The sequence below is a fragment of the Epinephelus lanceolatus genome, chromosome 3, assembly GCF_041903045.1.
Source record: "Epinephelus lanceolatus isolate andai-2023 chromosome 3, ASM4190304v1, whole genome shotgun sequence".
NCBI classification, from domain to species: Eukaryota; Metazoa; Chordata; class Actinopteri; order Perciformes; family Serranidae; genus Epinephelus; species Epinephelus lanceolatus.
The window spans coordinates 40976013-41120191 of NC_135736.1; the positions used below are offsets into that span (position 1 = coordinate 40976013).

Genomic DNA, 144179 nt, shown 5'->3' on the forward strand with positions numbered 1-144179 from the left:
GTGACCATGGACGCATTGTGACCTCACTGAACACAACTGTCAATGCAGTTGAGTTTCAAATCCACATGCAACAACTATGTTGGTGGAAATACAAGATCACGTGCAATTGTTCCAACCCAGCAAGGCAGCAGCTGTTCTCCCTCACCCGACGCTGAGGCTGCAGGGCACACAGTGGTCTCTCTCTCATCTGATACTAACACTACTACTGCAGTGTCTCCCTCATCTGTAAAGTATTCTTCCTGTCAACACTGTATTTACAATCACGTGGGCCTGTTTCTTAGGTTCATTCATTCATGTTGTTTCCTGTTTTACTTTGAAACTCACATCTCCTCTCAGATCACTTCACTTCCTGCCTCTGTGTGTTTTCCCTCCCTTTTGATGACTTCACCTGTGTCTGATTGTCTGCCCCGCCCTGAGTAGCCTCACCTGTGTCTCGTTGGCCTTCCCCTCACCAGAGTATTAGAGTGTGTCTTGTTTTCTCTCAGTGCCAGTTTGTCGTAGCTTCTTGTGTGCCTAGTGTCCCAGCCTTTCGTTTTCCGGTGCCTGTTGATTGACTCAGCTTCTGCCTCATCCCTGTTGGATTTGTTTGCCTTCACTGATAGTCCTTCTGTGTACCAAGCCAATCTTTTTACCAGTGAAGACTGTAATTCTACCAGTCATCTCCTATCTGGTTCACCACTTGTTACAACAGCAAAGACTTTTTTTTGTAAATATTTCCTTTTTTTATGCCAATATTGGCTCGGAAAGTGCAGGCAATATCATGATGTGCATCCCATGTAAATATATATTTTTTAAATAATTAAAATGTCTTTTTTATTCTTACAATATTTTTTGAAAGGCGGGGTGGGACCCATTAGGACTTGGACAGAGCAGTTGGATCTCAATCTGTCTCAATGTGAACACTGGAGACACATTAATACAAGATATAAATGTAATTATGTTAAATCATACCTAGAAACAACACAAGATGCTGTTTAATGCAGGTTGTAAAGAGGGTCTTTGTTGTTGCAATTACCTTGGTGAGCAGAAATTATGTCCAAAACTACAAAAAGAATAAATAAATTACCATTTTACAATAACAAAGAGGGTTTTGGAGATAAGAATTAGCTCGATCAGATTAGACACCACACACCAGGGAGCAGCATGTTACACACCATAGAATCAACAGATTAATTACCTGTGATCTCAACATGTAAACATAAACCATATTAAGTTCACTTTAGTGCACTTCAACATATTTAGAGCACACGTCCCGCTCAGCTAATGTGTGAAAAGCTGTTCTGGGCTATTTTGTTGCGAGCCGGTGTACAGAGGGGCCACTACTTTGCTCCCTGCTGAAAGACCAACATACTCTCGTGTGAAACACCTCCTTATCTCCCTCTCCCAGAATGACCAGGTTTGTTTCCCTGCAGGCCCACCAACACACACACCCACACTCACACTCACACACCACCCAGGGAGCGGGCAGGACCGTTCACAGACACATGCTGATGCACACATAAAAAATGTGTACGCAGTCGGACAAATTCAGACACACAAACGTGCGTACGCTCTCCTCTCCCCCTCTCCCTCCACGTCTCTCTCTATCTGGTGACAGCAAGAGAGCGAAGGGAAACGTGAGCGTTGGCGGTCCAAGTGCCTTGGTGTCGACTGACAGATATAATTACAGGAGCGGTCTCTAAAACCTCCCCCCTCCTCCCTCACCTCTCCCTCCTTCCTCCAACCCCCCCACCCCTCCTTTTTCCTCTTGCTACCCCCCTACCCTCCAACGCCACTCTTACCCCCTCGGCCCTAACCATTATTTATTTTAGCAGCTCCAGCCCGCTTCAGAGGGCTCAGCAGCACTCACAGGGCCCCTGCCAAAAAGTGGCTTTCTGACTGAAAGCTTTCCAAACAAGCTCCGCTGGTCCATTTGGCCGAGATCCAACGCTGTGCGGTCTCCCTACTACCGCTCCCTCTCCCTCTCTCTCTAAGAAAAGAGGGAGAGAGGGAATCTGGTTTGCATTAGGATGAATATGTGTGTGCGTAGCCACATGTGTGCCCATACTTCTACAAGTCGTGTGTGTGTGTGTTTCTGGCGATCTGACCCAGACCCAGAGTGATGGTCCCTGGAACCTGAAGCCACACCGCGCTGTATAAACAATGAGCGGTGTATTTACACAGAGCTAAGAGAGCAGGAGACTGCGGCTCCTCCAGAGCATCACAGCAAAGCCACGTCTGTGATACTACGCAGACAACCTGTTTAGGGCCTTGTGTGTATGTGTGTGTCCCTCTGAGAGGGTGAGAGAGACCCTGCCAGGACCCTTCTCTGGTCTACCTCCCTCCCAGGTATCTTATCACTGTTAGGGAAGATAGGAGTATATGGAGAAGCTGCTATAATGGCCCCTCAGATAAGTCTGTGTACGGGAGAGTGAGGTGGGCAGATAACACACGATTAGATTAAAAAAGGTGGTCAGACACTGGAATATAATATGTTCCATATTGCTGCCAATCAGCACATACATGTGGAGAAGCGCCTTATAAGTAGGGCTGAGTATTGTTAAACTTTGATAGTAGTGCCAATACCATACTTACAGAAATCTGAACATTTTCTCTGCAAAATCACTTGTTTCTTTTTAATCATAGATGTCAGAGTTCTCTGGTGTTAACTTTTAAAGGTACAGTATGTGGGATTTAGTGGCCTCTAGAGGTGAGGATGCAGATTGCAACCAGCTGAAACTTTTTTGTCAAGCGTGAACTCCAAGTTCTCGAGTGTTCATCGTTCACAAGGCTTTTAATGGAAGCCGAATTATTCCCAGAGGTCTCTTCCTCCCCAAAACAAACAGATTTGGTGATTAAAATTGGTAAAAACATTGACTAAAGCAGTTTCTCCTATGCTGTTTGGCTCACTGCAGATGGGCCACCGACCCAGCACCTGCTATTGCGTGCTCACCTTTTTTCTCTCATAATTTAAGATTCAGATGTTCAGGAGGTTTTTACCGGGAGCCGATTTATCCCCAGAGGTCTCTTCCTCCCCAAAACAAATAGACTCAGTGATTTAAACCGGTAAAACCACTGAATAAAGCAGTTTCATGTTACAAATCAGTGTTTCTCTTATGCTGTTTGGCTCATCGCAGATGGGCCACTGATCCAACACCTGCTAATGTGTGCTCACCTTCTTTCTCTGATAACTTAAGATCCATATATTGAGGAGATTTCTACCAGGAGCCAAATTATCAGTAGAGGTCTCTTCCTCCCCAAAACAAATAGACTTGGTGATTTAAACCGGTAAAACCACTGAACAAAGCAGTTTCACGTTAAAAATAAGTGTTTTTCCAGTGCGGTTTGGCTCATCGCAGAGGGGCTACTAACTACAGTGACTGACATGAAAATGCCAATGGCCCTATTCAGAGCCAGTGCTTAGTTTGTCCATTCAGAGCATGGCTGTCCAACATGATGATATCTGTGGGTGAGGACCTGCTCACTATGTAGACATAAAGTGATCATTTTAAGGTAACAAAACCTCAACTTTTCTTATTTTCAGATAATTATACACTAAAGAAAACATACTTATTGTGTTATATTCTATTTCTTCTAATATGTCTTTCTAAATCCTTCACACTGGACCTTTAAAACAGCCATACAAGCTCTTTGCATGAAGTTGAGTACGATTTGCTACATGCTGATTAAAATGTGGAACTAGGCATTTGACGCCACGTGACAGTTTTTGATTCTGGGTGACACATGTTCATTGGTACCAAAAAGTGTTAAGGTTCAACACTCCATTTATGAGACGTACCTTACAAAAGAGAAACAGAGACAGTTAGAGAGAAAAAAAAGATAATGAGGATGTGTTTGAGCTCTGTTTGTGTGTCTTATGTCATGGCATTTGTGTGAGACGTTGCAGCTGTCCACTCTTCCAGGAATCAGGAACCAGACCCAATCTCACCTGACCTCCTGTGAGTGGCAGAGTGTGACCGAAAACACACACACATACACATGTATATACACACATGCGTGCACACACATGCGTGCGCAGGCCCCAGAGGAACAGAGCAACAGGACACACACTCTTCCCCAGGCCAGCAGAGAGGAAGGAAGTAAGGGCTGGTGGTCACACAGCACGCCAACGGTAAACCTGTCACACACTACAAGTTGCCGTCTCCTTTCACCAACTTAACCTCCAAAATGAATAGGCGTCATAAAAAATATGTGGAGTGATTCATTTTTTATTCCTTTCTTTAATCAAGCATGGACTTGCTCTATTCATCGTCATGAAAGATATTCACATCAACAATTTCAAACTTGATTTGGAAACTTCAAACTATTCAGTCTACATCTTTCTTTGTTGCACAGCATGTATGCTACAACACTTCCTTTACAAAAGTCATTGTGTGACGATGACTGTACAATTCATATAGATTTTCTTTGTAAGTTGAGTTCTGAAAGTGGATGGAACAGATATTTTAGTACTGAAAACATTTCAGAGTTTTGGATAAAGGTGAAGAGGTTACTGTCTAACACTTTAAACTTTACATTCTCTTTCAATATTCCAAGTCCTCGGGCCACAGTCCAGTGATAAGAAGTATGAATGCTTTGAACCTGAAAAGACTTTGTACAAACTGTTCAAACATCATCACTGCAAATGTTCCTCATAAATATATAAATAATCATTTATTGCTATTATAAGAAATACTCAAGTGCAAATACAAAAAAAAAATACAAGTGCAATAGAAATCAGCAACAAAAATATTCCACCTTGGTCTGCGTCTGAACAGTAACTGCTACATTTTCAAGTACTGCACATAATTTTGCATGCACATCCTTTGATGAGTGAACTACAGTCTCCATCTGATGTGATTAACTGAGCACAAACAGTTCCTTGTATGCAAACCTAAATTATGAGCATATAGTTAGCTGCAGTGACGGGCAGGTTCCTGGTCTCCCTGAGGAGGAAAGACTTTGTTTGTGTTGCGATTAAGGTGAGATTAAAGCCAATTTCATGTTTTATTACCTATGATATGAAGATTAAAGGTATGCAATCCAGGATATTTCTATGAAACAATGTGTAGACTCATATAAAAAAATAATCCCTCTCAATCATTACTTATGACCCACTAGAAGTGTGTGGTGACATATTTAACTGCAGGGACTCTGCCCTCTGCCTGTATTTTCTCATTTCCTCATTATTTTGGTGTGTTCAGAACACTCCCGGGCAGTGTGCACAGGTGAGGTTGGGACTTTATAAAAATGTAGCGACAAAAATCCCAGACACATCACTGAAACATCACAAATACAAAGACACGAAAGGCAAAGCGGACAAAGCTTGTTCCAAGATGCGAGTGAATCTAGAGCTGGTTTACTTTCACTTTCACTGGTTATGTTTACACACAAGCCTTTTTTTAGATAGGAATTGTGCAAATTTGCAGGAAAGCCCAATCAGGCTTTTTTCAGCATTGGCAGTATAAAAACAAAATCAGGGAGTGCAGCAAAATGCCGCCTGCCTACTTTTGTTTATACAGAATGTGCCTTTTTCGGGGCAATGGGGGGCGTGAGCAAGTAACAAAACGTGTAGCTCAGCGTGTGACATAAACAGTGACGTGGGAGGGAAGCCGCAGCTAGTCAGGCGGCGATTCTCTGGTAAGTTGGCCTGTTCTTCACCGTCCCCGTCATCTGACGGTTAATGGCCTCTTCGTTTGTGAGGACAAGGAGGGCGCGCAATTCCTTGTCTCCCCAGTTGCTCATCTTTACAGTGTCTGTCAGGTTTGCGTTTCCCTCTTGCTACTAGCTGCTCGCTAATTCCTGCTATCAGCTGTTTCCTGTTAGTCCACCGCCAGTGGCTCACACGTGCGGCATCATCAACAGCTCCTCCCACAAGTCTTCAACAGCCCCTCTCTTTGCAGATGGCCGCCTCGTTCTTTTTAAACCAAAAGGGTTCAATATGACTACCCTACGAGGCAGAAAATTGGGCGCCTCAGATCAACTCGCAACTCCGGTTCTGTGTGTCTAAACGCTCGCAGCTTGCCGGCAAAACAGCCCAACATTCGCCAAAAATCTGGCAGTGTAAAAGGGGCTACAGTAAGCAACAATTCCTGCATAGTACAGGTTTTAAGGGCTTTTGAAATGTAACAAGGGGCGTAAACATAGACAGTGCAGGCAGTGCGATTGCATTGGAGGCCCTGGAGCAGAGGGGCCCGTAGAGAGAGCAGGCCCTTGGAAATGATTCAGATTACCTTGGAAATTTACCTGTGTTTAATGATTAATGATCAAAAAAAGAATATTATTATTTTAAAACCTGCACCATTTGCTACATATGTCCTCAAACCCATCAAAACCCATCTGTGTCTTTTGATATTTTTTTAAATATTCAGTCGCAATCTAAAACAAATTACATGCCTTCTCTGTATAAGCTGTAAAATCTATGAATAAACCTTAAAGAAACTATTGCTGGGTAGTATGTATGTCGATGTTGTTGACAATACATGCATGATAGCGTGCACTAGGGCTCGTCTTAACTTCCTTATGTCACTGAATGTAATGTTATATTTAAGAAGGAAAAATTGTAAATGCACCTTGGAAAAGCCCAGACTGTCTCGCAGGATTCTCATGCTTCTTGTTGGTCCATTTGTCCCCTACAGCAGAACAATAATATGTGCTTCCAGACCAAGGTTATTATAGTTAACTAAAACTAAACTAAAAAACTCAAAGTGTGAAAAAAGATTAGAGTTAATTGAAATTAAAAAGTAAGACTAGACTTTGGAGAAAAAGAATTCCAAAAATTCTCCGATAGCTTCATTTGTGCTCACCTTATGTCTGATCCTGATGTGCAGGAGGTTTTTACAATGAGCTGAATTATCCACAGAGGTCTCTTCCTCTCCAAAACAAACAGACCAGATAATTAAAACCAGTAAAAACACTGAATGAAGTAGTTTCACATCAAAGATAAGTGTCTTTTTCCAAAGTTGTTTGGCATGTCAGAGACAGCGGCTAGCCTAGCATGTGCCAATGTGTGCTCACCTATCTTCTCAGATAACTTAAGATCCAGACGTTCAGGAGGTTTTTACTGGGAGCTGAAGTATTCGCAGAGATCAAACAGACCAGGTGATTTAAACCAGTAAAAACACTGAATAAACCAGTTTCATTGGGGGGCTTCTAACTATGGTGGCCCAAAAATGTGAAAATGTCTATGGGCCCAATCAAGAGCCAGTGTTTGGTTTGTCCATTCTGGGCTACTGTAGAAACAAGGCGGTGCACCATGGCAGTAAACATGGTGACCTCCACAGACGAGGACCCACTCCATGTAGATATAAACGGTTCATTGTAAGGTAACAAAAACACAACAGTTCATATTTTCAGGTGATTATATAGGCTATGTTCCATTTCTGCCAAATTATCCCCCTAAATCCTACACACTGGACCTTTAAATCTCAACCTATATTATAACAGCCCCATATTATAAATAAATGAATAAATAAATGTAAAGCTAAAACTAAACATTAAAAAATACAATAAAATGAAAATAATTAAATTAAATAAACTGAAACCAGCAAACACACTTAAAAAAATTAAACAAAACAAAACAAAGGCAATATCAAAGTAAACAAAAAAAAAAAAACACTAAAAAGAAAATGTGAAAAATACAAGACGATAATAACTCTGTTGCAGACATTTCTCTGACGCTGACACAGCGCTGTGGAGGTCTGGCTAGACACGACTCTACTTGAAGCCCTAGTTACAGGGCACAGCCAGATGAAATACGGTCAACAAGACTGTTTACTCTGCTGAATGACAGCAAACAATAACAGCCATTTGAATGACTTAGTAGTTTTACGACACCAACAAAAATGTACAAAACTGGAACAGCTGGTTTTATGTGTGCGAGCACAATGTCCGTGTAAGCGACCAGCGTTTACAGGAGCAGTGACTGAGCGACGTCACAGAACAGAGGAGCGATTGTTCAGCCAGTTAGTTTGTAGTTGCTGTTTATCAGAGGGGTCAAGGCTGGCTGGTTATTGTTTGAGTGCAGCCACCGGTTCCTCCGCTGCACGTATGACTGTAATGAGCAAAAGGTCGCCCTTTGCTGATAACTGTCAGCGAACCCAGAGTGTCACTGCTTACATCAATCATTCCTCCGGCTGATCAATTCACCCCTTTGTGTCTGTTTCTTTCTTCCTCTCTTCCTCCCTTTTCTTTCTTTTTTTTACTTCAATCTTTTTATTACCCTGCAATTACAGCTTATCTGCAGCGGTAAACTTGGCCCCTCCACTTCCTTATCTCTCCGGCGGGGCAGAGCAAGGGTCTCTTGAGTAAGAAGACAGGGAGGACAAAATAAGGAAGAAGAGAGAGTTGAAAATAAGAAAAAAAAAAATGAGAAGAGGAGACCTCAAGCAAATGAATGGGCAAGTTGCTGAAAGGAAGCAGGCTTTACTTATGACTTCCTACCCTCCCTTCTCTTCTATAACAGCCTGCGCCATACATTTTCTTTTTATTTCCACCCTTTCACACTGTCGGGCTGATAAAGAAAATAGCTGGATTAATTCACATTTACTGAATAATGATGGTTCAAGGTTGCTGAACTTTTTTTTACATTGGGCTACAACGATAGAAACGTTGCTCTTTAACTAATCTGCCAAGTTAATGCATATTTGCATATTCAAATATTAACCCGCGTTTTGCCAGCAATGCTTGCATTCAGACCCGTTCCTTTTCCCTTGAACCATCCCCCATCATTCCCCATCTTTCATCCCTATCACCCCGCCTCAATGTCCCCCGCTCTGTTGTCCCGGCTGGTCAGTGTGTGTGTGCGTGTCTGAAGGGCCACTGAGGTTAGGGAGTAGACCTTGGCCTTGTGGTCTGACCCCAGAGAAGAGACTGGTGTCTGGGTCTGAATGCCCTGTCTGACCTCGCTGTCACAGCCTGTGTGCGTTTGTGTGTGTGTGTGTGTGTGTGTTTGTGCGTGCTCATCCATCTGACAAGACGCTCTCCGTACATTTGTGCATATGTATTCCTGCGCATGTTTGCATGCACCCACCCTCGTATACCCATGTGTGCATGCGTGTGGGGCATCTATTTATATTTAACTATTTGCATGTGTGCATACACGCATAACCGGGCTTGTCTGTGTCTTTGTGTGTGTGTGTGTGTGTGTGTGTGCATCATCAAGCTCTCCCACTGTGTGTTGTGGGGGGGAGGGCAGGGGAGCAGGGCTCTGGCCAGACGAGACAGAAGTGACAGGTATTGATCATCGTTGTTCCAGTCAAGCAAAGACCCTCTCAAGCCTGTGTGCTTTGGGGAGAGTCCTGTCTGCATCCAGAGGGAGAGAGGGAGAGAGGGGACAACCACAATCAATGTCTGATCCTCCTCTCAGAGCGGCGGGGTCAGTCTGGATTCACCTCTCCTTTTTGTTCCTGACTGACAGCGGTAAAATAAGATATGTCAGTGAAGGAACATCCAAATAACAAAAACATCCAAACGTCAATATTCATGTTTTTTTTTCTTTATGTCCTCAGACTAGAAGAGATACAGAGAAGGGGAATACAAGGAAGAATGTTGACAAAATCCATATGAGGGCTATTCTTCAACTATTGTTATTTTTCTGACCATGACAGTAATAAGAAAAACTAACACACATTTCTTATTTTTATTTTATCTTTGTCACACTTAGTTGACGCAAAAGGAACATACAACAATCAAATAATAGATCAGTCATTATTTGTAGTGTATAAAAATGGCCTTTTATGTGTGGTTTTTGCTGTTTCTGTAGTCCCTGCGCCAGATTTCAGACTGATCTTATATTAACCTCAAACACAAATGACACATTAATACCATTTTTCTGTGTTGTATTTTATGTCTTTTGTCATAAGAAGAATACCTGTTACCCGGTTTTACTTGGTGACCACAGCAATCAGGCTGTTCTCAAACTGTTTGTACGTTTTACTGCATAAAGTAATGCACCCATATCCGTACATATCCCATGTATTTTCAAAGGCTGCGATCACGTGACCAATGCGCTGATGAAAGTAAACAACAAGCAGACTTGTAAGGAGGCAGGTTGGGTGGTGGATGGGTCATAAAAACCTAGACTTTTTCCCCTGAGGACAGGAGTTCAGGACCATGTGAACTTTGAGTGAACTCTAAGTAATTTAAAGATACATCATCACCATGTTTCTTTTCCCAAACCTAACAACGGTAACTTTACATTAATTACGTAACTGTACGTTAAGGACGTGACGTCATTCGTGGGGTGCTAATTTGTATATACAAACCGTTCTATGAGGATACGTTGCAGAGACAGTCATGTGACAGGAGAGCACATTGCTGGAGGACAGTTAGCTTCATGGAGGGAACTGAAATAAGATGAAATCAAGGTACATTTTTGTTAAATCAAGCATATGTTTATTGGCTGTCATGTCCAAACAGCCCACATTTTCGTTGAATTAAAAAATAATAAGAAAAACAACATTCTATATTAATGCTAACGCTTGACGTTAGCAAGCTAACATATCAGTAGATTTCTTTTTTTTCTTTTGTTATTTCTACAACAGCCATCTCCATCACTTACTATTGTGATGGAAAAGACATATGGTAACAGAAATTACAATGTCAGCATTATATTACTGAAAATATTTCATTAATAAATTACACATGTGTTAGATTTTCTTACAAAAAAAAGAAAGAAATCAGACCTAAAGAATGAAGAAAAAGAAGAAAATTCCAATAAAAGCCATGAGAAATAAATTGATACTCATTTTTATTTTGACTGCCGCTCTAATACAATAACGCAACACCTCGTCTCTCCAGACTAATTGCCTTCACTGAAGACCTCCTCATTCGTAAAAAGCAATGCAGAGGAGTAGAGACTATGACATTGTTTTCGGGAGGGAGAGTTGCATACCTCAGGCTTTTCACCGGCTCGTCCTCGGCGCTCCACAATCCCCACATCCCACCTCCTTGCCCTCACCCCTTCCACAGACAAATTGATTTGCAAGGGTCCGGAGCTGGCGAGCCCTCAGAGCATCACCTTTTTTGCATACAGAGCGCTGCGGGGATAGCACAATGACTTGGTCCAACAAAAGACGAGAGGAGAGAGGGATGCGGAGAGAGAGAAAAAGACAGGGGGCGAGGGTTTGGTGCGTGTTTTTGCGGGTGGGGGTTGGTTGCACCAGGCCAAACTCAGCAGGACGGGGAGAACTGGCTGGTTCAGAGGTCCACGGTATCAACTAACACGCACATACACACACACACACCGTACAGCCATGGACTTAAACACACACACACACACAAATAAGCACACATACACGCAGACACATATACACACTCCAGTGCCCTCATGCCCTCAGCCCTCCCTCCTTGTCCCTTTATCCCTGTCTGGTTGGAAAGGTCAGTGCATGTCTGGGAAAGGGGGTCCCAGGATCCCCAAACCCCTCCATTCCACACACATACACACACACACACACACACACACACAGACACATGCTTACACACACACATGGAGCAGCCCAGTCCATACATTTTTATGTGAATTCACCATAATTCACCAATACTGTACACACTCACAGATAAAACACACACAGCAAAGTGCTTTTGGTCATGGTGTGAAGGGGCCTGGGAGAAATTTATGTGGTCAGCATCAGCTGAGCCCCCCCACCCCAGACAGTGCACCCCACCACCCACCCACCCCCGACCTCGGTGAAAGAAGAGAGTGAACACATTCAAATGGAAAACATCGTCCATTGTGACCAGTGTTTTGTCTCCTCACGATGTAAATAGCTACACTGACCAACAAACAGAAAATGTGCATTTGTAGCAACAGCAGATAGCAACGCGGCCGCTGTCAGTGATGTCATGTGACGAATGCTGTTAAGCTTATATTTTTGCAGCATCGCCTTGCAGCAAAAATGTACATCTGCGCAAGTACAGTTAGTGTGTCTGCTTTCTGGGCAACTGTCCACTCAGAGTTGTAGCATATGTAGAATAAAGTCCAACATGCACACACATGTCTGCAGTGTGTAAAGAGATGATCTGCTGTCTGACTCTCTTCCTTTACCCGCCATGCCCTGGGAGACACTGCCCAGTGCACATACACACACAAATAAACACACACAGGATCATAGACACACACACACACACACACACACACACACACACACACACACACACACACACAGTCTACGATAGAGAGGGAAACCCTCCTTCATGAACCTCCCGACCTGGAGCCCTATACGGCCTACCAGGACAGGGAGGGGAGAGAGGGGGAGATGGGGGAGGGAAGGTTGTGAGGAGGGGAAGAGACCGCGGACCCAGCTGGGGTGGGGGAGGTGAATGAAAACGTTCCCTCCTCCCTTTTTCCTCCCTCACCTCACCCTGTGCTCTCTGACCTGCTGCGAGGAGGAGGACTTGCCACGTCTGGTCCACTTCATGGCTGCTGACGAGTCGTCCAGCACTTCGTGGAGCAATGTATTCTGTCGTACTCAACTCAACTACCCAAGGTCTGAGAGTGACACATCCCGTGCACGTGGTGCAGTGTAGAGCCCCTTAAAACCATTAGTGCATCTTAAAAGCACAACTGTGGAGGAATGTTGAGAACTTGGATGTTATAAACAAATACTGTCGTGTAACACTGAGCAGGTTTTTCAGTCCCATGTCAAAACTGCTACCAGACAGCAGCAGATTTCAAGATATATTATGCAACTTTTCCACAATAAAATGTCTGAAAACAACCAGATGTTATGTTTTATATATTGTTGAGTCGTGTACTTACATTATCCCAAACGTTTCCAACAAAATTCAAACCTGGAGAAATCTGTAACTTTCATCAAGGACACTGTCAGTGACATTTCATCACTGCTGCCTGTCAGTGGTGTCATGTCTCCTTCGCACCTACGTCAGGGCTGTGGTTGGCTGGAAGAAGCAGTCATAAATGAAGTCATAAGTTTTTATTCAATATACTTTTTAGTTTTTAGTGGGGTGTTTTTAACTATATCTTTTAAGCAAATTGAGGATTTTAAGTCTTGGACATCTGGGGCTGGTTGCACAAAACACCTTAAGTTAAGATTTTCCTTAAAGGTGGTGTCTGTGGCTTAGTGGATAGAGCAGGCGACCCATGTACAAGGCTGTTACTGTAGCGGCCCGGGTTCAACTCCAGCCTGTGGCCCTTTGCTACATGTCATTCCCTCTCTCTCTCTCCCCCTTTCACACTTGACTTTTCTATCAATTAAAGGCAAAACTGCCCAATAAAATATCTTTTTAAAAAAAAGAAAAGATTTTCCTTAAAGTCCTAGTTAAGGTGGCCTCATAATAAAATTGTTTACTCACTACACCCCTAAATCTTCTCCTTAAGGTTTCCTTAAAATGTTCACTTGAGTATTTATGGTTTCTCCATGTTTTGGTCTTATGCTTAAGGAATCCTTAGACCGTTACACAAAAGACCTTAGCAACCAAAGCAAGGTTAAAAAAAAAAAAAACAAAACATAAGATGCCTCCGACTCTGTCTTAACTGCAACATGATGGAGATTATGATGATGAATGAAAAAAAACTAACACACCCTGAGAAAGGTGTTCTGTGACCAGGAGAACCCAAATTGGAAATTGTATGTCTGTACTGTCTCTGTGCTGTCCTCTGTTCATCTGTATTTTAGGTTTCTTTGTTTTTTGGATTGTGGTCTGTGTATATTGTAAATTATATGTTGGGACTACAGATGGAAATTAGCAGTTATTGCTAAATCTGGTGCAACCATCTCCTCATCTCTTGTAAATGATTCATGCTATTGCACACTGTCCCTTGATAAACTAAATAAACTAAACTAAACTAATGGACACGCTTTTGATTTTACACTTAAGATTTGACTGAATTAAAATCTCTTTCAATGCAGGAAATTAGTTAACGTTTTTCCTTATCAAAGGAAACCTTTTAAGGGATTCTGTGCAACTATGGAAGTCCCCCAGCTAAGGAGGAATTAAACCTTAAGTGCCATACTTAAGGAAAAATTTGAAGGTGTTTTGTGCAGCCGGTCCCTCGAATATCGGCCCCAATATCATCAAAGTAGATGGATCAAGTATCGGAAAATGCAACCTATACCTGAGGCAATCCTTTTCCTTTAAATCTACTGCGACGCGAGCTACGTCATACGTCATGGAGCAAAGGAGAGAATCTGCTGTGTGGAGGTATTTCACACTATTTCAACTGCACAATTGTTTATTTTTGTTAAAAATAAATAGTTCATCATTGCATTAATCTGTTTCATCTTGTTTCATTTTATCTTAGTAATGAACTGTGTAGTCATCAATACCTGATGCCTCTAGTCTTTTCTGTTCTACATGTAAAGGTATATAGCTTTTTAGGTCAACCATGGTATCGGATCGGTATCACAGCATCGGGATCAGTTTCGAAACTGAAAAAGCTGGATCGGTGCATCTCTAGTCCCTGGATCTTAAGTTATCAGCAACAAGCTGAGCAAACATTAGTGGCAGCTTGGCTCCAGCATTTCTGTACCAAGCAGCCTCGGAGAAAGACACACGTTTTACGGTGAAACTGCTTTATTTAGTGCTTTCACCGGTTTAAATCAGTATGTATGTTTGTTTCAGAGAGGAGGAGACCTCTGCAGATGATTCGGCTCATGTTAGAAACCTCCATAACATCTACATCTTAAGTTATCAGAGAAAAAAGGTGAGCAGACATTAGCAGGAGCTGAGCTAGCAGCCCCTGTGCAATGAACCAAACAGCGCCAGAGAAACATTGATTTTTAACATGAAACTGCTTCATTCAGTGTTTTCACTGGTTTTAATTACCTGGTCTGTTTTGGGGAGGAAGAGGCCTCTGTGGATAATTCTGCCTCGCTAAATGATGACACTGAAGGAATCCTAACCAGACAAACTGACTGCAATGATGGCATCGCTCCATCTTTTGTTACTGTTTTGATTGAGTGGCAGAAAATTACAAATTGTACTTGTTGTAATTGTAAGTTTAGACTTTGGTGTGATTGTTTTGTCTAACTGACATTTTGCTCAAATGTACAAACGTGGTGCTTTGGCTTTTATAATTGTCAAGCTATTTAAATGTTGATTTGGCATGTCATTTTGATAGTTTCCATACATGATTTTGCATTCCCTCTCTTGTGGGTTCTGTTTTATTTAAACACATAATAACACATTTTTTAAAACTTGAAGTATAAGCAGAGAGGACACGAGGGAAATGAGAACGCCTTGCCTTCGGTAAGTCTCATTTTCTGCATCACTACCACCTGCAGCTAAACAAACTAATGTGTTGGTCAAAAGACTCACAGATTACTTACCTGCTTGCAGATTGTGTGTCCTCTATTAAAGTGCTAATAATTATGTGTGTCTGAGTGCAGACCTTTGCTTTCCCGTGCAAATAAACTCAGTTTACTGCCTATTTTTTCCCTTAGTGCAAAGTATTAGTATAGCCAGAGATCGACTTTGAAATAATGATCAATTATAGTATTGATAAATGAAGCAGAAATAAACTTTAATTCTTTTTATTTTTTCGGCACATATGATGAAAAACAAACAGTATGTGTTTTTGTTATGCTACATTATACTGTCAAACATTTATCACGGTGGGAATTATCAGACTGAGAAAATTGAGAGTCAAAAATCAATTGAAGGGATTCACTCGTCCATGACATCCATCAGACAGTCAGGCTTGTGAGGAAGATAGTGGACAGGTAACCTTGGTGGTGTCCAGGTGATGCACAGGCACTGCTATGCCACCAATACTTCATGGTTCTGCTGTGATGCTCAATACCATGCTATCACTTTATAATACAGCACAATATATTTACAGCATATCTATTGACAGGCTGTCCTTGACCTGGATACGTAACCCTCACCTGTTAAGTGAAAATAATGTCCACAGAGGTTTTTATGCTTGCAGAGAAAAAGCTGCTGGTTGTTGACTCGAGCTTGAGAAGAGTCTTCTTCTTCTTCTGTGTGATCTATGCTCCGAGAGCAGCTGCCTGCAGGGAGAGACGCTCAGACAAAACAGTAACATGGACCCATGTCGAGGACAGATAACTCATGAGGAGAGAGAGCGAGAGCAGAAGGTGAAGGCTATATTGTGTCTAAAGAAGTTGTTTGTCAGTCACACTGATGGAGAGCAATCGCTTTGTCTGTGTTTGTATGTGTGTGTGTGTGTGTCTGTGAGAGAATCCAGTGTTTGTGTGTGTGTTTAAGTGTGTTTAGATATTTACACATCAGTGCTTTCAGGGGATGGGACACAGGGGCAGCGTTCACCTGGGTCTTGGTCCACTAGGTGGTTCACACGCCACGCACACACACACACACACACGCACCATGAGGGTTTCTGCTGGTCCTTCCCCTGATCTGGGTCAGGGGAGACCCCATTCAGGTCCATTCCATCCCCCCAGAACCCCCTGCTGCTTCTGTGCTCCATCCCCATCCCAGCAGCCTCTCACTCCTCCATGCCAGGGATTGTTTCCAAAGATTAGACTTAATATGAATATCCATAAACAGAATGGGACTCCCAGACTGTGAAAGCTATCAAAGACATATTTGCATCTAATCCTCAAAGAACCCCCCTCCCACCCCTTACAGAGAGCTCGCTACCCCCTTTCGGCCCCCCAAAAAATCCTACTAAACCTCCCCCGAAAAACCCCTCAAACCTGCCATCCCCCCAGCCCCAGAAACCCTCCCCTCTTGCCCCCCGGACCATCCCATCCATTCCCCAACCGTTGGGCCAGACAAGACCAGACCAATTCTGTTGGGGATTATTTGGCTTACTGATGAATAATGGATGACCATCTCCCCTCTGGCTCTCCACCACAGCAGCACCTCTCAATTGGCCTTGGCATGGAGCCATTCACTGGCCTGTCTGGATGGCTGCTTGGCCGGCTGGCTGGCTACCCAACCCAAGAGATCTAAACGATGATTGCAATATTGGGAAAGTATGGACAGAATATTAAATCTGAATATTGAGGAAAATTTGGATATTCATTTTGTTAGTAGTGGCAAATGTGTCACTTCTTTTTTTTGTACTTTTATTTTGGCAGCTGATGAAAGAAAAAGGGGACATTTTTCAACAATAAAAATCTGTTCTTTGCATTTGTTTTGATTCTCACCTCACACATATTTGAAAGATCATCTCTGCTCTTGAAATATTTACTAGAAAGTCACTCACTGAACATGAAATTAATGAATGGCTTTCAATAAATTAAAATAAAAACTGATGGTCTTGGACACTAAGTAGACCACGGGGGCAGAGAGAGTGTTGTACAGAGCGTGGGAGAAAGGCCCGAACATTGTCCTTGCCCTGAAAAGCAAGGAAGCCACTCTTCTTTTATTCCTCCTCTCATCCTTGTTTTGCACTTTATCTCTTTTCATTCGCTCCGCTCTCCGTCTTATTTTCAATGGAGCACTTGGGGCCAAAGAGATGTCAGTGCTGTGGATACACACACATACACACACATACACACACACAAGGACACACCTGGGCATAAGAGCGCCAGCTGAAAGGAGACAAGTTCATCCAAAGGGCCTGGCTAACAGTAACACAGGAGGGGCCAAGTCCCATTGTGCCCCAGGTCCGCTCAGAAGCTTCTTACCCCTCACTCTTCCTGAAGACAGGCTCCCAAGGTGCAATTCGACAAGATGGTTTTTGTACACTCATTATTTGTGACCCTTTTTTGTCTTTCATTTTCTTGTTTTACGGCTTTGTTTGTTTGTTTCTTTCAGGCGAGCGTAGAGTAGCCTTGGGTCTTTTGACGACAGCTGTGCTGCCGAGCCTTGCATAGAAACAACACAAGTTCAGCACAATGACTGACAAGCGCTTTGTAGGACAGGAGGCCCACAATGAATGTGTCCCCACTAAAGACCACCGGTTGGCCCCATAAAGACCAGAATATTAGAGGCTGCTTGGTCCGAGAGAGTCGACCACACTCCTGCGACCCCCTGGAGTAGTTTGGGCTCCTGTGTCCTGCAGGACGGCGATATGTGGGCAAAAGCTCTTACAATGTGAATGTGAAGCATTAACTGGAAAGACTAATTGAACACCTTAAAAGGAAAAACAAAAAAGGTGTCGATGAAAAAGTGTATTTTGAGGATTGACAAGTGTGTACGTGTGTGAAGAGAGATAAAAAAAAAAAAAATGAAAGAGCGAAGCAAACGGCTATAAAACGCCAAATATGGATGTGACACAAACTTTCCAACTCTCTGTCACAAACATACTTTTAGATCCTGACACTACACAGATGTAAGTTAAGAAAAAAAATCCAAGCCCATACACAAAAACTGTAAATACTGCAGGCAGCAGGAAGTATGTGCAGGGTGTAATAAGGTCAGTCTGGCAGGTCAAGCATGTGACCGTGGCCCTGCAGCCCCTCTTCCCTTCCCCCCGTCCTGCTCTCAGTGACCCCTGGGCCTCAGGAATGAACCAGGAGTGAACCAGGAGTGGCCCGGCAATTCTCAGAAACTTCCAGAAACTTCCAAAGCCCTCTCACCCCTCAGCCTCGGCTGGTCTTAGCCTCTGTCACCCCTGTAGCAGCTGGAGCGGCTCAGAGAGCTCTGCTGGCCCCCACAGGGAGGGTCAGCACCGCCATGAACACCTTTAACACACACAGAAATAGTACGGGGCACACATACGATGATATACTGCATATATTAGGTAAATATAGATAAGAAAGGATGGGGAAAAGCAACATATGTAAACATGAAAAAACTATACATGAAAACAGGATACAACCAAAGCTGTGGTCAGGATTCTAAAAATAATCTAATTAATTCTCACTTTCTTAAATATCTGAGTATGGCAACTATGGTATGGTTAGAGATAACGTGGTGGTCGTGGCAAAGCTATGGTTGAAGTATGGTAGGGGTCAGGCAACTAAAACCCTCAGATTAGGCTTGAAGAAGAAGAAGCTATACTTTCTTAATCCCAGAGGGGAAATTCAATTTTTTTTTCACGCTGTTGTCACATACGTAAAGCCCTGAAATACACACACGTGCACAACCAGGACCTATACATGCATTAAATGGAGAGATGTCCGAACAAGGGACAGGTGCCCTAAGCAGTTGGGGCAAACTGGCACCTCTCCAGCTACCACTTCATGCTCTGTACAGGAGCTTGAACCAGCTACCCTCTGGTTCCCAAGCTAAGTCCCTACGGACTGAGCTACTGCCGTCCCCAAAAAGATAGTGGGTCATAAAAAATCCAACATTAAACGGGCACTCCAGTAATTATGTAATTTAGTTCTATAAAATTGAGGGACTTGCAAGAAGTAACATTTTTCGAAAGAGTCACATTAAATCCCAAGTTTAGATCGAATCACAATAACTTCTGGGAAGAAAACCCCCAGGTCATGTACTTAAAGATGAAATGGTACTGAGCAAACGCTGCCTCAATTGGTTAGTTTTTTGACACCTAAAAAATACCCAACTTAAAAATTCAAGCTCAGTTTAAGTGTACACTATATTTAGGATATTTTCACCTTGCTGTCAGACAGCAGTTTTCAATGGAAAATGGAAGCTGTTATCTCAAAGCCATCAGATTACATTGGCAACAACAGTAATTTTACTTTGATGAGACTCTGGAGTTCCTGGTCTACCACTGCCTCAGTCTGTTAGTTTGTCAAGAAAATATTTCGCTTAAAGTTTACATTTAAACTGACTAAAATACATTAAGCTTCCATGCCAGGGATTTAGGTTATCAAAGATGCTAGCAAAACAAGACAGTGCATGAAATAAGCATAGCATCAGACAGGTCAGACCACTGTGTTTAAATATATATATTAAACACTGCAGTAACATCTTAAGAAATATGCAAGTTTGCCAATTTCACATATCTCCACAATAATGCAACACCACACTCTTAAACACTGGATCTTATGTTTCCCATAATGCAACTCAAATATATTGTCTCACTAGATTTTATGTGTAAAAATCAAGGAGTGCCCCTTTAATTCCTCCACCCAGCCCCACCCCACACCCCCAAAGAAACTTTGATTAACCATCAAAAATGTTGAAACATTTTCTGTTATTTTCAATTATTCTAATTAATAATTAGAATTGAATTATCTAATCATTTTTAATTTAAGTGCAATTATATTTTCTAGAACTCTATCTCCCTGAGAGATGGTTTAAAGGCTTTTTCAAAGCCAGGATTAAAATTCTGGTGGAGAACTGAATCCCATTTCAGTCATTCATTTCATTTCATTGCCCAAAAAAACAGTCGAAATGTAAAGGACAAGATTGTGGAAAATAAACTGATGTGCTTTCTTGCCAAGACAAGAGGTGAGAAGGTTAATACGTTACGTGTCAGGTGAATTTGAAATGATGGCCAGCTGTGAGTTAGCTTAGCTTAGCTTAGCAAACATTGGAAGCAGGGAGAAACAGCTCGCCTGGTGAAAAGGTAACAAATCCTACTAGCACCTCTCAAGCTGAGGTTAACAAATTATATCTCATTTGTTTCAATCATACAAAAACTGAGGTGTGGAACTTGTGGGACTATTTCTCGGCCGGGAGCAGCAACTTCCTGAAGTTTTTACCGTGAGATAGGCTAATCGGCTGCTGGATGAAGCCTCAAATTTGCCAGAGAGACATGTCAGTGTTATGACAGTCTTCAAAAATCATCATGTACAGGTAACATGACCTAGCAAACAAAAAAAATAACACAGGAGAAAGATAGCTCACAGAAAAGTACAATTCCTTTATACTTCAGTTAACTATTAGCCAAAATCAATCGCTCAGGAATCAGCCGTCATTGGTGACATAGTTAACAAGCTATAAATGATGTATTTGCTGAGTTACTGTCCAGCCTCAACTGACACTGAAACATAGGGGCATAAAGAGGCCAGTGGATGAACTTTGCCTCTTTATTCACAGGACAGTAAACAGGCGCCCTACTGTCTCCCACTACACACACAGCATACAGCACACCCACACATAGACACACATGCAGGTGCATTGCAAAGCACACACAAGTCAGAGGGTACTGATAATATGACCCTGTTTAACTGGTCATATAATTTCTGCCAGCGGCGTTGCACCTGGAGAACACACACGCACACACGAGCACACATGACGCAAAGATATGACCATAAGCACACACTGACCCAGCCATATGGAGACCCATGCATGTGGGTGTGTGCAGCTACACGTCCACATGTAATAAAGTGCGACACACATGCGTAAACATACAGTCTTTTGGCAGCGGTGGTACAGCGCAGTCAGAACATGGTGCCACTCATGGAGCTCCACGCCCCACAGTTTAAGGTCAGATCAGTCGGTCTCTGGAATCTGCTGCCCCTGCCCCGCCCCACCTCCCTCAACCCCTGACCCTCCCCTCTCCTCCAACCACCCATGCTCTGGAATGAGCCACCCCTGCAGTGTGCCAAAGGAAACCCCTTCAGTGATAAACCGACCACATACTGATATCGTACAGTGCGGCTTTCACTGAAATAGTGCTGACCTGCACAAGGCCGGCCCTTATGTGTGAGTGTGCACACACAAAGCAGCACAAACACTTGAACACTGGAAAATGAGTAATATGCACTGGAGTTTTTTGGAATGCCAGCCGTCCCAAAGGTCAGCAATAAAGGTAATACCTCAAGGCTCATATCTGATTGTGCACCATGAAACCAAAAGAGCTCACTCAATTATGGTCAGCGCTGTATTCAAGACATTCCTTCCCCCTCGCCCCTCAGCCCCTGTCCTTCTTTTTCACTCCAGGGTCAAAGTTTTCACCTTATCTGGAAGCCATCAGCAGTACCAGTCCCACCTCTGTGACTCATTTAGTCGAAACTGTTGCACGTCGTTAAAATCCCTCTCTCTAGGTTTGAGAAGTAGGGGGAAAAAAATCACACACACCGACATTTAAAGCAATACTTCACAAGCGAGGTAATCCGGGTCTCTGCCAAGATTTTCACTGCCAGTTACAGCACATATTGTCTAGCGGGCAGACTTCGACTCAGATGTTGTGAAGGCGAAGGAGGAGGAGGAAGGGGGATTCTGCTGTGATCCAGTTTACTATTTTGGCTGGGGCTTTCTTCTCGCTGTGTGGTCATGGGGGAGATCGGCGCAGCCAGCAGGCACCGAGGACACTGGCTGGCCACAGCCCGACACAGAAGCCACATGGCCAGAGAAAGAAAGAGAAGGAGACAGAGTTAAGAGAGGGAGAGGTATAAGGAGCCAAGCGGAGCTACAGGGTGAGGAATGTGGGTGAGGTTATGCTGGTTTTCTCTTTTATGTTCTGACATTTTCTCACTCTGCATCCCCGTCTCTTCTTCCTCTCCCTCTTGCTTCTCAAACACTTCCTACTTGCTCTTGCACTTCAACTTCAGCCGGACCAAACTTCAACTTAAACCTCGTCCCTCCATCCATCCCTCTGTCCCTCTGTCCTCCCCTCCCCCCTCTCTCTCTCCCTCTCTTTCCTCAGACAGACACAGCTACCCTCCTGGACGTTTCCTTTCTGCCGGCCTGCCCCAACAAAGGTGCTCAGTCATGTGAAACCTAATCTCCAGCCCCCCAAAACCTGACCCTTGACCCCTTCAGTCTTCACACAGCCAGAGGGGGAGGGGAGCCGGGGCAGGAAAGGGAGGCTTTTGGGAAAAGGTCACATTCCCGAAGACACTTTTGTGTACGCACGTGTGCGTGTCTATGTGTGTGTGTGAGCGTGCATGCACCCAATCCATTATGTGGTTTGTGTTCCAGCATCAGCATGTGTGTTTGATTCTGTGTCTGCGTACAAAAGTGCATGAGGGGAAGTTTGCCTGTATACTCCTGTGCACGTAGCTGCCTTTTAAGTTTTCATTTGTGTGCATGCATGCATGTCTGTTGGACAGTTTAGCAGAGTGTGTGCATGCATAGGCACAATGTATGCATGCGTGTGCATGTTTGTGAGAAAGCACTTTCAGCCCCCAAGCACTGCTGCCCATAGACAAAACACAGACTTTGTTTTCTAGCCGAGCCAGACCTGTAAGTCTTGTCTGGGCAGAGCTCCTCTCCTTCCACCCTATACTGGCAATCCTTAGATCTTTGTGTGCGTGTGTGTGTGTGTGTGTGTGTGTGTGAGGCATAGTGTGTATATGTGTGAGGCACTGGGTGTCAGCTGTCCTGGGTGATTAGTGCTTTTATATTGTTCCAAGGAGCCCGGACGAGGCCCCCTCTTCACTGCAGCACAGCACAGCTGCAGTCTGCCTCTCCATCTCTGCTCTTCAGCCTTCCTCTACTCACTGACACTCATGAGACAGGCTCAGGCCCAAGAAAAAATGAGCCTGAAACAGAGGCAAGAACTAGAGGAAGAGGAATGGACAAAGAAACAGGGCACGACAGCATACGTATAATACAGGGAGCGAAAGAAAAGGAGGGACAGGAAAGATAGAGAGGTATGATCAACTGACAGTTGACGCCAGGAGGAGACAGAAGAGACAGAAGAGACAGAGAGACGGAGGAAGGCAGAGGGATAGAGGGAGAGCAGCGGACAGGGAGAAGTGGCATATTAGGAGGATTAGAGAGTCGATTCAATGCGGCGACTCTCTCCTGGACAGGATTTCCCCAGCTATGCCTGGGAGGCCTCCCCTGCTTTAAACACACAGGCAAGTCAGGACAGAGAGAGAGAGGTGAAGTGGGGGAGGAAGAGAGAAAGAGGGAAAGAGGGAGGGGGGAATCTTTATCTTTTCAAGAGTGTTTGTGAACTAGTTTTGATTAGCATAATGAACTAATAAATCCTTGCCCTTCAACAGAGAGCCGGTGTATTCCCCTCAGACTTGCCAGAAATGAGCAACAAAAATAACACATTTCAATCTTCTCCAACATCTTGTTTTACAAATTAAAAACAGTGAAGAAAAGTATTCAAACAGAACTGTGGGCATTATATCCTGCTCCAAGAACTATTGAAAACACCCAAAGAGCTGTGACTGTTGCCTTTACGAGTTAAGGACATATGTCTACACAAGGAGGAAGAGGAGGGGGCAGGGGATGGTAGGCAAGGGCCAAGAGTGTGCTATGGGAAAAGTATGTCTGCTATGCATGGGTTGTTTGGTGGCGGGATTTGTGGGCCAGAGCATTGTTGCTCTCTTGACATTGAACTTGGGAGATTGGAGACAAAGGAGAGGGGGGTTAACCACCCTCCTGAAAAGTATAAATGTGTATATGTGTAAAAACACACACGCACAGGCTAAGAATTCCGCGCTCCCAACACCCACCCAACCAACCGCCCCCCCCCACTTCCTTGCAACTCTGCTTTATCTTAACTGTCAACACCTGGCCCAAGCAGGAACCTCTCTCTATCTGTGAACTTTAATCTGGCCCTGCTAGGCAAACAGCGCCAGGCTCGGACAAGGAGAGCGATTAGTCTGTCACGTTGCCCTCCAGTGCTTCAGCGGGGAGAGGAGGAAACGAGGAAGGGAGAGGTCGGAAGAAAAGAGAGAGATTGGGACATAGGAGGATATATAAAGTTAGATACAGCATTATGAAAAAAACATGAAGGGAAGAAAAGAGTGGTGTGGTAGGGAAAAAGAGATGGGGGGCGGGGGGCAAGACAGGGGGAGAGACAGGAGGAGATGGGAGGGTTGCTACAGATATAACGCAGACGCTTCACTGACCTGACAAGGCCACAGACCAGAGATATGGTGGTGAACTTCCACCCCCTGTGACGGGTGATTCAAGCTGAGCCATGCAAACACACCTGGGTGCAACACATCCAAACATGTATACACACAATGCACTTTAAATGTGTGTTTATATGTGTGTGTTCTGGTGGTTAAAGGTCCAGTGTGTAGGATTTAGGGGGATATATTAGCAGAAGTGGAATATGATATAATAAGCATGTTTTCTTTAGTTTATGATTACCTGAAAATTAGAATGAGCTGTTGATATCTACATAGGGAGCATGTACTTGTCTATGGAGATCGCCTGTTGCACCCCCCTGTTTCTACAGTAGCCCAGAACGGACAAACCAAACACTGGCTCTAGTTTGGACCATTTGCATTTCTGTGTCTTCTGGTTATGCATCAGCCATCGTAGTTCACAGCCCCTCTGTGACGAGAGCATTGCAAAAACACTGATTTTTCAATGTGAATCTGCTTTTTTAAGTTTAAATGACGGGTCCGTTTATTTTGGAGAGGAAGACACCAAATAATTTTGTTCCCAGTAAACACCTTCTGAACTCTGGCTCATAAGATATTGGAGGTAAAAGTTAAACACACGTTAGCAGGTGGGCTAGCAGCCTGTCTCCAACATACAGCATCAGAGAAAGACTGATTTGTAATGTGAAACTGCTTTATTCAGTGCTTTTACTGCTTAAATCACTGGGTCAGTTTGTTTTGAAGAGCAAAAGACCTTTACTGATAATTCGACTTCTGATAAAAATATCTGGATCTTAAGTTATAAAGGGTGAGCACACATGAGCAGGTGCTAGGCTAGCAGGCTGTCTCTGACACACCAAGCAGCATCGGAGGAACACTGATTTATAACCTGAAACTGCTTTATTTAGACTTTTTAGCCATTTAACTCACTTGGTCTATATGTTTTGGAGAGGAAGAGACCTCTGCGGACAATTTGGCTCACCATAAAAACCTCCTGAACGTCTGGATCTTAAGTTATCAGAGAAAAAATGTGAGCAGACATTAGCAGGCGCTAGGCTAGCAGGTTGTCTCCGACATGCCAAACAGCATCAGAGAAACACTGATTTATAACCTGAAACTGCTTTATTTAGTGTTTTTAGCTGTTTAAATCACATGGTCCATATGTTTTGGAGAGGAGGAGACCTCTGCGGATAATTCGGCTCACTATAAAAACCTCCTGAACAATAAACACTGAAGGAATTCTAACCAGGAGAAGTTTCAGCTTGATATAATCTGCAGCAGTCATCGCTAAACCCCCTAAAATTTTACACTGTGCTCCTTTAAGTCTTATGAGTGTTTTGTAGCTAGACACCAAGGATGCAAACCACAACAAAAAACCAAAGCACCAAATTCAGATATGTATGTAATACTTTTTATTTTTTTCAAGACAAAATGGCTGAGTGAAGAGAATAATGCAGACAACAGCTGAAAATAGAGTGGCATCTCCGTAACTGAAAAAACAACAACAACAAAAATCTGTAAGTCGAGCAAGAACTCATGAATGTCGGTCAATGACCTTTGGTCATCAAACAGAGAAATTAAGCCATCACAATTCATCAGGAGGGAGAAAAAACAGGCTGATTTGTTTTGCAGTGACTCCGTTCTGAACAGAGCGTGTGTGTGTGTATAGTCATAATAAATAACGTCGACCAATGCCGTAGGTCAACTTCAAGTTCAGTTCAGAACAAATAGCTTGAGAGTAAATACAGAACACAGGATGAAATCAGGCTGAAAACTCAAATGTACCTCAATACCATCAGCAATGATAACATGTACCAAACTTTTATTCTTTCTATGATTTCCGTTATATTTAGAATATGCCTTGCATATGAGATGTACCATATTTAAATTATAAAGCACCATGGTTCTTTTGGCAATGAAAAAAACAAAAGATAACAAAGAAAACTGTAGCAAAAAAAAAGAAAAAATGCTTTTCAGATTGATGTTGGATTGATTGCATATGACAAAAGGTCTTTTTCAAAAAACGGCTGGAATGTTATCAGGTGGTACATGTTCAAGGACAGTAAAAAGTTGGCTACCGAGAAAACCCAACAATAGCTTGTATTACTGCATATAAAATGGCAGGAGAGAAAAATATATAAAACAAACTAAAAAGATATGTACAACCACCTGTTTTTACCTCATTGTGGTCACTCCAGCGGGACTGCCTGAAAAGGCCATTACATGACCTCTCACCCTTGGGGAACTCCACAACATTTTATTTTTCAAAAACATACTTATTTTCAAGCATACAAATTATTCACACTATATTATCCTGCCAAATTAAGAAAATATACGGTGGCAGCTTGTTGGGATTTTTTTCACTACAGAAAAAAAAGGGTACATTGAAACCTTTAAAGAGTACAGGCAAAACAGTTAAAAATACAGGCTCCAACATAAATACTATAAGTGCCTACACTAAGTGAACATTAATTTTAAATACCATTCTAAATACAGGAAAAAAGTAGACCATAAATGTGTTTTGAACATAGGAACTTACATGAGTGTGCATTTTCCTATGTGTTTTAAGTTCTCTCTATATATTTATATATCATAAATCTCTCCCCAATGCAAATTTTTGTTCAACCTGAAGACTTGTGTATAGTAAAGGCAGAAAAGATGAGAGACATGTTCATTACAGTTCATTACATAGTGATCAAGTCCCGGATGTCACCGAGACAGGAAAGAGAAACGACAATAAACGATAAAAAAAAAAAAAAAAAAATTGAAAACAAAATTTAAATAAGGTTCTCCCCTAAAGATATTGAAGTGAAAACTCAACAACACAATTTACTTATCTTTTAAAATCAAATTTGTAGACTTTTTATCTTTCTGTACTGAGCTGTATATTTCTATAGTTGGTATGAAGCAGGATATTTCTATGGCGGTTCCTGCATTGATACCCCCGAGAGCCAAACTGATGTTCAGTTCTCGGGAGGAGACATGGCTGGCAACAGTTTCTAGTTCAACTCTTTCTCTTTTTTTTGTCTTTTTTTCTGGTTTTAATGCAAAGCAATGACACCACACTAATCTGTCAGCATAAGAGCAAGTTTTCCCTTGAGCGTCCGACTGTAAACTGGGAAAATTGAACAGTGCACGTAGGTAGTCCCAGATCTGGAATCTGGTCCTCATTTTATACTCAACCGACTGTACCTCCGATTAGAGAGACAGATACAGAATCCAAGGCAGAGTGACAAGTGCTATATCTTCAACAATGACGGGTGATGGAGATTTAAAACAAAAAATACAACTACCACAATGAGGTCTAGAGCATGTTAACTGAAAAGAACACAAAATGCGAAAATTTGACTCTTAAAAATTGTGTGGAAGGGGTAATTTGTTGATTTTTTTTCTTAATATTCTATTTTCTAAATTCTGATTCTTGACTTTAGATTTGGACTTTAAGATCGTTTCCAATGTGAGTTAATAAAAAAAGTTTCAGATTCCTTAATTGTTCCTAAGATCTAATGCAGTAAAGAGAATAAGCGCTATAAGGACATAAACATTTGAATTGTAGAGACACCTGGTCAACCCCACACCCCACCCCGCTACCCTTACCCTCCGACACCCACCCAAAACCCCCCACCCTCACCCGAAATCTGTCTGGCTTAACTAAAACCCACTCTGGTCTCCAAGTGGCTGCTGGCTACACTGCTGCCTGACTGACACAGAAGAAACATAATTCTGTGCTACTTACAAAACAAAAACTGCAAACTTTTAATTTTCAAAGAAAATAAACACTCTGGAAAATTAAGAGCTTTACGTTGGTTAAAACAACTCGTCGGACTACCCTCTCAGTGTGGTACACACGTACCGGAAAACATAAACACCTAGACCAAAAACTCTACACACCTACTCCTTTTTTAGCATGTAACATGCCGGTAAACAGAATCATAATCTGGAGAATAATATACATGAGTCAGGCAGATAAATGATTTACCAGAGGTACACATAATCTTTTTTTTTTTCTTTTTTGTTTCAGCTGGTTCCTTATGCTCTGCTAAGTCACAAAATGACAGGGTTGTGCAGGTGCTTGATGCAAGGACCTGCTTATTCCATATGTGCACAAAAATGTCCTGTAATCTTCTACAGCTGAAACTCCGAGCTTATAGCAAAAAGGAGGATTAACTAATGCAGGTAAAATATCCAAGGCACTCTTTGTTGTCATTTCACACCATACTGTTAATTTCATTGCTGTTTGTCAAAGAAATATTTCATGGCGCTAGTGCCTAGCATTGTATAGGCAGCCCAATTTCTATATATTTATATATATATCTTATCTCAATCTTGCATGGAAAATCTTTCACAAAGATCAGTTTTAAGTGTGACCCTGCTTGTCTTGATGTTTTGATAATATGACACCGTCCACTATGTTTGAACACAAAACTGTACATGATATGTAAAACAGTATGTACTGTATGCAGCATGGGTTCTCATAACTAACTTTTTTTTTCATGTTGAAGAAATCAAACGTATCAACAGCAACACATGTACAACCAAACCCACCAGCCGAGGACAATTTTCTCTCTAAGTAGCCAAAACACACCGAGCATGCTGTCCAGTTACAAAAAATACAAAACGTGTAAATTATTGCACAATAGAAAGGCTCAAAAAGTTTTGCGTTTGATGCAATAGTATTGCCCCAATGATGGATCATGCATTCAGCTTTTTCCAGTCGGGGATGATAACAGGGCTGTACCGTGTACTGGTGTCTAACCCTGTTGTCCTTTCCCCTCACTTATTGGCTAGTTAGCCAGGGTTGCTTTTTAGCCAGGGGAGCTGAAAGAGAGAGAGCTGCCAGCATGCTGCTCTTTGCCTACTCAGTCTTAATGTCATTAGCCAGAGGGCGGTCGCTGTGCCACTTCTTCATGTGTTTCTCCAGAGTGCTGTATACACTGAAAGGCATGTGGCAGATTTCACATTTGTACACGTCCTTGCCCATCTGTCCATGGGTCTTCATGTGGCGGGTGAGCTTTGAGCTCTGGGCGCACGCATAGCTGCAGAGCTCACACTTGTAGGGCCGCTCTCCAGTGTGACTGCGTCGGTGCACTGTCAAGTTGCTGCAGTTCTTGAACACCTTGCCGCAAAACTCACAGGTGTCACTGCGGCGGCCGTCCTTAGAGCTCGGCCTGCCGTTTCCGCTGCCGCCATGGGGAGTGCTGGCCCCGCTGCCGGTGCCGCTGCGTCCTGAGGCGACCCGTTCCCCGTCCAGCTCGCCGGGCGGAGTGGAGAAGCGCAAGCTGCCATTTTCCGACGAGTGCTCAGATGAGGAGGCGAAGGGCGATTGTCTGGAGTCCCCACCTGTGAAGTTGATGAATGGGTCCTTGAGTTGTCGTGAGGCAGCATAGCCAGCTAGCCACTGGGAGTAGACGTTCTCTGTGTTTGGGATAGTGGGTGTGGGGGGGTCAAGGTCCTTCTCCACCTTGATGCGCTTGGAGATGGGACTGAGGGAGCCGGGGCTGACCCCTCCACTCAGCAGCTTCCTGGACAAGCTGTCAGTGGATATAGGTCCCAGGCCATTGATGGTAGTGGTGGTTCCATCATCTGCTCGGTCTGACTCCATGGCCGAGTCCTCGTCGCCAGGCCCCCGGGACGAGCTCCGGCGGTGAGGGTGCAGGGCCTCACTGTTCTGGTGGTGGCGGGCCCCCTCTAGCCGCAGGCTAAAACGATAGTCATTCCTTCCCTCTTCTTCTTCCACTCCAGGCTTAGTCTCAATTTCCTCCTCCTCCCCCTCCTCCTCTTCTTCTTCCTCTTCTTCCTCCTCATCTTCTTCCTCCTCTTCCTCCTCCTCCTCTTCCTCCTCCTCTTCTCCATTTTCTGGCATCAGGCCATTGTTCTCACTCTTGAACTTGGCCACCACTGACTTGAGAGCATCTGTTGCGCTGCCCATCAGATCACTGGTACCGGGTTCAGGAGAGCTTGCAGTTGATAGGCCGTCATCTGACTTGGCATTAAGCACCGAGGACTTGTTCTGACAGTGCGTCTTCATGTGTCGTTTCAGTTTGCTGGCCTGGGTGCAGGCATGGTTACAGAGGTGACACTTGAATGGCTTCTCCCCCGTGTGGCTACGCCGGTGGACGATTAGGTTGCTCTGGAACTTGAAGGTCTTCCCGCAGAACTCACAAGACTTTGCCTTGAGAGGGGTGCCTGGCTGGGCGGCGTTGGATACGGGATTGGGGGTGGAGCGTGAGCCAGAGGGTGACTGGGAGGTGGAGAGGGGAGGTGTTGCTGAAAATGGAGGCTTTGAACCTGGCTGGAATGGCTGCAGCAGCCGTTGCATAGGGCTGGGCCTGTTAGGGGAGAGAGGCGGGGAAGCCCCGGTGGCATTCCCCGCCAACTCACGTAGACGTCTAGAGAAGTCCATTGGAGGGGCTTCTAGTGGCACTGAGTTAAGCCTCATCACTCTGTCAAACGCGCTGGGATGGTGGGTTGCCAAGGCCAGGTCATCTGGGCTGAGGTGGTGGCGTGGTGGCGGGCTGAACAGTGGTGGGGTTCGGGGGTAACGGCCCTCGCGAGGCGTGGACGCTGAATCTCTGCCAGAGCCAGAGCCCGGCATCCTCAGGAGGCTGTAAGGACTGCCATCAGCCAAGTGGACGGCATGGAGGGGAGGCTGGGAGGAGGCACAATCACCCCCCATTCCTGGAGCTGCAGCCACGCGGGGGGTCAGGGGGCTGCCAGGTTCGCTCTCCAGGTAGATGCGGAAGCCGTGGGTGTTCTGGGCATGCTGGAGCAGGAACCAGGCACTGGTGAAGGGCTGCTTACAGGTGGTGCAGGTGTAACTGCTGGGCTCATCTTTATCTGACAAAAAAAGGGACACAGAGAGAAACAACAATTTTAACTGACCTGTTAAAATGATAAAACAGACTCACTGAGTGTGCTACACAGTTCAATGATGAAAGTGAGGTTTTAAAATATGTAACAAAATGTCCAATATGATCATCAAAAACTGAGAGAGCGTGGCCGAATGTAGCATCACTATTTTTTTCATTTTCTAGCGCTTTCAAAATAAAACCCCGTACATCACCAATTATTTCTGGCCGGACATGACTGTGATTATTTACAAAATCTTTAAATGGCTCCATGAAATTAGATGAAAATAAATTTGTGAACAGAAAAATAAATCACCTCACTTGTGATCATTAAGCATGACTGAATCTTAACACGCTGCATTTAAAACAACAATAACATATATGTGATAGAATGTGCATTTTATATATTTATTTTTAAACACGTATGCACTTGCAGTCGACGCTTAATAGGTGTATGAATAAAACAATAATGAGAGATATCTCAGGCAGCAAATACACAATTTACACAGTTGAGAAGGCACAGGAATATTTCAAACAATAATTGACTTTCAATAGCACTTGCACACTGACCGGAGATTTGCCTGACAATGCACGCCTAATCTCGTTAAACACACTCATCTCCCCTCCAATGCCATGTTTACAGAATTAGCATGGCTAAAGTGGGACATGTATCTGATGCTGCATATTAATGCTGAATACAAATAAGAGGTCACATGTTAATAAATTGTACCAGCGTTTATCACAAAAAAACACACATTTCACAGCGCAAAGAAGCGAAGGGGAAAATTGTGTATGAGTGTTTGTGTGTGGGTGGGGAGGCTCCTATGAAAATGCATTTCATGCATTACTTTTCTATTTCTGATATTTCATGCTTTATGGATTTATTTAAATCCTCTCAGGTGAATAGAAAAGGAGAAGAAGGGGAAAGCAGAAGTGAGAGATATGCAAAATAAGAAGCATCCGCCACTTGCAAATGTGCTCCCTCTTTCATCTTTTGGCTTTCTTATCCTTTCTTCTCTTTTTTTTTCTTTTTTCACTGGAGGGCATTTTTTCTGAAGTCATTTGCAGACACTGAACCCAAAACCATGGCCATACTGTGCTCGAGAGGGAAGAACAAGGGAGAGGGAGAGACGACGATAGGCCATGTGTGTCTGCGTGTGTGTGTGTAAGTGTGATTGCGACTATGAACGATCCCTAAGATGGTGGATGGACAGTCTTGCATGTTTTAAGCCTGCTGTGGCTGAGAGACAAAGGGGTGAAGAAGGGGCAGAAAGAGAAGACGGCTGCTGAGAGAAAAGAGGGATGTTGTGGGTGAGCAATAGACAGAGCAGATTGGTATTTTGTGGTTCTCCTTTCTATCTCATGTGTCCGCGGCCACCATGGCCCCCTCCGAACAATCTCACTTAAAGACCAGAACACGGCATAAAATGTGCACCCAATCAAACCTCCACGCAAACCTTTTTCTCTTGACTGAAAAGAGTTAGAGGGGGGGCTATACTGGTAAATTATGGATCATTACAATCTGCAAAAATTACAGTTAATTGCTGCCACCTGCAAGGGGCTTTGACCCACTATGGAATTTTTCCATCATAAAAAAGCCATTTGCCCATACACGTTTTTGCTCCCTCTCTCATAAGCACAAATAAAATGTGCCCATTACACTGACTTTGGCTATATGTATGTTTCCTGATTATGTGTGTGTTTTTATGGCTTTAAATAGAAAGCCCCATATCACTCGTAAAACGGTTGCAATAACCTGGCCTCTCCTGCTCACTTTGCTTTGATTTGCAGCCCATACACACTTCCTCAACCCTGCCTTAATGTGTGAGCAGAGAGTGCATATGCATGAAGAGGAAAATAGATGTTGTTTTTTTCTGTTATTGTGAAGAACGAGAGAGGGAGATGGGAGGTTGGCCAGAATGTCGTCTTCTCCTCTGAGACACAGCCGCGTCCGTCAGAGGAAAGAAAGCACTGAGGGATCGCGGAAGTGAAGGAAGGAGGCAGGGGAAAAAGGAAGGGAGGGAAGTGTGGCGTGAAGGGGACATTCCTAATGACAACCCGCCACATTTCTGAAGGACACGGCAGCCACAACACAGCACTTCAAAGCCGGTAGTCAATTCATTTTCTTATGTATCAAAAACAGCATGTCTTGTGCTATGCAATCACAAGCCCATCTATGGACATTTGACAAACTGTGCTCGTGCAAGAAGCAGCGACAATAATTGTTATTCCCATCCAGGCAGTGGACACATTGATGGGCATCAACAAGCCTGACCAAAGCATGCCCAGATTCACAACAACGGCAGAGAGGATATCTAAATAAGCTCGCAATTGTCCTTGATAGCTGTCCTCAAAGGGATGGAAGGACAGTTATTCAAAAGGAGAAAAGACATTCTGACAAGGCGTTTGACGGCCTTGAAGGGTTTTTTTTTCCTGCTACTAAGAAGAGCGGAGAACTGCGCGAAGGAGGAAGGATGATCTTATAAACGAGCCTGTCCTCTAATGGAATAAAGGAGAGCTCCCTCTCGCTCTCTCCGTCTGTTTCTCTCCTTCCATTAACTCTAAGTCTGTGGAGAGTTAGGGCTGGAGAGCAGGAGAGCTGGGGCTAATGCTGGATCTCCAGGTCCCTTTGAAATAGGATCAGCAGAGAGGAGAAACCACACTGACAACCCCTTAGCTGCCATTTCATGGCAGAGGGCTGAAAGAGGGGACTTTGGGTGGGAAGAGAAGACGGAAAGCCTATAGGAGGAGTGAGAGGGGCCAGGAGGATAAGGAGCAGAAAAAGTGGAAGAACGATAATCACAAAAAAGAGAAATATAAAGAAGTAAAAGAGGCAGAGGAGCGGTGTAGAACAGTCAGAGGAAAAGAAAGGGCGGGTTAACAACTCCTTCAAAGCCATTTCAGCACATTGCAACACAAAGCAGGGGGAGGCTATTATGGTGTCTAGTGGACACAGTGCACCGCTATCAGGCCGAGAATATGATCCAGGGCTCAAGCAGAAAAGCACAAGGCCGACTGACGCAAGGGCAGGGGGGAAATTATGGCGCCTTAAACAGCAGATATGGCCGCCTGTAGCTGCTGACACCACATTCACTCCACCGTACCAGACAGCAGTGTTGACCAGACAAAGCAACACACACACACACACACACACACACACACACACACACACAAGCAGTCTAGGAGGCTGAGGCATCATGTACACTTTGCTCATGCAGATTGCTCTATTGTTACCAAACCCAACCCCCAAACCCTGCCTGACACGCACTCTCTCAATCACCACGCACACAGAGGAACCATACCACCCCCTTCTCCCTTCATCCCCTCAGCCAAAACACAGCCACAAACACAAACAAACAAAACAACAGACGCCAAGACAACCGTGACCTTGACCCTGTGCTGGCAGGTTAATGATGCGTTAAAAAAAACTGTCATCAACTGTCTCTCCCCGCCTTATTTCTCAATCAAACCCACCATCCATCGACTGTCCTCAAACTTTCCAGCCATACACCCAAAAGCTTGCAGACTTTGGCTTGACCTCCACATTCTTTTTTTTGTTTTGTCCTTGACCAAGCCTGATAGTGGGCTCAGGCCGTCCTGGTGTGACCACGCAGCTCTCACTGATATTGGTCATTTAGCTAATGGAGGAACGAGCTAACAGGATTAGCTCGCAGGGCCCTTCCAAAAGGAGAAGGAGGAAGAGGAAGGCGCAGAAACGCAGCGTGTCCCCGCCATTTCCCAAAGCCATCAGTTGCCCCGGGGCTCGGGAGCACTCACACACACCTGAAAAGTGATTATGCTAATAGCAGGTCTTTGCCAATATTCATAAGTGTTTATAGGTGTTGGAGTGAGTGCCTTGGGAAGACGGAGGGTTGTCAATACAGTGCCTCTTAAGTGTGCCTCAGCCGTAACTGCCGTTAATGTGATTACTACTCTGTTTATGTCATTAGGGTATTCACAGTCAGGGATTGGACAGGGGTGAAGGGGGAAGCAGGAGAGGACAGGTTGAGGAAGAAGGTGGGGAATTAGTGGAGAATCCGAGGCACCCATTAGAGCTCTTCTTCAGTGTCGTGCATTTTCTTAATTTGTCTGTTGTATATGGCTTTCACCTGACTTGAAGGTCTGAGTGGAAAATAATTGTTAAACTAGTAAACTAAAATCACTTGTCGGGGGTTTAAGTGTGTGAGAGCAGCACTTTAGAATGGTTATTTTTGCATTTAAATTATCAAAAGTTGTGGATAGCACTGTTTTCGTCACCCCTCTGTTGAGGCACCTTGCACACTGATCCAATACTAAAAGCTGGAGCAAGAAACACTGGAGTCCAATGATTGCCAAAGAAAGAATCATCACTCTTGCTCCACAAGAATTCAATGCAGGTGGCTATTACGAACTCCATGCGACCCCGCCTATATTTAAGAACACTGTCTGTGGTGGAAAGGCTAAACACATCTAGGGTTTAGGTGCACATATGGGTTATGTACCGGTTCTAAGGGCACCATATGAAAAGTGTCTGGTGGAACTGCAGCCTTTATTTCATTGCATTCATTGGTGTCTCGTGTTATCACCCTGAGATGTTTCATCAGTCCCTGCAACCATCTTGTGTTTGCAAAAATACCTGATAGAGCAGCTGGCTGGCCCTGACCTTCCTCCTTACTTCTCTACCTCTCTCTGTTTGCCTGTGTTTCCCTGCCACAGCCTCTCACACACACACACACACAGGGCTCTCACACACTCACTTCTTTGTCCCGGGCCAGACTCGTTGTGGTGCGCTCAGCCACTGGCCACAGACAAAAGGCTTGTTTGACCAACACTTGTTCCTGAGACAAAGCCGGATGCAGGAAATACGGTTTACTAAACAGAAAGCCAGCCGGGGAACAGAACAGGCCTAAATCCTCAGCCTTTTACAAGTCCGATGTGGACCGGGGGCCTGTGACGCTGGCTGGTGTTGGTGCCACACATCACACAATTGGAAGAAGCTGACCACTAACCACTAAACACACGGAGAAAAGTGAAAAAAGAAGCAGAAAGAGGCAGTAAGAAAAAGAACGGAGAGCTAAGGGAGAGGGGACAGAGAGAGGTAGACTGGGTAAAGAAAAGCCGAGCTGGCATGAACAAGCAAGACGGGGGAGGAGGCAGATCTCCAGATAAAGATGCATGGTGGTCTTTGAGGGCCTGTGCCCAGTATAAAGTAATCTGCTGGCTGTGGCTTTGTCTCCAATCAGACTTTCACACTTCTTACCTTTCCTCTCCCCTTCTCCTTCTCCTGAAAGTTGATAAGAGCAACAGTGGAACTGAGGCGTCTCTCTCAGCCACTAAGAAACCATTATGGACAGATGGCACCCACACAGGGGCCAATGAATGCATGCACCATACACAATAGATGAATGTGTGTGTGTGAAGACAGTGTGTTTTTAATATGCATGTGCTTTTGCATGCGTGTGAGTTTTAATGGGCATGCATGCTCATTGTTAGCGAGTGACCACATGACTGTATGCATGTATCAATGTGTGTGTGTGTGTGTGTGTGTGTGTGTGGACATTAGTATGTAATACACTTGCTACAATCATTTCAAAATTAGCATCGCTCTGCGCTGTCTGTTTCCCCGTGTAACCCTACTCCCTTTCATCTTTTCTCAGTTGAACTGCGTTTGAACTGACCATCCACCCACCCATTCGTCTGTCCGTCCGTCCATCTCTCTATCCTTCCATCTATCCATCCGCTCCGACTAAGCCCAGCTGGACAGCTTCGTGCTCGGGAGCGGCTCGGTCCGGCAGACCTTATAATAGCCCGGGCCGGCCGTGTCTCTGATGCAGATCATTATTTGCTCTCTGCTTACCAGTGATGGTGGGAGGCCGCACGCTGTTGTTTCTCATCCCAGCTCTAATGGTACAGTGAAAAGACCTCTGGGCTTCTAAGCTTAACCAGTCTAATTAAATGGACCATCGCTTATGTAAGCATCCGCAGAGATTATTTATTGAGTTGGGATCCGCTTCGCAGGATCAAACTGCCGTCAACAAAAGCCAACGCTCGACGGAGAAGGTATTAAATAAAGGAGTGGAATCAAAGAAAACTGCAAACTGCCAAGTGTCAGTTTAAGCACACATATCCAGGTACATAAGAAGACTTAATCAAGCAGGAGTATTTTTGGACTCGGGCAATATCCCAGATGGGCGAGGAGTCTCTGAGCACTTCAGAGGGGAAATGTGAAAAGTGTTCTGTCAAAGAAAAGATATGTCTCAATAAACTGCAGCTTAACGGGGGGAGGAGAGAGTAAAATAGGCTAATGGAAAATATAACAAAAAAAAAATAGAATTCAATAGAATACAATAGCACAGAAATCTCTGCCTTCTTTACTTTCAAAATACAGGCTGCAACATTCAGATGAGAGCGTCCGCTGTCTTTCCTTACAAGCATCATCCCTGTTTGAAGTGTACAGACATGAGGCCAGCAGCCTGAGCTTCACTATCTCTGCATAGCTCAGCTTATGACAGGCTGGCGTCCCCGCAGAAAGGATGGAGGGGGACCAGGGAGGTCGACTAGCTGCACATTTCTGCATAAATCTCCAGATAGATAGCATCAGGAGAAGAGAAACAGGGGAGGGAGGCAGGCAAGCAGCGGAGGATGATAAGGCCCCCGGGGCAGGGCATTCGACACTGTCAAAACTGTTTCGTCTCCGGCTATTGGACGAGTGGAGCGCGTTATGAGCCTGCATACCATTTGCCAGGACGCGATTCGGCTTCACCGGAGCATACAGGGCCCTGTATCTGACCTCTGTGCTTTTCCCCCTCTTCAGTCTTCACAGACACGCAGGGAGCTGGACAGAGCAGCACAAACGCCGCATGGAAAAAGACTATAAAGATTTGATGTGAACACATAACAGTCACATTACAGTACAGCTCTGATAACAGCTTCAGTGGTGAATATTCTGAGCAACATGAGGCACTGACTAAATCATGAGAAGCCGACATGTCAGTTGCCGTTATATTGTCACAAAAAACAAACAGCTACAACATAGTGAACTGAACGGGCGATGTGCAGTCAAATCAACTGACAGTTAACAGGAAAAGCATTAAAAACCACCAAAGTTGTGCCTTCAAATACGTAGATACAAGTAAAGGAAATTATAAACATAAACTGCAGACTGTCAGGTTTAAGTTGAGGAGAAAAATAGTCTTGTTTTATCCTTGTTTTCCTTGGTGGACCCACATTTAGAGAATACAAAAAAATGATTGTTCTTTCATGTACTTCATTTATTCCCCACAACTTCAGCCAGGACACAGCACCCTTGGACTGAGCATGAATTAACTACCTTGCTCAAAGACACTTCAGCAGGCATGCCTCCCCTTTTTGGCGAGTGAAGTGCGATACAGATTTTCACATCCTCTACTGCATAAAAGAGTCTTTCCTTCCTGTAACACTGTCTGTCACCATCTGCATGAAGCACTCCTGCAAAAACAGAGTGTCTACAGGTATCAAGAGTGTCGATTTAAGACCTTTTCAAGATAATGTTTCACAATATTTGACCGTGACTTTTGGACAAATCATCTTTTTCTTATTCAAGTATAAAGCTACGTGGTATATATGTGGTCCCCCACAGCAGTAGGTTTTATGTAGGAATATAAGGTTATCAGAGTGAGTCAGCATAGTCTATATTTTACCAACAGATGAGTGCAAGTATACAGTGAAAAGACAATATTAGGTTCAGTGGTGGGTTTTGAAGACTTGTAACATCAGAAATGTGGACTTCCACGCAGGAGAGCCTGACTCATTTAGATACAAAGAAATTAAAATATGGGTAAATGAAATTGGATCATGTTTGCTGGCAATTTAGACCTCACAAATTCAAATTAAAGCCCCAACCTCACCTGAGCGCGGTGGGAGTACACGCACTAGTAGGTCATAAATGATGATTGAGAGGGATTACTTCTTTATGAGTCGGTGCATCGTCTTTTAAAAATTGAATTTAAGACATTTTTCAGACTTTTTAAGGACCTGCAGACACCCTAAAAAACGAAGAGCTTCTGAAGTGAGAGACTGCTCCTCGTAAAATGATGGTGTTTCTGTTATTTTGTCCGCCTGCTGTGTGTTTAACCACTAGCAAGCAGGTAAAGACTACAGCTTGATACAAATATGTTGCCGTATATAAGATATTAGGAGGTAGGGGCAAAACATAAAAGTAGAGAAAAAATAGAAATTAAGTTAGGAGGCACCCGTGAGCCCACTGTGCTGTATGACTGAGGCAGTGTTGAAAGAGAGAGGAGGGGAGTGTGAGAGCAAGCGGGTAAGACAGATAGAGAGAGGAAGAGAGCGCAAGTGAGTGAAGAAAAGTTGAAGAGGAAGAGTGGGCAGCGAGGGTTAGAGACTTCGCCTGATCTACAGGCACAGACCTGCAGTCAGGGTATCTCTGAGCTCATGGAAGTCCGGACACACACACACACACACACACACACACAGTCTGTCTGGACTGAGTAAACACTTCAGCCTGTCTGGAGGATAGAGTCATTCCCTCTCCCTCTCGCTCCGTCCCTCATGCAGCCTGCATGCTCCCTTGTTACTCCTCCTTCCATCACGCTATTTCCTTAGCACGCTCTGATGACAGCACTGAGAGAGGTTAAAGTGGGTCTGTCTTTCACAATCACACACACACACACACACACACACACACACACACACACACACACACTGACCCCCACACACACGAACATTCCCTCACCTTTTTCCTTTTGCCTCTGAAACACTCACACACACACACACACACACACACACACTTTTTCTAAATCTGTCTTTTCCGAAGCTGACAGGCATACTACCTTAACACCTGTGCCACGATACACCTCTCATCCTCTCCACCCACTCATTTAGTGCCAGGCAGATCTCAAAATTTATCAGGCCAGTGTGTACAAGCCTTTTTTCTCTCCTCCTACCTCTACCTTTGCCTGAGGTGCTCCGTCACTGTAAATAATATTTCCAGAGAAAGAGACACACACAGAATGGCCAAAGGAAAACGTAAGAGACGTGTAAGATATTCATCATTATCATAATCTCTGTGGGATGGAGTCGAAAGTGGAGTTTGAGGGTTTTGCGTGTTATGGTTTGGGGTTCCAGATGCACCTGGATTGCAGGTGAAATACCACATTTCCCTGACCTGGTGCTCAAGCGCAGGAAGCACAAAGTTACCACCAGTGTTGACCTCAGTTGTTTGTTCCTAAATACGCTCGCAGAAGCCCCAGAAGTGCTAAAGCATGGGCCATCATTTAGCCAGTGAACAAGGGCTGTTTTAAACATGCAGTTATTTTTCACCCTGCCCTACCACCTCAGGGTGAGAGGACCAGGGCATGTGAGCTTGGGCCAACCATAGCAGTTCGTTATGCATACGGGCCTCAAGGCATTGTGGAGGGACATGGCACTTTAAAAACAAGAGGGCCAGTGTGTTGGAGTGTCCCGTGGCCCGGAGCTGTGGAGGCTGAGGGTTTAACACGCGTCCCATCTGCTGTGTGTGACTGTGCACACGGTGGTCGAGTGGTTAAGGGAGCATCAATAGCCGGACTCTTTAGATTGAGGGGTATCTCGGGGTCAGATGTAGCTCGCAAATCCAATTTCCTTAGAAACGGAGGAGTGGGAAGTGGGGAAAGATATGCTTGTAAATGTGGTGACCGCAGAACTGAAGTCCGGACTTTGGATGAAAACTGATTATATCACAAGTTCAGTGTGTATTTTTTATGTCGGTACAGCATCACAAGTTAAATTCACTGCAAAGTCATAACAAGTAAGGTCTAGGACATGAAGTTCCCTGATCCTGTAATAAGGACACGGCCACGAACAGCAAGACCTCAATGCCCCTACCCACCATCATCCATTCATCCAACCCTCCATTCCCTGTTCCATTATTAATTCATCTGGAAGAAAACAGTGCTGGGCCACTTCTCAACTCAGGCGCTTTCCAAATCCTGATTAAAATTGCAAAATGGCCTCCTGTTCAGCCCTAATTCAGCCCCTTCAAGACATTCTGACAGAAGCAGGAAGCGACGTGGCAGAGTGAGGAAGTGGTCAGATATCCAAAGTGACCTACAAATGTTTCCTTCAGCACTCTCCTGCTCGATGCTAGAACTGGACACTGATATTCTTTTTCAGTGACAAGTAGGTCTTTCTGTCACATTCAGTGTCATGGACAGGATGGCAAACAGCTTAGCTAACAGTAGAAAGCAGCATGAAGCCCAGTGAAAATGTTGTTACTTCTATTTTATATCTCTTACTTCTTCAGTCTTTCTCTCAAATTCTGTGCCGAATGATGTTCGAACACTGCTAAGACAGAGATGGACAGGATTTTGTGGCAGCCTGTCATCACATTGTGATGGCAAATGGGCTAAAATTAGCGCATCCATCCAGGTGTCATATTTCCATCACTGCTGATCGAAGCTGATCAGAGCCGGAGCCAATTAACACCTGTGACTACTGCAGAGTCATTTGTCCTGGGAGTGCCAAGTGTAACCTTTCCTACTGAATACAAAAGGCAGATGTTAACGAGTGTTAGTGGGTGTTTTGTGCAGTTTAAAGAGGCTTAAAACTGCTACCCTGAAGGCTTGATGCCAACCAGGGCCACACCTTTATGACATGCTGTTTTGGACAAATTCCCCAAACAAATCAAATGAGTCAAGGTTAGACTGTACATTACAGGGCACAATATATTTTTCCCCAATGACACAAGTCCATGCCAGAGGAAAGACTGTAGGGTTTGAACAGGAATGAATGCAGCCAGTTAATACCTACATGTAACGTTTACCATCAATAACAGTTCATAAGATGGATGGGCCATATGCTTGGCAATGGCAGGCCACGCTTCACGCAATTCTTCATCTCCGAGGCTCCCCGTACCAGATTCCTGCCTACTAATTGAAGACATGTGGTCTGATCAGCCGCCACAGCAATGCAACAGAGGCTGGTAAAATGGTGGACAATAGGACCTAGCGTGGCCCAGAGAGTTAACACCCAGAGCTGTATTTCTCTGTGCTCCAACAGAAGGCAAAATCTGCATTTACATCAGTGATACGTTATGGCACTGTGAGAATCATTTAAAATAATGTTTAACACAGCTACCTGTGTCTTTTCAGTTACATCCTGTGCACACCCACACTGTCACCGGCCTGTTAAAAATACAGCATGTGGACCCTTCCGCTTGTTCTCCCTAGAGGTGTGTCGGGAACATGCATAGGTCCAAGCAGTAGCGAGCGTGATATTAATTAAGGTAGCCAACCTGTAGGTTCCTTTGTGCCCAGCTGTAGAGCATAAATCAGGCTTTTAACGAGGCTAGGGCCCTAAGATCTCAAACCGTGCTGGAATGCTACCTGCACAGCCATGCCAAAAATCTGTCTGGGTCTAGGGCTCCTATAGATCACTATGTTTATAAGGGGGGCTATAGCGACCTACCCTGGGGAGGGAAGGAGGGAGGGCGGAGCAGAGGAGCAGAAAAAGGAGGGTGGCAAAAAGGGGGGCAAGAGCTATTTCTATTGGGTCATCAGGTTTAAGTAAACCTGTGTGGTGTTGCTTTGTAAGTGTGCAAGTATGTGTTGCATGTGCGCATATGTGCTGCACCACAACAAACTCTCTTGTTTTTTATGAGGACTGTTTATAAGAGGCAAAGGAGAAATAACAAGACAGATGGAGCTAATAAGAGACAGAGAGATAAAGACTCGAGACTGAGACGGAGGACAGCAATAACAGGTACAAAAGCAACAGTTGAGGAATCAGCAAAAACAATAAATTCCTCTTCTCTCCCTCTAGACATGCATGTCTTTGAGAAATGTTAAATTGAGCTTTTTGACCTCAGAGAGAGTTGATGAACAGGATATGTGCAGAAAGCCGTGTGCCTTTGGTGACAGAAGGATTTATTCGCAGACAGCTGCAGGACAGGACACACATATGTAAAGACTGACTGACTGACTGACTGGTTGAATGGCAGACTGAGTCCACCTTCAAGCCATTGTTTCTGCGCAGAAAGGGTCCATGAACCCAGACATTCCACGACAGGCAGTGGCAAGAAACACAGCCAATACACAGGCATGATGCAACTACGCACACTCACCAGAGCATATCATGTATCCGCACAAAGGGGTCAGAGCTCTTGCTAAAGCAATGTGTTCAACTGTACTGTAGTTTATTGTCATACGCATTTAATAGTGCAGCAGCACTTTCAATTGCAGTGCCTGCAGTTCTGGAAAGCTTACCAGCTAACCAACCGTATATAAATAAGGCGGCGTGGAAGTGCGGAAATTTGGATTAATGGCTGATGAGGGGATGGGTAGAGCTGGTTTCTCCGGCTGCAGCACCACCTGAGATTTATGGGCCAGATGTTTGTGCCATTGCTTCTCTAACAGACTATAAAACATCATTTACAGAAGTGGAGTCTGGATGTAAGGCGTTACCAACGTGCAACAATTTTGCTGCGCTGATGCAAATATCAACATCAAATGATTATAAAATGTAATTAACAAACGGCTTTAATTATCAGGGATTCTCGTGCGCTCTCGCAGTCTCTGTCTCTCTCTCTTCTTCCCATATTTTTCTTTCTCTCTCTCCTATCACTTATACAATGACAGCCCTGACAGGAATGTTACTCCCCTCCCTGCCAACATGAACTCAGGTTCTCAAGATTCACCCTGTCATTTTGAGAGGGGCTGACAACCTCTGACTGACGCGGAGTTCGCGGGGGCATCGACCCCGGCGGACTGCTTGTGTTGCATTCTGAGAAATGAACTTTGTGAACTTGCGCAAGGTCAAACTGTAAAGATCCTGTACTCATTCCATACGTGTCCAGCTGATAGGGCCCGCAGACATTCCCATCTCATGTCCCTTTGACACGGCCGTACAGAAGAATAAAGGCATAAAAAAAAAAGATGTTTGCTCTTAAAACACATGGCCTTTATTGCTCTCGTCCGGTTTCATCACCTTTGCGGTGCACAGAGGGGTAGCTGATGAAAAGAGAAATTAAGGGCAGTGAAAGAACAAGGATATTATCTGAAGAGGAAGGGGTGTAGTTGAAGGGTGTCAAGAACGGTGTAAAAAGCCGTGGAGAGGAGAAGAAGAGAAAAAACAAAAGATTGGTGGACAGCTTTACACTGCAGCACCCCATTCTAGATTACATTAGTGGCAGCTGCATCCTTTGTGTGGTTTTTATGGCCTGGCCCCAAGAAAAAGCTGCTAAAATTTCATTTAATCTGCTGCAGAAACTCAAGTGTCTGTCAGCCACTCAAACAAGGGAGCCTACAAGCACCGTGCTTTCGGATAACTGAGGCAAAATAACGCTAATAATATCTCTCTCCGTGGCCATACAGGCAGACATTTTGTGTAACCAAAGAGGACTTGCCTGTGCCGCCGGTGCATGGGAAACTGGCCCGCACTCCCAGTCCAGGGGCAGGCCCTTAATGGCGGGTGAGGGAGCCAGACAACATCCCCCTTCTTCCCTCCTTCTCTCTCCCCTCTTTATCTCCACCTCCTGTTCATCCTTCCAAGTCATTAGCTTATGTTAATCGCTAAAACTACCAAGGGTGACCCCCAATTTCATTTAGTATGCCACTATACTTAACAGCAGATGACGACGCAGCTGCTACAACTGATTTATTAAGGTAAACTAATTGTATGACTGTGCCTATATTTTGCGCTGATTTGTATCAGTTGCTGAGACGTTGGCGCATACAGTATGATGTGAAACAAAATCCAATAATTTCTTAAAATATATCATCATATCAACACTCTGTCCTTCTGATTTGCTCCTTTTCTTTTAGAATACGACTTACTGCATGAGGTTCATATGTGCTTTGTAAGAGCAAAGTTTTTACCCTAGAAACTCTGGACAAAGGCTTGCCAGGTGACTTTTGCCAGAAGTCTGTAAAATGGCCAAAAATCTAATAGGATCGAGACCATAATTAAACAAGCTACAAAGCCAAAAAGTAGAAATGCCAGCATTAAAAGCAAATGCTATATCTCAACTGCCTGCTCAATATCCTGCTGTAAAGATCCAGATACCCAAAAGTAAACACAAAAAAAGGCCCTGCAACATTTTGCTGGCAGTGTGAGCCTGACACGGGGATGGAGCTTTGACAGCAGTGGTAACTGACAGAAAGCAGCGGTACAGGCAGCGGTTAGGGGCAGCTTCCTTCCTGAGCTTTGGGTTCACAAAGCGACATGTCCACGTAACGTCCACATACATTTGATTCAGATAACTGAGGGGGAGAAGGAGGGGAGGTGGGCTGGAAGAGACAGGGCTATTTTGCCATGTGATGGCACTGCTATAGCTTAAGGCAAGAAGAGGAAGAAGAGGAGGAGATGCAAGGGGCCTCTTTCCTTCGACCTCTCTGATAATAAGATGGCAGGAGTAAGGAGAACTGGGGGAAGGGGGAGGGAAGAGGGAACTGAGAGGAGCCAGGAACAGGCCAAGGCACCAAGCAGAGATGGCGAGGTCTGTCCGAACCAGATCCCTGCTCCCTTGTTCTGAATAGGGCAGATCACAGATGAGGAAAGTAAGCTTGCAACTCTTTAGCACTTGCATACCACTCATCCTTTTAAATTTGGCTTAGGCTTCAAAAACTGACACCACTGTGTGAGGATAATGACAATGACAAATGGCTACCACATAAAAAGAGTTGTCAACCGGCCATCTCCAAGTCCAGCAAGACAGGCAGGTTTTTCTCTTCACTGTCAAATTGTCTCAATTCTTAAAATCAGTGTAATGCCAAATACATTTTTTCCTACTTGTTGAGCATGATGAATTCTTTGCAATGCAAAAAAAGGGTTTGACAGCTTTGTAGCTTTGACTTTGACTACATACTTTTAGCAGTTATTGCACCTCTGGTCATACTCATTTACCTTGGAAGTCAAAAGTCAGAGCTGGGAAACCGTTCACACCTGAGTTGACCTCGTTCCAGTACAACAAGGTGGAAAAACAAAATGTTAGCCACACCAGTTCTGGTTAGTAGAAACACCATAGAAAAATGTCCAAAGATAGATAGACAGTAGGATTTACTACTGCAGCTTTCACTACTGATGATGTGCGAAGAAGCTATATTGGATTTTAACGATGGGATTGGTGAGTTTTTTGTGAGTTTTTTGACTTTCCGAGTCAGAAATCCGACTTTCGGAAGTGTTACAGTTGAATTTTCCCAGAAATTCCAACTTCCCAGTTCAAAATGAATGTACCAAAGCCCTAAATAAATAATGTTGGTAAATTTGGAGAAAATAGGCTGTTTCACTTTCTTGTCAAAAGTTAGATGAAAAGATTCATACCACTCTCATATCTGTGTAGTCAATACACCTTTAAAAACATGGGGTTGAGTCATTAACCCAGTTTCAAGGTATGAGCTTTGGGACTTTCTTTGGGTTGGTTTCTGAACCAGAAGGAAATTACCCACATAGCAGTTCATATAGCTGACCTTGGTGACCCCATACACAGCTGGCTGGTTTGTTTCAAAACTGGGTCAAAATAACGTCCTTTAGTTGTAACTGTTGACTCAGTGGTTTCTATATTCATGGGTAACTTTACCCAGGACTGGGTCGGTGCCCAGTTGACCCATACTGAGAACTTTCTCAAGAAAAGAAAGGTCTGGCTGGGCCGACTCTCACTTTAAGATTGGAGAAAAAAACGCCCCGGCTGCTTGTATTTCTTTCAACCAATCACAATCGTTCTGGGCAGTGCCACAGCAATGGTGCGCTTGCAAAAATATTGCCGGGGGGAAACAGGTTTTGGTGTAACACGCCCACAAAAATATCGCCTACAGGACGCGAACCATGGCAGAAAAATGGCTACATCCCCGCAAGATCAAACACCACAAAAGTTAGTAAAGGATGTGTTGAAAACGGTTGAAAACTGCTACACAACCGGAGGTGGTAGGGCGGGACTTCAGCGGGTGGCTTGTTCCGCCCAATGAGAGGCTGATCTATGCAGCGAATTTCCGCCCACTCAGACTAGCTTAAAAGTGACCCAGCTGATAAGCTTAGATTAGCATAAAGACTGGAAAAAGGAGATACAGTTATAGCAGAATCTCTCCCAGTTCCCTTGCAACCTCACAGTGATGACAGGACTACGAGCTAGCTGTTTCTCACTCCTTTAAGGTGTTATGCTAAGCTAAGCTAGTTGTCTGCAGCTTCATATTTAAAGTAAAGGCATTAGAGGCATTAGAGTGCTATAGCACAGATGAGAAGATCAATATATTGATCTTCTCATCTGTCAGAAAAAAAAAGAAATTAAGCACATTTTCCAAAATGTCAAAGTCTATCTTTAATCTCCTGCTTCCTCTACTGCAGCCGGTCAGTTTAAAGTGCTCCAAGTACAAAGTGAAATTAAATAGGCCGTATCGTGCAGAGAAATTGAGCTGATTTTAACTTGAATTGCTCGGACGAGGCTATAAAAAAGAGCACTTTTCAACCACTGAGAACAATTTAATAAACATGCCGGCTACAGAAAAAAATATGTTAATGGACATTCACTCTTACCTATTCTTTGCAAAGTAGTGTTTACAAAAGGCAACTTTCAACAGAAGAAAGAAAGAAAAGCAACAGAGAAGCACAAATGAGTGCTAATGAAGACATAGCAAGCTGTAGAGGGAGGGGGGAGAGGCGGAAGAGATGGGCGAGGGCAAATTAACCTTTTTAATTGGAGAGTGGTAGTCCTCTTTGGACCCTGCAGTTGGATCCAGAGTGCTGACAGATGATGAGAGGGAAATGGCAGGCCTATTACAGGCAATCTGGCCCTGCGACTTGGCAGACCACAGCAGTACCAGAGCCTGGGGAGAACAGGGCATGTCCAGCATGGAAAGCACTCCCTGCCAGACCGCTCGCTGGCAGAGAAGGGCTTGCCTCAATAAAGGTATAAATAGAGAACGATTATCTTGGCACTTTGAACTATGGGGTAAAGGGTTGTCATAAGGGAGTCTGGTTTCTCATCTGATAACAAAATACTACCTGGTCAAGAAAAAGGAGAAGGGCTTTGCTTTAATGAAAGAGAGAGAGAGAGAGAACCAGTCCGACAGGTATGAGGGAGGAGAACGGCCGGGGTGGGAGGTGTGTGGGTGAAGAAATGCACAGTGAAAAATTCACACACCATTTGGGTTCACATGGCTCTGCACTCATGCACACACACACATACACATTTTCAAACCCAATACATCTGCCTGGTGTTCACCGAGGAGCCAGATGCAAGAGAAAGACATCAGAGAGGATAACTTCCTGTCTGTCTGTGTGTCTGGATGCGAGAGCCATGTTTATGTCTGGGGATACAAGGAAAACAAACATCAAGGTCAGAGAGGCTGGAGTCTGTCCAAGCGATAGATACCCTCGTTTTTAACAGGGCTGCCGGCCTGTTTTAACATACGGCCCCGGGGGGACACCAAGATTTAGACAAGACCCTGAGGTGGGATTTCATATTGAACATCAGGACCTGCGTGCTGTTAGAGCTAAAGACTTTTCACCGGACATCTAAAAGACACTTGTAAGTGTGCAGCACAAATAACGTCATTACTTTCTTTTAGATGCCATGGTGCACTCATTTTTTTAAGCTAGTGCAAAGGTAGTGGTATCAACCTTAGGCAACCATAGGTACCAATCATGTCGGCGTAGCTTGTCGGGGCGGGCGCTAATTAATGATCCAAATTTAGGCCAGGTAACAACTGGCATGGCCACTTTCCCTTGAACTCTCACTTCAAGATTTTGGAAAGAAAATAAGTTCAATGGGTACCCACGAGTCTCAATGAATGTTTTGCGCCTTAAAATTAATGCATCACTTTAAATTAAAGTTGTGTATTTGTCTTTTTAAGGAAAAGGACAACCAGCCTAACATGTGTAGATACATACTACCTTGAAACATTATTGCTGTGGAACTCTAAACGTTCATTTCTGGGGGCGCCACTGCAGGTAATAAGTGCTAAATTTTCCTTGTTCTCCAAATTTGATTTGAAATACTTCCCCCTGGAAATCAATCAAACCCACTTCCTGTCATGTCCTCTACAATAAACGACAGACAACTCATTCATTGACTCGCTGTCCAGCAGACAGTTGATGTAAACATAATCCTGACGCCTGCTATTTAATGCTGACCCCATTAACCTGACGTCCATGGACATCTCTGGGTCATCACCGTTAAGACAAAGAATTATCAATCCATACCTCTGTTATTCTCTTTCCTGCCTTCCTCCCTGTCTGTCTTGTCGGTCCATCTCTCAATCCACACCTTCCCTTTTTTATGCCTATCCCTTCCTTTTGTCCATCCGTCATGCATTATGTATTCTAATGCATTTTGAACAAGACACAGACAATATAGCAGACCACACAGAGTTGCTTTTAGTCACATCATGCAAAGTACGCTGCATGAGCTGCGTAAGTCCATTAAGTCTCACACTCTTCACATGTATGCACGCACACACACACACACACACTCTCACACAGTGTGTCGCACCATCAGCATCCTCTGTCTGCATCGCATGCACACAAAGTCTCGCCTGCAAATTTTCACAATCACTCTCTCCGTCTTTGTATCTGTCTCTGTTCATAAACACACACACACACACACACACACATACACACCAGACACATGGCCGAAGAGAGCAGACTACCATCTGGGAGTAGTGGCCGGCTTTGTCTGGGGGGGTTGAAAGCGCCAACACGACCCCCCTTCCACACACACACACACACACACACACACACAACCCTTGCAACGGCCCCCATCACCCTCCCCGTCCAACTGGTCTAAGTGTGAGAGCTCTTCTCATACAATCTGCACATATACATATGCAAATTTGCAGGGGGGCATTATAAAAACAGCCATCATCGCACGCACACACACATACACACACACACACACAGAAACGAGATATTTAGTTGGCTTCAGCACCAAAGTAGCCACGCAAGAGTTTTGGAAAAGAAAAACGTGTTTCTGAGAAATAGAGCAAGAGCTGGAGGGCTGGAAGAAAAGAGCACAGAAAAAAAGGGAAGATGAAAAGAAGAACCTTCTTTATAAATAACAAATTAATGTGAACATGTGTGAAATACATGCAAATGGGATTGCATGCGTTTACACGGAGACACGCACAAACACATGCACACACAGACACGCCAACATACATTATCCATGTTTTGCCCCGCAGCATGCATGTGATGAATTTATACATAAAAACTCACTCAATCTAGATGACACAAGATGCATCACGACCATCCTTTGATTCAACATCACATGCAGAGACATCAACCAGGATCCACCAGACATCAGCTGATTGTTTATTTTGGCAGGTTTGGACATCCAGTTAAACATCGTGGGTCGGGCTTAGAATTGTTTGAAGGAGTTTCAGTAGGATAGCAAACAATGAGTTTTGTAATCCCTTCGTTTTTTTAACGCAAACGCCAGAAGAAAAGTTTGCAATACATGCTGCTTCAAACAGGAATACATCACATTTGCATGTTTCATACGTATCATATCAATGTCCCTAAAGTGACGCAATATATCAACTGACCTTTGTAATCAGACGGTGGAGTTGGTGGTGGATGGTGGTGTCACCTAGGTAAGAGACCTGCCAAGCTGCAGACCGCTGTTCAAAACCGACAATCGCAGTTGTGTTTTGGTGACCCTTCACAGCATTTTCAGTGATGTTTTTGGCAACGGACTTGGGTGTTAGCAGCACTCCACAGTATTTCCTAGCAGCATGTCCAAGCACGTTTGTAGCACCAAACCTGGGTGCTTTTATAACAGAATGTATGTGATTTTAGCAGCACATCATGGCGCTTACAAGCAGCATTTGTGGCACTGAATCTTGGTGTTGTTTTACCAAAGCTGGGTGTTTTTAGCGGTACATTGTGGTGTTTTGCAGCTGTATTTGTGGCACTGAATCTGGGTATGTTTTTTTACAGAGCCTGGGTTTGTCTGCGGCACATCGCTGCATTTCCCAGCAGCAGTTGTGGCACCAAACTTGGGTGTTTTTCAATGATACATCGCAGCGTTTCCCAGCAGCATGTGAGCCACCCAACCTGAATGTTTTCCACTGATCTGACCTTGCTTTTCCAGTGTCAAACGTGGGTGTTTTAAGCAAAAACATCTTTTTCTAACCATAACCAAGTGATTTTTATGCCTAAACCTAACAAAACCTTTAAATAAAAGCAAAATAATGTACAAATATAAAGTGTCCGTGGTTTGCAAAAACGTACAATATGAACATTTTTTCTGGTGACTGGGTTAAAGTTCAAGGAATATAAACCTTTAAAACAATTTGCCAAATTGCTAAATGCATTAATATTGAAGAAAAAACTGGTCTTGAAGTTCCTGATTTAGATCAGTAACTATGTGGTCAAAGAATATAAGCAAAGAAGCCTAGAAATCTGATCCAGCATTCGATGTCAACTTTTGATATCTGACACCTTTTTCAACACCCAGCCCAGTTCATACATTCATCATATGTTTGCTTCATAAATGTATACCAAACCTCAAAGAACCAAAGGAAATTAATAATATGAGGATATTCAATACAAGATGAATCAACTTCTCCAAGGCTTTTGTCTAGTGTCCATTTGTCATAATCAAGACCACAAGGCCCAGAGCGAGGCCAGAAAAAGAAAGAGTGAGGGAGAGAAAGCGAAAAAGAGAGACACCTGCAAGGCTGGCTCGAAAGTTGACACCTAAACCACTCCTTTTCTTACACAAACCTCATCATAGCCTCGCACACCACCTTTCACACAAGTTTCACACTTTTCAACAAATCGCTTCTCCCACCGCGGCAGTTCATGTTCACTTCTGCTTTAGTCGCGACCACATTTTCTCTCTTTTACTCGATATTGTAACCAGGTGTGTGTCCACCACCGTAAACATTCAGATCAATCATGGAGACAATTTAATCAAGGTGATAGACGAATGATAGCCTGAACGGGGTTGCAAATTAAAAATTTCTACAATCCTGCGGAGATAAGCTCTCGCTTCCTCGAGTTCCTCAGATGTTCATGATGTGACGGAGCTTTCTGATGTGCCATCTCGAGGCAGGGTGTGTGTGTGAGCTGAAAGCATTTGAAGTGGAACGGTGAACAGCCTGCTCTCAAAACTCAAGGGACACATCCGAGTCGTAATTAGGAGAGGATCCGCGTCCATATTTTATGGCGTACACAGACACAAACACATTCAGGGACATGATTTCCATTACTGCCACATGTGTACATATATGATATACGGGTCTACTGGTATATTCACGCATGTAAAGCTGACACAAATAGAAGGTTTCTCGCCCACACAGCACAACAGTCCTTTATGTACATCTTCCATATCAAATTCTCTCCCCCAGTTTTTCACCACTCTCATGTTTGCTGTAATGTTTTCAGTACACAATAGCAGCAGCGGTGTTAAGCTCATGTTGCCCCATCAAGAGGGGAGCACCAACAACAACCAAACACTTTTCCCTCCTCTTCCCACCCTGTTTACGAGCAGATCCATTCGTCTCTCACTTTGTTCCCACGCTCCCTCGCTTCTTTTTTCTCTCCTCTGCATTGTCCTGTGCCCTCAGGTTAGAGGTTCTCTCTGTTTCCTCCTCTAAAGCCTGGAAAACAGAGGCGGAGGACGAGAGGAGGCGAGCTGGAGAGAGAAGAGAGAGAGAGAGGAGGGCCGGGCAACGAGGCCTGTCCGTCTTGCCTCCTTCGGCCTGGCTAGCTAACCGGTCTGAACTGGTTCTGACATAGGTGAACCAGAGACGTGTCCTCTTTCGCCTCTGGACAAAAAAGAACCATGGTGGCATTCCATCCACAGTCAGCAGGTACCAGGGAAGTGTGCATCCATGTGTGTGTCTGTATGTGCATGTGTGTCTCCCAAGACCTTTGAGGCCTGGACCATTGCCAAGTTCATCTGTTAATGGACAGCTACTAGGAAAGCTGCCCCATCCCCCCTCTTTCCCTCCTCTCTGTTTCTCCGGCAGCCATGCCTGCTCACGACCCCCCCTTAACCTCCCCAACCCCCAGCCAGGCCTGCCCAGATACAGGCCCTCACTCTCCCTCACCCTCCTCCTCCACTCCCTTTCTCTCCCTTCCCCTGAAAGCTATATCATTCCCTTTCTCCCTCACCTCCTCCTCCTCCTCCTCCTCCTCACTGCCCCCCAACACTCTGGGCTTCTCCTATTCAAGATAAACAGAGTGCTTCAAGTTCAGGGGACACCCTGGGACCCTTTAACAAAGCCATCTATCATGCTGTCTGCCTGAGACTCCTTTGGCCATAGCAGGCTCTGCCGCTGCTTCTGCTGCTGCTGCTGCTACGTCTCCCTCTCTCAATCTGTATGTGTGAACATACACAGGCTGGACACAGACCAGCCAGCAAGCCCGCTAACCCGGGCTAGCTACTTGCTCTAGCTGATCCCGAGCCGGACAATTTCGCCATTGTGTTTGTGGCCCCTCCTGGCCCCTCCAAGGCCAGAGCAAAGACAGACCCCCCCCCTCCTCCTCCTCCTCCTCCTCCTCCTGCTTTGCCAATGCACCCCCTTCTCTCTCCTGTTAAAACGAGACAAACTCATGACATGAAGGCACAGAGCTACGGAGCGGGGAACAGCACGCACGCGTGGGCCACTTTCCCTCCACACCTCGGAGACGGACTCCGCTGACCCCTCTCCGATTCCCCTGAAGTCAAACTGCGGGACGATTAACCAAACTGTCAACAGCTTAATAGTCTGGGAATAAGAGACTGACAGTAGGCCTAGGAGCTGTGTGTAAACACTACGGAGATTATGAATGGTGCACGAGAGTGAGACGGAGAGAGCGAAAGACAATAGGAAGAGAGAAGCCCTTTTCATACATGGATCCTGTAACATTTATGGGTTCAATTATCTAGGTAGCCTTTTTTGGCATTCAAGCACAGGTCTGCTGTATGGAAATACTCAGTGGCAGGTCTTTTCCCAAGCGATGCGGTATTCCATACATTATTTTCTGCTCATTATGGGTGGCAGCAAGTAGGAAAATAAGCACACTCCTGGAAGAGGAGCATGGTGAATTGTCACACAGGCTGACTAAATGTGACCTTTTTCCAACAAAATAAGTGTGTGGATGCGGGAAAACCAGCTAAAAATAGCCAGTGGACTGCTTTCCCATCTGCAGTCCATGAGTATGTCTTGCTGTTGCTTTTTTCAGCTGTGTCACGTTTGACATCATAAACAGAAAACAGGGTTAGTAAACATTAGAAAGCAGCATGGACGCCAGAGAAAATGTTACAGTGGTTTCTCCTTTTTTAAATGTGTTATTTATTCAGTCTCTCTTTCAAACGCAGTGCTGACTAATTTGGAATGATGCTTGAGCACTTCTTGGAGACAGACAGTTGGAATTTGTGGTGGTGTGCCACTGCATAGCACTGGAAAAGGGGCAAAAATTAGCCGTTCACCCGGTTGTCTTGTTTATTTCACTGCCAATCAGAACCAATCCGACCTGAGGCCAATAAATATCCGTGACTACTGCATCATTTGTCCCAGGAATGAATGCCATTTGCAAACTTGCCCATTAAAGACAAAAGCCAGATGTTAGTAGTGGCAGTATGTGGTGATAACATGTTCCTGTAGTGGTTACGAATGTTGCAACCTTTGCCTTTTATTATTTATTTTAGATTTCCTTAAATTAAACTTAATTTAATTGTTGCTTTGTTTCCACTCGACCTATGCTGGAAGTTTTCCAGAAACCAGGCCCAGTCCTCTTACATTAAAAAACATCTCCAGCTCCTTTTCCCACACAGCGCTGACTATGACTATTTCAGGAATATTTACAAGTGAAGGTGCATGTAGTTAAGGGGCCAGAGAGCTTCCTGGCTAACAATTGTGACACCACAAGCTCACTCCCTGCATGGGAGAGAGACTCACGTCACGGTCACACAAACACTCACACGCATTTTCTATCCCTCTTTTCCTTTTCTTCCTGCTTGTCCTCACGTCTCTCTCTCTCTCTGACACACAGCAGCCCCAAAAGCCCCAGCAGCTGCTCTCCTCTCCAGCCTGCCGGAGAGGGGGACTGGCCTGCCGGTTTTAGAGCGCTAAATTATCCATTAGATGTTATCAAGTTGTAGCAGGGCGATGCCATTCTGCTAGGAGCCATCAATCTTTCATAAGTCCCAGGCACGGCGTGCATTGGGATGCACTACCAAGAACCTCCCCACCGCTCCTTGCACACCACCCACCCTCCATCACCAAACTGCACGCAAACTTGGACATGTACACACAGTGAAGGCGGACGTCCGCGTTCACAGTCAACAAATACACATGCTGACATAAATGCAGCCAGGTACACGCTCTTGCACTCAAGCTCTGAAGAAACAAGCAGGACGAGGCTTGTTAAGGGAACATCCAGTTCTACATTGTCCCCCCCCCCTCCTCAGGCTCACCCCGCTTTCCTCCCTAAACAAAACTAACATTTTTGAGCCGAGCATCCAAATTTACGCTGCCTAAACTGTGTTTCACTACCCCTCGCACTACCTTCCCTTGCATGCTCCCTCTGCCCTTTTTTTCTCCTCTCCTCCTCATCTCTCCCTCTCTCCCTCCCTCCCTCTGCTTCTTGCCGTGGCCTGGCAGGCAGGCAGGGCAGACATGTTCAGAATGTGCTCCGGTAATGGGCTAATCAAAAATGCAAAACAATTGGCAATTACCGCGCGGGGCCCTAATGGTCATTAGAATTTACAACAAGGTAATGAACTGAGAGTCAGCTCAGTCCATGCATATTCATAAAGCAATCAGGCCTTTGAAGATTAAAGAAGCGCTTCAAATTTAAATGAGGGCGCCAGCATGTTATCAGTGAGATTCAGCCTGCAAAAGTAAAGGGTGCCTGGGACAGGAGTGTGCATTTATGAATGTGTGTATATGTGTGTGTCTGTGTGCGATGAGGGTTGGGGGTCAGTTTGGGTGTGGGGGATGGATGGAGTGAAGGTGTAAGTATGTGTGTGCATGCATCTGTGCATAAGTGATGACGGTGTGTGCCGATCTCATTTGTGTGCCGACTCGTGCCTGTATGCTTTTGTGCGAGGCAAACGACGGTGCACCAACACCGCCATATAGCCTAAAGTGATTCTAATAACTAAATTAACACTCTCTTAAAAAATGAATGAGGCCCCTATCTTCTGATCATCGTTTTAAAAGACGTGGGATTTGAATCTAAGATCAAATGTACAGTTAACTTGAGCTATTAGGAGGCAATGAGCTTTTGAACACAAAACCCCCCCGAGGAATAGAGCGCGCTATTAGTATACGTTTATGAAAAAGTGTAGAGGCGGACATGGTTTGCATGCACATGGACACGTTACAGCACTGAGACTTTCACACACACACACAAACAGAGGACTGTGAGTTTTCACAAGTGTAACGTCAGTCACAGGGGCCCTCTCTGTCCTGTATCTCTCTGGTTGAGATAAGGTTGGCGAGACGCAGCTGTAGACGACCACCCAGCCACACACAAAAGGTACAAATAGACTCACACACACCCATAGACACATGCATTCTGACAGGCCGAGCCCAGCGCTGGGACCTGCAGTGGGACAGATAGCGGAGGAAGAACATTATAAAGACAGATAGTGACCAGGATCAGTGGGTTCAAACTAACGTGACGCCCCTCGTCTCCGTGGCCTCAGCATTATCACCATGGGTGTGAGAAAGACAAAGCAATGGTCCTTCAGCTTTAAACACTACAGTCACAATAGGAACTGCAGAGGTTGAGCTGACATGCTGAATGCAGGAGGTGATAATAACACACAGAAAATAAGAATCAGTTTCAATCACTGATCTAAATTTGAGAAAAACAGGGATTTTTTTTTTTTGAAAAATAAAATTAACCTTGTTAAAATCTGCTCCCATTCTGACCCAAACTAACCTGCCTGCTTCCTAAAATACCACTTCTCTCCTTTTTGCTCTCATCTGCCACTTCCTGAGCTACAGCTGTATCAAAGACACTTTTTTCTTCTCTGTTTCTGTTCTGTCTAAAAATAAAGTCATTAACCTGCAGGTGGTGAAGCCGGCGGCTGGCGTGACAGGCCCTGACGCTGTCAGGTGACCCCTGACCCTGTGATGTGACTGCCTGCCACGCTATTGACAGGACAGCGGCAGGACACGCTTATTTCTGAGGATGCTTTTTCATCCCGCGTGACGCAGCCGTGGACAAACAAGGTTGTTTCTGTCGTATAGCTTCGTTTGACAGTAGGTAAAGGGGATAGAAAGAGGCAGCAAAGTGTGTGCGTGTGTGTGTGTGTGTGTGTGTGTGTGTGTCGTCTGGCATGCTCTGCGGCCAAATCTGTGAGAGTGAGAATGAGCTCTAGAGTGGATGTTGGAAGCCTTTAAGAGGTGCAGACACGCTAATGTAGCCAAAACTTAGAGTTTCCAGTCCCTCGAGACAAACTACTGGAGCGATGCATGGAGAGAATGTGTGTGTGCGAGAGAGGGAGGAAAAGAGATAGAGAGACGGAGAGGAGAGGAAAGGAAAGGAGAGAGGCAGAGAGAGAGGAGGGGAGGGGGGCTGAAATAAGTATCATATGTTTCTGACAGATCTCATCAACTCACAACACATCATGGGGCCTCTGCCACAACACATTTATTACAGACAAAACACAAGTTCACGGGGGGGGGGGGGGGGTTTACACTGTACATGTGTGCCAGTGTGTGTGTGTGTGTGTGTGTGTGTGTGTGTGTGCACATCTGCGAGGGGCATTGTTGTATTCATAAAACAGGTCTGTGTACATTTGTGGGTGGGTACATGCATTTGTGTAAGCCTCTTTTTGTGTGTGTGTGTGTGTGTGTGTGTGTGTGTGTGTGCATACTTGAACTAGCCTCCACCTGAATGGCCTGAGGCTGTGGTACCGGGGTTGTTAGAAGACAAACAGAGACACAGGAAGCCCAAGCCAGGAGCCCTGAGGACAGCACACACAAACACACACATACCTACCCTTAAGTACACACACACACACACACACACACACACACACACCCCTGCTGTCAGTCACACACAGCAGCCACCTCACCATAAGTCCTGCTTCCTAAACCCACAAAACATTGCTTTAACACACCTCCTCTACCTCTCTCTCTCTCTCTCTCTCCCTCACACACACACATATTTAGGCCCAGCCCGTCCCTCAGGCCCAGCGCTCTGTGCCAAGTCTGGCCTGGCATGGTCCACAGAGGGGTGTCCTCAGGCGAGGCTTGCCAAGTCAAAGACCCTTTCATGTTGAGCCTGCACGCCCAGAGTAGTAAAGCTTTAACAAACAGCCTGACACACACTCTTCCTCTCTCTCGCGCACACACACACACATACGGTAAGCTTTAAACAGTTTAAGTGGTCAAAAACCACACACACACACACACACACATATGCACATACATTAGTTTAACACCACATCCACACTCGACATGTAAACATCCACTAGACTTCAGCACTTGAATGCAGCCAGAGCCACGAACACTCAATCCAACAACAAAGGCTGCCGAATCTCCGCTGACAACATTTGTGGGTGTTTAGAGCTCGGTTTTGGAATACAAAAATGTCCTCTATGAAAAATTCATCCTAAAAACCGTTCCTGTTCACCTTCATTAAAACTTAGTGGAGCCCACAGCCAAAAATAGGAGCGATTTTATCAGAGCCCGAACCAACTGTTGGATCAAATTAGAGTCAGTTTTTTTTTTACAGACAATGGAGTGCTTGTGTTGATAATATTAGCTGGTGTCCAATAATTACAATAGCATGCATCTGTGCCTTTTCACTATCAATTAAAGTGATCACCGAAACAAAGGCACACACCGCATGTGGACTTGCAAAGCGACCTGAATGCACGCACATACACACTGGAAAAAGATATCACTACCAAGGAGCCCCCCCCCCCCCCCCCCCACCCCCCCACCCCCCCCGGCCGCACACGCACACACACACACGCAAACACTCTCTCCATGCAATGCCCAGCCCCCCAGTTCTGCCTAACAGATACCCAGTGTGTATATGTGCGCTTATGAGGGAGTGGGGGGGGTTAGTGGTTTGGAGAAAGGTGGCACGGTGCCAATACGGAGCCTGCTAAATACCTTTGTCTCCACAACACACAGGGACAAACAGGACAGGCAAGCTGCTGCATGAAGACACGCTACAGCCACAAAAAGGTGTTACAAGAAATACCGCTCTGTTGTTAGAATGCTTTCCTCCTCATGGAGAAAAAAGGGGGGAAAGGTGGCTGCCATAATTAACTCAGTATTGATTCAGAGTCCAGGTTACAATGGAGGCAGTGCGCTGGAAAGAGGCAGCAGAAGTGTGAGATAGTGGTCGATTTGAGCGGCTACAATGGCCTCATTAACACACATGGCTACACTGGTGAGAATGCAAGAGGTGCTAATGCTGGGATGGCTAAATACAGGACACAGTAATGTGGCGATACGAGCACAAGAATGTGGAACCACACTCGTAAAATGTAGTGAGGAGAGACGATTTTGTAAAAATACTAATTATGGTACAGGACGTGATGAAGCCTGTGTACAGTAGTGCAGGAGTGCATCTTCAATCATTACAATGAAAAGCATCTTTCATCTTCCAATTACTTAATGTAGGGATGCCAAACAATCATTTATGGCACTGATAATGATTCGATCCGTGGAATAACAAGCGTGCTTGCTTAATAGTGATTCTATCCTGTGACATAAATCCAGTTTTACACGACACCGCGGTCACATAGTTTGTGTGAGAAACCGTCATCTGCTCTTTTTCTGGGCCATCCATAATCTGGAGACAAGCGACGGTGTCCCTATGCATATCTTAAATTGTTTATCATGCAAATGATGGCACGCAGGCTGCTCTGCCCTCTCCTAACGGCCCAGAGCTCCAGACTGCAGACCCCAGCCCCAGCTGCAGCCATGAGACTCCCAGACGGCCTCAGCTGTCCCAAAGACGGAGACCGAGAGGCACTGCCTCATCTCCAGCTCTGGGTGTATTACTGACAACTGCCCCCCAACCGCCGCCCCCCCTCTGCTCCACCTCCAAGTTCAACCATCCTGGGTGTCAGCTCCTTTAGTCCAGCAGCTTCTTTCCTAAACCTAGCCCTCGCCTATATACCCTGCTGTCCATACAGAAATCCATCTGCATCAAATGACATTTCAGGAGGAGGGTGGGGAGTGGAGGGGTCACATTCATTTGAGTGTATGCAGTGCAGCGGGATACAGTAAATCTTTAAGGGTGTAACATATAACACACAGCCCGGGAATAAACTGGACATGAAGTCAGCCTGGCAGAGGTACAGTGTGTAGGGACAGTATGTATTGAGATGCCTCATCTCAGTGTCAGCGTCTAACTGAGCAGGGTGAGGGAACATGGCAGCTAGCATATGGGGCACGGGGTGGTGCGTTGGCACTGCCAGTCTGTATCCATCAATCTTGGATGCAGAAAACAGAGGTGGTGGAGGCGTGGGCGGGGGCTTGCTTTAATGCATATGTGACTGATGTGTGCGCCGTCCTGCACAGTGGCTGCGTCTTCTTTTTCACCCTAAATCTACCTTTTTTCCCCTTATCTGCAGTCCTGACCTCACACGCTCATGTTTCCCTTCTTCCAGGTTTTACACACAGAAATGTTATAACAGGGTTATAACACAGTCAGGTGAGGTTTCACAGCAGGGCACGGCCTCACTCCACATACAACCAAATTAATCTATTCGTTACAGCATCAAGAAAAGCCTGAATTACACAACGCCAAGAGACATTAGGCCTATAAATAAAGCTCAGCTCACAATGCCAGTGACCTTATGATATCATGTGAACTCCACTGCATGATGAACTAAATGAGCAAAGAAAAGCATGTTCGAACAGCTGACAGAGCCAAGAGGCATGTTGGAAGTGGACAGGCGTGTGTGTGTGTGTGTGTGTGTGTGCTCATACGCGGGGCAGATGTTTAACAAACTGCACACTAATGAACAGTGGTCATTCTGTATGACAGTGGGCTGACTAGCTAACAACAGATAACAGTAGTCCCTTTACAATGCCGTCTGCCGAGCTGCAGCACTGACTAATACGGTACAGTAGTGCACATTATTGAGTACTGCTCTCCACGCATTTAGCCTGAATTGGTTTCAAATTAAATCTGCCCAGACAATCATCCCAGTCTGGCACACGATATCGGATCTGTTAAAGGAAATGAATAAACATTCAAATAGGCCGGTCAAAATCAAACCCCACTCTGTAAAACCAGTCATAAGGGACCCACGCTTGTTTGCACAGCCACTCATGTTCTCACTACAGCCTCATTCAGCCCCGGTGGACAAACAACAAACCGACAAGCCGCCTTAAGAAGTCCTTAATTACTCAAATCAAGAAAAACACTGACAATTAGTGGCTGTAGGGTTCCTCAAATAAACGCTCGACAGTTTGGCATAATTACATTCTTTTCTATCTCTTTTTAATTTTAGCATCAGAGTGAGCCTTCGCAGGCGCATATTTGAGGGAACGAGAGATATGGCGGTGTAATAAGCCAGGGAGGGATACAGATACATCTCTCACCACCACATGAGAGAGAATGTGGAGGCCACAGGATCTGAGCACATCTGTGATGCAGCAACAAACCAAAAGAAATCCATCTTTTCTTGTCTCTCTCGCTCTCTCCCTTTCATAATCTGCTTCTTTGTCTGTGTGTGTCTTCCTCACTATCAGCAAACGTTTCCGTTCCTCACAATCATTTTCAGCTTCGGATGGTTTTCATGTGGGTTCGTGGCTCACTGAGGGAGATTCACAGCTCCTAAATGCAGCAGCAGATATTTCACACTCTGGTTATGCAGATTGGATGCATCTCTACTAACAGAGGCGAAAACCAAAGGAAATCTAAGAAAGCATTTGTTCCCTTTTGAAATAAACTCTCTATGAACCTCAGGAAGTGTAGACCCACTCCACACCATTACACCTTACAGACTCACTTCCTACTTTTGTTTTTCCTGCTCATTCATTTATTTCTTGTGTGGCAGCCATTTTAATCTCCCACATGTGTTTACCTGTGATATTCTCCTGCTTGGGGATTATTCCTTGCAAGGGTGCAGATAAACAATCCTCATCCCGCGGCGACACCTGAATGGCCACCTCCACTGGGTGACACGCCCTCCGTGGATGCTGATGGTGGGTCCGCGAGTGCGACGAGGAGGTGGAGAGAGGCGAGGCGAGCGGGGAGGACGGCGGCCTGTCCAGGGGTTTGTCCATACAGAGGCTCCCATGGCACTGCCTCCGTTTGTGCTCGATGAAGAGCAGGATGTCAGCCAGGGGGAAGCGGGAGTGGCACTGGCCGCAGGTCAGCAGGTCCTGGTCCCCTTTTAGGGGCTCACCCTGAGCCACTCCCAGCCTGGGGGAGTCCTGAGAGTCTTCTTCTGGTAAAACACCTGACAGCGGCTCAGCTGGATGGGAAAGAGAAGATAGTGAGATATAGTTCAGAGGGATTCTGTAGAGCTTGTAAACAGATGTGTGTCAGGAGAGGCATTGGAAAGCAGACTGAGTGTTTCATTGCTACAACAAGATATCAACAGGAATAAGGTCAGGCTGGAAAATGTGTTTAAAAATATTTTAACAGACAGAGATAAAGAAAGAAAGAAAGAAAGAAAGAAAGAAAGAGTACACCGACTGCTTCGATAAGGACTGACATGTTCAGCTTGCAGGCAGCAGCCAAACGATTAAGTTGCTTGACCCTCTTTATTGTGCTGCCAATCTCGCTTTTTTAATGAACCTAACACCTCTGAGAATCAAAAAATAGATTCTAATTTGAGTTCAAGATGATTGGACCCCATTTCGTTAAAAGTGCTGGGATCTCGTGAACCAAGGTTAGACATTGAGGGGTTGGATGTGGAGTAGGTCCCTGAAGTACCGGCAGAGAGAGAGAAGAGAGAAGAGAGAGAGCATTTTAAAAGAAGTAATCTAGCCACACGGTAAACGACATTGGGCGCCCCGACTGGGATGTTGAGATAAGATGTGATGAATTATTGCCGCCGGTTCAACCTTTAATTCCGTGTCGGGTCAGACGAGGAGGTGGTGAGGGACTATGCAAGATAGGCCCTGTTACCTGTATGTTCGACTGCATTAAAGATGAGGGAATTTGCCCCTATTTTACTGGAGCTTATCTTAACCAGCTTATGCCATGGACATAGGCGGGGTGTGTGAGGCTGGGTTAGGTGGAAAGATTTTCTTCAAACCAAATAATCTCATTTTGATGCCACGCGAAGAGTGATGTGAATAACTTTGAAAACTAAAATATAATCCTTTTTTGCAGGCATCTGCATGCGGCAGAATTTAAAGTAGTGTGGGCCAGTGTTTCCTGCTGGGCTACAGGAGAAGGTCTGTTTCACTATCTGGAGCATCATTAGGTCTCGTCGCTTTCCTTCTTAGATTTGTATGGCTCCCTGATTATTAAAGCAGATCAGTGACTTCATATGAGGCAGGGGATTTTTTAAAGTTAAAACAGAGTAAAAAACAATAGATATATAAAAGCATGTAGGTAAATTTCTCCTGCCTGTATTAATATGTAATAAAGTGCTTTTTTGCTACGTGACAGCTCAACATTGGCCCCAAGACAAGATTTTACAAGGCGTGGTTCTCAAGTTTTAATTTTTTGTTGTTCAAATAAATAATGTGACGATATAAAACATATTTTTCCAACTAAATGTGACTGAACTCAAAAGATCTGGGTCAGAGCTGAAGATGGAAATTAATCAGGCTACATGAAACCTCTGCAAGGGTAAATCAAGTCTGTTTTTTAATGTGTAAATTATTGTTAATTGCTCCATGCAAACATGCCCATAAGTGCTTGTCTTTAACATTTTACATCTGCATTCTCTCTGAATATTTCTGCATATTTCACTTTCCCTTTCCGTCCTTTCAGAAACTACACATGAGCAGCACAAGGAGCATTAAATACACAATCACTTATTTCTGCTGAAACGATCCTCTGCGTGCGCTTGGTCAAGCAGCACGGGGATAAAGTGGATCAAGTTCAAGTTCAGAAGTGGCCCACATGGACTACAATCACATTGCGCCCCCCACTGGCAAACCCTCTGACAATTAGCTCTCAAATGAAGGCGTTCATGTTGCCAGAGCGTAATTGGTTTTAACCGAAATGGGAACAGCATGCAGAGACAAATTTATGATAAAAATAAATAAAGTACAAAAGAACTCCACCGCCTCCTGATCTCCACTTGGAGCTGAAATTATATCTGTATATTTGGAGACGTCTCCACATTCACTGACATATAAGAGTGAAATGATAAAGCAGTTCCTGCTGTTATCAAATGGATATTGGGAAATACATGTCCTGCAAATCAAAACGCGTCTCGACAGCGTGAAAAATATCATCATGCAATCTCAATCAATGCCCTGCAGTTTTATAACACATGCGCGCAAAAGCCCCTACTAGTAAAACAGTAAGCACGGACATGAGCGTGGATTTATACAACACACATCTGTTATTGACACTAGATAAAGAAACTGCGCGTTGAAAAGGTGATGTTAGAACAGCAGCTGTGAGGAATATGTGACACACAAACTATATTCCGCCTGTAACGCACACGAGGTCTCTGCGCTGTGGACAAGTGGGTATGTAAACACCACTTCCCTGTATCCAAACCAGCTCAAACCTCTGTAAATACATCCTAACAACAAAAACAAGAGCGAGGGTTGTTATTGTGGAGCAGCTTTAAAGGCTGTACCTGGAAACTTAAGAGCGGAATGGCAGCAGTGGGAGGCTCGGGCTGCTTTCATATAGGCAAAGGTCTCTGGCCATAAAGCCCATGCATGCCCTTTAATGGCGAAAGAAACCTTGAAGGCTGCGTTATACAACACAGTTAACCAACACAAGTTGAAGCTGTGTGTCACGCTGTTTCAAAACTTCCACCAGAGGATCCCATACTCAATATAACACAGCCTGTTGTCTTGGATGTGTTTGTAATTTCACTCGGGACAGCGCGCTGTGTCCGTACGTGGCCGCGTCCATACCTAGTGAAATTCCCCGAGGAAGTTGCCCTGTGAGGAAACAAGAGGTGGCTCTCTGAGAGGGACACACAGCTAAATCAAGTCAAATTAATATCTCCACTTACGCGAAAACTCCCGTTTGCTCAAGTGCTGGGGTTTGCCTTGCTTGCGGCGAGACATGTTGGTTCAGTGGCGGCTTTTCAGCTGAGTTCACATTGGGAAATCCGTTCCTATAAGGTAGACTCCAAATGAAATATCTTCATTGATGCGTCTGACATCCAAATAGGAAAAAAAAGAAAAAATGAAGTGCAGATCACACAGAGGGTGAGGCGTCGCGCGCTACGGGCTGTGCGGACCTCTTCATGACTTTTCTCGCAAAGACAGAGTGATGGGGGTACGGCGATACCCCCCTGAGCTGCAAGTTCAAGTGCGGACGTGACGTTCCTGCGAACTTGAACGTCAGGAGATGGACGGACTGAGACACAGAAAACATGGGCAGGGCAAAGCCGGCCAGTGGGAGGGGGACAAGCCGTAATAAAAACCAATGGACACTCATTATGGACTACCTATGGAAGGAGGGAGGGTGGAGGGGGAGACAGAGACCCTGAAGACACCAATGGACAGAGGGGATCAAGGGGGCTGGGCTAAGAGAGAGAGAGAGAGAGAGAGAGAGAGAGAGAGAGAGAGAGAGAGACAGACAGAGAGAGAGAGAGAGAGAGAGAGAGAGAGAGAGAGAGGAGTGGAGTTATCCAAGGAAGTGAAGGAGCAGGAGAGAGCGCATGGAGCACAGAGCCTGGTGAAGGAGGGATGTGATGGAGGATAAACTCTGCTTTACTGCTCCATTCATATTAATTAGAGTTCATTCCCAGGTTGATATGAATATTAAGTGTTATGTAAATGTCGACAGTAAACCACTGTAATTTTACATTAAGGTGAGATGTTTTTATTGCATTAAATACATTTTTGAGATTAAAGCTTTCTGTTAGGGATCTGTGAGAAAGCTGTTTATACTGTTTCCCTGTACATATATATGTATATATATATATATATATATACATAAAAAAATAAAATTTATATATATATGTAATGTATTGGTTTTTACTAATTTTTACTGTTTGTTTTCAGGGTGTTTTTAGTGCGTGGGTTTTTTGGCATGTTTTTTTTTTTTTAATTGTGAAATTTATTTAGGTTTTCAGATTAAAGCCTTCTATAAGGGATCTATGAGAAAGATACATATATATATATATAAACCTAATCCTTTTATATTTATTTATTTTACATTTTGTTTTTTATCATGTTTGTTTTTATGTTTTAGAGTTAGATTATTTAGATTCATTTTGTGTTTTAGTGGGTATTTTGCATTTTTTTATTAAATGTGTTTAATTTTTGAGATTAAATATATATATATATATATATATATAAGCTTTAATATATATATATATATATATATATATATACACATAGTATTATATATCTAGATTTGCTTTTGTTTTTTTTGTTTTATTATTAGTGTTTTACAGTGTTTTTTGCATTATATATTATATATAGATAGATAGATAGATAGATATTTAATTTTTTATATTAAAGGTTTCTATAAGGGATCTATGAGAAGAGCTGTTAACAGGATTTCCCTATCTGTAGGCTACTAAGTGAACTTATTTTAATCAACTATATTTTTTGTGCACAATGCAAATGTTAAGACAAGTGCATGGGTGTAGATTTCAGGGGGGGGGGGGGTGGAGCAGGGGACAGATCCCCCTCAACATGTGCACTGATGCAGAAAAGGCACAAATTGGTGCATTAAAATGAACCAGAATGCAGGAAATCAAGTGTCTGATGCTGAGAATGTCCTTATAGAGAAACCCCAGACCCTCTGTGTTACATGTGTCCGTGCCCTCTCAATGACAAAACACAACCCATGCCTTTGCATGGCCTAAATAAAAGATACCGAGATAAGAAGATCAACTTAACACCAGTGTAATATAAAATGATTCAATCGTGGGTTCATTAGACTAATAAAAAATAAAGCCTACATTTAGAAGCCAATGTCTTTTGATTTAAAAGCAAAGGACTGTTTTATTAGGTGATTGAAATAACGTTTGCTCCTGGGTGTTGATCAGTAAGCAATCATCAGACAGGTGAGTCTTCCTTACAATGATTTTTTTGTACTGGAATAACTTCACAGCAGACAGAGCTGCAGACAGAGCTGCAGACAGCACTGACGGCTGGAGATATGCCGCATGTAGGCCTAACTGTGTGTGAGCTGCTGAAACTAAGAGATAAGAACAGAGGAAATTCAGTCACAGGCCCAATGAACTCACTGTGTTACAGCTCTGAATATAAACACAGACATTAAACCAGAGTGAGTAACTTACAGCAGCTGGTAACATTAACAGAGTAACATCAGTTACCTACCGCTCAGTACAAGTGTCACTGGTCTCATTCAGGTCTGGAACAACGCTGCCTGCATCACTGTGTGGTGTTTGCTGCCCTCTACTGGGCTCAGTGTGTGGCACAGGTACAATACAGACACCTGCCGTGGGACTGTCACAAACCATGTCTGCAGAGGCTTCTTCAGAAATGATAATAATGCACCTGAGTTTATATTCAATGAATATAAGGAGATGTTGTTTCTTGGCCTATCTCAGTGTTTCCATCACTCTGGGATATTAATGAGACATTGCTGAAAAGTCACTGGACTGTAATAATCAGTTATAGTGTTGTTATATTTTATATCCTTATAGAATATAACTTGTTTGTTTTTTAACTGTGATTTATATCGTGGAATCATAGGAAGTGTCATAAAAACGAATGATCTGAATAAATAAAAGAATAAAGACAAATAATAAGATATATAAGAATAAGTTTAACTGTTTTTATTTTCAAATTTATGTCTTTATATTTTTATTTATTTATATATTTATAAAGCAGCTACAGTCTGAGAAAAATGATTTACTGCGCCAACTATTGGCAACTTTAAGGTGGAATGTTTACTTGTTATGTTGCTCAATGCATGAGGTGACAACATGAATCCATCAACACATCTTAAATTTCAATGTGACAACTCTGACCATTACTTTAGTTTTTATTGTCTAGTAACTGGAAATAATTTGCAAATGTTTCCCAAGAAATATGACTCCAATCTGCCACACGGTGGCGCTGTAATTAACGCCCCAAAACGTGATTTTGGAAAGGCCACGCCCCTCACATTGTCAGTGTGCTCTACAAAATTTATTTTATTATTATTTAGTTTATTTGATAGGGATAATACACATTAACATAGTACCACTTCCACTCATTACAAACAAGTTGATGTTGACTGATGTTCCGCATACAGAGATTATAGCTATTGCTAGTTTCCAACTCCCTTCCCTAGTTCCTAAAAAAAGCCTCTTTGACCATAAAAGTCTGCCATTATGGAAAGTCTCACTAATGAACACTATAATGAATAGACCTTTTTAATTTGATTCAACACCAAATTTGGGACACTGCCTTGCGGGACTAACTTAGACACACATTTGTAGCCTACTATAAATGAGTAAGGCTGGTCAACAGCATGTTTGCTAAAAGGGCAGCTTTGCATTAAATTGGTCATAACTCATTAGTGATTTGTCGAATCATCATAAATCTCTGTAGATAGCTTCGTTGCATGTTGGAGAGAAGGCCTATCAAAGCATTTTGAGCCCAACCCAAAGGGGGCACCAAAAACACCACAAATGTGTTCCTCTAAACCCGTGGTACAGGATTTCACCAAGTTTAGAGCAAATATTCTGGGGCCAACCAAGATGTGAAGTGTCATATTAATTGCTGCATGTTGTATTTGTATGAATTCCTTTTTATATTTGAAACTTGGCCTAGTAACTGGAAATGCAAATGTTACCCGAGAAATAGGACCCCAATCTGCCACATGGTGGCGCTGCAATTAACGCCCAAAAACGTGATTTTGGAAAGGCCACGCCCCTCACATTGTCAGCGCCAATGACTTGAAATGTGGCACACATATCCAGCTCAATGTGCTCTACAAAAAAGCCTCTTGCACGATGACAGTCAGCCATGATGGATATTTTTACTTATTTGTATAATGTGAAAAACAATACAATGAATAGACCGTTCTAGTTTGATTCAACATCAAATTTGGGACAGTGCCTCGCGGGACTCACTTAGACACACATTTGTACTGTAAATGAGTAAGACTGGTCAAAAAACATGGCCACCATCATTAATAAGAAATGTTTGCAAAGGGCGTGGCTTCGCATCAAATTGGCCTCATTTTGGTTTTGTCGAATCATCATAAATTTCTTAGATATCTTCATTACATGTTAGCCTCGTGTCACCAGGCTCTTCACGTACGGGGAAGAGCCTGGTTTCCATTCACTCTGAATTTTGTCTGGATTCTGGTTCTGGTCTAGAGAGCGGATCCGGAATTCACCAAATTCACCAAAGTAAAAGTGTTCACCAAAGTAAAACTTTAAATTCTGGCGCACCATCGATTTACAATAAAAGAAAAAGGTTAACTTAATGGCTTGGGGCTTTTCTTGTAAATTATATTCTTTAAATTAAAAAGTTTCACCACATTTTTATTAGCTTGGTGCTTTTATTTTGACTATTAAATGTTGAGGAGTAGGCCTATCAAAGCATTTTGAGCCCAACCCAAAGGGGGCACCAAAGTGAAGTGTCATGTTAATTACTGCATGTTGCTTTTGCTTTAATTCCTTTTTATATTTCCACATTTATTTTCTTATACTTTTACAGATGTGTTCTTTTTCATGGCACTCCCATGATTCCATATCAAGCAGTGTTCAAGATGAGTGACAGAGAAAGGTTTGCAATATTATCTGTTATGTTGCATTTTGACTCAATAATCCTGCCTGACAAAGTATTTTCAGCTATTTTCAGCCACTATTGGAAATTTTGGACACAGCTTGTTGGTGTGTAGACATCTTATGGGGATATGTGGTCAATGTAGATATGAGATGTGCACTGGCATGAACTGTGGAAAAGAATCTGAGTATGGTCAGTGTGGGGGGAGTCACGAAGATGGAAATCATGGGGACCAGGTCCAAGAAAATAATAGGTTATTATTATTATTATTATTATTTATTTATTTATTTAGATATTCAGAAATATTTATATATTATTACTTATATATTTATTTATGGATAGATTTCAGAGTTGGGTGTTAACCATTTTAACTCCAGTAGGGGCGGTAATGCGACACTTGTCTCGACCCGGAGACATCCGACGTGGAGGATCGTCACGTGACACTTCCAGCCGTTCACCGGACATGACCAAATCTAGGACAACTAGCTGAAGGTGTAGTCAGACCCGTGACAGCGAAGTGGAACAAAGCGATTTTTGACAGCTAAATAACACGAGATAATGTGTAGTTCGTGTAGAGAACTTTTATGAATTATATTTATCCTTCTTTCGTATATTTGTCTACACGGTATCACCCTTTGAATCGTACTAACGGCTGTGTTCCGCGTGACAGCCTTCAACAGCTGACGAACTTGTCCTTACCTTGCGTAATGTTTTGTCCTTGATTCGACACCAGGAAGCGAGACCAACAGGCTAGCTGTTACTGTTACCGCGATGAAAGCACAAAAGAACCAGAAAACATAACATTAATGGTTCGGATTTGACCATTAACGACCCAGTTAAGGAGCCGTTCCACTGTATTTAAGGATTAACATCGCTGTAATTCGCCGCGTATACTGTTGGGACTGATAGCTAGCTACCGTTTAGCCATCTGGCAAGATTGTCGCTTGCTAACGTTAGCAGCTGGTTACCGTTAGGAAGTTGACGATGGCTGTGGCGCATAGAGGTTGTGTTGTGGCTGGATATTTACTCGCACTGCTGCTGGCTGGGTGCAAAGCGAGGATACACAAGCTCACTTTAAAGGTAAGGTGCCTATCTCGCAAAATGGAGCCATGCTAGCTAGCTAGTAGCTACGCTAGTTGTTGTCCTCCCGACGGCGTTTTAGTAGCTAGCTAGTACGCTTTAATTAGCCCTGACAGACGGTGAGTCAAATGTGGTGCCGTGTTGTTGTGACAGTGTAAACACTTGGTAATTATGTAAAGTATTAAAAATGTGACTTATGAAGATGATGACAGGCATATGAGCTCATCTCCCAGCAGTGGTGGAATGTGAAGTTAGTGCCGTTAACGATACATTTAACGTTACTCAAGTACTGCTCTTAAGTACAACTTTAGGGTACTTGTACTTCACTCGAGTACTTCGTTTTTCTGTTACTTTATACTACAATGCCACTATATTTTGCAGGTAAATATTGTAGTTTTTACACCATTACATTTATCTGACAAGTTAATTTACAGGCTTAGATTATTAATAGATAATAATCCCACTTATACATATCTATAATATATAATATAATGTAATAGGTTACATGTTAAGCTACCAGCAGCATATAAAGTCATCAAATTTACCTTACCATTTATATCTTCTCTCTTAATTCTTTTATTGCAAATCTATCCTTTATCATGTTTTATATGTTATTGCTCTGTAAAGCACTTTGAATTGCTCTGTGTACAGACTGTGCTATACAAATACAGCTGCCTTGCCTCGCCTTTCCCAAAATTATCCCCTCTACAACAGCTCATCTCTGACACTTTTTATTTGTTCTCCCTCCCAGAATGAAACTCGGTTTGCCGTCGATCTCAACAATTTTGGTTTCTATGCCAATGGGACTCTGGATGTCAACCTGCTTTCTCTGCGCCTCCCAGAGCAGCCGGTGAATTACAGCCTCTACCCTGTAAGAGCTGTTTGTTTTTTATGTGTGTGTGTGTGTGTGTGTGTGAGTGTTTGTTTTACGTGGCCTACTTGAACTTTTCAACAGGTGCAACCATTTTTTCATAACGTTTTTTACTGAATAAATGAAAAGGAAGAAATGCAAGCTGAGATGCATTTATATTTGTTATAAAAGACACGGCTGGTGTTATTCTCTAATTATCTTATGATGAATCCTGTGCAAACACACAAACCAGTGATGAATTGATCATATGCTGAGTGCCGTAGAGCTCCCTTTTGTTCAAATACACATCAAAAAGCCACACTGTCACTCAACGTGACATTTTTCTCTCTTCAGAATCAGAACCAGCTCTATTGGCCGAGTATGTGCACATGCAATAATTTGAATCAGTTTTTTTGTTGCTCTCGATGCACATACACAGAATAGACGTATAGCTAAAAACACTGACAGCATAGCTGAACTAGGTAACATAACCACTTGACTACCATAAACACTGACTGCTACGCACATATATACATATATAGAAATGTATAGAATGATATATGTTACAGGTTGAATTATATACATGAGGTAGGTGGATATGATAGTGTATACAGTGTGCTGGGATAATGTTTGACATATATCCAAATGTTTGCAGTTTGTATTTAAGTTATAATACATATTATATATTACCAAGACCATGCATGCTTTTGAGTCCATCCCACATTCATCATCCTGGTGCAGTAAATCCCGTTACTGTTTTACTGTCCACTGTCAAAGGTATAACATGCTCCAAATATTTACTCAGGGTTCAATGTGGATGCCTTTTTTTTTTTTTTTTTTTTTCCTTTTTTAATGACTAGGCAGGAAAGTGGATCAGAAATCTGCTCACCCAATCAATTTGTACGTGCCCCTGTACAAATTGTTTTATTTATTAACTGCCATGCAAGTGAGATGGTTCTTGTTGTGGCACTCTAATCACATTTTTTGGAAACCTTACGTGCCTTTTAAAAACAGCCCTGTTTTATCCGCCTTGCTCTCAGTCTTGCTGAAACTGCACAATAAAAGTGAGATGAAGCGAGATGGCTTATTAATTAGCTATTTCCATCAGTAGCTCCAAATAAAATAATGTGTTTAATTCCTTTTTTATCACTTGCCCAATCAGGCAAGTGTTTTGCTAGATTTACCAGCCTGACATGGCATGTTACTCACCCCGGGGCATTCAGGCAATCTTCAATTGTTGAGCCCTGTTTCCTAAATACTTAATAGATTGAGTTGATGGCTGGCAGGAGGATAAAGACAACTGCCCAATCAATTTAAAACGCTGCTAATGTTGTCAGGCAATGTTGCTAACTGCGCAAGGAAAATAAATCTCTTAACAAGTTGTCACCAAGAAGTAATAAAACATGACAGTAAAATAGTCTGCAGTTTGATATGCAGGGCATTTCTTGAGACTCATCAATGTTCAGACTCATCATCACATCAAAATTATGGATTGTTTCTCCAAACATGGGGGAGTGAGGTGTGAATGGAGGGAACTGAATGGTTGACAAAGTCGTAGAACACTGTCATGTAGCAACATTGCTTTTTTTGAAGAATATTAAGGAGTATTTGATGAGAATAATTTGGTTAATTTTCAGCAGTTAAGTTGATTTAAAATGAATATTTCAGACAAATCTTTTTTTAGTACAGTGATAATAGGTTGTATAGTTAAGATAAAGAGCTCCTTGGATTGACATTCTTGTTTGTTATACTTTATACCCTTTATTAGGGCAGGCTGGTATGGAGAAAATCAAATATCTGGATATTTAATCTCTGTCAATATTACAACAGTATTGTAGGGCTGAGTATTGGTGCTTTCACAAAATATTTAGACAATGAAATTTTTTGATAAACAGTTATCAGTAATGTGAATATAATGCCCAAGACAAATAATAGATCAGATGAAAATATAGTGTATATATGTATTATATATGTATCGCCCAGCCAGCCCTTCCCTTTATGAACATTGCTGTTATTCATCAAATGTTAATGTCAAAAGGCACATATCAATTATCACTTAGCTGTGCTATTTTTAAGTTGAAAAAGTGATATAACCTCCATTTCAGATTAAGACAGTTTCTGCCTTGAGTATTCAAAGTGCACTGTGGGCGGTCAGTTTAGTAGAGTGATTGTTTTCAGCAGCAGTGAAACATCAGGCCAACTCAACACAAGAATCACAGAGCAGTGAACTAATTTGCATTCTTGCTTATGGGCTGACTGCTTTCACCCGTAGTGTTTTGACTGCTGATTTTACTTTGGCCATTGGATGTTGCCGGAAAACATTGGGAGCTCTTAAAGGGATGGTTCAGATCTTCTTCAGTGGAGTTGTATGGGGTACTTATCCATAGACAGTATATTACATAGTAGATGTCAGCTGGCACTCCCCTAGTTCGGGGAAGCAGGCAAGAGTCTGACATGAAAGCTAAGCTATGTCCTGCTGTGGACGGGGGTCAGCTACAAAACATTTTTTAGCCACCAAAAATAAATTCCCATCCTAAAAAGTCAGTATCAGTTTAAGTGTATGCTGTATTGAGAGTATTGTCACTGCTTTACCTCACCATCAGACAGTGATACGTGATACAAAATTGAAGCTGGTATATTGCTCTTTTCAAAGCCAGACTCCATTCAGAAAAACTGTGATTTAACATTGCTGAACACAGGAGCTGCTGGTCTACTGCTGCCTTGAACTGTTGTTTTGTTTGTGTTATTGTGTGACTTTGGTTAAAGGGTTAGTTTGGATTCACCAAAGTCACACAATAACACCAACAGACTAAATGATCAAGGCAGGGGTAGACCAGCAGCTCTAATGTTCAGTGAGCTAAAATTACTGTTTTTCTCCATGGAGTCTGGTTGGGCATAGATGGAGAACTAAAGATGTTGACATCGGCCCCGTCAAAAGCGGCAGTGAAAATCTTCTCAGTATAGCAAAAACCTAAACTGTTGATGATATAATTTTTTTTTTAAGGTGGCTGAAACATGCTTTATTGCCGGCCCCTAATCCAAAGCACTACGTGGCTTTGCTTCTGTGTCAGACTCCAGCCTGTTTCTCCAAACTGGAGGCATGCCGGCTGACATCAACTTAATGTAATACACTAACTATGGATAAGTATTGCATAAAACCCCACTTCAGAAAATCCAAACTGTTCCTTTAAATGGAGCCAGAGTTATAAGATATGAAGTGCTGAATGATGACACGGTGAAATACTGTATACTGGACATCATGTGCTTTTGACCCACTGAATGACCACATTTATAACACTCTCTTTAGATTGGTTTCAGCCTCTCAAGGTCACGTGTGAATGGAGTCTTGTCCTACACTGTGAGTACATCCAGCCATAAACATTTCTGTAGAATATTGCACATGGTTATTTCCAGACTTGCTTTAAGTAGTCATGCTATAGTGCTGTCCTATGTTATGAATTCAACTAATGTAAGATACTGATGCTTAAAATTATTGGTATTTCAAGGGCAGGCTTAGTCGTGAAATGTGCAGTTGGTGGTTCAGATTTGATTATTTGACTTTTCTTTTTGTTCCTGGAGGCGGAAGAGACCGAGACATGCCCACTGACTCTCACAAAGCTGACCAACAACGAGCCTCTCATCCTTTTTCTCATCGATATCAGCACCCTCAGGTGTGTATGTCTCAGCACCAGTGTTCACAAAGTCTGTATTACTGTGTCCTGACAGCCTAACGTGAAGGGTGACTATGTAATGTGTGTTTGTGTAGTGTCAATGTGAGAGCTATGGGTGATCAAGACAACATCTTGCGAGCAAAGCCAAAGGGTGAATCGCCTAAAGGTCAGTGCCGCTCACACTTTACATCTCTCACAAAATCATTCAGCGTTTTGCTTCTCTTTCATATTTAAGCACCAGAATGAATCATTTTAAACTGACTTAACTTTGAAATATCCTGTGAGAATTTGAAAATAGCTCAATTGTACCACCAAAGAATGTGACGGGTAGCATTGTGTGTGTTGTACCTCTATGTGTTTCCTATAGGCCAGAGGAAAGCCAGGCAAGCTCTTGCTAATACTGCTGTTAAACCCGGGGATAAACAGACAACAAATGGAGAAAACAATGCAGGTCAGACAGACAAGAAGGCTGACAAGAAGGCTGTTGAAATGGAAAATAAACCTGCGGTTGCAAAGGAAGAAGTTGAGACAGAAGCAAAGCCAAAGCCTTCAGTAGAAGCTACTGAAAAGGATGAGAAGGAATTCCAGGTAAAAGGTGTTTGTGTGCCTTTTTCTGTTTCTGTGATATATTCTTAAACATCAGTTTCTAATCTGTGTTTGCTTCTAGCTGGGGAAGAACACCCAGTTTACTCTAGCTCTGGACAAAGATAAGGACACAGGTTCATACAAATTCAAAGTAAGCACATCTTTCTTTACTATTATTCGTGATGTGAATAGTGTTTGATGTTGTTGACTGTCGTGTGGCATTTTTTCCGTCCCTCTTCCACAGTTCCACATGGTGGTGGGGATGCTGGCGGAGGGTCTGTACAGCCTCAAGTTCCACTACTGTCAGAACAGGGTGCAAGGAATCAAGCTACCCTACTCATTTGCCGTAAGTCAAGTGTGTTTGTGTTCATACGTGCATGCTCAGGTGTGTACATGTGTTTAACCTGAATGTATCCCCTGCAGGTGGAAGTGATAGAGGAGAATCCAGGTGGCTACCTGTCTGCAGCAGAAATTCCTTTGTCTCGCCTTTACATCGGTATGGCCGGAGTCTTCTTCACCGCTGCCATGATCTGGGTGTACACACTCATGAAGCACAGGTACACATGCATGCAGGCACACTGACATGAAAGCTTACAGTATTGTGTAACAGAATCTTGCAGTTTCCGTTATTTAAAGATGCCACATCACTTTGTAGAGTCTTGAGGGCTGTTTGCTGGGTAATGTTAATATCCTGTTAAGCTGTTACAACACCAGCATTGTAACTACACTAAGAGTCTGCAGCCACAGTGGCTCAGTGAAGCTGTGCTGAGGCTCAGTGTTGCTTTGAGCTGAATGCTAACAGCAGTATACTAACATGCTCACAATGACGACGCGGACTCCCAGATATAGCGGGTATACTGATTATCATTTTACTATCTTGTTAACATGCCAGTATTTGCTTATTGGCACCGAACGTGATGAGAATGTCATTAGTTTTATAGGTTTTTGGTCATAAACCAAAATATCAGACAAATAAAAAAAATTGACCTGATAAAGACGCTAGATGGACACTTAAAGTAATACTTCACCCCCAAATCACCACTTGTGTATCAATTACCTATTAATTACTTACCCCATGTTACATTAAATTCTGTAAGAATGTTTTTCTCACATGCCTCTGGTTAACAAAGAATCCAGAAATTGAAAAAACTACTGATGAATTAAAGTAACGGGAACATTTAACAACAGCAAAACTATATCAAAACATCAATTTACAAATTCTCACATAATTCTTGCAGTATAATCTCATTCTCATAATAATTATACCAAATAATTCTAAAATACAGAGGACCATCTCTTTGGAACAACCTGCTTCCATGTCTACAATCATCATGTACATTATTATCATTGAGAAAACATCTTAACACTTCATTGGTTTATGTAATTTGTTTGTGTTTTTTGTTGTTGCTGTAAATTGTACATCTTTAACAATTTTGTAATACTTCTTAGTAGGGTTGGGTGATATGGCCCTAAAATAACATCACAATATTTCAGGGTATTTTTGTGATAACAATATTCTTGATGATTTGACAAGTTAGAAAAAAATATATATATAAATCTTATTATTTTATTATTCATTTAAGAAAATAGAATTGCAACAAAATCAGTGATTTAGTTTTACAGTTTACTTTAAATATTCATTAAAAAGTAAAGAAAAATAATCTCTCATTTCTTTAGTTTGTGAACAACAACTGTAACTCAGAGTGACATTCAGATTCTGTAACAATATTAATAGTTCAACAAAATAATATCTACCACAAATTACACATTTAAACAGCTCCCAAATACAAAAAAATGACCCCTGGGATCTATATATATAAATCAGCAGGTGATTTCTTTTTTTTTTTTTTTTAGTAAAATCCTAAATGGCTGAGTTGGGTTTTTTTTTCACCTGAACCTTTATGCTCTGCCATTTCTCCTCTAATCATCACGCTGTAACCTGTGACAGGCTGTTATGATACCACAACTATGGCACATTCACATATATGTAGGTCTTTGTCAAGCCGCAAGCGCCATGTAGGTTTACATTACAAAAGTTTGTGACAAATGAATTGATGACACCGACTCCTGTGTGCACACGGCGAGAGAGGAGAGGAATAGATGCTGTGCTGCTGCCAGAGGAGCCGCTGAATGAGTTCCTCTGCAGAGAGGGTAACTCGCGGTAACTCGCTTAAAGAGTCTGAGAAGTCCGGGGCTGTTCATAAAACATTAGAGACGCCTAGCCTAACGATGCCACAGTTTATTCAACACTACTGGAGCTTCTCCTCTTTTTGGAACCACTATGGATCGCTAATAATATCGCTTTCAGCCATGCTTGTTGTTGCCAGGTAATGCTGCCATATGTCAACAGCCCGAAATATCAGGAGTATCATGATATGAATTTTTCATATGATAATAAAAAATATACTGGTATTATTGTGAACGAGATGATGTGGCACACCCCTGCTTCTTAGTCTGGAACTTTTATTCGATTATGCAATCTTAGTTTTTACCCCTTTCTTTTTATGTATGATTGTTGTTATTTAATAAAGGAGGTATCTTCATGGACCATTTTTGGTGTCTAACCTGTCCTGCACAATGGTTTAACTTTTAATTTTTATCCCCTGTATTTTCTGTACATAAACTAAACTAAAGTACTTGTACCCCAAAACAAAGGAACATGCCAAAACTTGAGCTGTGTGAATGATCACTGTGTAGTGGTACCGATGTACTACTATATAAAATATTTTAACCTCTGCCCCTATGTGCTATTTTACAGGTACAGCGTGTTTAAGATCCACTGGCTGATGGCAGCACTGGCCTTTACCAAGTCCACATCATTGGTTTTCCATAGTGTAAGTACGCCAGCATCACAGAGCAGACTGTTCTCACCACTGTAGTATCTCATCTTTGTGTTTGGCTTTTATTGCTATGTCTGTCTGTTCTGCCTGCACTGCTCACTGTGCTCACAACACACCTGGATTCTTTGTCTCTCTCTCTCAGATCAATTACCACTTCATCAACACTGAGGGGCATCCCATTGAAGGCTGGGCTGTCATGTATTACATCACACACCTGTAAGTACCATTTCTCCAGATTATTAAAGTTATTCAAGATTCTGTTTTGTGTTTAATTCTTACAGTTTATATTGATGTACATTCCAGGCTCAAGGGGGCGCTGCTGTTCATCACACTGGCACTGATCGGCACCGGCTGGGCTTTTGTGAAATACATCCTGTCTGACAAGGAAAAGAAGATCTTCATGATTGTCATCCCTCTGCAGGTGTGTGTGCACGAGAAACAGCATGTGATTGTCAACATTCAGTGAATATGTTTTGGTGACCCACTCCCTCGTCGTTCTTCAGGTCCTGGCTAATGTCGCCTACATCATCATCGAGTCTACAGAGGAAGGCTCCAGTGAATATTATCTGTGGAAGGAGATTCTCTTCCTGGTCGACCTCATCTGCTGCGGAGCCATCCTTTTCCCTGTTGTCTGGTAAGTGTGTGTGCAGTCTGACTAATTTGTATCAGTTACATTTTCCATTTTAAAAAATCCATTGAGAAATTGAATTAAGACTAGTTTTGGGAATGATGCATACGCAGTTGGCTGTTTCCACAGAAGCTAGTTATGATGAGAGGATCTAGTGGTTAAACTGGGCCCTGCATGTTGTAGAAATATGAGTCAATTTAAGTAACTGACAGCAGCAGGAAAGAGGCAAGGTTACCAGGAGATAATGTTGGAAAGCAGGCGTGATGGTGGTGGGCTGGATGAGCGGCCCCCACCAGCCAGTCAGAGCTAAGTCAAGCCATGATGTAAGTTCCCTTCTTCTCAGCCGACCTACATCATGAATAGCAATTAAAACAACGTACATTTTCAGTTTGTAGTCCAGAATCTCAAGTTTACAATTACAGAAACACTGATTGATTTTTTTATCATGAAAAATTCATCTAATAAGTGTTACATGAGCCGTGCATGTGAGTTAACCCATAATGTTAAATAACATGTTCAGGCTGTGTGCAGATGTATTTGTTGTTTTCAAACATACCTGTCTTTGTAGGTCCATCCGTCACCTACAGGAGGCTTCTAGCACCGACGGCAAAGGTGAGAATTCTGATCAGTTTCAGCCCAAACGTGTTGGGCTGTATTACTCATTACTCGTAAACCTTTAAAAAATAATATTATTACTTTTTCTTACTACACCCCGACAACAGTAGTTTGTTACAGTGCATGTTATATTACTTTTCCATTATCTTTTCTACTCAAAATTCAGACATTGCATGTGCATCTTTGTGTGAATGTCAAGGCAGTCTCCTCTAAGTGCAGCTAAGGCTAGATAGCTTGCAAATAATTTTTTACCTGGAAGTCTTTGTTTGCCTGTGACCGGTATTTTCCAGGGGTGTGATGGTTCACAAAATTCCCAGTTTGGTTGGATACGATACAGTGGTGTCACGGTTTGGTATGTTTTCAGTACAACATGTAGAAATGCCAGAGGAATGTCCTTAATTTAAAAAAATTTGAATGTATAAAAACTAACATAATTTAGGCTTTTGGGAGTTGTATTTTTTTCAACACAGCAGGAATTAGGGTCTGACTGAAATGGGCTCGTGCAAGTCTGGTAAAGCATAATCAATGATTTCTCTCTGAACACATTATACTTGAGAATTGTGTAGCACTGAATGGTGGAGTTTGACTAGTAAACTTTTTCTCACCATTTCTGTGTCCATTTCTGTGTTTTTTGGCCAAGCTTAAAAGCATGTTCGTTTACGCAGTAGAGCCATCCTGAACATAACCCCCTCCCTACTATATAAAAAGTATGTCACTGCCGATGTTAGAGGGCGTAGTATCTGTCGTTTCTATTGCCTACTGTGTGTTGGCTGCAAGGTTGTTGCATCCAACAGTTACATCCGCCAGCAGTTACTGCTCAATTCTGAAGGTGTGTGCGTTGTGATAGTGTTAGCCTGCTAAACGAGAGGCAATAGCCACACAGCGGCTCTGGAGCACAATGTTTTGGTTTGGAGGTGAGAGGGGCAGACAGCATGTCGCCCGCTCCATGTGGGCTGCCTTGTTGAGCATAGTGGCAATGAAAACGTTTTGTTAAACATAGTTTAAGCTGTATATTTCCAAATGTAGTAGAATAGTTCAGCTTATTGTTCGGTTTGAAATGCGTTCTGAACCAAACGCTCTGTATGGAAGGGTTCAGTATGCATACGTGTTACACCCCTTGTGTTTTCTCAAGGAACTGTCTGAGAGACGGCGCGTCAGTCGTGGAGAGAGGAAACATTTAATCCACCACATATCCAGCCACAAGCTCCATTAGTTCTTTGTTGCTAGTAGCCTTGTTTTCATGATTAAAATCCAGGTTTGTTTTTTAGTTAGCGTAGGACTACAGCCATCTTCCTTGGCTGCAGAGGGCTCACCTTTGGTGGGTGTATTTCCATGCGCTTCACGTTGTTTTGCTGGCAAGTACAGTCGGTGTTTCAGGAGGTTTAAGGTTGTGTTTTTCACAGTGGAAAGAGTCTTAGTACCGCTACCTGGAACAACAGTGTTCTTCATCTTTCCTCCAGAAAATGTCAAAGTCATGGGAGTATTACCAGCTGCTGAATGTAAGAGTTTCTGTCTTCCAAGCTAGCTTGCTGCTTTGTGACTTGCATATGCGACGATTACGAAAATGAACCCAGGGATGTGCTCAATTGTTATTATCTCAAATCAGTAGGGCAACAAGAGTAAAGGTTTTGAGTAAGTGTAATATTATAGAGAAAAAGTTGAGTCCGCACACTAGATACAGCTCCAAAGATTTAATGTGAATATCACCACATGTGACGTTTCGGGCACAGGCCCTTCATCAGATATGAAACTGGTAAATAGACACACCTGCTTAAAACAATGTCAGGGATCACCTGATTTGTACCAGTTTCATGTCTGATGAAGGGCCTGTGCCCGAAACGTCACATGTGGTGATATTCACATTAAATCTTTGGAGCTGTATCTAGTGTGCGGACTCAACTTTTTCTACATTGATGCCTCTTTGTGGTCCAGCACCTAGGCTAAGTCTTTTCTAGGATGTGCATGTCCTTTTGTTCTCTTTAAGTGTGATATTATAACTAAAATTCTACTAGTAATTTGTTACCCTAATAATTACAGGCAAAAGTAATATAACTAACGCATTCCTGCCTAACACTGAGACGTTTGTGTTTTTGTTCTGTTTTTAATTAAATTGTGTCCTTGTCTGTTTCAGCTGCAATGAATTTGGAGAAGCTCAAGCTCTTCCGGCATTATTACGTTATGGTAAGAAGGCATTCAGCTCGGCAGTATTTCTCCTCTTTCATCCTCATCCATCCATCTTTCCATGCGTCCACAAGAGCTGACCGTTATTAGATTGTCAGTGAAATTGAAATTTCCAAGCACAGTACTGATAGCTTGATAAGCTTGCAAGTTGTTGATGTTGCTGATGATGTTTGAATATTTCTTAATCAGACATGTTTATTATCTGATTAGCATCATCCTTCAGCTGTACAATGAATTATACTGAGTCACAGTGTTTGGCAGGGCCACACCAGGATTCTCATTCAGCAGAGTCACTGCTGCAGAGCCACAACTGCTTTACAAACAACCCCACGTACTGTTTGACCATTTAGACAATGTGCACCATTGTTCTTTGTCACAAGACAAGTTTTACTAATCTTGAGTAAAAGATTCAGTTTAGATAAAAACTGTGTTAGTTTAACCACCCAGCTGTCATCTTAATGTCATTTTTTGTAATTCTGTGTTCATCTTTTTAGATTGTGTGTTATATCTACTTCACAAGGATCATAGCCATCCTGCTCAAGGTCACTATGCCTTTCCAGTGGCAGTGGTGCTACGAGGTAAGGCGACAACAATGTTGAATAGCAATTTGACTTTATTACTTTAATGAGCACTTGTTTGTAAAAGGTCAGAGGAATCTTTTATCTTACACTGACTCAGCGATGACTAGGCATAATTGGCTGGAGGTTTTACTTGGATGTATGCCAGTAGGATGTTTGCAAACACATACTCAGTGCCATTTATTATTCAGCAAATAGACAAGAACACCAGAGGGAGGGTATTAGGATTACTGGAAGGAGAGAATGTTGTATTGATTGAATCATTCAACCTTTTGTACATCGACTTTAAGAATGAATAACAGCACATGGACTTAGATATTGTTGTTTGACTGGTCCGATGCCAGTAATATGAAGCTTGTTTGCATGGTTGGGAAGAAATTTGTTTATCTTGGCAGAGCTAGAGGCTGTTAGCTAGAAGCAACTGTTGAGCTGCAGGTCAACTTTGAGCACACACTCTCATGTTTCTTCAGTTTCTGGTGGAGGTGTCTACTCTGATCTTCTTCGTGTTGACGGGCTACAAGTTCAGACCAGCATCCAACAACCCCTACCTCCAGCTTCCCCAGGATGAGGAGGATGTAGAGGCGGATGAAGTGTAAGCAAGCACCCTACACTGATTTTGCTCAGTATTTTCTCACATTATTAGCAGGCTCATGGCACTACATGTCTTACACATTGTCAGCATAGGCTGTGTCATGATTAGGGTCACAAGAGCAAATACTTAGGTACCAAGGTGATGGCAAAAGTTTGAGAATTGGACCATACTGATTTTTCTCTAGTAGCATAGGCACCGTAGGTACTGGGTCCTGACCACTGACAATGCAGAAGCATTCCTAAAAAAAAAATCAGGCAAAGGATTACAAACATAACAGCGAGAAACTGAAATTGGGATTTAATATTCCAGTCTGTCAAAGAAGTTGGTGCCTTCAAAAGCGCAACTATAGACTAAAAGAAGATGGTGATGACGCTTTAGTTACCACCAGCTTTCTGAAGGCGCTAATAAATTCACCATAGCTGCATGTGACTGTGTGTGCTGATCTTTGTGTTTCGGACCGTTTTTGCAATGAAGCTCATTTCAGTAGAGGTGCATTTTCACCCCGTAAAGGTGCTTTGAGAATGACTTTGTGTACAGATTTAGCGGCCACTAAAGCCACGCAGCCCTTCTTTGAATTCGCCCATGAGAATAAAGCCAGCTTTTTTTAGTTTACATCAATCAGGAACAAAGTTTGATGAAAGTTAAAAGGCTCTCTAACTGAAGTGCTGTTGCTCCTCTGTGTTTCTCTCTGTTTGCAGTGTGACTGAGTCAGGTGCACTGGAGGGAATTTCCAAAGTCAAGAAGACGTGTAACGGACGCGAGCGCCAGAAAGAGTCCACCTTGTGAGCAGGAAGCTGCATCTTTGGGGGTCGGAGGATCCACTAAACTTCCCCATGCCAGCCGGTACAAAGGGGTGCACATGGACCAAGGCTCCCCACCCCCAGTGACAGCATTCCTTTCGAGACTCGTAGAGTGGTTGCAGTGGTCGTGTCCACTGTCTGGCTATGCAAAAAAAAAAAAAAAATTAAAGACTAACTTTGTTGGACGCTCTCCAATTCCTCTGAACACTCCACCCAGAAACTCTGAAGGGTTTCAGATGGAGACGAGTCTTTGCCACATGGATGATGGGTGGAGACACGGAAAGGAGCTCTGATGTTCTTTAGTTTTCACTTCTCTCTCTCTCTCTCTCTCTCTCTCTCTCTCTCTCTCTCTCCAAAGATAATTATCATTTTAGAGAAAGACTTGCTTTTGGGTGCATTTATATTGGCTATTTAATACGGTACTTCTGCGAGCCTCTTAGTTGTACCTTTTTGTGGGTGATGTGAGTACACGTATGTGTGAATGTGAGACAACACAAGATTTGGACACAACCGTTTTCTTCCCTTTGGAGACAGTGGCCCTTGCTCAGGTAAAAAGGCTAATCAGTATATATTTAAAACTTAGGCAACAATCTGAACACGTTATTTCTTATTCCCACGATTCAGGGGTCAGTAATGTTCCCATCGCTCCTTATACAACTTCATCACCATGCAGTACAAGTTATGTTACTTTTTCCCATAGGATTGATTTATATATTGAAATATATGGAAGAGGTTGTATATTTCAATATATTTACTTATTGCATATTGAAATGTTATATTTCAGTATTATTGTTTATGTTGGAGAGGTAAGAGTTCCTCCCAGTCCGTCACATGGACTGCTGCTGTAATTTAGTGCTTTAGTGGTTGAGGTCAACTCACATCTCTGTGAAATCAGCCCTAGATGGTGACACGTGAAGCTCTTAATGAACAAAGAGGTTGATGAATCAGTCTCTCAGATAACTAGAGCAGTGGCCCTGATTACGTTCAACGACGGCCTTGGGTTTTGTTTTTTGTTTTTTGTTTTTCCCTCATTTGGCCACACTGTGCCAATCTAGGCAGAGAGGTGACCTAACGGATCATATTTGAATTTGTCTGCTTTTGGTTTTACCTTCTTGCTCTTGATGTGAAGCTTATTTTATTAATTATTGATGACTTATTGGTGAAAGATGAGAAAAAACGTGTGCAGCCGGGCAGGTTAGATGGCCATTTGTAAATAATTTACAGAGACTGTTGATATAAAAGGAGACACATAACACGTCGTAAGAACTGTGTAGAGGCTTTATAGACAGTGATTCAGGTGGTTCATTTTAAATGGGATGGGTTGATTCCTGTAATAGAAGGAGGGCAGGAGTACATGCGAGGAATTAAGGACAGACTACTGAGATTTAACCACAGACACTCCTGTACAGGTATGAAGGAGCTACACTGTGATTACAGACTGTTAATTTGTCTCCTGGTACGAACACAGGAGGTAACAGTCAGTACACAAGTTGAGCAGAGAAGGTTTTGTGCTTGTTACAGAGGACAGTTTGATGTCTGTGTGAATTTTCACAATAAAGCTTGTGTTCTGGAAAGGTCTCAAATGAAGCTGTTATGTCTATGTTTTGAAGCACTTTTTTAAAGTTGTCATTAAAGAATTAATAATCCATTTCTATAAAGACAGGGCATATATAAAAGAAGGGCAGTCAAAAGCCCCGTTTCCACCAAATGCTGTCAGTATGGTACCTTTGGAACCAACAGTAACCCTTCAGACATGGTACCTAGACCCTAGAGTTTCCACCACAAACAGTACTCTTAAATGTCGGCGGGGTTGTTGTCACTCGGTGCTCCATCCAGCACTAACAGAACAGGCTGCAGTGAGTCTCTCTCCATGAGATATTTAAAAATGGCGGGTTTGTGCATTTAGTCCTTCTCAGGCAAGCACAGCTGTCCGGAGCCCACAGGAACAATGCTCCGCAATGCTTTTTTTTTTTTTCCTCAAAGTGAGGATTAGAAGCCTCAACTAGAAGTAAAAACTAAAAGATGCTTTGTGGTGTCTAGCAGTGAATACTGCAGATTGCAACCAGCTGAAACTTCTCCCAGTGAGAATTCCTTCAGTGTTAATTGTTCAGGAGGTTTTTATCAGGAGCCAGATCATCCTCAGATGTCTCTTCCTCTCCAACACAAACCGATTTACACCAGTTAAGCCACTGAATAGGGCAGTTTCATGTTACAAGTTTGGCACATCGTAGATTGGCTAGCCCAACACCTGCCAATGTGTGCTCACCTTTTTTCTCTTACAAAATATGACCTTGAAGTTCAGGTGGTTTTTACTGAGAGCCTAATAATCCACAGAGGTCTCCTCAACAAAATGAATGGACACAGTAATTTAAAGTGGTTAAAACACTGAATGAAGCAGTTTCGTGTTAAAAAGAAAATCAGTGTTTATCCAGTGATCTTGTTACGGACTGGCTGCTAACTACAGTGGCTGACAAATACACAAAAATACAATGGCTCAATGTAGAACCAGTGTTTTGTTTGTCTATTCTAGGCTACTGTAGAAACACAGTGGTGCAACATGGCGATGTCTGCACACAAGGACCCGCCCCTACATACTTAAACAGCTCATTCTAAGATAACAAAAACACAATGATTCATATTTTCAGGAGATTACACAGAAAACATGCTTATTATATTCCATGTATACCAATATATCTCCTGAATCCTACACACTGGACCTTTTATGTAGAATAAACTAAACACAGTGGTATGGTCCTTTAAAGTCTGCTTTTTTGGCACAGCATGCACCTTCCATAATAACTCATCATGCAGCTGATTATTGTTATATTGTCTTAACTATGCAAACATACTGCAGACCATTAACAGCCCACACCAGAGCAGTTTAAATGTGGAACTTCTCATGGTTAAACACTGAAGGATTAATGATGGCGGATTCTCTTCATCTCACACTGCTGCAGCACTGGAGGTGAACTCTTGGTTGTAACAGGCACATATCATCTGTCCAGTGTTGGGCCAATAGTTGGCAGGCTGGTCGGTGCCAGCTCAGCTCAGCCCAGCTCAGCCCCTCCCTCCCTGCGAGTGTCGGGTGGACGCTGCTGCTCACTGCAGTCCGCAGTAAATCCACCGGAGCCCGTCAGAGTGCAGCAGACTGCAGTCTCCATCACACCGCTCCGCCTCCCTGCACTCCCCTGGCAGGTGTTAAGGACACGCACAGCGGGGCCGGGACAATGTGAGTATCACCTCTTATATATCGGAGTAAATGAATATCTCGCAGGTATATTAGGAGGAATTTCTCCAGGAATGTTTGACCATAGCTGAGGTCTATTTTTGCGACTTTTCTGCAGCGATCATGCACAGGTAAAGTTGATTTTGGCGTTATTGTTGGTCGGTTGTGCTCGCATGAAAATTAAAATATTTAATAAGTTGCTGTTTCTATACATAGAACAGCAGATAGACATGATCTGATTGTATTTCTAGAAGATTAACCCTATATTTAAATTATTGTAATTTAAAAAAAACAGTCTCGGCTTTGAATTCAGATGTCTGGTTATTCTAAAGAGTAATAAATGTTATGATGAAGGGGATATTATGAGCTACAAGACCTTGTTTCTCAATGACCTCAAAACGCCTTTGATTTAGAGAAGGCATGCAGAGCATGATGATGCAGCAGATCTCTCCCCTCGTTGCGTCGCTGTGAGAGCAGGAAAACGTGTCCCATTTCATCTCTGCAGTGCAAACACAGGAATGCAGCACACTGACGCGCAGACTGACACACACATTCACTCACTAAGCCTCTTAAAATCCGTCAGTCAAACATTTTCCTCCGACGTATAATTTTTTTTATCATTTTTGTCATCGAACAGTATCAGTCACTGGTCCCTGCCACAGTGTTGCAATAAGTATGCAGACCTTTTACTTAAGTTAAAGTAGCACAGTATAAGAATTTTAAAAGCCCTGCATATAAAATATTACTTAAGGTACATAAGTATCAGTAAAAAAAAAAAAATGTATTTAAAGTATCAAAACAAATGCTCATTATGCAGCATGGTCCATTTCAGAATTAAATCATATTACTGGATCATAATTACTGATGCATACATTAGTATAATAAACATGACTAATGTTGCAGCTGCTATAGGTGGGGCTAGTTTAGCTGCTTAGCTACTCAAACATAATAGGGGAGAGCGGGGCACAACTTAACACATTTTTGTTCGGGCTGAATGTTATTAAAACTGTTTGTTTTATTCTAACAACATGCACATCTCTGCTACAAATAAACAGTAATTGTTTTTTTCTAGAACTTACCTTTCTTCTACAATTGTGCTGAGAAGTGGTGGAAGTGAAATGTTGCAACGTACCCCATGGGTGGGGTTAAGTGGAAGAGGCAGAGGGTTAGTTGTAACACTTGCTGGAAAGGTCTGTTTAACTCGATTAATTCAACACAGTTCTATATAGGTCTCCATCTACATCAGGGGAAGGATAGGTATCCATACAGGTATCCATCCTTCTGTCAGTCTATCATCCATATTCAATGGTTGGACCGATAGATGTCTAGGAATGGGTAACCTAGATCCACATGTCAAAATAAGAGTATCGACTGTAGGAATATTGACTAGACTGTGAAACTGTGTCAATAAGATACCTGACAATTAAATGCAAAGTATATCTCCTTAATTAAGAACATTCATTCAAACTGAACAGAAGTTTGAGGTGCAAAAATAGAGACAATGACCTATGACCTGGCTTAATTGTAACACCACATTACAACCCTGCTGTGTGTTCATTTTATCAAGCTGAGCCAACACTTGTTGGGAGTTGGTTACATAGTTCAAAATGGTGCTGTGTTTTAGGCAACAAGACAGTTGTTACGATGATATATGGTTGGATTCAATGACTTGCACAGACAGCTGAGCAATTGAAAAACAAGTATGACAAAGAAATCTCCACTGAAACACGTCCAATCTGTGGAATTTTGTCACTGTTTGGAGGTGTTGTGGTCAACTGGCCGGAAGCAGGAAAGGATTGACCCTGTGGAACGACATAAAAAGTCCATGTTACAATTTACCCCGCGTTAGGCTGTGCCCCACGCTTTTTACAAGTTTAGTACAAGTACCTCAAAACTGTATTTAAGTACAGTACTTGAGTAAATGTACATAGTTACATAAACCACTAGTCGATTCACTGTTATTCTTTAAAAGCATTTTAAATGAAGACGCTTGATTTGTACTTGTGTCTTTCCTCAGGGCTTTCATCTCAGTCTTGGCGTTGTTGGCCCTAGTGGTCTCTGCTGAAGGAAGTGTTGGGTAAGTTGATCGCTTAAGATAGAAACAGGTACCACATGACCCCTAAAAACCCCTCACAGGTAAGGGAAATGACATTGATGATATTGTTACAATGCAATGTTCTGCTAGGAATCCTTGGGCCCCTGGTATTCATGTGGATGCCCCTTGACACGCACCACCCACTCAAACATTGCTGCAGCTCCTCGTGGCAATGCCACTCCCTGATGGCAGTGCCCCACAAACACTGCTCAGGAATGGCCTAAGGAATGTGACAAAGAGCTCAAGGCATTGACTTGGCTTCTAAATTTCCAAGGTCCCAATCCGATCAAGCATTCATGGGACATGCCGGTACCCTGGAGCCAAGTCTGATCCACAGTGGGGCCTCCTTGGATTGGACTTGGCACCAGTGGGTCTTTTCAGTCCTGTGGGTTGCGAGGTGGGGTATTGGCATGTCAGAGGGATGCTCAATTCAATTTGGACCTGGGGAATTTGGGGGGGGGGGGTGCACTTGTGCTTGGTCTGTAGTCTCGCCACCAGACAATCAGACATCTCCGCCTTCTGATAGTCTGGGGACACTCCTTTCTAAAGTGTGTTTAACACACCGGAGGAAACAGCCGGCAACAAAGCAACGCCTCTTGCATTTTTGAAAAGGACACGCCCTCACAGAAATGTGCGCTCCCCCTTTTCTCGTCTGCAAGGACACAAACACACAGATAGCTTGAAAATGGATGCCGAGAGATTTAACTCCGTTTTATCAAACGTGTGCTCAGTCCACAAGATTGTGGAAATGAAGGACTTACAGCGACTTGAGCCATTTTGTACCGCTACACGTGTTTCTAGTCGGACTATGTTTACAAGCAGAAGAGTTCAGCGAGCCACCGAAGGACCGCCCTGCGGATTGACTATTGGTGCTGCAACGCAGGGAGTTTTTTTTAAACTCTGAAATTGTATCCGCCCATCTAAACACAAAATCAGGGAGAAAGTCATCAGTCTTTAGTTAAGCAAAGCGTCTAAAGACTAACTTGTGAGTCTACTTGGTCTGCAACATTTTGATGGGTGGTGCGTGTCAAGTGGCATCCACATCAATGCTAGGACTAAAGGATTCCCAGCAGAACATTGCATTGTCCCAAGATGATCATAATTATTATTCACTTCATCTGTCAGTGGTTTTAATGTTCTGGCTGATCAGTGTATAAATGATCATGCTTTTGCTGATATTGCCAAGCAACTCTGGAACACCATCTACTAAAGTCTCTGAAAAGCCAAATCAGTGCCTTTCCTTAAGAAGCACAAAGCATTTTCTTTGGCTTTTAGTTCAGTTAGATTCTCCTCGTTTTAATATATTGACTTTTCTATCTCATTTCTTTCCCATTATTTCTTCATGTAACTTCTGTTGTCAAAGGTTTGCTTGCTTGCTTGCTTGCTTGCTTGCCAGCACAGGGTCTGACTCCAGTTCATCCCAAAGGTGTCGGATGGGGGTTGAGGTCAGGGCTCTGTCCAGGCCAGTCACGTTCCTCTACACCAAAACTGGAAAACATTTCTTTATGGACGTTGCTTTGTGCAGAAGGCTGCTGACATGTTGAAACAGCAGAGCATCTTCCCTTAAACTGTTGCCACAAAATTGGAAATGTACAAATGTATACAAAGTTAACAACCCTGTCCATCACTCTGTTACAGACCGAGCACCAACACCAGCTTTTGCACCGAGTCAAAGGAATGTCTGGAATATCAGCTGGTCTGCAAAACAGATGAATATGAGGTGGGTGAAACTCCACTCAGACAGCACATATATCTTCCCATCACATCACTTCAAAGACAATTTGTGATATGTGTGTGTTCAGGTGCGACACTACAGCCCCACTCGCTGGGTGTCAACAGACGCCGAAGCCTACTTCATGGGCGTGGGTGCAGCCATGGCTTTCAGGAGACTTTTCCAGTACATCACTGGAGCCAATGAAGGAGGTAAGGACAGGACGAGAGCAGACAAGCAGCTTTAAGAGTGCGTTCATTCTGCGTGTTATTCTGTATGTGTGTCTGTCGTCTCGCAGGCATCCAGATGGAGATGACTGCCCCTGTCCTGGTCAAGATCCCAGAGGAGACCAAGATGTGGGAGCCGGCTATCTACTCACTTAACTTCCCCCTGCCGGCAGCCTATCAGGAGAAGCCGCCCGTGCCCACCAATGACAAGGTAAGCGAACAGATGGTGAGGGAAAGAGCCTTGAGGTGCATGCTGAGGCAGATTTTTTTCCTCCCCGGAATTGGTGAGTCATTCCCTCAAATGCTTTTAGTATCTGTGTGTAATTTGATCATTGATTTAAGGTCGATAGCCTTAATTGAGGTACAGCATTCTGTGATGCTTTCACTCAATCAGCAGAACAGAAATAGACGATGCTGGCTCATGATGTGTCAATGCTGCTGTCCTTCATCAGTCTGTGCAAGACTGCAAATGCACATGGTTGATTTGTTTGATCCATCAAAACTGGGCTGTCGATATCCACAAACATCAAACTAATTAATGACCGAAATTTAATCAGTCCAGCTATTTTTCCAGGATCTCAATAGTCAGTTTCACTTTTTCTGCCTTGTGTTTTTGCTTTGGACTCAGTGTGTGTGCTCTTGTCTCTTTGGAACAACATTTTGTATCTGAGTCTGTATCTGTCTCCTGTGATGCATCATGTGTCAATGTTCGGCTGCTGATGTTGCCTCTGTGTCTCCTGCTCAGCTGTATTTTACTGAGATGCCAGAGATGGATGTCTATGTGAGGAGTTATGGAGGCTGGATGCTGTCAGTCACCTCCAGGCTTCACGCTCATCTGCTGACTAAAGAACTGGCGAGGGTTCGAGCTTCCTACAACCACAGCTACCACTATGGAGTCGGCTATGACAGGTATCACACACAGTACTTTATCAATTCAGACTTTCGTATTGGTAGATGGGAATCACTTATGACTATTTCACGTTCTAACGTTTTTTAATATTCTGTGTAATTTTCCAAGTAAAGTATGTCATAAAATAACGTTATTAAAAAAGTTTAAAAACCATATACTTTGTAAAAGTAATGGACAAAGCCACCGTGGAATCACCCATTGGTTTATGGACTCCAGCACTGAAGCCATGAGTTTGCCATTTTGGCCGTCGCCATCTTGGCTTTTTGGAGCCCGACATGACCTTCTTTAACAACAGGGTGGAGCTAACACATGCACTAGCTGCTAGGTAGCTTAATTAGGACGGTAGATTACAGTCTGTGGTTAATCGCTAAAATGCTAATGCTAATTTTTGCTAGCAAGAATAACAGACTTTAAACCAGAAATTTAACATTAGACTCCTAAGAGGGTCTTTTAGTACAACCAAACACTGAACAAGACTTTTTTAAGCAACCAAAATGTTACAGTTAACTTTTACTTGCTGAAAACACGCTGAAATACACAACCTATACTATATGATTTGGGTGCTACACCATGGTTACATTACCAAACTAACATTGTCTAATCAGCTAATTTCCCTGTACAGTTATCTTGAACGGGGAAATTAGTTTGCCATTTTAACATGGGGGTCTGTGGGGTTGACTCGTTTCTGGAGCCAGCCTCAAGTGGCCATTTGAGGAACTGCAGTTTTTGGCACTTTTGCATTGGCTTCATTTTTCAGCCCCGGAGGTTGCTGCTTGTCTTAAATGCTTTGCACAGTTGCAACAAAATTTAGATTTCAGATGCACAAACCTACTCTGGGTGTTTCTGTAAAATGTAGCAGCCTTTCACTTTCAGGTGTCACAGTACCATCATGATTAACCTAATAAGCAATGACTGAGGTGACCTGTAATTTTGTCATTCAGAGGGCTCATGTTGCAGAGCAGGAATGATTTATATTCCCACAATAACAGTTGCCATCTGCCAATCAGCAAAGCTGCCGCTATGTGTATTTTGAAATCACAAATTTCTAAAATTAACTAATTTAGAAGATTGTGTAGCCTGAGAGAATCAGTCATGATGGATTACATTATACACACACGTCACTCTCTTCTAACTGTTGTGTTTGTCTCTCTTCCTCTTTCTTGTGTGTGTGTTTGTGTGTGTAGTCCCTTGAAGCTGTTGAACAGGCACAATGAGGTTTGGTACGTGGCTGAGGGGGAGCTAGTTTGCACGGATCCGCAGGAGCCGACCCCTGCGCACACACCCAGGCCAACTCAGACCAACTCACCCACAGACTCTTCATCTGACCCGCTCCCTCACACACTCTCTGATTCACTCTCACTCACTCCCTCCAACCCATCCTCAAATACAACATCCAACGCATCCTCACCAACGCTGTCTGACACCCCCGCTTTCCCCCCATCCAACGCTCCTCCCAGTCTATCAACCAACCTGCCTGCTGACGCCCCGTTCAGCCAAACCCCCACCTCCACTCAGATCCTGCTGGACTCCACAACCAACTCCTCCGACCCCGCCTCTGTGAGCCCGTCCCTGGAGCCCCAGTCTGACGCCGCCCTATCGAACAGCACAGCCCACAGCTCTCTGGATACACAAGCTGACAGCAGCCCCGTGGTCGAGCCAGTCGACGCTCATTAGCAACAGTCAATTTGATTTAAGCAGCTATTCCAGGTATATTAACATGAATTCTAAATAGAAAAGAAGCAGTGGAGGTGTTGCAGAAAAATGAGTGAAAGTGTGTGATAGAAGGACAAGCCGTTCTCTTCCTCCTTATCTCTCTATTCCTGTGTGTTACACTAACTCCTCCTTATGGCACTTAGTGTTTAACTATATGTTCTGTCACAGCTTTGCACCTGCAGCTTCCTGTATCAGCAGACACATGCTTGTCCACTTTGTTGTTCTAAGCTTGTCATACAGCTGCATCATAGAATTAAGTCAGATGTATGTATTAGTTAGAAAGTTAGAATTCGAGGTTGTTGTGTTGAGTGACCCAGCTAAAGCTAAAGGCAGGGATAGATGCCGTTTAAGATCAGTGTATCCCTAAAACTAACTTAGCAACTAATAGGACTTCAGTGGAAATCTGTCTGTAATTGGTAACTAAAGCTTATGCTGGGACTAACCACAGAAGCTGACATATCAGAGGAAGCTTAACAACCATAATGTGTTCTCCTGTAAATGAAGTTTGAAGCTGTAGTTAGTGATTCTTTCAAGTTTCTGTCAATAGTTTCTAGTCATAACATCCTACATACTTCTTCTCTCTGTTTAGCTTCATGTCAGTTAATTTGATATTTGTGGCAACATATTGGTGAATCATTTTAAATTCGGTGTGCACATTCATTGGGATCTTTGGCGCAACTTAAACCTAAGCACTAATGCAGAATGCCTTTATATAAAAGTAGAGTTTATGAAATTATTACTTTTGATCGAACCTTTTTCCCCAGACATAGAGATCGAAAGTGCCTATAAATGCATATGTTTTGCAAAACGTATTGACTCAGTATTTTAAGTCATTGTAATGACACTAAGCAATTTGATTAGATTTTTTTGTCTCCTAAAAATCAATGAACATATTCAATATTCATTAAAAATTTAAACTTGAATTATAACAAACTTATATGAGATAAACAGTATTCTGTGTAGCAGAAAGTGGATTGTCGTTGGATGTAACCTTAGTTTCACTGTCAAAAGTTCAGCAAAAAGAGTGATAAATGTTTTTGCATCTTTGATTATCAGTAAATCTAATCCACACAGGTGTAAACATTTACATTAACAACAGATTTTTTTGTCCTGCTAACTAACCAAATATTACCTAACAGTCAGTTTTGTTTCAAGCTAGTACAGAACAGCAATATTCATACACGTAAGCATCAGTACTGTACCCCATCAGTACTGGCGTTAGTTATCTTGTTCACTGTTTCCACGATAAAAACCTTGAACCTTGAACCTTCCCCTAAAATTTTTAAGTCTGTGTTATTTCATGCTTTCACACATTGGGGCATGGTGTAAAGTCAGGGTTGACCTAACCTTAGCAATTATAAATGTGCCTTTAAGTAAGGAGAAAAAGATGGTAGGAATATCTAAATAATCCTGGATTCAGAAACTTTCCAAATGTTATATGTGGTAGGAAATATATTTAACATGTTTGTCAGGCTCCAGAGATATCACTGAGTTTTGATAAAAGACATTGAATGTTTTCAAAACCGTGTTCGTTTCTAAAGGAAATCCCACAGGTTACTTATGACCTTGTTTTTGCACACTGTACAACATAAGGCTCTAACTCAGTTCTAGTCTGACTCACCAGATGCAGGTTAGGTTCATGCAATAAGCCATGCCTGCTTTCTGTCAATTGTTGTAAAGATCTACAATGAATAAAACAACTGGCCAGTCTGGTTTGATTGGCCACATATTTTGAAACATCCCCAGTCAATCAATACTTGAATATGTTCTATTTTGCATTGGGGGTCTGATCTCAGACCATCCCAACTCCCCACTGCATCAGCAAACTTTCTGGTGCCGCTGTCAACAGAGCTGTTCTCCTCCCAGAGAGTCTACCCACAGCTGTCGCTGTCTTTAATTTAGATATGGCAGTGTTAGCCGTGTGATGCTAACAGTTAGCCCTGTCACTGTGTGTGTTCCCCACTGACTCTCTTTTGCAAGTGCAGCATCACTGCGATTGTGATTGGTTTAGAGAATCAAAAACAAGCCACAGTATTTTTCTAATATAGCAGAATGGTAATATGGTGATGGGTCTAGCTACATGAAATTAACTAAATTCTGACCAAATGTTAAATCCTGAACACACTTTTCTACATATCTCTACCTAGAAAATTAGCCCACAACAACCCCTCATTGAAAGCAAGTAAGAAGGAAGGACTGCTTCAAAGATCCCAAAGAATCATGCCTGATCAACCAATGCAATACAAGTTACATCAGTTAATAAATTATCTATGCGTCTCTGAGCTACATACTGTGTTCTGAGGAAGGTGCAATAAAAAACCATAACAAACTCTTGCTTGACCCATTGTGTTATTGTTGTTTTTGGACGTGATTTACGTGAATATTTTTATTATGTGTGTTTTTCACTTCTGTCTAGGATTTAAAACATTCCTTACTTTGTCATCATCAGGTGGTAGTATGACAAATAGCACATAACAATGACACCAGAGGACACTTCCCTTCTTTTTGATAACATTGTTACAACAAAGTTTGACCAGTATTGTTAAATGATCTTGCTGTAAGTTTCCTCTTCAGTCCTTGGTTGATGGCTCCAGAATCTGCACCTGATCCAGGTAGGCACATTGTGTAAAATCTTTTATAAGGAAATATGTCAGTATTGATTTTTTTGCTTGTTCTGCTCAGAAACAGGCAAAAAAAATCTAAATACAGATTTAAAGACTATTCGCATTAGAACTTACTATATTAAAAAATAAAGTAATATTATCTTATGTCATATTTATAGTCATAACAAATTTAATAGTAAAGCATGTTATAAAAGTATTATTAAAAGAGTGGTAGTGTTGTGTCATTAAAAATGTCACTGCAGGAGTCAGATGATAGTACGCCATGAATAAACAAATCATAGTATAGGCAATAGTATAGAATATTATTTTAAAAAGCCACTACATATAATGTACCATTAAAACGTCATTAAAAATGTCATAGTATAGTGTGCCATTAAAAAAACTTTTAAAAAGGCCATAGTATGGCATGGCATGAAATATTCATAAAAGCATGTCATAAAGGTATCATTAAAACGTAATAGTACAGTATGTCACAAAAAAGGTAATACAAAAGTACTAGCATGGTTTGCCAAATCAAACAATTTGTGTCGTCAATAATCATAAAAAAATGTCATACCATAGTATGTCGTCAAAAATAATGTGAAATCATCATAGTATAGTAAGTTGTGAAAAATCATAAAAAAATGTCATAGTATAGCATTTCATCAAAAATCATGTAAAAATGTCATAGTATAGTATGTCGTCAAAAATCAGGAAAAAAACTCATAGTATAGCACGTCGTCAAAAATCATGAAAAAACGTCATGGTATAGTATGTCGTCAAAAATCAGGAAAAAAACTCATAGTATAGCATGTCGTCAAAAATCATGAAAAAACGTCACAGCAAAGCATGTCGTCAAAAGCCATGAAAAAACGTCATAGTATAGCATGTCATCAAAAATCATGAAAAAAACCTCATAGTATAGCATGTTGTCAAAAATCATGAAAAAATGTCATAGTATAGCATGTTGTCAAAAAAACGTCATAGTATAGCATGTCATCTGAAATCATGAAAAAAAGTCGTAGTATAGCATGTTGTCCGAAATCATGAAAAAAAGTCATAGTATATCATGTTGTCAAAAATCATGAAAAAAAGTCATAGTATAGCATGTCGTCAAAAATCATGAAAAAACGCATAGTATAGCATGTCATCAAAAATCATGAAAAAAGTCATAGTATAGCATGTTGTAAAAATCATGAAAAAACGTCATAGTATAGCATGTCGTCAAAAACCATGAAAAAATGTCATAGTATTCAATGTCGTCAAAAATCATGAAAAAAAGTCATAGTATAGCATGTTGTCAAAAATCATGAAAAAATGTCATAGTATAGCATGTTGTCAAAAAAACGTCATAGTATAGCATGTCATCTGAAATCATGAAAAAAAGTCATAGTATAGCATGTTGTCCGAAATCATGAAAAAAAGTCATAGTATATCATGTTGTCCGAAATCATGAAAAAAAGTCATAGTATAGCATGTCGTCAAAAATCATGAAAAAATGCATAGTATAGCATGTCATCAAAAATCATGAAAAAACGTCATAGTATAGCATGTCGTCAAAAATCATGAAAAAACATCATAGTATAGCATGTCGTCTGAAATCATGAAAAAACGTCACAGTATAGCATGTTGTCAAAAATCATGAAAAAACGTCATAGTATAGCATGTCGTCAAAAATCATGAAAAAACGTCATAGTATAGCATGTCGTCAGAAATCATGAAAAAACGTCATAGTATAGCATATCGTCAAAAATCATGAAAAAACGTCATAGTATAGCATGTCGTCAAAAATCATGAAAAAACATCATAGTATAGCATGTCGTCTGAAATCATGAAAAAACGTCACAGTATAGCATGTTGTCAAAAATCATGAAAAAACGTCATAGTATAGCATGTCGTCAAAAATCATGAAAAAACGTCATAGTATAGCATGTCGTCAGAAATCATGAAAAAACGTCATAGTATAGCATATCGTCAAAAATCATGAAAAAACGTCATAGTATAGCATGTCGTCAAAAATCATGAAAAAACATCATAGTATAGCATGTCGTCAGAAATCATGAAAAAACGTCATAGTGTAGCATGTCGTCAAAAACCATGAAAAAATGTCATAGTATTCAATGTCGTCAAAAATCATGAAAAACCTCATAGTATAGCATGTCGTCAAAAATCGTGAAAAAACCTCATAGTATAGCATGTTGTCAAAAATCATGAAAAAATGTCATAGTATAGCATGTTGTCAAAAAAACGTCATAGTATAGCATGTCATCTGAAATCATGAAAAAAAGTCATAGTATAGCATGTTGTCCGAAATCATGAAAAGAAGTCATAGTATATCATGTTGTCAAAAATCATGAAAAAACGTCATAGTATAGCATGTCGTCCAAAATCATGAAAAAAAGTCATAGTATAGCATGTCGTCCAAAATCATGAAAAAAAAGTCATAGTATAGCATGTTGTCCGAAATCATGAAAAGAAGTCATAGTATATCATGTTGTCAAAAATCATGAAAAAACGTCATAGTATAGCATGTCATCAAAAATCATGAAAAAACCTCATAGTATAGCATGTCATCTGAAATCATGAAAAAAAGTCATAGTATAGCATGTTGTCCGAAATCATGAAAAGAAGTCATAGTATATCATGTTGTCAAAAATCATGAAAAAACGTCATAGTATAGCATGTCATCAAAAATCATGAAAAAATGTCACAGTATAGCATGTCATCAAAAATCATGAAAAAACCTCATAGTATAGCATGTTGTCCGAAATCATGAAAAAAAGTCATAGTATATCATGTCGTTGAAAATCATGAAAAAACTTCATAGTATAGCATGTCATCTGAAATCATGAAAAAAAGTCATAGTATATCATGTTGTCAAAAATCATGGAAAAAACCTCATAGTATAGCATGTCGTCAAAAATCATGAAAAAACGTCATAGTATAGCATGTCGTCAGAAATCATGAAAAAACGTCATAGTATAGCATATCGTCAAAAATCATGAAAAAACGTCATAGTATAGCATGTCGTCAAAAATCATGAAAAAACATCATAGTATAGCATGTCGTCTGAAATCATGAAAAAACGTCACAGTATAGCATGTTGTCAAAAATCATGAAAAAACGTCATAGTATAGCATGTCGTCAAAAATCATGAAAAAACCTCATAGTATAGCATGTCGTCAAAAATCATGAAAAAACGTCATAGTATAGCATGTCGTCAGAAATCATGAAAAAACGTCATAGTATAGCATATCGTCAAAAATCATGAAAAAACGTCATAGTATAGCATGTCGTCAAAAATCATGAAAAAACGTCATAGTGTAGCATGTCGTCAAAAACCATGAAAAAATGTCATAGTATTCAATGTCGTCAAAAATCATGAAAAACCTCATAGTATAGCATGTCGTCAAAAATCGTGAAAAAACCTCATAGTATAGCATGTTGTCAAAAATCATGAAAAAATGTCATAGTATAGCATGTTGTCAAAAAAAACATCATAGTATAGCATGTCATCTGAAATCATGAAAAAAGTCATAGTATAGCATGTTGTCCGAAATCATGAAAAGAAGTCATAGTATATCATGTTGTCAAAAATCATGAAAAAACGTCATAGTATAGCATGTCGTCCAAAATCATGAAAAAAAGTCATAGTATAGCATGTCGTCCAAAATCATGAAAAAAAAAGTCATAGTATAGCATGTTGTCCGAAATCATGAAAAGAAGTCATAGTATAGCATGTTGTCCGAAATCATGAAAAGAAGTCATAGTATATCACGTTGTCAAAAATCATGAAAAAACGTCATAGTATAGCATGTCATCAAAAATCATGAAAAAATGTCACAGTATAGCATGTCATCAAAAATCATGAAAAAACCTCATAGTATAGCATGTTGTCCGAAATCATGAAAAAAAGTCATAGTATATCATGTCGTTGAAAATCATGAAAAAACTTCATAGTATAGCATGTCATCTGAAATCATGAAAAAAAGTCATAGTATATCATGTTGTCAAAAATCATGGAAAAAACCTCATAGTATAGCATGTCGTCAAAAATCATGTAAAAACCTCATAGTATAGCATGTCGTCAAAAATCATGTAAAAATGTCATAGTATAGCATGTTGTCCGAAATGATGACAAAATGTTATAGTATGGAATGTCAAAACAAAATAGTCATGGTATAGCATGCCATAAAATTTAAATTAAAAAAATGATTGTACAGTATGCAGAGATATTAAAGATGTTAAAAAAAAGGATATACTATGTAACAAAAAATAATATAAAACATTCTAGAACCATAAACTACATTAAAAGAATGGACATAGGCACAATAACATCATCTATTGGTCTGCGAAGCTATAAAGACCAAAACTGTCTTTTTGTACCAGGCTATTGTAAAGTTCGACATTTTAACATAAGAATAAGAATACGAATAATAATAAGAATAACTTTATTCATCCCCAAGGGGAAATTCAATTATCTGTCAGCTAATCTATTATACTGTATGTCAAAGAATTATAAAGCCTAATGGCTGTTGGTATATAGGATCTTCTGTATCTGTCTGTCCTGCATTGAAGAGAGAGGAGCCGTCCACCACAGTTTTTTTGGTCCATCAAGGTGTTGTGGAGTGGATGATCTGGGTTGTTCATGATGGCCTCGAACATCTTCAGTGTGCATCTCTCCACCACCTCCTCCAGTGTGTCCAACCTGACTCCAATCACAGAGCCAGCTCTTTTGAGCTCTTTTGTCCAGCCGCCTTGCATCTTTGTGTCTGATGCTTCCTCCCCAGCAGACTGCAGCATAAAACAACACGCTTGCCACCACAGACTGATAAACATCTACATATATATACATGGGTGTTGATGGGGATTGACTCGCTGTTGGAGCCAGCATCTAGTGGCCATTGGAGGAACTGCAAATATTGGCACTTGCACATTTGCTTCATTTCTCAACCCCAAAGGAAAAAGTGAAGAACAAAAGGAGCAAGGAGAACAAAGAGAAAAGGAATACACAATGAAAGAGAGAAACTGTTTCATCAGTGGAGTTTAATCCAGTTTGTTATTTCATACATGAATGCTGGTTTGAAATACACCAATTTAATTGTCTGCACTCTTCAAAGTGTAGGGATGGGGTTCGATAGCATTTTAATTAAACTGAAACCAGTTCCAAATCCAGTGATTGAATCTTGATATGTAGGGAGGGAGGTGGGGGCTGTGCTGCAGCTAGAGAAGTCACAGAAGCTAAAGTATAAACAACACAGTGGAAATAAGGTTGGTTCTACTTTATCGTTCAGCAAATATCATCTATAACTCCAATTTCTCTACATGCACAATGCACTTAATGTTACCCAATACATATTTGTTGTTGCTTTGCCACAAGTCACACAATCTGACAAGCCACAGAAGTGTAACACCAGTAGGCTGATGGGCAGTGCAGGCATCCTTCCCAAGATACCAAAAACACCACAAGTTCTTACTTAAACACAATAGACGGCAGATAAATATTGAAGCAACTTGTCATTACCGCATTAATCACACAACGTTTTAGTTAAGGCAGATCACCATGTACAGTCAGTCGGTCTTCTTTTATATTTGTCTTTCTTTCTTTGCAGATGCCTGCGTTGCCAAAAAGAGGCAAAAGAGGCTATCTGAGAGAAATCATGGATGAAATATTTGATAAAGGATTCGGTGGGCACAAAGCTTAACAAATGCAGGCATTTCACCAACTTGGAACCGGATCCAAAAATAGGACCGGCTATCGAAACCCATCCCTGACCAAGAGTGCAACAATGCAGGTACTTCTACATGTAAGCTTGGCATGACACATATCATCCTCAGTATGCTATTAACTCAGTGTTGTTTAATTGGCATCCGATGCTCATACATATACCCATTATTAACATAGTTCCATCACCACAGTTGTGATATTATTTTGAAATAAGCTTATACCACACACAGTAAACAACCATCGATGCTGTCGTAATCATCCGTGAAAACCACTGACACGTTTACATATCTTTGAGTTCAGCTCTGCTCTCTGCATCATACAGTTATGGCTATCTTTCATTTTGCAAACCCAATGTGCTTTTCTCCTCCTACCGACAATTGTTGGTAGAATTTAACTTTAAAGTCGTACAAAATAAAAGTCCCGCCAGTCACTCTGACACTAGAAGGCATTTTCTCTGTTGTTTGGCTTCATGTATAAAACTGGTGTTCTACTTGAGGACTTCAGGGAGGGAAGAGACCGTAATTGTGTGTCTTATTAAAGTCAGTGTTTTTCAATAAACAATTTAATAATTCTTCTAAAAGAAAAAAGTCATCTTTGAGTTTGTACTTCAAACAATGAAAGTATAAGTAACGAGACTTTTTAAAAGTACCTCTTCCTTGTGCAATTAACTGAACATTTTACAAAACCTTTCTCTGTACACTCTGGATACGAGTGTCTCTTCTCTGTCGAGGAAAAGAAAATGGCGCTAACATTTCCATGCACATTAAGGGGAAGTACAAAAGTTTTTTTAACATTTTGTATTTCTAGTAAATCCATGGGCAAGAGAGGTAAGGTGTATGTATGCACACACATGGCTAAAAACTCATCTGTATGCATATAAATAACTGTTTCATATCTGACTACAGCTTTCACTATAATAACAGTGTGATTACAGTGTTTACTTTAATGATCTGTCACTGTGATGGGTTGTGTTCCTCACTTGGAACTGACAGCCTTCTTAGTAATGCTTGCTCTCCTGCTTCCTCCTCCTCCTGCCGCGCCTCCTCCGTGCCAAAGATGGCCGGGGATGGTGAAGGCGTCCACACTCATGCCCATGGTTTTAGAAGGGATGGCACTAAATTGCTTCCTGTCTGAACTGTATTTATAGATGGACTCCACCTGGGTGGAGCCAATTGTCCGCGGGCCCACGCCAGCCAATCGAACGAGCTCCTGGGAGTCGGGGTTCATGGTGTAGACGCCCCTGAACTGGCAGCTGGAATCACGGAAGAGGATGAGGAAGTGGTTGGCGGGACTCTTCTCCATCTCCTGAGGTTGGAAGACGTTGGAAGTAAGACAAAAAAAAAATTGTGAGTGTATGATCTTCAAATGTGCAAGCAGTGGTGAAAAGTGACCAATTACATGCAGTATACACAAGTTCTGTATTTCCATTTAAAGCTACTTTATACTTATACTCCAATACAATTCAAAAGGGAAGTATAACACATTTTACTCCACTACACTTATCTGACAGTTGTAGTTAGCCTACTTTTTGGACGGAGATTTCACATTTATAATAAAGTACAAAGTTCATACAACACATTGCACTGTTGAGAGACTGAAGTAGCTGTTCCCAGTGTTTATGGCTTGTGACCCAATGCAAAACAGCAGTGTCACGTTAGAACCATTTGTCACGTTTCAGTTCCAAAAAAAGACACTTTCCCCTTTAAAATTTTTGATTAATGTTGGAGGTCCAAAGAGGTAAAATTCTCTAATATTTCCCCCCAAAGCAAATATTTAGTAAAAAAAAATCTCAAGACAGAAAACAAATGTGTGTATCAGAGCTTTGTTTTTCTTCTTTCCTCTCCTATTAATCATGTCACAGCCCCTCAGGTTTATCTTGTGTACTTTTCGAGGGGCTGGACCCCTAGGTTCAACACCACACAACTAAACTAGCTAACAGTATATTAAGTGGTTAAGACTAGCCCCACCTTGACCGGCTACAACCATGAAATGCTGCTGATGCTTCTGTATTAACGAATACTTTTACTTCTACATTTTGCTTGATTATAATTCTGTACTTTTACTTAAAGGGACAGTTCACCACCAAATCAAAAATACATATTTTCCTCTTGCCTGTAGCACAATTTATCAGTCTTGATTGTTTTGGTGTGAGTTGCAGAGTGCTGGAGATATCACCAGCAGAGATGTCTGCCTTCTCATGATTAAAATGGGACTAGATGGCACTCAGCTTGTGCTGCTCAAAGCGCCAAAAAAGTACATTTGAAAAGTTCAACAGCAATGTCTCTTTCCAGAAATCATGACCTGGCTACTCAAAATAATCCACAGACCTTGTTGTGGTCAATTTCATGAGGATCTATTTTCTTCCTACTGAACTACACCTGCCAACCACATCACCACACAGTAGGAAGCGTGCGTCTACTGCTAGCTCACCTAGCTTCACTGAGCTGCTAACATCACAGCTCAGCTGAGGAGGAAGGCATTAATGTTTGCATCTTGCACTGTCGCAAGCACAAGCCTGTCCGCCATGAGCAGCTGCATAGTCCCTCTGTGCAATGATACAGTTGGTGGGTGCAGTGTAGTAGAGAGGAAACTGTCTATGACACTGCTCACAACAAAGTCTGTGGATTATCTTGAATAACCGGGTCATGAAATCTGGAAAACGACATTGCTGTTGCATTTACTGTTTTTGTGGCGCTTTGAGCACCACTGCTGAGTGCCAGCTAGCTGCATTATATCGTAGAGAAGGCAGACATCTCTACAGCAGATATCTCCAAAACTCAGCAGCTCACACCAAAACAATCTAGATTGATAAATAGCACTACAGGCAAGAGGGGAAATATTCAGCTTTGATTTGGGGGTGAACTGTAGCTGTACTTTAAGTAGGATTTTAAATACAAAACTCTTATATTTATATCGTGGTATTGTTTAATGAAGTACAAGATCTGAGTATTTCTTCCTCTGTTGCATTCAAGTAACCTAGTTTAGTGCCTAAAAATGCAAGTACCAATTAAAGCAGCATTCACAACAAGATTTAAATGATTAATGTCATAAACTTTAGCAATGTGGCAGGAAAGTGGCTCATAGTAAAGTCAAATGAATCATTTACCTCAACTATCTTGTTTTTCTGAGACTCATTGACCTTTCCAGCGAGGCAGCAGCGAGAGAGAGCGTTGTGAATGATGAACTTGTTGGACTTGAAGCTTGGTTCTTTGAAGAGCTTTGGCCCTGCAAATACAAACACAGACACACTTGTCAACACTACAACAATTACAAGCATTTTGGTAAGCTCTACTCAATCAATACTGAAGAACTGAAAGACAGTGTGCAGTACTGTACCTGTGTATTCTGGGGCAGGAGAGGTTCCATTGGAACCAGTCTCCCAGTCTTTATCTCCGTTCTGATTTGCCAGTTTGCTTGGTGTCACACATCCTGCAGGTGAGTCAGGGCGGCTGTTGGAGAAATGTCAAACAATGAACCAACAGGCCATCAGGTCATATCTGTATCTGAACAAGCAGTAAGTTTAACTTGTAATGATCCATGATGCTATTTTACTAATGCTAGCACATTAGCACTATCTTCATTTACCTCAAGCTTCAGCTAATATTAGCATGTTAGCATGTATACACTTGCAATGTGCTTATGTTTTGCATGTAGCACTGGTAAAATCTATAAGCATCAAGCATGGTATTGTAATATGATTACATTTAACATGCTAGCATTATTTCAGAGTAATTTGGCCATTACGTTTAGAGGTACCCCGCCATGAACTTAAGGTTAAATTTTGACATGTTGTTTATGCTAACGAAAATTCTGGGGATCAGATTTTGGCGTATCCTTGGGGGACCTTGAATTTCTGCACCAAATTTCATGGCAATCCATCCAATCGTTCGCAAGATATTTCACTCTGGATGAAATGATAGGGCTTAAAGGACTGACCAACCAGCACTGCCATCTCTCAATACATCCATATATTGTGGCTAAAACCTGTAGAAATAAGACTAAAGATGCATACTAAATGCAGCAGAGTACCTGTGGGGTTTCTTAGTGGAGTCACCACATCCTTTTCCTGGCTGATCCGTGGCTGTCAGGTTAAGGGAGGAGTTGGAGTAGACTTTGGTCAACTTAGAGCCTGGAGAAACAAAAATATTAAAACTGTTTTGAAATCATCTGCAAACACTAATTAGTTTGTGGATGACTTCTCACTTTCATTTTACCTATTGTTCCTTTGGCTGGACTCAGAGACAGTTGCGTTTCTTCTCTGGTCATGCTGCGTGGACGAGAGCGGGTTTTCTTAGCGGAAGATTTTCCTTGAGTAGCTGTTTTCTGCCGAAGCACTTTGTCCAAGTCCTCCATGATCCTGAGTTGATTGCGCCGTGTGTACTCCCCTCGCGTGAAATCTCCCCGGCGTGCTGGTGTAGCGGGAGGTGTGAGGGAAGGTGAGGTCATGCCTGCGGGAGGTGTTTTGGAGGGAGATGCCACTCTTTTGTCTGACGGCCCTGATCTGAAACCAAGATGATTTAGGTTACTTTTACATTTTTGACTTAGTTGAGAAACATATAGCTATGCAGAGAACTTTGTCAGCATTTATAAATGTGTTTGTGTGTTACCTGTTTTCTCTTTCTTGCTCATTCCACTGTCTCCTTTTCTTCAGTTCCTCAGTTCTCTTCTGCTGTTTTTCCAACAGCAAAGCTCTACGCTGGGCCATCTCCTCCTCACTACGTACCTCCTCCTAAAACATGGCAGACAGAATTATGATAGATAGGATTAGTATTTTTATGGGCATGCACACCAAATTTTCCCTTCCATTTTGTTTTGCAAGCACTTACCTGAAAGAAAAATCCAACTCCTCCTCTTGTCCCAGGCTCTTTCTGCTCTCCACATGGTTCCAAAGTTTCAGTCTGTTTTGTCTGTTCTGACAAACTGCCGTCTCCTGTGGCCAGATCCAGCTGCTCTATGGGGTCTAGGGGCTCTGCACCAAGTTGTCTAGCAGGTTCCGCTGCAGATTCTGTGTGGTCACTCATAGAATCAGAGGAAAACTCCTGCCCTTCATCAGTTGGTTCATCACTGCCCCCCTCTGGCCCTCCAATAGATGACAGCGAGACCTCAATCAGGCTGTTGCGCTTGTCTGCACCTCCACCTCGCTCGCCTTCACCTATTGCGCTGAATGCAGCAGAAAGGGACAAAGTCTCGCTCTCAAATGAGCACTCAGAGGGAGCGCCAGAGCTGCTTCCACCACCAGCCCTCAGACGGTCTTGGCCGGGCTGTGGTAAGAGCGGCAGCCCTCCCACAGCCTCCACATCCTCCTGCTCAAGCTCCAGACTGAACTGAGTTGGTGTCTCGCTGGAGCCTGTGTCCGAGGTGTTCTCCTCAGGCTGTGGTTGCTGGGTAGGCTGAGGAGGCTCTTGAGGAGTCCGAGGCCCACCAATACGGAAGGAAGAAGAGGTCTGAACCTGACACTTGCTGGGGGACACACGCCGCAGGTGGGGGAGGGTGTCCACGTTTTGGGTTGGGGCCAAGACACGGTTGAGTGGGGGGAATTTGAGTTCGGAAGGCCTTGGGTGAGGCTGATGATGGGCCCGTGGGTGGTGCTTGGGGCTGCGGGGAGTGGAGGAGGAGTGGATCTTAGTGCGAGGAGCTGGGCAGGAGGAGGAGATGATAGTCTTTGGGGAGGTAGAAGAGGAAACAGGGTGGGAACGCCGTGATGGGGAGGAGGCAGCGGGGGTACTGGGACCAGGAATCACCCAAGCTTTACTGGCACTCCTCGTAGAAGTCTTCGTTGGGGTTCTTGGTGGTGTCTTTGTTGGGGTGTGAGGAGGAGTTTTGGGTGGTGTTTTGGTGGTACCTCTAATTGTTGATTTTGGAGCAGCTTTGGGTGTATTTCTAGGTCTTTGGTTGCCCATGAGCTGCTGTTGTTGTTCTGTAAGTTTCTGCATGTCCCTTTGTAGTGACTGTAGAGCTTCACTCAGTTTCTGCACCACTTCATTGCATTCCACTAAAACAGCTTCACCTCCTTTTTCTTTCTCCTCCCCTTTTTTACTGTCAATAGAGAATGTGACCTGCTTCTCCAGCCGAGGAGGATTGGAGACAGATGGCTTCTCTTTCTCCTTCTCTCCATCCTTTTCTTTCTCTTCCCTCTCCTCCTCCTGTTTCAGTTGTTCCTCCATGCAAGTGAGGCGCTCCTCCAGGGTGAGACTGTCCTCTTCCACGCCCTCCCCTCCTCCCTCTCCTTGCTCTCTTTTCAGTTGAAGGAAAGCAGTTTTTCCAAGCCTCTGCCTGTGCTTGGCAAAGATGGCTTCAATACGTCTTTTTTGGGCTTCGATGCTTTTGCGTTTTTCCTCCAGACGAGCTCCCAACTCCCAGGCGTCAGAGCTCAGTTCAGGGCCTCTGGGACTTGGGCTGTCCTGGCGGCCAGGTGCCCCTGCTGGGGTGGAGGGTGTATGTGGAGTTCCTGGGGTTGTTGGGGTTGGAGCAGAAGCTGACTCCTCCCCAGGAGCAGCGGGGTGTCTTTTTCTGTTGTCTCGTCGCTCAGCAAAGCTTGTCATGCGTGGACTGTTGCTGGTGCTGTTGTTTCCCTGGCGACCATTACCCGGTCGAATATTACCAGGGGCGTTTCTAGGGGTATCATCAGATGCTTCAGAGGAGTCAACGCTGCCATCTCGTAGAACAGAATCATCATCACGTGACATATCAGAGGTGCGTCCTGATCTCTCCCTCCTCTCTCCCCTTCCTTGCCTTTCATTGTCACCCCCTTCTCCACCAACAGGCCGGTGGAGGACTCCAGAACGACAGGGAGCAGAGCTACTGAGCTGTGAATTATCCTCTTCAGGGGAGTGTAGGAAGAAACCAGCAGGGGCTCCTTCTGGACGTAACCTGGGCTCTTGCCTTCCTCCCAGCATTCCTCTTCCACTTTTCTCTGCTGTCCTTCCCTTCCTCCGATCTTTGCTGCCTGGGGTATGAACCACCTGTAGCGCCTCCTCGATGGTCGGCAGCTCTCCCAGTGGAGTTGTGTGTGCGTAAGGCCCCCACGAAGAGCGCTGCGATGGAGCAGAAGCGCTGACCAGGTGGCTGAGTTCCTCTGGAGGGCTGTACGGGACACAATTCATCCCTGCTGATGTCACCGGTGAAGTCATTGCGGGGATGCCGGTGGTGAGGCTGTCATTGCTGACGGAGCGAAAGACAGAATCTATTGGGTTTCCCATGACAATGTCAACATCACTGTCCAGCCCAAATGGGATGCTGAAAGTCACTGCGGACAGGGGACGACTGCAGAGAGGTGGATGGTGATGGAGGAATGGACAAATGGATGGGTTGAGCCAACATGAATGGTAAAGCAGAGACCACGGAAGCCAAAGTAAGAAGATTTAAAACGTAAGATAAAATATGAATGCAGCACAACATCTACTATAGAAATTACATGAAGCCTCGAAGTGTAACTACCTGATTTGCTTCTTTGTCCAACTTTTGTGCTCTGGAAAGACAGATAAAAACAGATTAACTCAAAAAGTCCATCTTGGTTAGATAAAACATTTTGTGCATTTCTTTCTGTTTCTTACCTGGTGATACAGGGGAGCTGATGGGCACAAAGGGCTGTTTGAAGATGAAGGAAGGAGAACCACTGAAACAGAAAAATACAACAAAGCGCAGTTCATTCACAACTCTTATATTAAAGCCAATGAAAAATGTAACATTACACAACAGTGAGCATGCGTTACAGCTTTGATTCTAAGCCTGAACCAGGTCCTATTTAGATATATTTCTTAGGTTTATTTCAGTTTTAATCTGTTTTTTTTGTCCAATAAATAAAGACGTTAAGGTCTACATTGGTTTAGGACACATTCAACAATCCGACTGAGTAAGGTCATGCCTGATGTTACTCCCTTGACCATCTTTGTGTGAGTGGATGCTTGTACCTGTTGCTGTTCCCACTGACAGGACTTGTACAGTCTAGCAATCCTGATACATCTGGAAGACATAGCAAGTTTCAGAGGTTGACCGCCATTGGTCATTATAACAAAGTTACAGAAATGTTCTCATTAAAGAACTGGTCAAGGCACAGACCTGTGAGGTCGATGGGTTCTATGGGTTTGACAAAATCAGGCTTCTTAACCTCAAACCACTCCAGCAGCTCAGCTATGAAGCTCATAATGTTCAGCTGAGGAAGACAGCATATTAGGTTACCATGGTGACTCACATGTGGAAAGATTATAAAGGGAGAAATAAGCAAAAATCTTGGTGACTTAATTTCACAGACAGTATCAGATCAAAAATAGCAGAAAGATATCATCCCAAAGAACAAGGGGATGCTGCATGGAAATGGATACAACACCACAAAGCTGGAATAGGCAGTTTTACTATGGCATTATTGGGCAAAAAAGCCACAATAAGGTAAGGTAAGGTAAGGTAAGGTAAGGTAAGGTAAGGACCGACATTGGCAACAACTGCCTACACTACAAAGCAATCCCCCCCCCCCCAAAAAAAAGGAAGTTGACTTATCACAAAGAGAGTATTTAAATATGTGTCAGTATTTGCAAAGCTTTTCAAAGATGGAAAAAAAATGCTGCTAATAGTTCAGCCATCTGCTATCTGTAGCCACCAAAGTCTGACAGCTGCGGCAAATTCAAGTTAGTGTTTATTTAACGGACATGAGCTAGAGCCTGAAATGACAGTCATGTCATCTCAAAGGGCCTTTTAAAGCACAAACCTTCGGTGAGTGGCTATTTCAGCCAGCAGAGTGTTGCGACTTCCCATAGGATCTGCAAACTTTCTGTTGCTGCCATCACACAGGTCAGACTCAGCCCACTGTGACCCCCGGTTTTGGGGTTTGGGCTGGTTGCATTCGTGCTGCAACAGCCACTGATGGAAAATGGGGTGGGGGAACCAGGGGGTGTGCTAGCCAGCTAATTCTTGTCTTTGTTTTTGATAAACAGTGAGGGAGGGGCTGAGTGATTGTGTTGCATGCAGCTCTCTAATAAAATAAGATTAAATAAATAGATTTATGGGAAACCTTGGATTACTTTATGAAGCATGTGCATATGCTTGGCTCATCTGGCAGAGAGGGGGAGGGTGCAGGAGGAGGGTGTATTTTCAAATTCTTTTCCAGAAAACTGCCTACTGCAACATTAAAGAGTAACTTAGACACCCAGGCTGAAATACTGCTTGCACTGCATTAAACACATGTGTGCATGCCTTATTTTCCATCCATACCCTCTCGTCCATCACTTTAACTGCACTGATGCATCTACAGTATAAATGTGAGAGGTCGTAATGCTTACATGCAGGGCGGGTGGAGCGTAGAGCAGGTCCTCCACAGCGAGGGGACAGCAGCTCTGTAAACTGCTCTCACAAAACTCTTTGATCAGCTGCAGGTTGTACAGACTGTCGGCCACTGACATGGTGTCCTTCAGACACACATCTGGAAGGAGCAGAGAAACAGTTCATGAACATAGTATTTAATGTGTGTGTATGCACATGTCTGTTGAAGGTAGCAAACGCTAACACATGCTACTTAAATGTAAGAAAGCTTTGACAAGTGACTGTACTGATGTAATAATAAGAAAAGTTCTGAGAAATGATCTACATCATTTAAGCTTTTAAGTCTCTCACAGCATACATTATCTAAAAATAAATATCTAATCATCAAATGTGTACAGTGTAGGCATGCATGTGTGTGTGTGCATATGTGTACCCTCTAGGGGCAGCAAGCTGGGGCAGTAGTAGTGCAACACAGCAGCTATAGCGCAGCCATTAGACAGATCTTTGACCGCAGAGACCAGAGGGAAAGTAGGCGTCAGCTTGGACTGCACTTTGTCCTTCCTATAGCGAATCTAGGGAAGAAAAGAGAGGGAGGGAGGAGGAGGAGAAGGATGAGGAGGGAGAAGAGGGTAAAAAGAGGAAGAGTTGCGCAAAGACACGTAGGAAACAGAAACAGCAAATGGGCAAGTGAGGGGAAAGAGAGGAAGGATTGTAAAGCAGATACAGAGAAAATTACAGATATGAAAATAACAGTCAACATTATGTTTAAGAGATTTAGAACGGTGACAAAAGAAATGTACAATCAGCCAGGAATGTCCTTCTTTTTAGACGATAAACAAAACATCAAGTCAAACTATGAAGGCAGCCAAACTCCAGGAAAATTGCAGGGAAGAAAACCCACAGAAACAAAGCGCAAGACCAGTGATGCCTCTATTAAGTAACATTTGCACACACACACACACCAACCAGAAGTTCTAGTGCATAGGTTAAAAATTACATTGCAAAAAGAAAAGAAAAAATTAATGTAAAGTAAACCATGGGTAGAAAAATGTCAGTGATTATAAGTGAAAATGAGGACGTTTGTTTGTCCTCCGGTGTCCATGCAGCAGAACAGGCACTGACGACACTGTGAGCCATCAATTCTGATCACATAAGAAATACATAATCAGATTAGAATAAAGTGAATTTTAGCAAAGTGAAAAGCTCTTATACTGAACAAGAGATAAAAAATACACCCAAAAGAATCCAACACAAAACAAACGCTGCATGTGCATCAGCTGTAACTTGCTGAATGTTACGCAGCCTTGTTGGAGGAGGACACAGGTGCAAAGGGTAACACCCAGTCTCATTATGCCTCCTATAACATGGCTTTGTAACACTCGCTTTAAAGAAAAGCAGTAAAACATGAACAGATGTGGATAAATACTGCTAATAGCTAATGAGTTTTTATTGATCCATCCAACCTCGGGGTTGGAATAGTGATTAGTTTGCAATCTGTCAGTCAGTCAGTCAGTCAGTCATTGATTGGTTGACAGCGTGGAAGAGGTGTGGCGATTCGTCAAGTCTGTCAGTCCAGTCGAGTGCGTTGCTACGGGAGACGTGGAGGATGAGGGTGAGAAAAAGAGCGAGGTGTTATACGTTACCACTGGCGGCTTATTCCCCGACTCCTTCAAACAAAAAGCGATAGCATGCTGGATGAGGGATGGCAGAGAGAGGGAAACAAGCATAAATGACAAGGGGGCCGATCATCATGGGAACCGCCACACCACAAAGTCACATGGCACTGCTCAGGGAGAGAGGAGCGACAGGAGGAGGAGGAGAGGAAGGGGACAAATAAAGGTGGCGCAGAGGTTGTTTACTAATCAGTGAAGGACTAATGTCACTTCCCTCTCCTCTCCACCATCTCCTCCCCCTCGGCCTTGATATTCTGGGGCAGTTTGAGATGAAACTGATGACTGAATGTAACAAAGTCATAAACACCCCAGTCTCCAAAACATCATCTGTTAATCATAATAAGCATTTACAGGACATTTCTGCTCAGTCAGTTGAAAAAAGGTCAGCAGATATTTAAAGGACATCATACACTAAGGCAGTTTTCATAACGAGACAGATAAGAGTTATGTGAGGCATCTCCGGCGGGCACAATAATGTCAGCCATAGCAGATGGACGGACTCAGAGAGGAAGATAGACAGGAGAAGAGTACACTTACGGGGACTAGTTTCCAGTACCAACGGTTGGATTGACACTGCCAGAGAGAGCAAGGCGCGACAGAGACAAAATCAGGAGGGAGAGAACAAAGAAGCAGAGCAAGGTCGATGTTAGAAGCTTCAGCAACACAGCTAAAGTATGAGAGACAGCTGCTTCATAGCAAAACATCATGCATGTGTGTGTGTGAGGTTGTTTTTATTACATTTTCCTGAGCAGACTGCAGGTCTGTGCATGTCTGTGACTTGGTGGGGTCTTCGTCTTCTGTGACTTCTCTCAACTTCTGGTTCAGCTATAGGAAGTTAAAGGATAAGTTCACTATGTTGTCCACAAGAGACAAAAACCAAAATATTAAATACACTGAACAAAAATATAAACGCAACACTTTTGTTTTTGCTCCCATTTTTCATGAGCTGAACTCAAAGATCTAAAACATTTTCTATACACACAAAAGACCATTTCCCTCAGATATTGTTCACAAATCTGTCTAAATCTGTGTTAGTGAGCACTTCTCCTTTGCCGAGATAATCCATCCCACCTCACAGGTGTGGCATATCAAGATGCTGATTAGACAGCATGATCATTGCACAGGTGTGCCTTAGGCTGGCCACAATAAAAGGCCACTCTGAAATGTGCAGTTTTATCACACAGCACAATGCCACAGATGTCGCAAGTTTTGAGGGAGCGTGCAATTGGCATGCTGACTGCAGGAATGTCCACCAGAGCTGTTGCCCGTGAATTGAATGTTCATTTCTCTACCATTAGCCGTCTCCAAAAGCATTTCAGACAATTTGGCAGTACATCCAACCGGCCTCACAACCGCAGACCACGTGTAACCACACCAGCCCAGGACCTCCACATCCAGCATGTTCACCTCCAAGACCGTCTGAGACCAGCCACCCGGACAGCTGCTGCAACAATCGGTTTGCATAACCAAAGAATTTCTGAACAAACTGTCAGAAACCGTGTCAGGGAAGCTCATCTGCATGCTCGTCGTCCTCATCGGGGTCTCAACCTGACTGCAGTTCGTCATCGTAACCGACTTGAGTGGGCAAATGCTCACATTCGATGGCGTCTGGCACGTTGGAGAGATGTTCTCTTCACGGATGAATCCCAATTTTCACTGTTCAGGGCAGATGGCAGACAGCGTGTGTGGCGTCGTGTGGGTGAGCGGTTTGCTGACGTCAACGTTGTGGATCGAGTGGCCCATGGTGGCGGTGGGGTTATGGTAGGGGCAGGCGTATGTTATGGACAAGGAACACAGGTGCATTTTATTGATGGCATTTTGAATGCACAGAGATACCGTGACGAGATCCTGAGGCCCATTGTTGTGCCATTCATCCACGACCATCACCTCATGTTGCAGCATGATAATGCACGGCCCCATGTTGCAAGGATCTGTACACAATTCCTGGAAGCTGAAAACATCCCAGTTCTTGCATGGCCAGCATACTCACCGGACATGTCACCCATTGAGTATGTTTGGGATGCTCTGGATCGGCGTACACGACAGCGTGTTCCAGTTCCTGCCAATATCCAGCAACTTCGCACAGCCATTGAAGAGGAGTGGACCAACATTCCACAGGCCACAATCAACAACCTGATCAACTCTATGTGAATGTGTTGCACTGCGTGAGGCAAATGGTGGTCACACCAGATACTGACTGGTTTTCTGACCCCCCCCAGACCCCCCCAATAAAGCAAAACTGCACATTTCAGAGTGGCCTTTTATTGTGGCCAGCCTAAGGCACACCTGTGCAATATTCATGCTGTCCAATCAGCATCTTGATATGCCACACCTGTGAGGTGGGATGGATTATCTTGGCAAAGGAGAAGTGCTCACTAACACAGATTTAGACAGATTCGTGAACAATATTTGTGAGAAATGGTCTTTTGTGTGTACAGAAAATGTTTTAGATCTTTGAGTTCAGCTCATGAAAAATGGGAGCAAAAACAAAAGTGTTGCATTTATATTTTTGTTCAGTGTATATAATTAAAGGGTAACTTTGATATTTTTCAACCAAAACCCTATTTTCACATATTCTGTGTCTAAGTGACTCATGGAGACAACCATTTTTAAAGTTGGTTCAGTATTGGTAGAGAAACGGGTCAGATGCACACCATCAATTTACGTCCACTAAAAGTGCTTGGTTTTCCCACTGGCAGACTGAGATTACTATTCTTAGTGTCTAACAACTTAGAGAAAAGATCCCTACAGAGTTTAGAGAGTAAGGTCCTTTTTATTTAACCAGAAACAGCCCCAAAGTTGCTATAGCCAAACCCACCAGACTCCATTTAAATAAACAGCAATTTCATCATTGTAAAGCACACTTTATTCAAAGTGGACAGAAACAAAATAAAACTTACAAATCATCTTGGTTTGTCTTTCCACTGTTTTAACAATTACCAACTCTGGTTTGGTTGAAATAAACCCTTAATTCACCCAGTTAGATGGTAAAATATGCTGGCTCTATATTTGCTAAATTACTGTTTATTTAAATGGAGTCTGGCGAGTTTGGCACTAGCAATTTCAGGGCTGTTTCTGTTTAAGAAGAGTACCCAAGATAAATGTGACACTTTCTAATGTCACAATGGAGGGACAACTACGTGGGTTGATTTTAGTGCTGCTCATCATAGACTATATTGACTTAGTCTCTATATACAGACTCTACATTCAGTGAATGTAGAGTTTGTAGGCAAACCCCGGAGATCTTGTCTCCGGAAGAAGAGCGGAAGAGCCCTGGTTTCTGGTTGTAGTCTGTTTGTAGTCCGCATGATATTGACCAATCATGTTTGAGCCGGCTGCAGTTGTTGCCAGGTTAAATGGTCCGTGCGGTGAACTAACAAGGCGGAACATAATGGGCGTCACTGCAAACTCTGAATCCATCGCAATGGTTCAGCATATTTACTTAAATATATAAATGGAAGTCGGAAACAGAAATTCGCCTCCTCTGCCCAAATCAAACCGGAATGCCAAAAAATCAGGGGCCTGCCCCCAGAGGCTGTATCGCCATCTGCTGGAAGTCAGATGCCGATGCAGCCAATGGGTTCCGAGAATGATATTGACTTAGACTTTATTGTCCCCAGAGGGGACACTTGCATTGCATTGTTCACATACAGTTTGAAAACAAGGCGCAGCTCCAACTAGAAAACAATGTTTTGATGCATTGGATGTGCTGAATGTGCATATTAAGGCAGTACAGGAGGAGGTGCACATTAATAATCCTCCAGGACTGTAACATGCTCATGTGTCATGTGACTGCAGTTGGTTCGGATCAAGGTCAGAACACACTCTCACCACACACCTCTTCAAGAGGGTCTCGGTCCGGTTGTTTTGGTGTGCACCCGAGTGCAATTGCTGTGTTCACACCTGCCCAAATGAACCGCGCTAAGGGGGCAAACAAACTCGAATTCGACTGAACTGAACCAAACAGGGCAGGTGTGAAAGCACCCTTAGTCACAAAAACATTGGTTCATAGGGTTCAGATTGAAAAATACAGAAATTACCCTTTAAGGCGCTCTACTTTGATAAAAATATATTTTGTGAATCATCACAAAAGATATTTTTTCTGCTAGTTGTATCTAGGTGAGAAGGGTAGGCGTCATAAGCTTATAGCTTCAGCCTACACCTTTTTCGGTTAAAATTATAAGAGATACTACGTTGTGCTACGTTGTACTTTTTGTTGAATGACCGAAATAAACATGAACATAAAGTCCAAAAACCTTAAGCAGCCTTTACTGAAATGACATGATATATAAAAACCAAAGCACTTCAACTTAAAACCCCATCATTGTCAGAGTCAAATAATGACACAGAGGCAAGTACATCCTGTGTAAATGAAATAAAAACTACTATTACCTCCTCATGGCTGTACGCCTCCGCAAACAGTCAAGTTGCAGTTGCAATTTATATCCATGTCTGTCTAGACTCATACGTAGGCGTGACAGCTGACAATGCTTCAAATATGGATGCTGCTGCCAAGAAGCTACATATTCTAAAACATGGATGCTTCACACACATCTCTTCATCCCGGCAGCACAGATGATCTATACAATTGGCACAGTTTTAAGATGGACACCCAAGATTAGTGTCACCAATTCAGTACGTGAACAAATGTCTCCCCTTCTGTTCCTGAGTTATGACGTTAAATAAAGGCCAGAAAAGAGTTTCTGCAGAACATCATGATGTCACAGTGAAGTTGACCTTTGACCCTCTGGATATAAAATCTCATCATGTCATCCTATTAGACATTTGTGTGAAATTGTGTCCTGCTTAGCATACAATTCTTGAGTTATGCCAAAAGCATGTTTTGTGAGGTCATAGTGACCTTGACCATCGACCTTTGACTACCAAATTCTAATTTGTTTATGGGAAGAAAAAATTAACTTCAGGCACTCAAGCGTGTAGCAGGGACAGATGCATTTAAATTAAGCTAAAAAGCCTTTATTCAAAAAACATGGCTGCTTACATTAAAACACTGACCAGTTTTGACCCTGGATGGACAGGAGTCAAGCAAAAAAAATGTATATGCTTGGTGGGGGTTGTCACCCAATCTTATTAAAAACTGAGCACAGGTGGGTGACAGCAATGGATAACAATGAGAGGACATTTTGAAAGTGACACGCCCCCACAAGTATTCTTGTGGTGACCCTTTACTTCAAGAGCAACTGCGTTTTTTCTTGAGTGTCATATAAAGACGGTCAATCAGCACACACTACCTCCTTCTCCAAAGTTTAATTTGTTTATCCCTGCGTCCAAGAAGATGTTTGTGCCATATTTGAGGAAATTCCCCTCAAGGCCTTATTGAGATATCAGGAGAATAAGACAGATAAGGTCACAGTGACCTTGACATTTGACCACCAAAATCAAAACAGTTCATTGCTGAGTCCAGGTGGATGTTTGTGCCAAAGTTGAAGAAACTCCCTCAAGTCTGGTCTTAAGATACTGCACTCATGAGAACGGGACAGACAGACAACCTGAGAACATACTGCCAATATGCATATACCAACAGTTTTTTGGAAACTCACGATACTGCTGCAGTTTTTCATTTGGCTTTTTTTTAATGGTCCAATAAGGAAATTGCTTAGGTCTTAAAAAAAAAGAAAGAAAAATATCTACTTCTCAAAAAGCTAAAAAGACAGACAGACACCTGTACCAATGGTGGTCTGGTGATGAAAAGGGGGTAACAAACAAACATCGGTTGCTATCAGATTTTATTGACTATTTCTCTGGGTACATCCACACCAGAAACTGAAAGCTTTTCATAATAAAGTCAGACAGAAATCATGTTTTTGTAGAATTTAAATACATCTCTAAATTGTTTTGAGAACTTCAGCTTCCTAAAAAGAGATTCCTTACAGTTTTTTAAAGGCTCAAACAATCCAAAAGAGAAGCTGCAGCAGAGTGGTTCTCACTGCTGACGCTGCCAGTGATGGTAAACCACATCTTAAATAGGTCTTGAGTGAAAAACAGTGACCTGTCCTCTAATCAAATATTTAACCGAATTTGTGATCTCACCCTGTTGACCCAGAAGAGCAGAGCGTTCTCCCACGGAGCCCCGACACCCATCTGCTCCGCCTCCACCGCCATCTTCACCCTGCCCACCGTGTCTTTAGCAACCAGCGTCATCAGGGCATCAATCAGGGCGAGGTGGGCTTTCTGCACCAATCACAAGAGGGACAATTTAACCACCTGACCGGACTGTCTCTGGACATACAATGACACATTTAACCAATAAAATCAGTACTTTAATATTCATAGTATGTTATACTTTAGAGATAAACATTTACAACAAAGGACCACACACACCTTGATACACTCAAACAGCTACACGCAAACACATCACGCCAATACACCCACCGTCTTGATAGGGGTGGAGCTGAGGTCCTCCTCTGTGACGTCTGCATCCTGGACCTTTGGAGCGAAACCTTTCTTAATGAGGAACTGAAGCAGGGCCGAGTTGTCCGCCGGGGACCCCTGTGACGCTGGCTGAGAGACCCCCTGCGCCTGTGCCAGCAGGGCCTGGGCTCTGCAGTAGATCTCCGGGGAGAGTAGCAGCTTGGAGACGGCTGGCTTGAGGTGCTCTTGGTCATACTGGTCCTTGTACAGCGGCTCCCGCAACTCCACAGGGACATTTTCTAAAAAAAGGAGAGAGGAGAGTCTCATTGAGCTTTGTAGCCACGTGACTCTACGGATGGAAATGTCGGTTTGTCGGTAAGTCCACCACTTTAGTCCAGACTATCTAAACAACTATCACATAGATTGCCATGAAAATTGCACTGACATTCATATTCCCCTGAGGATTAATCTTACTGACCTTGCTGATCCCTTGACCTTTACTCTAGCACCACCAGCAGGTTGACTTTTCAATTTCTAATTTCTGTGAAACCACAACAACATTTGGATGGATTGTCATAAAACATAAGAGAAATATACCTGGTGCACAGAGGATTAACACCTTTGTGATCCTCTGACTTTTGCTCTTGCACCATCTACAGGTCAAAGTTTCTGCTTATTTTCTGAAATATTTTAAGACTGTCTTGTGGGGCGGGGCGATATGGACAAAAATTTATATTTTGGTATTTACAGGCGATACAAGATATATATCTTGGTATTTTCTACAAAATGGGCGACATGTTTTCAGTTGCAAGTCGAAGCCACATTTGAGATGTCACAAGCACTTTTATAGAAGCAGTAAAATACAAAGACAGGGATTTTATTCCCCTGTTTGAAAATATACAGCTGCACAACATGTACATGAAAAATCATGTAAAATAAAAAGCAGGGCTCTACATTAACATGTTTGCACATAGCAGTGGAGCTACAGAGGTTTAAAGGTTTGCAGCACAGGACACAAAACTATAATATGACTATAAAAGTAGGCCCAAATCCATTGTAGTTTAAAATAAATAAAAATCTTTGTGAAGGGAGTTACGAAGTCATTTTCCATCTGTTGGCCTTTTAAATGAATAAACAGGTGTTTCAATGTCACACATTAGACTACAACTGCCAAGAAGAATGGCAATGCACTGTGATCCACCTCACACACAGACTAGCAGCGCAGCGCTGGATTGCACCTGTGCTGCAGTAATTTCATTCTTCGCACAGACTGATTTATGTGCAGCATAAAGACAGATGTCCCACTGTAGACTAATTAACAAACAGATTAAACAGAGGAGCAGCTCTGTGTCTCTCTGAGTGTTGCTGGAGAACTTGTGAGTGAGTGAGTGGGGCGGAGCTGTGTGGAGTGTAAGAGAGGAGAGATGCACACTGGTACGCGTTATGTAACACAACTTGACCCTATATCGATGTAAACCGTGTTGTCTAAATTTATACCTTGCTTGAAAATATTCCTTATATGTTACATGGTCGTTCTATCGCCCAGCACTACCCTGCTGATGGGTGCCCACACAAAAAAGGTGCAGACATTTATGGTTCCCAGAGGATGAATCCTAAGTACTTTGGTGATCCCCTGACCTTTCCTCTAGTGCCATCAGAAAGTTGCCATTTTTGGATGTAAGTGAAACCATGACAACTTTTGGATGCGTTAACTCCTGTGATCCTCTGGCTTTTACTGTTTCGCTATCTGCAGCTCAAAGTTTTGAAGCTGAAATATTTCGACATCTTCCCAATGGATTTGCGTTTGCATAAAATTAGTACAAACATTTATGGTTCCCAGAGGATGAATCCTAATGACTATGGTGATCCTCTGACTTTTCACCTAGTGCCATCATCTGGTCAAAATGTCAGTCTGTCCAACAGTTTATCAAACATCTGCAAAAGTTAGACATTCCCATCACCTGTACGTTGTGTTTGGTGCTAAGAAGCAAGTGTTTGCACAGTAAGACGCTGAGCTAAGATGGCGAACATGACAAACGTTACATCATCAACAGCAGTTAACATTTCAGCTCAAAGTACTTCTGTGCAGCCTCTCAGAGCTGACAGAAGGAAAGCATCAACCGTGCTTATGAACTCAAAGGAGCTCAGAATTAATATTTTAGTGGGTGGCGGAAGTTGAAAGAGTCCACTCTACAAGCGGAGATAATTATCAAGAGAGTAGAGGGACCCATTCATCTACAAAAAGATGTTCTCTGCGCTGCATGTGAGGAGAAACAAAACCATAAAGTTTATGGTGCAGAAGTAAGATATTTCTTGCCTTCCTGCAGATATAAGAGATGGGGAAAAATGAGTCAGCTTCCCTGCTTTGTTCTACTCTAATTGCTTTGTCCACTCATTGTCCCCTGTGGAAAGCCTTACAATGGTCACACAGGCGGCTGCCAGGAGACTGCGGCTCCACTATATTATCAGTTCTGGAAGAGCAAACCAAATAACTACTGGATAAAATAAAAGCAAAGAAGTTTTCCCACTATGGAGATGCGATGACGGTAAATGACAGCGTCTGACTGCAGGGAGCCTGCAGGACAAGATAATGTCATCATCTGCATGAACAGCTCAGCTAGGTCCCCCAGACAAGTGTGTGTGTGTGTGTGTGCATGCCAAGTGATCTATGGTTTGCACAGCCAGAAGCTCAGACCAGTATGAGTGGGTTATTTCATAGACACATACACACTGTGGATACAAAAACACACACTTCCCTGGCTGACCCATATTCCATCTCTGGAAGGCTGTACAGGGAGTCGGGATAATCCTGAAGATTGGAGCGGACTCCTTAAATGAATATCAGAGTCTACATCGCTTCGATTTACTACAACAGTCAATCCTCCTTCCCTCAAAGCCTTTACCAATTCCTCTCTTCTCCTTCATCTGTCCTTACATCTAACTATGACTCGTAATGAGGCTACAACTGCTCCTCTTTCCCTCTGTAATCTTTATGTAACTGCAACTCCTTCTTCCCATCAGGAGGAGGAGAGAAATTACTGCATAGCCACAGTGAATTTGAATAGGAGCCTCTATGTGTGTCACTACATAAACAACAGTTAAAGTGCACACTCCACTGCAGTGTGACACACACTGTTTGGGGTTAAACCCTCCGCCTTTCACACTCTGCAGCACTGGGAGGAAATAGGACTGCCATCACCATGGGAATGGTGGAAATGGAAAGTAGCCATTCTGTCCTGATCACAGCAGAGGCGATGAGACTGGACTGCAGAGTAGGAACCAGCTAACCCATTTAACTTGATTCAGTCAGAGGAAAAACAGAAACAGGCAGCGAACACTGCACAACACTAACATTGTATGGACTGTTTGGGTATGATCAGACAGACATCACCAAAAATATATAAGTTATTGACAAGATAATTCAAATCTCCCCTCCAGTGTCATCACACGTATACAAACTCATGAGGGGCTGCTGATTTTCAACCAGCTTTGTATCATAATAACAACATGGACAGTATGTGTGAATGAACTGTGGTAAACTTCCCTCCGTGTTATCAGCGCTCAGATCAACCTGCTCATCTCTGGGCTCTAATCCTATGGATTTCGCTTCATCCAGTGGATTCTCACCGGCTCTAGGCTGTAGCTCAAACCACAGAGCACATTTTCGTACGTCCGCCACCATGGACAGAAAGAGTATAGACGCAAATTGAGAGGGAAAGCACCCAAAACACATTTTAGTGCACTGTTTGGCTGTAAAATGAAAGTGGGTGCCATACTGTGTCCTGTATTATAAAAATGGAGGCTGAAAAACACTTAGGTCAAACAGTAAAACTAAGTAGCAGGCTACTGATCAAACATGAGCCAAGATTCTGTTACTGCGTTGCCTATTTCTCTCCTAAAATGTTTTCAGAAACACATTTTAAGTTACTGTTAAAGGAGCTATATGTAAGAAATCTAAAGCAAATAGTCGTAAAATCCTCCTAATATGTCACAGAGACTAAGGAATAATGTTCTTATAACATACTGATCTCACCGACAACAATAGTACAGCCAGAATATTCACATTTAAACATTTTTTTTTTTACAGTCTGAAAGTCATGTTTATGTTTTGAATTTGTGTTTTGGCCTGTTGCGCCACCCACCGCCGTCTACCAGTCACGCAGTCAGTAGAGTTTCAGCATCCGGGTTGCCAGTAGTTACGACTGAGCTACAATGGCTGACGGTGCGACTAAACCCAAACAACCTCGTTATGATTCACAAAAACGCCAAGACAAAACTCGAGGTCTATAGGAGATGCTTTTGAACGGTGGAGACAGTTGAAAGCGGAGAAGAATCTGAAATCGGATGTCGAAGTGGCTACTCTTCTCCTCGACAGGTAAGCTTTAGCCAAAGTTGGCTAACTAGCATCATAGCTAGACGGGGATGGACATTTCAAATACTTTCAACTGTTATTCATTTTCGATCATACATTGTAGCCCATGTGCAGGTGGGTCATCGACCCGACTGATTTTTTTGAGAAACAAACGTTAGCAGCACGGCAAGCAGCATTAGCAGTGTCTCGGTACATAGCATTAGCAGCCGGGTCCTCCTCCGCTGTATCCCGGCAGCAGCATTAACAGCAGAGAAGCCAGAGTCGGGCGGACACGACTCGCGGCAGTATTTTGAATTTGAGTGCAGTAACTGTTTTGGTCACATTCTTATATACAGCGCCTTTAACTGTAATTCAAGATAGTTTGTTGTCAGTCATCTGCCATATTGTTTCCTCAAGAAAAACAGCCCAACTTGCATTGAGTCACTCACTAGCAGGGGCGTTTACTGGTCTGGTGTGGCGCAGTGCATTCTGGTAGTTGTAGGTGTTCTACCTTTTGAACAAGAGTGAATGCCACAGCTGTTATCCTCTGGTTTCTCTGCTCATGCAGCACCAATTTCTAAAGTATCTGTGTCTTTCTACTGCATACACTACCTAGTTTTTCAGCAGTGAAAGACTCCTTTAAACATGCTCGTTAGAATTTTCCAGAGGCCAAGTTGAAGTCCTCTGATTCCTTGTTTTATCAGACCATCTGTAAAAGCTCAGATATTGAGTTTACTCTCATATATAGTAAAGAAGATCAGCATCTTGTATGTTTTATCTCATGTTGTCTAAATGCCTATTTGTCAAGACCAAAAAAAGACACAGAGATCATTAATTCTCTTTATGTTAATTAATAAATGACTTCGAAAAATCTAACATGTTCTCAAAAATTGCAATTCTCTGCATGGCTACTTGAGGCCAGTCAGTCCCTACAGACACTCATATCAAATGCCCAAATCTACAGCAGAGATAAACATTCACAGCCTGGTACAAAAAATACCAACAAAACATGGAGGAAATGTCTCTGACAATTGTTTTAGAGCAGTCATTCTCCGACAGCATCAGGTAGAATGAATCTCAGCTGAATCCGGATTGTGTATGAATCCCACGTGTGCCTTTATTAGCGCTATTTTCTTAAGGGCTTCCATTAAAATTCTATGAGGCACCCGTTGGGCATTTTCCAGTTGACAGACAACAATAGCCTCCCCTGCTGAGAGGTTTCAGCTCATCTCTCCTCCTGTCTCACTGACTGACCGGACACAAATGTAACATGAAATTCTGTCCAAAGCCATTACTGCAGCACTGAAACAAAAACATGGATCATCACATAAAGAGAAACTGTGCAACTTTACTGTTGCAGTATGAGCCTACAGTGTGACATCACGGTGTTAGTCAGCAGAGGCTGAACCCACGTACAGGGTGCATTGACTGGAGTGTGTCATTCGCACTGAAGCTTGTGTGAAATAACAGAATCAGCACTGGAACAATAAGATGACTGAATTTTGATTATTAATGTTAGTTACTAAACACAACTGCCAGATATTCTCTGTTAAACATCAGTGTAAATTAATATATCTTTGGATTTTTGAGCGTTGATCCAACAAAAAACATCAATTCGAAGACTTAACTTTGGCTCTTGGAAATAATTATGTGCTTTTTCTAATTTATCAATTTCTATTTACATATTTTTGACATGTTACGGATAGTCATAGCTGAAAGTAATCAATTGCACCAATTAAAAGGAGCCCCCTACAGTATGATGTCATCCAATGCAACAAAACTTGAACACTACAAGCCTTATAAAGGATTTATTTGTCTCAGTGGTAGTACATTGGATTACACTGGACTTTGCAGGTGTTACACTGGTGCACCTACTGTATTTTTGGGCCACTCAAAATAAACATGAGGTGCAAATATGCTTTTCCATTTCTAGCATATTTCTCAAGGGATATATGAATAGCACTTATTTTTAAATGCATGCATTTGTGGACACATGTGCAGCAGCTTCAATCAAAACCACTCCATTGTCTTGAAACCCACTATGTCACCTTCACTATACTGCCACGCGCTATAACACAGCGTGCGTGCGTAACACTGACACAAATATTATGCAGGCCTGACCCATTTGCAGCCAGCCAACACATATCTATGCATCTTTTCCCAGTCGATTTATTCAATTATAGTGCTATAGGCTTTATGGTTCTATCTATGTTTATCTCTGCAGGTTACACTGAGGATGGTGAGCCCCTCCACGGGCCTGATGGAGCCTGACAAAAGGCTTTGTTGCACTGCAGCGATGACAGCCTCCAGTACCTTCATGCATCACGCACCACTGAGGAGATTCCTCCTGACAAGCCTCATATTCACGTCAATAATTGGTTAAAAAAAATGCTTCAGTATTCTGGTAACCTACATGCGGAGCTAAATCTGCACAGCCCGGGAGCGAGGGAGGGACGCGCAGGTTAACTAGGCTGATCACCAGTGCAGCGGTGGATGATGAGGATGGATGTTGGGCAGATGGATGCTGGAGGTTCCCTTCGAAATAAAACGACAAGTCTGACTCCGGCTCCATATATAGCTGGATAAATTATTAAGCGCCCCACCCAAGCAGCGCCTCAGTGATGAGAGCAGTGAAAGACGGGAGCCTGTACCTGCAGAGCCGTACGATTTCGACAGCAGCCACCGGACGCTGGCGCAGATCTTCGCCCGGCTGAAGTCGTACTTGTCCAGCGGTTTGATCTCCGGCACCGAGAAGGTCTTCTTCATCGCGCTGGGAGAGTCCACCATGGCCGCGCTGCGCCGCACGGAGCACACGGAGGCAGCAGGAGGAGGACCGCACCGGGAAAATGTGAGGAGGAGGGATGGAGGAGGAGGAGGAGGAGGAGGAGAGAGGGGGGAGGACCCTGTGATGCAGACACACACTGAAACATGAGAATGACAACAAGGCGACTTAAAGTTAAGCAGTGCGGCTGAAAATAGAAACATGAGGCCCAATGTTATCACATACATGAATCAGAAATCAGATATATGGAGAATAACATACCTCACAATAAGATATCGACGCGGCTCCACGCCCCCGTGAACGTCACAACTTGGCCAGTGGAGATGTCACAGAAAAATAACTCAAAGGTTTCATATTGTCAGCACATGCGAGCAGCAGTAATATTCCTAACAGATGCTCTGGAGAAAAACAGCATCGCAGTTTTTGCCCGAGAGCGCAGATTGCAGATGTCTACTTCCACAGGAATCACAGCGTACGTGTCAGTGACAGTGTCCCCTTCTTCCACATGGAGGTGCCATTAAGCAAGGCACAGACTTTAACCCCAGCCTTCCAGTTAACCAGTAGAAATGTTGTATTTGTATTGCAAAGCGCAGAAAATGACAGAAATGAAACAGAAACTAAATTCTGGTTCATTTCTGTGCATTTGATCCACTACAAGGTGTTCCTAGGACTGGATGAGTAAAATCCCCATGTGATATCATAGGAAGTTATTGAAGTATGTAAACTTGTAGTGAGCTCATGAAGGCTCATAGTATAGTTTACCATAAACTATACATCCAAAATGGTGGCTCCTCTTTTAATGCATATGGTTTTCTGTCAAGCAGCAACCTCTGGGCCTGAAAAATGAAGCCAACACCAAAGTGACAAAAATGACAGTGATGCCAGTCACTCCCATTGACACACTTATCAAAATGCCCAACCTTAACTTTCTATTACACCACAGAGATTGCATAAATATAAACCTGAGTCATCAGACAGATGTTTTAGATGCGGTATAGAGGAGGGCTCGTTTCTGCATTGCACCTGGTCATATACAAACCACCGCCACCATTTTGACACGATTTTAGTGAGGTCATGACAAAACTTGTATCATTTGCTTTTCCATTGGACCCACAAATTTGCCTACGAGGGAACTTTACAACCATTTGTGCTTACCGTTTTTACAGAACTTCCAAGAGGTTTATGGAAATAGCTTAGAGCATTACCAGGAAATGCATAGCGGTGACATGGAAGTCTGATTCCCACCTTCTTATAGCCAGGTGGTTTTTGGAAATGAACAGCTGCATTCCACTTGAAAAGATCACGTATAGTATGAAACAAATACAACACCTTTAAGATTTGGCAGCCCTACTTGATGTATAGCCTACTGAGACTTTACCAACACCTCTATCAGATTTGTTGTAAAAAGGACATCGCATTGATACACCATTAGTCCTCTGATTAAGCCAGGATTATTTATATTGCCTCTTACTTTGTGTTGTTTTTATTTTACTTTTAGAGAGGGGATTTGGAGCCATGTTTGTGTGTGTATTCATCCATGTACATTTTGTTACATGGAAAATTTGAAAATAAAATATAAAAACAACCTTACAGCAGAAATTAACATGTTTACAGCCTGGTGCAAAAACTGTTTTGGTCTCTAGCTTATTTTCAAGTTACTCATAATAAGGGCTGATCTGAGTGACAGGTTGTCTGCTCATAGTGTCCTTGGCTTCTCAGTTAGATGATCCACCCCTCCCCCCTCAACAGCGCCAGCCTCTTGCCCAAATATGGTCACTTCTGGCTCCAAAAAAACCAAGATGGCAACGACTGAAATGCTGAACTCAAGGTTTCAAAATGGTAGTCTACAAACCAATTGGTGATGTCACCGTAGCTATGTCCATTATGTTTTCAGTCTAGGGTTTAAAGGTTCATTCATTCATTCATTCATTCATTTTCAATTTTTGCTTATCCTGTTGAGGGTCGCAGGAGGCTGGAGCCTATCCCAGCTGTCATTAGGCAAGAGGCAGGATACGCCCTGGAGAGGCTGCCAGACTATCACAGGGCTGACACATAGAGACAGACAACCATTCACGCTCACATTCACAATCTAGTCACCAGTTAACCTGCATGTCTTTGGACTGTGGGAGGAAGCCGGAGTACCTGGAGAAAACCCATGCTGACATGTGGAGAACATGCAAACTCTGCACAGAAGGGCTCCTGCACCCCAGGTTCAAACCAGGAACCCTCATGCTGTGAGGTGGCAATGCCAGCCACTGCTCCACCATGCCACCCTAGTTAAAAGGTGAATTATGCAATTAATTCTTGAGAAAGACAGCTGATTATTGAGACTCATTCCCAGGTAGTCAAATACCAACGCATTGGGCTGGTAGTTTGGTCCAACTGCCAACCAAAGGTCGTCAGTATTTGACTACCTGGGAGTGAGACTCAACAATCAGCTATCTTTCTCCAAAACTGCACATTGAACCTTTAACCTAAGTCTGCTCTGACAAATGTTTTAAACAGGGCTGACGTAGCCCCTCTTACGTTCCGTTTTGCACTATTGCACTTCATATCGGTAGTGTAGCAACATGTAGACAATACAGTAGGTAAGTACAAGTAAACAAAACCCCTCATCAGCATTTTGAAGTGACACACAAACACTTACAGTGTCTTGTTTGTGCTCTGCATGTGCACACCACAGAATCCTCTGAAACAGGAAAACCATGACAGTGACACTGAAGCTGATGAGTGAAAAAGTCTACGTGCAGCAAACAAACCCAGAGTGTGACTTTTATCTGTTGTCCAGATGCAAAACTCAGCAACTCAGCAACAATATTATTTTACAGTTATTTTTAATATTATTTGCAACCCTGACAGAGAAAAGGATAAACATATTTAACCTAAAAGAAACAACAATTCATACTGTGTTCTTATCTCAAGGTTTTGGTGCATGTGCAACACAGGAAACCGCAGCAGGTAACACACCACAGCTCTGAAATCAAAGGCTACAAAAGAGGACATTTTGAATTGGGCAGGTGCACACTGTAAAAGCAGAGAGCAGGGTTGCCTCTGTGTTCATAAAGTTGTATTGGTTGCTGCACAGTGTCTAAATAAAGTGCTTGTATTGAAGAGAAGAGGTGCAGATCATCTTACCATGCAGGAGAGAGTGAATTAATAAATGTATGTGTGAGTGAGTTGCCTTATGGATCAGTGAGGTCCATACTCATATTTATTACCTATGATTAAAGTATTTACAGAGCAGCCCCAGAATTGAGCTTAAGATCATTTTTTATCACAAGAGTAAAAGATTAAACATAGCCACCAAAATGAGGATTTATTTATCACAAGCACAGTTAATGACACATTTTCATATGATACTCACTTGTAAAAAGTACATTATCTGTACTGGATACTTGTTTTGTCCATGTATTGGCTCATCCCCAATAAATATGTGTAAACATGACAGTTTGTGTAGATAGAGGAGATGAGGTATGACTGTAAGACTCATGCAATACATGTGATGTATGACCACCTCCCTCCTGACCTTGCATGTGAAATTTCAAAGCTGTGTGAAGAAGTGTGTATATTTTACATCCAAAACGTTAATTTTCTGGTATAAAAGTTTTGCTTTTTTCCCCCGACCAAGTCTATATTTGTATATGATATTGCTGAAATTAGAATTATGACTAGTCTCTTTGGTAAACTGTGAAGCATATCTAAAACTTTACATACACTATTATTCCAGGGAAAATCTACAAAGCTTCTTTTACTGATGTTTCACCTGTCTGTAACCGCTGTAAATCTACAATCAGCAATTTAGCACATGCTTTCTGGTCATATAATTGTATATACATTGGAAGTTCACTGTTTCTCTGAGGCTTTTGAGAATCTTGGGAACCTGATCCATTCATAGCACTCATACCCCTGGAATGACTAGCTCCTTATCCTCTGCTAGCAAATGCCAAAAAAAATGGCTGTTTTATTTGGAGTGGTGATTGCAAAGAAGTTAATTTTACGAGCCGTGTTCCTACATATGATTTATGGTTAAATTAAAATGGCAAACACATTACATCTGGGGAGACTGAGATTCTATAAGGAGGATAGAGGTGTTTGATGAGTTTTGGCTGATTCTGTGAGTTTATCTATCTCCTTTAACTTTAGCTTATATTGGAGTTATGCTATGTAGCATGTGAATTAGAGTATGGTGAATGTGCTAGGAAAGGTAGTATCGGCACTGTCTCTACCTGGAGCTCGCATGTACAGAGCCTGGGTTTGGTTGAAGGTGGCAGTGCTGTTTGGGCTGAGAAAGCCATGTGTAATGTAAGGTAAAGGAGGTTGTTGGGTTGGTGCAGGGAGCAGTGAGACCTGGCATTAGGGGAGTGTCTCTGGGACGCCAGAGATCACTGTCTAGCCTCCTGGAGGTGTCGTGGGACCAACTAGACGAAACACTGGTGAAAGGAGGTTCCCACCTGATGACCCCAAAGACATGTTAGTTATCACTGCTCACTGGTCTGTATAGTTAAGCCTTGCCATAATAGCTTATCATAGGGAGGTTATTCACTGAGTGCTGATCCTTTTCTAGAGCACAAACTTCTTGTGTTTATTTGAATGAATGGGACCCTGAACTGAACTCTTTCAGACAAAGGCTGAAGCACCTTGCTGTGCCTGTTGAAATGTTTTTCTGATGTCTTTTCTATGCTCTAAAAAAAGCTATACACACACGTTTAAAAAAAATGTGCGGCATATCTGCTACAGCTCTCTAAACGCTGTGTGGCAGGGGTGGGAATGGTTGTAACACCTTCTGAAAGTGTTACAACTAACCCCAGTGACAACTAAACACATTTCATCTCTCCTGCTCCTGTTTTCAGTATGCAGCTAGAGATGGTGAAAATAACTGACAGGGGTGTGTTTGCACAGGTATTAGAGTCTGCATCAGATAAGGTGAAGCAGAGAGCGGCAGTAAGATCTGTACTCAAAGAACTCTTCATGCCATGTGACACTGAGCAGATACTACAAGACATTAAAAAACCTCCGCTGTCCTTTGGGGCTATCAGCGGTCAAAAAGTCATCAATACACAGCAGGAGGACGTCTTGACTTGTTTCTTGACTGAGGCGGCAGACTTTTATTTTGGACTCAGCATGAGACAGGTACAGGTTAGTGAGTTAGACCTTAGTATGAATTGTATCTTTGTAGCTATATCCTCCTGAGACCCTGCATCGTCATATGAGGACATCACATTTTGGGTTTACTTGACCTTATACTTCATTCTACTTAACTTAGACCTGTTGTCGTCATTTGTGGACACATTTTTGTGCCATCTAGTGGTAGTAAGAGCACAATACACTAATCAATGTAAAAACAAGATGGCCGCCATCTCTGCCAAGTCAGTCTGGCTACGAATTTGACCAATTTAGCAACAGTAACGCTAGGAAGTTTGAAGACATTGGGACTTTAATGTCATCTCACTTTAGGACATTGGGATTTAATTATCGTAGACAATGTTTAGTTTTTTATACTTACAGTATGGGGTCCTACTGATCCCAAATAGCTAGGAGAATTTTAAAAAGCACAACAACGAAAATTTCGGGTCGCAGGAGGATATGTAAATTTTTTTAATATGTATTTTTTGGAATTGTGTTGTTTTTAATTCTTCACCTTTACTGTTAAAACCTACCCTGGCAGTGGGCAGGTTGTAGCACTGAAGCTCATTGTTTTTGACATCAGTTAAAAAATTCTGTGATTATAGCCTGGTTGGAGAAATTGGAATAATTGCTATTTGTAGTAGACAAACAAGGGTACCTTGTGTCAAAATTTGAGAACTCTGATCAGAGCTTAGATTCTTTGCCCAAGCCTGAACCTGACCCGGACCATAATTTCCCGCCACTATCCTCGGGCTTGGACGGGTCGGGTTCCTTATAATAGACCTAGGCTATGGAACCAACTACTTATCACACCTGGGGACGGAGGGTGCCACTGGCCGTGCACTTGAGTTGTTGACAGTGACGACGTGTGTGTCGGCTTCGTCGAGTATACTAAATGCAGCACGATGCTGGTATATGACAGCAAAAAGACAGGGACCTTGACACTTAAGAGGCACATGACGAAGGCTTGCCATGAAAAGAAAGACGAGAGTCAGCCTTCAATGTCCACGTTCGTATCCTTAAAAAAAAATGTCGGGTTTAAACCGGGCTCGGGCTCATAATTACAGTTAAAGGGACGGGCTGGGCCGGGCTCGGACAGAACACGGGCTCAGGTGGGGTCGGGCTGGATTTTTTGGGCCCAATCTAAGCTCTAGCTCTGATGCAAAAATTTAGTGAGTTATAGGTGCTGAGACGAAAAGGGTTACAACTATACACATGCACATATCAAATAACTTAAAGTCTTCTCGAGTGAGCTTAGTCTGGAACTATGAATATAATCGAGCAAGATGGCGCCCAGCTTGTGGTGCTCAAAGTGCAAAAAACTACATTTGAAAAACTCAACAGCAAAGTCTCTTTCCAGAAACCATGACCAGTAAAGGGAAGCATTCATCTACTCATGGACAAGAGGCTCATGCTCGTGACAGCGAGAGATGTAAACATGAATGGTGTCGTCCTCACCGGAGCTTTAATGTTAGCTAACTCAGTGGTGCTAGTTGAGCTAGCAGTAGATGCACACTTCCTTCTGCTTATAGCAAAGTCTGTGGATTATCTTTGGTAACTGAGTCATGATTTCTGCAAAGAGACATTGCTGCTGAGTTTTTTTAAATGTTTTTTTAGTGTGTGTGTGTGTGTTTTGAGCACCACAAGCTGAGTGCCTTCTAGTTCCATTATATTGAAGAGAAGGCAGACATCTCTACAGCTGATATCTCCAACACTCTACAACTCACATCAGAACAATCTAGACTGATAAACAGCACTACAGATAAGAGGAAAAATATGTACTTTTGATTTTGGGGTGAACAGTCCCTTTAATGTTATCACTAACTGCTGTGCTTTTCCCTACTATGACAAGTATAAATTTCAGTGAAAAAGTCTCATTAAATTTTCTACGTTTAAGAGACACACATAGAGCGTTTATAAAGTCAAATAAACTGCCATATATACATGACATAAACATGCTGTAGGTGTTCTTGGGCACAGGAGGGTGTGCTGTAAGTCATCTCTGAATCAGTAGAAACAGAAACAACGTCAGTGCCAAAGAATGTCACAGAACCAGTTCCTTCATCCAGTTTGTTTTCATCCTGTTTGTTGGCAGCTTGTTAAAAAATCACTGACCTTTCTCACACATTTTTCCATTAGTGAGTTTGGTGTAGGCAGTGATTCTATCTGATGTGGTCCATCAGATCCTTTACATGATGATAAAGGTAAGAACCTGCTGGTTATCTTTAGACACAGGACGGAGGACACAAATGAGCAACACTTTCTTATGCTCTGAGAAGACGACGTAAGGTTTGTAAAGACATTTTTGTGTGTGTACCTGAAAGGTAAACAAGAGCACAGGGGTGGTATTAGTTGTGAATTAATTTGGGAATTTGTTGAAATAATATATGTGTTTAAAGAAGAAATGTAAGAAAGGGGTAGGGACATATAAGTTTGACTTCTACCTACTACTTTTCGCACACTTAACTTTGTCTTGTTTGTTTTTTTATTATGTTTTTGTCATAATTTTAGTTTGAAATAAAGTCATTTATTCATGAATATAATGAACAACAGTAGGTTTTATCCTAATGTTTATGTCTATTGACATCTACTACAATTATGTACATCAAATTTAGCACAATTTACAGTTTTGTGAAAAAATATTTTTATCATTCAACATAAAAACATGTAAGTATTTAGGTAGTATTACTGATCAGAAGTTGTCAATCAAACCACATTGTTTCCAACCTGAAACTTAAATTAAGTTTCTTCTTCAGAAATAAATCCTGTTTCTCTCTCCAGGCAAGCAAACACTTGACTTTGACAACAATTTTTTGTTCACCACTGTTGGATTATTACTGTGACCTGCTCTTCATGACTGCACCTGACCAGTGCCTAAATGAGTCGGACATTATGTACCACTGTGCTTTACGTTTTATTACTGTCTGGGGAAACTGCATGCACCACTGTACACTGTATGCAGCTGTTTTATAGCCTTCTCTGTACATCCACAGACTTTTGCATTGGTTGACTTTTATATCTAAATCTCTGCTGGGGCTGGTTCCTTCTGATCTGTGTACATACATGTGTAAAACCCAGAATTAATGTCACCTGTACTCTCACAGAGTTATACAGATGTTGGTGCCCAAGATTCAAATTGAACTAGGGAAAAAAGGTTTTAAATACTAATGAACAAAAGGACCTGAAATTGTTGGAGCTGTTTACTATAGGGGGATTTAAGTCAGTTTTATAGCACTCTTGATAAATGTGATTGCTCCTAAAATTTTCACCGAAGTCATCATGGTGAAATGTATCTTTTTGTATTGAGCTGTTTGTTTGTTTTTTGCATTTTAACTGGATGCTGTGTTTGCCAAGTGGTGACAGCTGTATTTGTCTATTTGTGTTTAATGTTGTAATGATGTTTATGCTGCACTCGTGGCCAGGGCGCTCTTGAAAAATTGATTTTTATTCTTTTTACTAGCATAAATAGATTAAAGCACACCTTTTTTAATGTTAACATATTCGTTTGCAACATAATCTAGTAATAATCCTCTGTGTGGAGGCAAATCAAGGCCACAATTTTATTGGATTTACAGCATTGAAATAACCAACTTTTGAAACTATCAGCCTAAATTTACATGCTCTGAATTTCCCTTTGACATTTCCTTTTTAAAAACTTGAATATTTTTTGTGATATTGGGCAAAAATCTGAATCAACTTGAAATGAACACCTGCAACTATAAAAGAGGGGACTAGAAACTACGTCCTCCTTTCAAGATTCAGCTCTCTGTGCTCCTCCTTCCTTCAGTACGTCAGCTGTGAAAAGCCGGCCTCCAGAACACTCCATACATTCAGGTTGATCATGTTATACTTCTCCTGCAGGTTACCTGGGGATGGGCGGCTCCTCCTCCAAAACACACTTCATCTGGAAGAAGAAAAAGAAGTCGCCTCTGAACAAAGCCTGGCGTCAGCTGAAGGGGGCGCTACCCAATAAGAAACGCAAGAAGAAGAAGATCCCTCGGGCACTGGATAAACTGAAACTGGATAACCTGAAGAAGAAGAAGCATCCTCAGAGGAAATTCTCACTGCCGACAGACAAAAAAGAGTTTACATCATTGAAAAGAGTCTCTCTTGGTAACATGAGGAAGGAGTCGACAACGTCACTGGGGAGGAAGGAGGACAGAGGAGGGCTGGAGAATGTAGGAGAGCAGATAAAGAAGAGGTTGTCTCTCCCTGTGTGAAGGAAGAAAATGAGAGACTCAATGAAATCAAAAGCAAATTTAGAAAGAAAGAACCTTGAATTTGGCAAAAGATGAGACAAGCTGTCAGTGAACAGGCCACAGGAGAGTCAGAGAGATACATGTATTCAAAATATTTAATGACGTAAATGTCAGTTACTGAGGTCAGAACATCACGACTGAAAATGACACACAGAAAACTGAAACACAGCACTATTCACAATATTAACATAAAACTATTGCTATATGTTCACCTTAAAGTTTCCCATCACTCACGTGTTCTGTTTTACTCTGTCATGTTCAACAAAAAGTTTCAACAAGGAAATCCAGACATTTCTGGAGATTAACAATAAATGAAAAGCTTGATTTCCCTTTTTTGGTTTTTCTTTCTTTCTTTTCTTTTTTTGAGTTATCTCTGATAAATGGTAAATGTGTTTAAATGCACTAAATACTGTACATGATATCTACAATTACAATGTGATCATAAATAAAGTTTTATATCACAAACAATTTACAAAAGGCGTACTGTGTCACATCAGCACAAAAACAAAAAAGAACAAACTTTGAGTGAGACAGTGTATAGCGTACGGTCTATAACTGCAAAACAAATACGTTTACAATGAGTTTTAACTGGTACTGCATCAGGGAGCAAACAGTTTAAATAGACAGTTATGAGGAAAAGTCAAATCTAGACTTTAATGTGCATCTTAAAGGTCCAGTGTAGGATTTTGGGAGATGTAATATATGTGTTCTTACATGTATAATCACCTGAAAATAAGAATCGTGTTTCGATACCTTAGAATGATTTATATCTACATAGTGAGTGGATCCTCTTCTACGGAGTTCACCATGGTGCTTTGTCATGTTTCTACTGTAGCCCACAATGGACAAACCAAACCGAATCACTGGCTCTAGATAGGGCCATTCACATCTTTGTGTCCGCCACCGTAGTTAGCAACACCATATTTAAATCACCTGGTCTGTTTGTTTTGGACAGGGAGAGACCTCTGCAGGCTCACAGGAAAAACCTCCTGAATGTCTGGATCTTAAGTTATCAGAGAAAAAGGTGAGCACACATTAGCAGGTGCTGGGACTAGCAGTCTCTCTGACATGTGCCAAACTGCATCAGATAAACACTGCTTTGTCATGTGAAACTGCTTTAGTCAGTGTTTTAGCCGGTTTAAATCACCGGGTCTGTTTCTTTTGGAGAGGAGACCTCTGCAGATAATTCAGCTCCCCTTAAAAACCTCCTGAACAATGAACACTGAGGGAATTCTGATCAGGAGACATTTCAGCTGGTTGCAATGAGCAGTCCTCACCACTAGATGTCACCAAATCCCACTAAATCGTACACACTGGACCTTTAACAAGCACATTAAAGGGTGAGTCTTTTCCACTTTAAGTGTGAAGATGTTCAGGTAAAAACTATAAATACACATCTCAAATGTTATCATCCTAAGCCAAGACGATTGAATTAGAAGCTTTAAATTCTAACTTAGGCTTTATTAATGTTTATAAAGTATTACTAAAGCCTTTGAGATCGGTAATAAGCCATTTATAAGAGTAATGAGCTGCTAAGCTGGGAAATTACATTTGGTTGGCGTTCATCCTCTTTAAGGATATTTAGCTGTCTTTTTAGTGAGATCTTTATCTCGAGGATTATTAAAAAGCGAGCCATTAAAGGGTCCCGAGTTTCTATCTTAATAGTAAATCATCAGTTACACATGGATAGTAAATCCCTGATTGAGGGTTATTTCAGTGCAATAGTCTATCAGGTCTTCAGTTAAATAACCTTTACAACTATAAAATCAAATATAACATTCATGCCACTACTGACACTAACAGTAATAAGAAACTTGTACCAAGCCGTTGTGACAATTATAAAACAAACAACAAAAAACTAGACCCACAATCAGCTCAGAACCAAACGTGTACCAGCTCAGAGAGCCACGACGACGAGACAGTGGCTGAATATGACAGCTGCAGTAAATGTTAAGTTGGTAATTAATGGATTTTGGTCTGGATGCTCTGCAGCTCTCAATCAGAGAGGGTTTTCCTGCATGAATTAAGGAGCTTGTTGAACACAGTGCAGGTTATTTTTCATAACCTGGCAACACAGATGCTGCTGCTAATATCAACATGTTACTAATCAATATCTATCAACCATTAACAAATCCCTTTATAACGTCAAGTTTAGGGTCGACTTGGTCATCTCCATGAGCTTCAGTGGCCTTTTACTACACATTGTGTCTTAAAGGAAACTCCGTAATTTTCAACCTAGACCCTACCTTCCCATGTTTTTGTATTTAAGTGACAAATGGGGACAAAAATCTTTCAAATAGGTCCAGTATTGATCCAGAGAGCTGCAGGTGGCAGCGGCAAAACAGGCTGCGATGTAACCACATGGGGCAAGTGCACGTCATCCGTTTACATCCAATAAAGGTGCTTGTTTTTGCCACAAACAGGCTCAGATTATTATTATGAGTGCCTTACATCATGAAGAGAACCCTAAAAACAAATGAAACATTTCCCCTTGATTGTTTGCTTGTTCAAGTCTGTTTTGTGTCTCACTAAAAGAGAGGTCTTGTTCTGAAATCTCTGACTCTTGTGACATGACACTGAAAACCTTTTAGATAAGAGTAAGATACACTTTCAGTGCTCAGACACAACAAACTACCCCCGCTACTCCTCCCTCTGAATCTTACTCCTGTTTCCACCATTTTCTTCCTGCAACAAGTCGCCTCTCATGAGATTTCACACCAAGACTTCCCTTTTAGCAAGACTGGAACTAACGAGAAGTGTGGAAAAACGTTTCATTTCTCTGTAGGGTTCTTTCCATAATGTTGTAAGACAGTCATAATAATGATGTGAGCATGTTAGTGGCAGAGACAAGCACTCTGAATGGATGTAAACTGACACGAAACACCTGCCCGGGTGGTTAATTTGCAGCCTGTTTTGCTGCTGCCAGCTGCAGCTCTATCTAAATACTGAACGAGTTTCAAATATTGTTATTATGTGTCGTGAGTCACTCCACATAAATACATGGAAAAAGCGTCCAGGTTGAAGAAATTCAGAGTTCCTCTTTATGTACAAAATGAACCCTGGTATCATCGATGTCCACTGATTCCATACACACTGCCAGTTTATTAGGCACACCTTGCTTAAAGTAATGCAACAAACCCTGCCCTCATAAAGGCCATAATGTTCAGGTCTGTCTAAACTGTTTGTTACCAACAAGTGGTATTATTTTGTCCACCACATCCATTCACAGACATCTCTGTAGGACGCAGTACAAAACATCTTTCTAAAACAGTTTCAACAAAAACTGAACAGAGACTGCATTAGCTTTAGACTGATTCAACAAATAAACTCACATATACAAGAATCCATCACAAGGATATGACAGAGCACATTTATATGCTTGGCGACTCTCCACACACTTAAAGTCATTTCTTCCATGCGCTGCCAGCATGTTCCAGTTGTTCAGTGGCCACCTTCTACCATCATCTATTTAGGGTCAACTGGCAGATCTCATTTATGTCTCAACAGGAAATGGGCTCTCCAGTGTTCCACCATGTTGTTTAAATGACCCAGTATGAAAGGCTTTGCGGTCTTGTGTCTGCTGAAGGTTGTTAATGGAGCACAAATGAGCCACTTGCTTCCAGCTGAATTAGAAGATTCTTTCACTATCACGTTGGCCGACTGAGATTAGAAGTTAACTTTTCTTCTTTGCTCTGCAGACACACACCATTGTCTGCTGGTAGCAGAGGTATAAATCCATTTGGTTTTGAAAGAATAAACAGTTTTTTGACCCCGACCCGACGGTCTGCTGGCTGAGGAAAAACAGGTCTTAAGGCTTGTTTATGCCAGCAGAGATAGCGTCAAGTGTGTGTCTGCATGACTCGAGTGTGCTGAATGTTCCTCGTTGTTTGAGTTCATTCAGGTTTCTGAAGAGGCAGGGACGTCTTCTGATTCGTCCCGGATGAGAAGCGCCCCGTTGCCCTCTGTTGGCCTGGCAATACGAGACTTATAGTTCTACAGACAGAAAGACAGATGAGAATATGAGGCCGAGATTTGAATGAGATAAAGGGATCAGGAGAGGGGAAAGGAAAATAAGGAATGGGGATTAGGTGCAGCAGAAAGTAACGGGAAGTGAAAGAGAAAGAGAAGAAAATGGGTTAGTCATGTCCAAACCAGCAAAAAGAACGAAACAAGCTGAGAGAGTGGGACATTGAAAACAGGTTTATGTGTAGTTTCCACAGTTTGACTTCAAATCAAATGTAAATGATCACAAAGAAGCACTCACGCTGACACGCAAAGCAGGCAGACAGACAAGACCAAACAATCACAGATGTAGGCAGATTTATGCATTTATTTATAACACTTTTAACAATGTTTTTACAAAAATAAACCCAAAGCAATATGAAAATGTTCCTGACATTTCTGCCTGCAACATAATATCAATTGCAGGCCTATAATATGAAAATAAGTATCAACACGTTCATTTATCTGAAATCTAAAGACAAAGAATATGCTTTGAATGTAATATTATGCCTTTAATATCCTCTTGTAATGGTAGTCCTTTAAGAGTACTTGCTGATGATTTGCTATTATCCATAAATGTCCAACTTCCTTCTCAATTGCGTGAGTCACTGACATATTTTATCGACAACACACAAGAGAGGGCAAATGCTAATTTCTCCAAACCATCTCACTAATGCCTCCCTCCCCTCAGGCCTCCTCTCCTCTTCTTCTCTATCTTAATGTCACTAACGAAAAAAATATGTAAAACAGTGCGTCTGTCAATCAGTGCACATGCTCATATGCATGTGCACACACATACACTTGCAGCGCTAGCACTTCCTGCTAGCACCATTAACAGGCGGCATGCATGTGTATGAGTGACAGAGTGCATGTCTCCAACATACACACATACCAGAGTAACAAGTCAGAGGAAATGTGGCAAGGAGCATGACCCACTCTAACCACCAGCACACATCTGGACTGGTTTAAGACTGTACAGCAAGAGCACGCCATCCAACACACACAAACTAGCAAACAGCACGGAGAACATGGAAATGTTGTGCTCTCTATAAACTAAGTCACGATTGCATAAGACATCAGGGTAATTCCGAAAAAGAAATCTGTTTATAGTAAAAGGCGGAGTCACCACTTAGGCCTCCTTTTATTTGAAGAGTTAGATCAAGGTCACTCCTTGATGTTTTGCTGAAGTTTGCTTCATGGACTGTGACATTCTGGCTGGGCAATGCAACTATATTTGTGTCTAAACTCTGAGTGTGTGATGGGACACTTCATTAGAATATTAGCACACAGACATATTATATTTTATAGAGAAATTATTAACAAACAAAAACCAATAGTGACCAAAACTGAGACAAAACAGCCTGTCAGAAATTACTAATCATCCTATTAGCTGAAACTGTGACACACTGTGTCCGGTTGAGTGAGTGTACAGGCAAATTGGGGATGTTAAGAGCAGGAGAGACACTGTGAGCAAGAGTTGGAGGGGTTGGGAGTGCACAGAGCAAAGAAACACAGAGGGCAAATCATTGTGCACTTATGTGAATGACTACAAACACAGGCACACACAAAAATATTGAGCATAAAAGTAGGGCTACTCCTGAGAGTCAAAGATTTTAATCATCGGCTGGAGACCCTTAGTTGACTGAGAATCTTCAAATGAAGCTGTATTTTTTTGGTCAGTCAGTGTGCAGTGTATTTCTGGGGATGTTTGGACCCTTGATTTAGCTGCATGGTGAACGTTCCACACTTTCACGCTGCTCTTTTGGTACAGGCAGCTGTGGAAAGACCCACGATGAGTCTGAATGAGACAGAGGAAGGTTCCCCCGAGGAAAAGATGCCTTGCCCAGTCAGGCTCCAATATTCCGTTATCCTCTGCCTTTGGCTTAGGGCACAAGTATACTGGCTGTGTGGACAAACGTACGCGTACATAGTGTGCTGCGCTTGTGTGTATACTTGCCGCAACACAGTTGTTTGTCGACGCTGCCAAAACGCCTGATACTGGTGGTCTCCGCTAGGGGCAGACCACAGCACTCAGACACAGAGGTCACAAAAAGTGAAGAAGGCGGTGACACTGTATTTCCGGATGTAGTAGGCTATACACAATGCCGGACAGCCTTTCTTCAGAACTATTGTTCTGAAGAAAGGCTGTCGACCTCACGTTCACGGTCTCTAGAGGTCTACTTCGCATGAGCGCCTCTTGTGTTCATGTCAATATTGGATCTCACACATGCGTCACGTTACCTCGCGTCAAAGTGAGCGGTCTATGCGCCAAACGGCCACAAAATACGCATGGCAGCTGTGAAGCGTACACGCACACATTGTCTGCAGCAAGTATGGACCGTTTCATTGCTATTCTGTTGCTAGGGCAACAAATTTGGTTCCTGTTTACTTCCTATCAGCTTCTGCATTAACATACATTCAAACAGGAAACACAAAGGGACCCATTTAGAAGCTGTTTCCTATTTAAACCACTGTCTTCCTGTGCCCAGTATGAGCCTGATGAAGCTGTAAGCGAAACGCGTTGCTCTATTAAATTCTCAATCCTCTTTCTCAGTCCTGTCTTGTGTGCGGTACGTAGCCACAATATATGTGGTTTTTTCTTTACACGTTTGTACTTTTGCCACAGCACCAGCACCTTGACTTCAGCTGTGCATGGGCATTTTTCTATTTTTGGACCCATTTAGAATGTTTATGTTGTCCAGTTTGACACACAGTCTCTGGCTTTTGTTGGATATCTAGTGTCTGCAAAAAATTGTTGCACACTTCCCAATTCATCAGAAGAGCAGTTAGCATGCATTAGCTCGGAGGGCTAACCTGTCTTATTTCCTTTATTATGTAAATGTCACTGTCACCCTGAATGTCCAGCTTAACCCTGTTCAAACTCTCAAACTTTAGACAGAAAAACAGGGAACCAATTGTCGAATATTTGTGTTGAACTGCCAAATCCAATTCAACTGACATAATTCTGAGTCTTAGTTTGTTAAGCCGCACACGTGCTGACGAGGACCAGAGGGCGGGCGCACATTACACCAGTTTTAAAATGGCTGCATTGGCTCCCCGTGTGTTTCAGGATCGATTTTAAGGTTCTTTTATCAGTTTTTAAATGTCTTAACGATCTTGGGCCATCTTCTTTATCTGACCTGCTTTTATCATATCAACCCTCGCGGATCCTGAGGTCCTCCAGCACCAGCCTATTAACTGTTCCAAAAGTTAGAACAAAAACCCACGGGGAGGCTGCATTCAGCCATTATGGCCCTCACTTGTGGAATAGCCTGCCAGAGAGCATCAGGACTGCAGAGACTGTTGATGTTTTTAAAAGGAGGCTCAAGACTCACCTTTTTAGTTTGGCTTTTAACTGATTTCTTTTACTCTTTTAATTCTTATATGTTATTTTAATTTCTAATGCTTTTAAATGATTTATTTTTAAATCTTTATGCATTTTATTATTATTAAGTTTCTAAATCTTCATTTATTTATTTTTTAGTTTTTAGCTCCAGTGTTTCCTCATGGGGGGCCTCCACGCTGAGAGGTGTGTCCGGTCTGCCCGCAGGGACGTCGTCCTGGAGATCCCTCAGGTCTGGAGGACTGGGGGGCTCTGCACCATGTGTGGAGTCCACCCCA

General features: G+C 42.6%; 5 protein-coding genes and 1 long non-coding RNA gene across 13 annotated transcripts in view; 3 read left to right on the forward strand and 3 right to left on the reverse strand.

Annotated features, from left to right (window-relative positions):
* Window positions 1-25928: 25928 nt before the first annotated feature.
* On the reverse strand, window positions 25929-66037 carry LOC117255747 (BCL11 transcription factor A-like). Its single transcript, XM_033624909.2, has 3 exons — window positions 65415-66037; window positions 62337-62729; window positions 25929-31370 (listed from the first exon to the last, which is right to left on the reverse strand). The coding sequence occupies exons 1-3, from the start codon at window positions 65467-65469 to the stop codon at window positions 29389-29391; spliced, it is 2430 nt and encodes an 809-aa protein (XP_033480800.1). The 5' UTR covers window positions 65470-66037; the 3' UTR covers window positions 25929-29388.
* Window positions 66038-70830: 4793 nt separating this feature from the next.
* Window positions 70831-84881, forward strand: gpr108 (G protein-coupled receptor 108). 2 transcript variants are annotated; one of them, XM_033624714.2, is made up of 19 exons: window positions 70831-71190; window positions 71942-72061; window positions 75348-75398; window positions 75620-75711; window positions 75807-75877; window positions 76079-76299; window positions 76379-76447; window positions 76541-76642; window positions 76720-76853; window positions 79055-79130; window positions 79279-79352; window positions 79440-79557; window positions 79640-79770; window positions 80333-80376; window positions 81840-81878; window positions 82511-82560; window positions 83055-83138; window positions 83609-83730; window positions 84429-84694. In XM_033624714.2, the coding sequence occupies exons 1-19, from the start codon at window positions 71095-71097 to the stop codon at window positions 84514-84516; spliced, it is 1782 nt and encodes a 593-aa protein (XP_033480605.2). In that variant the 5' UTR covers window positions 70831-71094; the 3' UTR covers window positions 84517-84694. The 2 variants fall into 2 exon arrangements, with proteins under 2 accessions (XP_033480605.2, XP_033480606.2); XM_033624715.2 differs by lacking the exon at window positions 81840-81878 and having other exon boundaries at window positions 84429-84881.
* Window positions 84882-87626: 2745 nt separating this feature from the next.
* soul5l (heme-binding protein soul5, like) lies at window positions 87627-96741 on the forward strand. Of its 2 annotated transcripts, none has more exons than XM_033625166.2 (7): window positions 87627-87759; window positions 89774-89833; window positions 91490-91571; window positions 91654-91774; window positions 91861-92000; window positions 92535-92698; window positions 93884-96741. In XM_033625166.2, coding segments are annotated over exons 1-7 (1059 nt in total). In that variant the 5' UTR covers window positions 87627-87757; the 3' UTR covers window positions 94374-96741. The 2 variants fall into 2 exon arrangements, with proteins under 2 accessions (XP_033481057.1, XP_033481056.1); XM_033625165.2 differs by having other exon boundaries at window positions 87746-87887.
* A 5302-nt stretch (window positions 96742-102043) lies between these two features.
* Window positions 102044-127569, reverse strand: LOC117255430 (calmodulin-regulated spectrin-associated protein 3-like). 5 transcript variants are annotated; one of them, XM_033624342.2, is made up of 20 exons: window positions 127435-127569; window positions 127043-127294; window positions 120062-120339; window positions 119720-119860; window positions 114407-114493; window positions 114206-114241; window positions 113639-113686; window positions 112429-112567; window positions 112016-112155; window positions 110802-110895; window positions 110654-110705; window positions 110297-110358; window positions 110181-110211; window positions 107570-109904; window positions 107351-107472; window positions 106958-107244; window positions 106773-106872; window positions 106080-106192; window positions 105850-105968; window positions 102044-104048 (listed from the first exon to the last, which is right to left on the reverse strand). In XM_033624342.2, exons 2-20 carry the CDS (start codon window positions 127176-127178, stop codon window positions 103719-103721), a joined length of 4650 nt encoding a protein of 1549 aa, XP_033480233.2. In that variant the 5' UTR covers window positions 127179-127294; window positions 127435-127569; the 3' UTR covers window positions 102044-103718. The 5 variants fall into 5 exon arrangements, with proteins under 5 accessions (XP_033480233.2, XP_033480229.2, XP_033480230.2 ...); XM_033624338.2 differs by having other exon boundaries at window positions 107570-110006; XM_033624339.2 differs by lacking the exon at window positions 114206-114241 and having other exon boundaries at window positions 107570-110006.
* Window positions 127570-134396: 6827 nt separating this feature from the next.
* On the forward strand, window positions 134397-137024 carry LOC117255061 (uncharacterized). Its single transcript, XR_004501530.2, has 2 exons — window positions 134397-134586; window positions 136159-137024. It is a non-coding gene; the product is annotated as an uncharacterized LOC117255061 (long non-coding RNA).
* The window catches only part of lpar2b (lysophosphatidic acid receptor 2b), a 30056-nt gene continuing 22514 nt past the window's right edge, over window positions 136638-144179 (reverse strand). For both annotated transcript variants that reach the window (XM_033624465.2, XM_078166371.1), the window contains exon 5: window positions 136638-140549. In XM_033624465.2, coding sequence (XP_033480356.1) covers window positions 140454-140549 — 96 coding nt within the window. In that variant the 3' untranslated portion in view covers window positions 136638-140453. The remainder of the gene's footprint in view (window positions 140550-144179) is intronic.

Excerpts from the sequence above, each read along its gene's own strand:
- LOC117255747 (XM_033624909.2), bottom strand. The coding sequence starts at position 65,469 with ATGTCTCGCCGCAAGCAAGGCAAACCCCAGCACTTGAGCAAACGGGAG. Across the intron at positions 62,730-65,414 it reads GAGCAAACGGGAGTTTTCGC|CTGAGCCGCTGTCAGGTGTT; the intron begins GTAAGTGGAGAT and ends TTTCCCATCCAG. Across the intron at positions 31,371-62,336 it reads CAAGCAGGAGAATATCACAG|ATAAAGATGAGCCCAGCAGT; the intron begins GTAAACACATGT and ends TTTTTTTGTCAG.
- gpr108 (XM_033624714.2), top strand. The coding sequence starts at position 71,095 with ATGGCTGTGGCGCATAGAGGTTGTGTTGTGGCTGGATATTTACTCGCA. Across the intron at positions 75,712-75,806 it reads ATCGATATCAGCACCCTCAG|TGTCAATGTGAGAGCTATGG; the intron begins GTGTGTATGTCT and ends GTGTTTGTGTAG. Across the intron at positions 76,854-79,054 it reads TACACACTCATGAAGCACAG|GTACAGCGTGTTTAAGATCC; the intron begins GTACACATGCAT and ends GCTATTTTACAG.
- soul5l (XM_033625165.2), top strand. Across the intron at positions 89,834-91,489 it reads TCTGCTGAAGGAAGTGTTGG|ACCGAGCACCAACACCAGCT; the intron begins GTAAGTTGATCG and ends ACTCTGTTACAG. Across the intron at positions 92,699-93,883 it reads TATGGAGTCGGCTATGACAG|TCCCTTGAAGCTGTTGAACA; the intron begins GTATCACACACA and ends TTGTGTGTGTAG.
- LOC117255430 (XM_033624338.2), bottom strand. The coding sequence starts at position 127,178 with ATGGTGGACTCTCCCAGCGCGATGAAGAAGACCTTCTCGGTGCCGGAG. Across the intron at positions 112,156-112,428 it reads CAGCTTGCTGCCCCTAGAGG|ATGTGTGTCTGAAGGACACC; the intron begins GTACACATATGC and ends TGCTCCTTCCAG. Across the intron at positions 110,007-110,180 it reads TGGACAAAGAAGCAAATCAG|TCGTCCCCTGTCCGCAGTGA; the intron begins GTAGTTACACTT and ends ACCTCTCTGCAG.